Consider the following 113,483-nt stretch of genomic DNA (forward strand, 5'->3'; position numbering starts at 1 on the left):
TTAAAAGATCTGTGTGCTGCATGAAAGGGACCGTGTGGTGTGTTAAGGGCCACTTCTATATTAAAAGGGTAGAGTGCTGTATTTACAGGGACAGTGTGCTATATTAAAGGGTCTGTGTGCTGCATTAAAGGGCATAAATTTAGGGGACGGGGGTTCGAATTGTGGACGGGAATGTTTGGTGCCACAGCATAGGAACATAGGAACAGAAGGAGGCCATTTAGCCTCTTGAGCCTGTTCCGCCATTCAATGAGATCATGGCTGATCTGTGACCTAACTCCATATACCTGTCTTAGCCCCAAACCCTTTAATACCTTTGGTTAACAAAAATCAATCAATCTTAGCGGTTCAGTTTATTGCTACACAGACCTTTCAAGTTGCACTTTTCTCACATCTTTTCTTTTATCTCTGCTGTTAATGAAAGTAAAATCAAAAATCACAATTATGTAACTATTAGATGTGAGCAAGACAGACTTTCAGTGCCCTGGCACCTTTGGTATCTTCAGTCTCTAATTGGACAATGTGGAGGGAGGGGGGGGGAGGGAATTGAGAAGAAAGCTGACCCCTGTGACTGACATGTCCCTTCATGTTTTATAGGTGTCTCGTTGGATGTGCTCAACTTTTGTGAGGAAAGAGTGGAAGGTCCTGAGGCTGAGATGATGTCCTCGCTGCTTTTTCTCCTGGTTCTCTAAAGCTCATTGGACGTCTCTGATGATGGAAGAGTTCAGCTCTTCCTCTTCTTCTCAATCTTCCAAGTAATCTCACTTCTCATCCTCCTCTTTGTGTGAGGATGAGATTATGTTTGAGGACATGTGTGAAATCAGCTTTATGAACCTCTGACTTTGGACTACACACCATCTGAAGAAAATATCTACTTCATAGATTGCTGCCTAAGACAGTGATCTACGTCTTTGGCTTTTGAAACTCTCTGGACTGCAGATAAAAGTGGACACATTGGCCCTGAATTTCCCAAGGGGTTCTGTCAGACTCCGACTGTTACTCTGGCAAGAGTCCGCCACTCCCAACCGGAAAACGGCAGGAACCCAGTTGCATCGAGTCCCTGCCATTTTCCTGTTGACATTGTAAGGATAGAACCTCTTGGCCCACCCTTTACAAGGCCACTGATATTGGGGGCAGCCTCAGAGACTCCATCCCTGAGAGTCCCTGCTTCCTCAGCTCAGTCGGGAGTGAAGGCTGATACCTCGAGTAAGATGAGACGTACTGGTCTCTAGGTGGGCAAAATTGGGTCCCACCTTGGGGGGTCTTGGCAAGGGGAGTGGCCTGGACCCCCAAAAATCATGATTTTTTAAAAAATCTAGTTCAGTCCCTTTACACAGGGGGCCAAAGGGGAGATAGCTGGGATCTTAACTGGGCCACACCCCCCCCACCCACCGATGGTAGGCAGGCGAGGGGGTTTTCCAGCCCCATGAGGCAGGCTGGGGCTTGAGATGCACCTGTATGACCCGAATGCCTACCAGCTCCATGCAAACTAAGCGTTCTCCCACCAACCTCACAAACCCCAGAAGGGTCAGCGCTGGATGGTATCGGCGGGCATGATCACAAGTAAATCCTGGGATCAAGGTCCACAGGATTTTGGGGCCATTATATGTATGTCATAATAAGTGTGACAGAAACATCCAACAGCTTGTCAGCTGAGATTACACATGATTGATATTTTTCAACAGTGAATGATGTCATGTGATATATAATGTTCAAAATATTACTTGGCAGAGGTGGAGGAAAGAAAGGACTTGCATTTCTATAGCATCTTTCATGACTTCAGGACGTCCCAAAGCACTTCACAGTTAATGAAGTACTTTTGAAGTCACTGCTGTAATGTAGGAAACGTGGCAGCCAATGTCACGCGCAGCAAGCTCCCGCAAACAGCAATGAGTTGAATGACCACATAATCTGTTTTTGCTGTTGGTTGAGGAATGAATATTGGCCAGAACTCCTCTGCTCTTCTTTGAAAAGTGCCATGGGATCTTTTAAATGTTACTTGCCTTTCAGATGCAACATCAAATTGAGGCTTTGTCTGCCTACGGCCACAATTCGAAGATCGGGGGGGAGGGGTTCTCCTAGGTGTATTGGCCAATATTTATCCCTCAGCCAACACCTAAAACAGATAATCTGGCTTTTTTTAAATTTGCTGTTTGTGGGACCTTGCTGTGCACAAATAGGCTGCTGCATTTCCTACATTATAACAGTGACAATGCTTCAAAAAGTACTTCTTTAGCTGTATAGCATTTTGGGAAGTCCTGGGATCATGAAAGGTGCTATATAAATGGAACTTCTTTCTTTCTCAATAAAAAAGTCTGAGCAATTTCAAAATTCCCCAGGATGGATCATAAAAAGGTGGACTTTGTGTCCATGACCTCAGTGTTATAGTGACAGTGTCTGTGGTTTGTTTGTGTAATTTGTTTATCTTACTTGGACAAATCCTGGGAGGGATGAGGCGTGCCATATCAGATAAATACTGAGCTGGTCTGTGTGTGTCATACGACTGATAAGGGCTAATGAAAACTTTAGGAAACTTTGTTGAGTCAGTGATAAGGCAAGCAACTTTGTGTTATAATAATCTGACCCTGACCATGATAAGAATATCACTGTGTTATATGCTTAGTACAAACTCTCTGAATCACTCTGATGGACTTCAGCCAGGGCTGCAGAATGAGAAGGAACTCTGCTTCCAAATCCTCTAGTAATTATGCAGGCTTTGTCACCGACATTCCAAAATCCACTCACAGTATGTACTGCTCGGGCCGATGGTGAGCCGCACGAAAAGGAATGGTTTCCGGAACTGGTGAAATCTCCTGACAACTGCGGCCTTTATATAACTGGCGATATTTTTCAGTTCAGTACATCCATCTCCATGGTGATTTATTTTTAATGTAAGTAAGCTTTTCACACAAACCTCCCACAATCTCACTGCCTCACCATTGTTTTTTACCCTTTGTTTTTAGGCCCCTCCACTTTGGATCTAAGAAAGACAAATCGGAATATTTTCTTAATGGTGAGAGACTAGGAGATGTGGGGGAGCAAAGTATCCACATTCACAAATCACTAAAAGCTAGTGCATAGGTACAAAAAGTAATCAAAACAGCTAATGGATTGTTGGCCTTTATCTCAATGGGACTGGAATACAAAAGTGAGATCAAACCCCATATGAAGTAGTGCATTCAGTTTTAGGCACCAAATCTCAGAAAGGATATATTGGCCTTGGAGAGGGTGCAGCGCAGAATCATCAAAATGATACCTGGACTTAAAGGGTTAAATTATGACAACAGGTTGCATACACTTAGCTTGTATTCCCCTGAGTTTAGAAGGGTAATCTAATTGAGGTCTTTAAAATGATAAAAGGATTTGATGGGGTAGATAGGAAGAAACTATTTCCTTTGGTGGTGGTTCCAGAACAAGCTTTAAATTAGACATTCAAGAGCGAAATCAGAAAGCACTTTTGCAGTCAAAGGGGATTGGAAATCTGGAACTCTCCCCCAAAAAGCTGTGGATGCTGGGTCAATTGAAATTTTCAAGACTGAGATAGATAATTTTATTTAGGTAAGGGTATCAAGGGATATGGAGCAAAGGTGGGTAAATGGAGTTGAGGTACAGATCAGCCATGATTTAACTGAATGGCAGAACAGACTCCAGGAAATAAGAACATAAGAACATAAGAAATAGGAGCAGGAGTAGGCCAATCGGCCCCTCGAGCCTGCTCCGCCATTCAATAAGATCATGGCTGATCTGATCCTAACCTCAAATCTAAATTCATGTCCAATTTCCTGCCCGCTCCCCGTAACCCCTAATTCCCTTTACTTCTAGGAAACTGTCTATTTCTGTTTTAAATTTATTTAATGATGTAGCTTCCACAGCTTCCTGGGGCAGCAAATTCCATAGACCTACTACCCTCTGAGTGAAGAAGTTTCTCCTCATCTCAGTTTTGAAAGAGCAGCCCCTTATTCTAAGATTATGCCCCCTAGTTCTAGTTTCACCCACCCTTGGGAACATCCTTACCGCATCCACCCGATCAAGCCCCTTCACAATCTTATATGTTTCAATAAGATCGCCTCTCATTCTTCTGAACTCCAATGAGTAGAGTCCCAATCTACTCAACCTCTCCTCATATGTCCGCCCCCTCATCCCCGGGATTAACCGAGTGAACCTTCTTTGTACTGCCTCGAGAGCAAGTATGTCTTTTCTTAAGTATGGAGACCAAAACTGTATGCAGTATTCTAGGTGCGGTCTCACCAATACCTTATATAACTGCAGCAATACCTCCCTGTTTTTATATTCTATCCCCCTAGCAATAAAAGCCAACATTCCGTTGGCCTTCTTGATCACCTGCTGCACCTGCAAACTAACTTTTTGATTTTCTTGCACTAGGACCCCCAGATCCCTTTGTACTGCAGTACTTTCCAGTTTCTCGCCATTAAGATAATAACTTGCTCTCCGATTTTTCCTGCCAAAGTGCATAACCTCACATTTTCCAATATTGTATTGCATCTGCCAAATCTCCGCCCACTCACCCAGCCTGTCTATATCCTCTTGTAGGTTTTTTATGTCCTCCTCACTCTCTACTTTCCCTCCCATGAATGGCTTCCTCCTGTTCCTATGTCTGACTCCAGCTTACTGCAGCAAGTTTCTCCAGCTACATTTCAGTGTACGGTAGTGTAGTGGTTATGTTCCTGGACTAATAATCCAGAGAACATGAGTTCAATTTGTACCAATGTAATTTGAGAATTTGAATTCAGTTTTAAAAAAATCTGGAAATAGAGAGTCATTCCCAGTAAAAGTGACCACGAAGCAGTCATATTGTCATAAAAATCCAACTAGTTCACTAATGCCCTTTAGAGAAGGACACCTGCCATCCTTACCCAGTCTGGGCCTATATGTAACTCCAGTCCCACACCAATATGGTTGACTCTTAACTGCCCTCTGAAGTGGCCCAGCAAGCCCTTCAGTTGTATTAAAAGCTGCTACACTGCAGTGGTTCAAGAAAGTGGCCCACCACCACCTTCTCATGGCAACTGGGGATGAGTAATAAATGTCAGCCTTGCCAGCGATGTCCACATCCCGAGAATGAGTAAAACAAAAATGTCCCAGCCTACCCTCCACTCCATCATCAGGGCCAATCGTTCAATCATAGCATGATTCCTCTCCATAGCTCTCTCTCAAAACCACTTCCTTCAAAAGCCTCCTGAAAACCTATCTCTTTGAATCTGTTTTCAGAGCCCACCCCCATAATCCATCCAGCTCATGCCTGTTGTCCTCCCTACCCCATGTAAGGAGCTCTGAGTTATCCATCTATGAGGAGCACTATAAAAATCTAAGTGTTGTTCTGTACAGCAAATAAAGTCGTTAAAAACAAGATTGATGTTACATGAATTGTAACCCAGCCATACAGAGTATGGATAGTGCGCTGTTTACTGTTTAAGGACCTGGAGGTGACTATTACGCTGCATCTCTTTAAGAGATTCCATCTGCTCAACATCTGTGTAGCATCCTATGAAGCTTCCAGTTGTTCTAAATGACAGGGAGACATGCTCAGGAAGCACAGCATCACAACCTGGAAGCAAACCTGCCAATCAAATGCTGCTGGCATTTCCACCTCTGCTGTTAAGCTTCTCAAGATTTTGTTTTAATGTACAGCTTATGAAAGCATCCTGTCATCTCAGGGTTATGAGGGAAGTCATCCCTGGTGCTGTAACCTGATGACAAAGGCTGAGTATTATAAGCCTTTAATCTCAGCCCTGCACATTATAAATACCCTGAGCAACATCAGAGCCAAATTGCAACTCACCTTCAATAACACAAAGTGTTTGCAGGAAGCGATTTAATGTTCCATCAAGATTATTAGTTCTTTCTATTTCCATGTGTACTAGCATTTCGCTACGTACTCCTAATAACACTGTCTCTGTGTACAGTACAGAATAAGGAGCATATTACCCCTTACTCCTGCTAACACTGTCTCTATGTATAGTACAGAATAAGGAGCTTATTATCCCTTTACTTCTGATAACACTGTCCTGTGTACAGTACAGAATGAGTATATTATCCCTATATATATTATATATATTAGTATTTCAACAATGTTAAGGAATTTATTTATTGTACAATCCCATGACTCAGTAGATTAATGATGGAGGAGAAAGTGAATCCCTTTGCTCATCTATATAAGCAAGGGATCGCATTGATAACAGGCACCAACTGCAGGAAGCAGGCTGCAGTGCCAGGCTGCACTCACCATTGAGACAGCTGAATGCTGAGTGCCAGCTGGTGCCAACTGACTCATGCAGGGAATCTCACATTTAAATATCACAAGAAATCCTCAAATTTATAACATATCACAAGCAACATTTTTACTCACCTCCTCTCAGCCTGGCATACATTCACCAGCAAACTCTGCGTCCAGTGCTTATATAACTAGTTATTCTTCATGAGTCAGCTGAGACAATGAGTGGAAAAGGGTTATTTGAACAGTGGAGGAGTCCAATCCTGTCCTCGCCCAGTATCCACATACATGCATTTTCCAGCAGTGGCCACTGGTAGCAATCAGGAGTAGGAACCAGGGCTGATTTTTTTTCCCCTCCATAACTCAGGGACACTGATGTCAATTGTAGCACTCCTACCATTACACTGGCTGAGATCAACTAACTCAGCAATCTGGGACATTTTATGTCAGGTTGGCTCAGTTGGTAGAGCTCTCAACTCTCGAGTGAAAAGGTGGGTTCAAAACCCTCTATGAACTCAAGCACACAATCTATCTCGCACTCCATGCAGTACTAAGAGCACTGCACTGTCGGAGATGCCATCTTTTGGATGAGACGTTAAACCGAGGCCCCATCTGCACTCTCAGGTGGATGTAAAAGATCCCATGGCACTATTCGAAGAAGACCAGTGAGTTCACCCCGATGTCCTGGCCAACATTCCTCCCTCAACTAACACCACATTAATAGATTAACAGGCCATTCACTAATTTGCTATTTGTGTGACCTTGGTGTTGTATGTGCAAATTAGTGCCGACTAATGGCTTGGAGAAAAGCTATGGGTATTGGATGCACCGCAGGCATTTTGGGAAAACTAAAAGGGTTAATCCATGCTTACTGGCAAATCCTGAGCATGGATGAAGGATTCACACATGCTGATACAGCAGGTCTTTCCCACTAATAAAAACCTGGTGACAGAATGATATAACCTGTCAAAGGTGCAGTCCAATAGACAGATTAATGTGGCACCCTCCTTAGACAGATGAAGTTAAGAACCATGAACAATTACTAATATTAAAAACCCACCTACCTTATCATAGTTAGCCATCAGAAAAATGAAAGGAGTGTAATATCTGATTGAGGTCCTATCCATTATCAAATTAATTAAAATCTGGCAATTATAGTTTTGGCTATATGCCTGTCCATTTAATAACACCATGGAAAAGAGTCCATGGCCTAGAACTAGGTTCACGCTGTGTTCATTTTACAGATGTAAAACAGGCGGCAAAATGTACAACATGAAGGGCGGCGTGCATGCGCACGTTCCGCGCTGAAAGTGCGGTGTCCACCATTGGTAAAGGCAGTAAAAGAGGCACCTGGAACCCACGCCTAAAACAGACCTTTTGTGCATGTAAATAAGGGGCCTAATGTCTGTTTGAGGCCCCCTTCACAAAATTGGTCTGCCCTGAACACAGCCGGCGCCGGGCCTGCTACGTTCAGGAAAACGTGGTCTACACGTGACCCAACCAAGGGCCCCGTTAAGGAGGCCACCACCAAAAAGGTAAGTCTGTTAAAAAATACTTACCCGAACACTCCTCCTGGCTCCACCGCAGTGCCAAAGACCGTTGCCGGCTCCTGCTCTGCCCCCACTCAATGGCACCACCACTACCACCAGCACCACCACCCCCCCACCCTAGTCCCAGGACAGGCTGGCCCGAAATCCAATGCCCAGCAGGCGTCCGCAGCTCATCACTTAAATGAGGTTCGGGGCCCAATATCTGGTGTACCTCGGGCTTGCCCATTCTGGTGCAGGGATCATTCTTTGTACCCCAATGTGTATGCTAGAAAAACAGGGGAAGATTCATCTGATGGGGTAGATTTCCCTCCCCCCATCCTCCAAGTGGACTTCGGGCATCCAGCTGGTCGAATGCCTAGTCCATTTTGAGGGCTGGGTGAGATTAGGATACGGCCAGCAGGCTGCAGGCAGAAAGCGAGTGCCCCAGGGCGGCTCGTTGGCTTCAGGCTACCACAATATCGTGCAGCCCAGCCAGTCTCCAGGCCGAAGGAAAGTAGGTCCGTGAGGGGGAGGGGGCGTCCGATCTCGGGAGGGTGTGGAACCCGGAGAGACAACGGCCCAGGCTGGTTTTTGCAGAGCCCGGAGGAGTACTCTTGTTCTTCCCAGCCCCACAAAAATATATAAAACCCTAGCTGTCGGCTGCTCTTCGGCTGGACCCCAGCTGATGCTGGGCAGAACATGCGCAGCACACCCTCTGCCCGGTATTGTCCTAAAGTGACAGAGTCACTTAATAGAATCCTGATTTGCATTTTAAATGGGCCTACTGCCTGACTCAGGCTGGTGCTGGTGTCCGGAGTCATCCAGCGGTAGGCCCGGGCGGCGACTGCAAAGACAGGAACTGAGAGGCAAGTCATTCTCCACTTTTTTGGGACATTACCGTTCCATATCCGCCTCAAAATCTACCCCTTAATCTTCAACTAATATGCCCTCCTCCTTACCAAATTACTGCCCAGTGGAAATAATTTGATATTACTTACTCTCACACCTCATCACTCAATACAGTTCATTGTTAACACTCTGTTCCTCCCCCAAAAGTAAATGAAGCAACTTTTTTTTTTATTCGTTCATGGGATGTGGGCGTCGCTGGCAAGGCCAGCATTTATTGCCCATCCCTAATTGCCCTCGAGAAGGTGGTGGTGAGCCGCCTTCTTGAACCGCTGCAGTCCGTGTGGTGACGGTTCTCCCACAGTGCTGTTAGGAAGGGAGTTCCAGGATTTTGACCCAGCGACAATGAAGGAATGGCGATATATTTCCAAGTCGGGATGGTGTGTGACTTGGAGGGGAACGTGCAGGTGGTGTTGTTCCCATGCGCCTGCTGCTCTTGTCCTTCTAGGTGGTAGAGGTCGCGGGTTTGGGAGGTGCTGTCGAAGAAGCCTTGGCAAGTTGCTGCAGTGCATCCTGTGGATGGTGCACACTGCAGCAACTCCAGTTTTCAATGCAACTTGAGATTAGCTGAACCTGAATATTTTGCATTTAGGGCAATCCAAAGTTTCTCCTTAGAGAGTCAAAGCAATTGAAAAAAAATGTTTCATACACTATTCCTCTTCAGGCCATTCCAATGCTTTTCACTAAAATACACTTACAGGTCATCTTTACCATAGGGCTATGTACTAGGAGTGGCATTTATTCTCGTGGATCTCCAGGATAAATTTCTTTTCAACTATAAACTTATTTTTCAATTAAAAACTCTCCTCTGCACTCATCAATTTTAGTTGATGAACAGTACTGTTTGAAAAAGAGAAAATAAATATCTGGGAACTCATCCAGGGTTCAGAATTTGCCATGTCCAGTAAATACTCCTGATGTGGAGATGCCGGTGATGGACTGGGGTTAACAATTGTAAACAATTTTACAACACCAAGTTATAGTCCAACAATTTTTATTTGAAATCTACAAGCTTTCGGAGGCTTCCTCCGAAAGCTTGCAGATTTCAAATAAAAATTGTTGGACTATAACTTGGTGTTGTAAATACTCCAACAGCTTTTGTACCAGAAACAGCGCCTCCATCAAGATGCAAAAATTACCCTCAAGTTAAATCATGTTTTGCACATAAACAAAAGGAACAGGAACAGCAAGTAAGCTTCCTGGGTATAGTCAAAGCAAGGCAGACAAAACAAAACAGCTCTCTGCGTAAACATTTCATGAATCACAGGGTTGTACAATATAAAATGGAGGAGTCTTTTGTTCTGGAAAATACCTTGTACAACAAGGATGCTGCTCCAGATGAAAGCTTCAGAAAGCTGATTCTTTTGGTATTCTCACAGCCACTATCTGCATCCCTAGTGTTTTCTACTGTGTGTTATTGCCCCTTTGGATACATGCGTATGTTAAGCTAAGCCCAGTTTCTTTTGAGTCTCTCCCAGTTTGGACTGCAGCTGCTCCTTTCTCCAATCCAGGAACTTCCTCCTTAGCCTGTCTGCCTGCCAGCCTACAATGGCACCTGAAGGAAGGGACAGAACAATGGTGAGTTTCAGCATCCTCTCTGACACTTTGGCTATCTTCATCTCCACTGTGAGACAGGAAACAGCTGAGATGGCAGTTGGGAGGCTGAAACTTTGCACGAGCTATCCAAGCCATGTTCCGCAGTCACAGCCCAGAACACCTAACCAGAGAGATAAAAAGTTACTTGCAGCCTTACTGAGGGCGGAACCAAATACTCAAGTTAGTGCTGAGTATTTTGAACAGTGTGAAATGACCGTGTCAGATCATAGTAGCGATCTTCACCAGTCACATGTCCCAGCCAGCACTTTCCGTTCCTCCAGCTCCAGACTACTGCTCATCTCTCACTCCGTCCGTTCCAGGGTCCCTGTTCCTGAACTATATCCAGTGATCCCGGCTGTGAGAAGAATGGAAACGGACACAATTGGGCTCGACTGATGTCCTCCAAAGCCATGCAGCCTGCAGACACTTGGTGTCCAGGCTCACAGGTGAAGAATGGCCACAGTGAATTTACTGGAGGGCTGCCAGCCCCAGGTGAACAGCTCCCTAGCATGAGGTATTGCCTTCAGAAGGGATGGGGAGAAAATTGGGGAAACTTTTCCCCTCTTTGTGACCTTGAGAATAGGGGAACATTGTTCACATGATAGTGTAAAGAATCTTACAACACCAGGTTACAGTCCAATTTTATTTGAAAATCTTCAAATAAAATTGTTGGACTATAACCTGGTGTTGTAAGATTCTTTACATTTGTCAACCCCAGTCCATCACTGGCATCTCCACACATGATAGTGGGAAATGTTAATAAACCAACAAAAATCCAGCACAGAGGGAAAGATACTAACCTTTTGAAAGTGGTTCATGATTATGCAGTGGGCTGGCTCTTTGTTAGTAGGTCAGGTGCATTTAGCAAATATTTGCAGTTGATATAAAAAACACCCTAATTAGCTAAATCCGCTGCCTCTTTTATCGATGCCTGTTGATGACTTATTTGGACATTTTCAAAAACTGCTGCTGTTATTAGACTGATGTTTAAACTTATACCAGAACTCCTTACTATCACTGATGAATATTATCTGACAGGAAAATCCCATGGCTACCAACAACAACAACAACAACAACAACAACTTGCATTTATATAGTGCCTTTAACGTAGTAAAACATCCCAAGACGCTTCACAGGAACGCTTTCAAACAAAATTTGACACTGAGCCACATAAAGAGATTTAAGGGCAGGTGACCAGAAGCTTGGTCAAAGAGGTAGGTTTTAAGGAGCGTCTTAAAGGAGGAGAGGTTTATGGAGGGAATCCCAGAGCTTAGGGCCCAGGCAGCTGAAGGCGTGGCCACCAATGGTGGAGCAATTAAAATCGGGGATGCACAAGAGGCAAGAATTGGAGGAGCGCAGAGATCTGGGAGGGTTGTAGGGCTGGGGGAGATTACAGAGATAGGGAGGGACGAGGCCATGGAGGGATTTGAAAACAAGGATGAGAATTTTAAAATCGAGGTGTTGCCGGACCGGGAGCCAATGTAGGTCAGTGAGCACAGGGGTGATGGGTGAATGGGACTTGGTGCGAGTTAGGATATGGGCAGCAGAGTTTTGGATGAACTCAAGTTTATGGAGGTGGAAATATATGTCAAGAGAAAAAGATTAGTGAAGACAAATGTAGGTCCCTTACAGTCAGAAATGGGGGAAATTATAATGGGGAACAAAGAAATGGCAGAACAATTAAACATACTTTGGTTCTGTCTTCACAAAGGAGGACACAAATAACCTCCCAGAAATGTTAGGGAACCAAGGGTCGAGTGAGAGGGAGGAACTGAAGGAAACCAGTATTAGTAAAAAAAATAGTGCTCGGGAAATTAATGGAGCTAAAGGCTGACAAAAACCCCAGGGCCTGATAATCTACATCCCAGAGTACTAAAGGAAGTGGCCCTGGAAATAATGGATGCATTGGTGATCATCTTCCAAAATTTTACAGACTCTGGAACAGTTCCTACAGATTGGAGGGTGGCAAATGTAACCTCATTATTTAAAAAAGGAGGGAGAGAAAAAACAGGGAATTATAGACCAGTTAGCCTAACATCAGTAGTGGGGAAAATGCTAGAGTCTATTATAAAACATGTGAAAACAGAACACTTGGAGGGCATTAATGGGATTGGACAAAGTCAGCATGGGTTTATGAAAGGGAAATCATGCTTAACAAATCTACTGGAGTTTTTTTTGAGGCTGTAACTAGTAGAATAGATAGGGGAGAACCAGTGGATGTGGTGTATTTGGATTTTCAGAAGGCCTTTGATAAGGTCCCACACAAGAGGTTAGTGCGCAAAATTAAAGCACATGGGATTGAGGGGGAATATACTGGCATGGATTGAGAATTGGTTGACAGACAGGAAACAGAGAGTAGGAATAAACGGGTCTTTTTCCGGGTGGCAGGCAGTGACTAGTGGGGTACCACAGGGATCAGTGCTTGGGCCCCAGCTATTCACAATATATATCAATGATTTGGATGAGGGAACTAAATGTAACATTTCCAAGTTTGCAGACGACACCAAACTGGGGTGGAATGTGAGCTGTGAGGAGGATGCAAAGAGGCTCCAATGTGATTTAGACAAGTTGGGTGAGTGGGCAAGAACATGGCAGATGCAGTATAATGTGGATAAATGTGAGGTTATCCACTTTGGTTGAAAGAAAAGAAAGGCAGATTATTATCTGAATGGTGATAGATTGGGGAAAGGGGAGGTGCAACGAGACCTGGGTGCCCTTGTACACCAGTCACTGAAAACGAGCATTCAGGTGCAGCAAGTAGTTAGGAAGGCGAATGGTATGTTGGCCCTCATTGCAAGAGAATTTGAGTACAGGAGCAGGGATGTCTTTACTGCAGTTATACAGGGCCTTGAAAAAAAAAAGGCAGATTATTATCTGAATGGTAATAGATTGGGAAAAGGGGAGGTGCAACGAGACCTGGGTGTCCTTGTACACCAGTCGCTGAAAACGAGCATTCAGGTGCAGCAAGCAGTTAGGAAGAACGAGACCACATCTGGAGTATTGTGTGCAGTTTTGGTCTCCTTATCTGAGGAAGGATGTCCTTTCCATGGACGGAGTGCAACGAAGGTTTACCAGACTGATTCCTGGGATGGCAGGACTGACATATGAGGAGAGATTGAGTCGACTAGGCCTATATTCATTAGAGTTTGGAAGAATGAGAGGTGATCACATCGAAACATATAAAATTCTAACAGGACTAGACAGACTAGATGCAGGATGTTCCTGATCGCTGGGGAGTCCAGAACCAGGGGTCACAGTCTCAGGATACAGGGTATGCCATTTAGAACTGAGATGAGGAGAAATTTCTTCTCTCAGAGGGTGGTGAACCTGTGGAATTCTCTACCACAGAAGGCAATGGAGGCCAAGTCATTAGATATATTCAAGAAGGAGACAGATATATTTCTTAATGCTAAAGGGATCAAGGGATATGGGGAAAAAGCGGGAACAGGGTACTGAGTTAGACTATTAGCCATGATCTTTTTGAATGGCTGAGCAGGCCCGAAGGGCCGAATGGCCTACTCTTGCTCCTACTTTCTATGTTTCTATGTAATAGGAGGCTGGCCAGGAGACAATGTAATAATCAAATCTAGAGGTAACAAAGGCATGGACGAGGCTTTCAGCAACAGATGAGCTGAGGCAGGGGCGGAGTGATGTTATGGAGGTGGAAGTCAGCGGTTTTGGTGATGGAGCGGATATGTGGTCGGACACTCATCTCAGGGTCAAATAAGACGTCAAGGTTGTGAACGGTCAATAATTTCAGGGATTTTTTGTGGAAAATAGATGGAACTACGGAATACAAAACCCCAGAACAAGTCAGAATCCGAGGCACCGCTAGCGGCTTTTGAACTTCTTTTGCATCTCCTACCATGTATGGAGGACCTAGGAGACTGCACTGATGCATTTTCACACACTGGGTAGTAGAAATCAGGAACTCTCTCCCCCAAAAGGCTGTGGGTTCTGGGGGACAATTGGAGCTTTCCAGACTGAGATCGATAGATTTTTGTTAGGTAAAGGTATCAAGGGATATGGAGCAAAGGCGGGTAAGTGGAGTTGAGGTACAGATCAGCCATGATCTAACTGAATGGCAGAGCAGGCTTGTAGGGCAGAATGGCCTACTCCTGTTCCTATGACTCCAACTACGACCCTCCCAAGCAGCTTGGGCATCTGCTTTCGGGGGGGGGGGGGGGTGACCTTCACTCCAAAGATAGCCGCCCTCTTTTCAACACACCCCTCTGCAAGAAAATCCTCAAAGCATCCTTGCTGAAAGTTGCAGTCTTGTCAATTGCCATCATTACAGGAATCTACCAAATGTCTCCTTGCCTCCACCCCCTTCAGCCAGCTCCTCTCCTCCTCTTTAAGGATGAGCAGCATCCTTTGAGAGCAGTGGGATCCATCAATCCCCACTGCCTCCACAGCCCATGTGCAATCTACTCTCCATCCTACCCAAGCTTTGCATTGAGAACCTCGGCTGAAAGATCCATTGTGCTGGACACCACCAAGGTTGAGGAGAATAGGAGAGAAAATGAGGTAAATCAGGAAGTAGAGAAAGATGGCACCCAGTTTTGATTTTAAAGGCCCGTGAATTGTAGGAGGAAGAGAAAACTGAAGGAGTGGCACAGTTTTTTGACTTCAATGGAGTGTAAAACCAGACAGGGTGTCAAACAGATATCCGGCCCATTCCCATTAGGTGGGTTGGGTTCAAGTCGGAGTTAAGGAGAAAATGAAAAGTGCAGGAGATGTGCAATGAGCTCAGAGATGAAAAAGGGGCAGGGAAGTAGTAAATTCGTGATCCAAAACTATCAGAGATGAGGAAAGAGCCAAGTGCATAAACATGTCTTTATTCAAGTACAGTGAAACCTATAAATTACGGACATCTTGGGGTCTGTGAATTACGGACACATTAGGGTCGGGCACAGATGTCCTTTTTTTGAAGGTGCCCTTATTTTCAAAATGGTCATTGTAGGTACTGTAAAAAATTTCCCAACAATCTTGAAGAACCAGCTGAGATTATCATCAGCACCTAATCAGCTGCAACAATGCTAAGAGTCCCCCTCCCACACACCAGCATTCAGCTCTGTTCACTTAACAGTTTGCAGTCTAAATTCTTGTTTCATTTCAAACCATGCTGACTTGGAGCAGATTGTGACTTCATTAATGAACTGTGTTTCACAGTTCTACTTACCAACATTAGGGCAGTCACAGGACAGAAAAGGGGGAAATGTGATGACAGGTTGTGCCGGTATATTGAAGCTTCCAAAGGCAAGACTTAGAGGATTGAGAACATTTGGTAGGGAAAACACAACAGGTCACATTATGTGTAGGAGCGAAACTGCAATTTTCTGGTTGAGCAGTGAGCCTGCAGGAAGACTGACTGATAGCTGGGAATCATAAGCCTGTCCACAGAGCAGCAGAGAGACAGAGAGGCCCAGGACAGCCATCCACCTTCACTCCCCAAAGCCAAAGCTCCAAAAAGAAGCAGAACCACCATCAGAAAGTCGAGGTAAAGAAGACAATGACTGGGACAGGGGGAGAGGAGCTGCCAGCAGCCAGAATGTATGGACGCGGCGTTGGGACAGGAAAGGACGTCCCCTCTTGCTGTCTGCACACGCTTTCCTTGATTCGGGAGGCTGGTGAGGTCAGTGCACGCAGGTCGGCGCAAGGCGGCAGCGGGTTTTGTGAAAGAAATGGCTTTTGTGGAATGGGCAGTTCTTTACCCAGCATCCGTAGATGCAGAGAAACCATTCTATCCCTGGGATAGAGCCATGTAAAACATTCAATCCCACAGATAGAGCCGTGTAAACATTGAATCCCCGGGATTGAGCCATGTAAACATTCAATCCCAGAGATAAAGCCGTGTAAACATTCAATCCCCGGGATAGAGCCGTGGAAACATTCAATCCCAGAGATACAGTCGTGTAAACATTCAATCCCAGAGACAGAGCCGTGTAAACATTCAATCCCAGAGATAGAGCCGTGTAAACATTCAATCCCAGAGATAGAGCCGTGTAAACATTCAATCCCAGAGATAGAGCCGTGTAAACGTTCAATCCCTAAGATAGAGCCGTGTAAACATTCAATCCCAGAGATAGAGCAGTGTAAACATTCAATCCCTGAGATAGAACTGTGTAAACATTCAATCCCTGGGATAGAACCGTGTAAACATTCAATCCCAGAGATAGAGCCGTGTAAACATTCAATCCCACAGATAGAGCCGTGTAAACATTCAATCCCACAGATAGAGCCGTGTAAACATTCAATCCCAGAGATAGAGCCGTGTAAACATTCAATCCCAGAGATAGAGTCGTGTAAACATTCAATCCCAGGGATGGAGTCGTGTAAACATTCAATCCCAGAGATAGAGCCATGTAAACATTCAATCCCAGAGATAGAGTCGTGTAAACATTCAATCCCAGAGATAGAGTCGTGTAAACATTCAATCCCAGAGATAGAGCCGTGTAAACATTCAATCCCAGAGATAGAGCCGTGTAAACATTCAATCCCAGAGATAGAGCCCTGTAAACATTCAATCCCAGGGATGGAGTCGTGTAAACATTCAATCCCAGAGATAGAGCCGTGTAAACATTCAATCCCAGGGATGGAGTCGTGTAAACATTCAATCCCAGAGATAGAGCCGTGTAAACATTCAATCCCAGAGATAGAGTCGTGTGAACATTCAATCCCAGAGATAGAGCAGTGTAAACATTCAATCCCAGAGATAGAGCCGTGTAAACATTCAATCCCAGAGATAGAGCTGTGTAAACATTCAATCCCAGGGATGGAGTCGTGTAAACATTCAATCGCAGAGGTAAAGCTGTGTAAACATTCACTCCCTGGGATAGAGCCGTGCGAGCATTCATCCCAGAGACGGAGCAGCTTCTCCGCCACTATGCATGCTGCAAAAAGAGCTTCCCAGTTCACAAAAGCCGCTTCTTTCAGAAAACCAGCTGCCGCCTTGCCCTGACCTGCTTATCCCATGTCTTAAGATGTAAAAGGGCTTTGTGCCCTTTGAAGTAGTTCATAATTTGCAAGTGTCATGGTTTCAGAGTGCCTCCTGTATATTTTACCATGTAAGTATTTGGGTCTCTCAATAACTATTCATTTTTTGCAGGTGTCTGTTTTTTGGGAGTGTCCGTTGATACAGGTTTCAGTGTATTGCATTCTCCACTTCGTCTCCCTCCTGCCTTAGCACCGATTTTCTATTCTCCTACTCTCCGTCAATATTTATTCAGAGCCATTGTTTTTATTCTTCCTTTCATTTCAAATGGTACAAGAATGTGTTTGTTTTTGTATATTGTGTCATAACTGTTAAGTGCAGCTGGGACAACTGTGACCATCAGCCTTATGAAAGCAACCCTGTGAAAGCACAGAAGACCTGCAGATTCTGTGCTAGCAAGCCAGGGTTCCAAGGCCAGAGGCTTCCCATAACCCAATGCATTCTCCAACAACAACAAAAATAAACTGCAGATTTTGGAACTGAAACAAAAACAGACAATGCTAGAAACACTCAGCAGGTCAGGCAAACACATTTTTTTATTTGTTCATGGGATGTGGGCATCACTGGCAAGGCCAGCATTTATTGCCCATCCCTAATTGCCCTTGAGAAGGTGGTGGTGAGCCGCCTTCTTGAACCGCTGCAGTCCGTGTGGTAAAAATTCTCCCACAGTGCTGTTAGGTAGGGAGTTCCAGGATTTTGACCCAGCGACGATGAAGGAACAGCAATATATTTCCAAATCAGGATGGTGTGTGACTTGGAGGGGAGCGTGCAGGTGGTGTTGATCCCATGTGCCTGCTGCCTTGTCCTTATAGGTGGTAGAGGTCATGGGTTTGGGAGGTGCTGTCGAAGAAGCCTTGGCAAGTTGCTGCAGTGCATCCTGTGGATGGTACACACTGCAGCCACTGTGCACCTGTGGTAGAGGGAGTGAATGTTTAGGGTGGTGGATGGGGTGCCAATCAAGCGGGCTGCTTTGTCCTGGATGGTGTTGAGCTTCTTGAGTGTTGTTGGAGCTGCACTCATGCAGACAAGTGGACAGTATTCCATCACACTCCTGACTTGTGCCTTGTAGATGGTGGAAAGGCTTTTAGGAGTCAGGAGGTGAGTCACTCGCTGCAGAATACCCAGCCTCTGACCTGCTCTTGTAGCCACAGTATTTATGTGCCTGGTCCAGTTAAGTTTCTGGTCAATGGTGACCCCCAGGATGTTGATGGTGGTGGATTCAGTGATGGTAATACCGTTGAATGTCAAGGGGAGGCGGTTAGACTCTCTCTTGTTGGAGATGGTCATTGCCTGGCACTTAAGTGGCAAGAAACATTCGTGCCAGACATCAGCCCAAGCCTGGATGTTGTCCAGGTCTTGCTGCATGCTGGCACGGACTGCTTCATTATCTGAGGGGTTGCGAATAGAACTTAACACTGTGCAATCATCAACGAACATCCCCATTTCTGACCTCATGATGGATGGAAGGGCATTGATGAAGCAGCTGAAGATGGTTGGGCCGAGAACACTGCCCTGAGGAACTCCTGCAGCAATGTCCTGGGGCTGAGATGATTGGCTTCCAACAACCACTACCATCTTCATTTGTGCTAGGTATGACGTCAGCCACTGGAGAGTTTTCCCCGATTCCCATTGACTTTCAATTTTACTGGGGCTCCTTGGTGCCACACTCAGTCAAATACTGCCTTGATGTCAAGGGCAGTCACTCTCACCTCACCTCTGGAATTCAGCTCTTTTGTCCATGTTTGAGGCTGCAATGAGGTCTGGAGCCGAGCGGTCCTGGCGGAACCCAAACTGAGTATCGGTGAGCGGGTTATTGGTGTGTAAGTGCCGCTTGATAGCACTATCAATGACACCTTCCATCACTTTGCTGATGATTGAGAGTAGACTGATGGGGCGGTAATTGGCTGGCTTGGATTTGTCCTGCTTTTTGTGGACAGGACATACCTGGGCAATTTTCCACATTGTCGGGTGGATGCCAGTGTTGTAGCTGCACTGGAACAGTTATACAGGTTAGCTTCGAGGTTAACTCTTAATGCTTTCCAAAAAGGGCCAGCAGAAGACTGACCGACGCCAACTTTTCAGGGCATCAGGCACGGATAATAAATGTGGCCTTGCCAGTATTACCCACATCCGCAAGGGAATTTTTTTTTTAAAAGGTGGCACAGGTAGATTCATGCTCTAGCTTTTTTCATGAGGTACAGTAGTGTAATAGTTGTGGAGCTGGACTAGCAACCTGGAGATTGTGATTTCAAATCCCACATAAATGTGAACGTGAATTCAATCAATCTGGCAATTTGTGGGCTGGCACAACAAAGTGACCATATGGTTTGTTAATATCTGTCAGGGAAGGGAACCTGTCGCCCCTACCAGGTCTGCTCAATGTCAAGGGCAGCTACTCTCACCTCTCCTCTGGCATTCAGCTCTTGTGTCCGTGTCTGAATCAAGGCTGTGACGAGGTCTGGAGCCAAGTGGTTCTGGCAGAACCTGAACTGAGCATTGGTGAGCCGGTTATTGGTGAATAGGTATCACTTGATGGCACGATTGATGACTCCTTCCATCACTTTACTGAGGGTTGGGAGAAGGCTGATAGAGTAGCAATTGGCCAGGTTAGATTTATCTTGTTTTTTGTGGATAGAACATACCTGGGTAATCTTCCACATTGTTGGGTAGATGCCAGTGCCATAGCTGCACTGGAACAGCTTGGCTTTGCAAGTGTATAACTGATACACAGGAGTTCAGCACTATAGCTGGAACATTGTCAGGACCCAGAGCCTTTGCTGTGTCCAGTGCACTCAGATGCTTCTAAATGTCACATGGAGTGAACAGAATTGGCTGGACACCGGTATCTATGGGGACCTCAGGAGGAGGCTGAGTAGAATTATCCATTTGTCATTTTTGGCTGAAGAGACTTCAGACTTGTCTATTGCACTCACATGCTGAGGTGAGATGAGATGGAGTGGGGCAGGACCAGTATCCCATCTTCCTCTGCCTGCATCATTCTCTAAAAGTAGGATATCTAATGGAGTTTACAGCATCTCCTCTCCTTAAATATTCATGAGCTTTCATCCTACCTGACCCCAGCCCACTTAATTTTCAGTTGGTGGAACTAATGTTACCACACAGGGATGGGATCAGGTTCAAGTCCCCACATTCCACTGAGTTTTCAATCCCTGTCGTGCTATTGTCGGTACGTGCTGAGTGTTAACTGTTTATTCAGCAGGGTGAAGTTAACTTACTGAGTAACTGTAGAGAATTGCTGTTTTTTTTTTAATAAGACATCTGTGAGGTACTAAAATGCGAATGAGTAATTGTTGCTTGATATACATTATTTTCACACAGTAGAACTAACAGACTGTCTCCTGTATGACAAGGACAGTTTACTCCTGTGAGGTCTGGAATTTAAATAACTAAATACCAGCTGAGCTCCTCAATCCCCTTGAGCTATACGTGGCATTCTGTAATTACACGAGGGAGTCCGAACACTAAACAGACTTCCTGCAATTGCTTAATGATCCCTCCCAGTTGGGATTCGTAGAATGTTACAGCACAGAAACAGGCCGTTCAGTCAATCAAGTCTGCACCACTGTTTTTCTCCATAGAAACATAGAAAGTTACGGCACAGAAGGAGATCATTTGGACCATTGCGTCTGTGCCGGCCAAGAAAGAGCTATCCAGTTTAATCCCACTTTTCAGCACTTGGTCCATAGCCCTGTAGGTCGCGGCACTTCAGGTGCACATCCAAGTACTTTTTAAATGAGTTGAGGGTTTCTGCCTCTACCATCCTCTCAGCCAGTGAGTTCCAGACCCCCACCACCCTCTGGGTGAAAATATTTCTCCTCAGCTCCCCTCTAATCCTTCTATCAATTACTTTAAATCCATGCCCCCTGATTACTGACCCCTCTGCTAAGGGAAATAGGTCCACCCTATTCACTCTATCGAGGCCCCTCATAATTTTATATACCTCAATTAAATCTCCCCATAGCCTCCTTTGTTCCAAAGAATACAACCCCAGCCTATGCAATCTCTTCTCATAGCTAAAATTCTCCAGCCCTGGCAACATCCTCGTAAATCTCCTCTGTACCCTCTCTAGTGCATTCACATCTTTCCTGTAATGTGGTGACCAGAACTGTACGCAGTACTCAAGCTGTGGCCTAACCAATGTTTTATACAGTTCTATGATGTGGAGATGCCGGTGATGGACTGGGGTTGACAAATGTAAGGAATCTTACAACACCAGGTTATAGTCCAACAATTTTATTTGAAAATCACAAGCTTTCGGAGGCTTCCTCCTTCGTCAGGTGAATGTCAGGAAATCCTCGAACGTTTCACATTTATATTCAGAGAGCAATACCTGGTGATTACAGATAATTTTTCCAACTGCCCGTTGTCAAGGCAATCAAAGTGTTCAGACAGAGAGGTGTTACCTACAGGACCACTGAATATACAAACGGCCAAAACACAAAACAGAGAGAGAGAGGGAGAAACATCCAAAAGGAAGAGAAAGACAGAAAATGACCCGTTGAATTAAAGACAGATAACTTTTATTCGCTGGTGGGGTTACGTGTAGCGTGACATGAACCCAAGATCCCGGTTGAGGCCGTCCTCATGGGTGCAGAACTTGGTTATCAATTTCTGCTCGACGATTTTGCGTTGTCGTGTGTCTCAAAGACCGCCTTGGAGTACGCTTACCTGGAGATCGGTGGCTGCATGTCCTTGACTGCTAAAGTGTTCCCCGACTGGGAGGGAACCCTCCTGTCTGGCGATTGTTGCGCGGTGTCCGTTCATCCGTTGTCGCAGTGTCTGCATGGTCTCGCCAATGTACCATGCTCCGGGGCATCCTTTCCTGCAACGTATGAGGTAGACAACGTTGGCCGAGTCACAGGAGTATGAACCATGTACCTGGTGGGTGGTGTCCTCTCGTGTGATGGTGGTATCTGTGTCGATGATCTGGCATGTCTTGCAGAGGTTGCCGTGGCAGGGTTGTGTGGTGTCGTGGGCGCTGTTCTCCTGAAAGCTGGGTAATTTGCTGCGAACGATGGTCTGTTTGAGGTTGGGTGGCTGTTTAAAGGCGAGTAGTGGAGGTGTGGGGATGGCCTTAGCGAGGTGTTCGTCGTCATCAATGACATGTTGAAGGCTGCGGAGAACATGGCGTAGTTTCTCTGCTCCGGGGAAGTACTGGACCACGAAGTACTGGACCTCTCTGTCTGAACACTTTGATTGCCTTGACAACGGGCAGTTGGAAAGATTATCTGTAATCACCAGGTATTGTTCTCTGAATATAAATGTGAAACGTTCAAGGATTTCCTGACATTCACCTGACAAAGGAGGAAGCCTCCGAAAGCTTGTGATTTTCAAATAAAATTGTTGGACTATAACCTGGTGTTGTAAGATTGTTTACATTTATACAGTTCTAGCATAACTTCCCTGCTCTTATATTCTGTGCCTCAGCTAATAAATTAAAGTATCCCATATGCCTTCTTAACCTTATCCACCTGTCCTGCTACCTTCAGCGATCTGTGGACATGCACTCCAAGGTCCCTTTGTTCCTTTACACCTCTCAGTATCCTCCCATTTACTGTGTACTCCCTTGCCTTGTTTGCCCTTCCCAAATGTATTTCCTCACACTTCTGATTGAATTCCATTTGCCACTTTTCTGCCCAACTGACCAGTCCATTGATATCTTCCTTCAGCTTTCCACCTCACTATCAACCACACGGCCAATTTTTGAATCATCTGCAAACTTCTTGATCAAGCCCCACAATTTCAAGTCCAAATCATTAATATATAACAGATTTTCTCCATGACTAAATCCATTTTCTTGCTCACTCTCCATACCCTTTAACGGTCCTCTTTATCAAGCAATTCTAATTCTCTTTCGAAGAATCTAAGGGCTCTACTTCAACAAAAGTTTGTGGCAGAGAATGCCCATCCTCGCGTTAGGTATCAGCTATGGCTCAGTTGTAGCTCTCTTGCCTTCCAATTAGAAGGATGTGGGTTCAAACTCCTCTCCAGAGACTTGAGCACATAATCCAGGCTGATGTTTCACAGCAGTTCTGAGGGAGTGCTGCACTATTGGAAGTGCCTTATTTTGGATAAGACATTAAATCTGCCATCTCAGATGGATGTAAACGACCCCATGGCACTATTCGAAGAAGAGCAGGGAGTTCTCCTGGTGCCCTGACCAATATTTGTCCCGTAACCAACATCACTAAAACAGATTATCTAGTAATTTATCTAATTGCTGCTTGTAGGATCTTGCTGTGTGCAAATTGGCTGCCAAGTTTCCCTGCATTTCCAACAGACTTCAAAAGTATTTCATTAACTGTAAAGCACTTTGGGACATTCTGAGATCATGCAAGGCACTATATAAATGCAAGTTCTTTTCTTTAAATCTACTGGTGGCCTCGCTTTGTGTAATTTGCTCCAGCCCTTCTTTGCCTCATTAATGGAGCTATGTTTCCAGCCCTTTATGCCCCATACTCTGGAATCCCCTCTCCAAACCCCTCCACCTCTGCACCTCTCCTTCCTCCTTTAAGACCCTCCTTTAAACTTACCTCTTTGACCAAGCTTTTGGTCACCCCTCCTAATATCTCTTTCTTTGGCTCAACTAGTCGGTCTGATTACACCTTTGTGAAGCGCCTTGAGACATTTTTCTATGTTAAAGGCACTATATAAATGCAAGTTGTTTATAATGCAATGTCGTGAAACTGTTCACTGCTTAATATTTGACCCGTCCCTGTAATTTTTGATCCAGCCCCACAACCTTTAGTACTGTCAACGTGTACCATTTGGAACTTCGCTGATATTTGCAGATTTTATAGGATCATGACGGAGTATAAGGAATAAATTAAATGAACTACAGGTACAAATTCAAATTGGAGGGTATGACATGATAGCTATTGCTGAGACATGGCTGCAGGATGGTCAGGATTGGGAACTAAATATACCAGGTTAGAAGGTCTACAGGAGAGATAGGGAAAATGGAAGAGGGGGAGGAGTAGCCTTAGTGATTCGAGATGAAATCACTTCAATGATAAAGGAGGATATAAAGAGGGGTAAGCAGCCAACAGAGACCTTATGGGTTGAATTGAGAAATAGGAAAGGATCTAAGACTATAGTGGGAGTTGTGTATAGGACCCCTGGCAGCAGCTATGAAGTGCTAGATTGTATAAATGCAGAGATTAGACAAGCGTGTAAGAAAGGCATAGTGGTCTTAATGGGGGACTTTAACCTTCACAGAGATTGGGAAAAGCAGACTAGCAACTGTCAGAAAGGTAGTGAATTTCTTGAGTGTGTCCGGGATAGTTTTCTACAGTAGTACGTCCTAGAGGCAACAAGGGGGCAAGCCGTACTGGATTTAGTAATGAGTAATGAACCAGATTTAGTTAACAGCTTAACTGTGCGTGAACATCTATCCAATAGCGATCATAACATGATCGAATTCAAGGTAGTGTTTGAAAGGGAAAAAAGTGAATAAGCTGCTAAGATTCTAGACTTGGGTAAGGCCGACTTCAATGGGATGAGACAGATACTATCCACAGTAAACTGGGCAAATCTGTTAATGGGTAAAACAACTGATGATCAGTGGGAAATCTTTAAAGAAACATTTAACGTGATACAGAATCGGTTTATACCCCTGAGGGGCAAGAACTCTACTTGCCAAAAAAACCAGCCATGGACAACTAAAGAGGTAAGGGACAGTATAAGACATAAGGAAAGGGCATACAAAAAGGCAAAAAATGGCACAGATCCTGGCGAATGGGAAAGATACAAAGATCAACAAAGGGTCACAAAACAGATAGTAAGAGCTACAAAAAGAGAGTATGAAAAGAAACTTGCAAGGGATATCAAAACCAATACGAAGTACTTTTATAGTTATATTAGGAAAAAGAGGGTGTTCAGGAGCAGTGTTGGCCCCTTAAAAACTGAAAGTGGGGATATTGTCATTGACAATGGGGAAATGGCGGACATGTTGAACAATTACTTTGCGTCAGTATTTACAGTAGAAAAAGAGGATAGCATGCCAGAAATCCCAAGAAAACTAATACTGAATCTGGGACAGGGACTCGATAAAATTAACATAAGTAAAACAACAGTAATGAAGAAAATAATAGCACTGAAGAGTGACAAATCCCCAGGACCAGATGGTTTCCATCCCAGGGTTTTAAAGGAAGTAGGTGAGCACATTGCAGATGCCCTAACTATAATCTTTCAACGTTCTCTAGATTCAGGAACTGTCCCTCTAGATTGGAAAATTGTACATGTCACTCTGCTTTTTAAGAAAGGAGAGAGAGGGAAACCAGGGAATTATAGACCAGTTAGCCTAACATCTGTTGTGGGGAAAATGCTGGAGTCTATAATTAAGGATAGGGTGACTGAACACCTCGAGAATTTTCAGTTTATCAGAGAGAGCCAGCATGGATTTGTGAAAGGTAGGTCGTGCCTGACAAACCTGATTGAATTCTTTGAAGAGGTGACTCAAGTAGTGGACAGGGGAATGTCAATGGATGTTATTTATATGGACTTCCAGAAGGCGTTTGATAAGGTCCCACATAAGAGACTGTTAGCTAAGATAGAAGCCCATGGAATCGAGGGAAAAGTACGGACTTGGTTAGGAAATTGGCTGAGCGAAAGGCGACAGAGAGTAGGGATAATGGGTAGGTGCTCACATTGGCAGGATGTGACTAGTGGAGTCCCAATGGGATCTGTCTTGGGCCTCAATTATTCAAAATATTTATTAACGACTTAGATGAAGGCATAGAAAGTCTCATATCTAAGTTTGCCAATGACACAAAGATTGGTGGCATTGTAAGCTGTGTAGATGAAAACATAAAATTACAAAGGGATATTGATAGGTGAATGGGCAAAACTGTGGCAAATGGAATTCAATGTAGACAAATGTGAGGTCATCCACTTTGGATCAAAAAAGGATAGAACAGGGTACTTTCTAAATGGTAAAAAGTTAAAAACAGTGGATGTCCAAAGGGACTTAGGGGTTCTGGTACATCGATCACTGAAGTGTCATGAACAGGTGCAGAAAATAATCAAGAAGGCAAATGGAATGCTGGCCTTTATATCTAGAGGACTGGAGTACAAGGGGGCAGAAGTTATGCTGCAGCTATACAAAACCCTGGTTAGACCGCACCTGGAATACTGTGAGCAGTTCTGGGTACCGCACCTTCGGAAGGACTTGGAGGGAGTGCAGCGTAGGTTTACTAGAATGATACCCGGACATCAAGGGTTAAGTTACGAGGAGAGATTACACAATAGTAGAGGCGGGTACAATTTTGTCTTTTAAAAAGCATTTGGACAGTTACATGGGTAAGATGGGTATAGAGGGATATGGGCCAAGTGCAGGCAATTGGGACTAGCTTAGTGGTATAAACTGGGCGACATGGACATGTTGGGCCGAAGGGCCTGTTTCCATGTTGTAACTTCTATGATTCTATGATTCTATAAATTGGGGTTGTATTCTCTGGAGTTTCGAAGGTTAAGGGGTGATCTGATCGAAGTTTATAAGATATTAAGGGGAACAGATAGGGTGGATAGAGAGAAACTATTTCCGCTGGTTGGGGATTCTAGGAGTAGGGGGCATAGTCTAAAAACTAGAGCCAGACCTTTCAGGAGTGAGATTAGAAAACATTTCTACACACAAAGGGTGGTAGAAGTTTGGAACTCTCTTCCGCAAACGGCAATTGATGCTAGCTCAATTGCTAAATTTAAATCTGAGATAGATAGCTTTTTGGCAACCAAAGGTATTAAGGGATATGGGCCAAAGGCAGGTATATGGAGTTAGATCACAGATCAGCCATGATCTTATCAAATGGCGGAGCAGGCTCGAGGGGCTGAATGGCCTATTCCTGTTCCTATATTCCTATGTTCCTATGACAGCCTGCATAGAGAAGCACCTTGTTCTAGAATCATACAACACAGGAGGCTATTCTGCCCATTCGTCCCATTTCCCTGCTCTTTTCAAATAGCCCTGCAAATTTCTCTTTTTCATGTATATATCCAATTCCCCTTTGAAAGTTACTATTGAATCTGTTTCCACCACCTTTTCACATAAAAAGGTATGAATGACAAAATACTTGTTTCACAGATCAGAATTTTGTGGTATAAATATGAGAGTGATTAGGATCAAAGGTACCAATTAGTACTCCAATATTTTACTACCATGTATGATAACATGACAGAAACATTATTTCTTTTAGAAATCAATACATCACTGTATCAATGCAGACCATACCTGGAAAATAACAAAAGATGACCAACAGCTATAAGAAAGCTGATACAGCCTCAAGAAAAGCTGACAATTGAAAAATAGCTCTGAATATAGGCTTCTGACATGCAGCTACTTTCCGTGTAGTCAGGCACAAGCTTGGCATTACTTAAGGTGTAGGTGTACCTAACATTCCATGAATTGTGCCTGCCTGAACTGATGGGAAGGGAAAGAAGAGTGCCAGGTTGAATTACAGGGATTTTCTCTCACTTTTTGTGGAGATATTGCAGGCTACTGTGGATCTGTACTGGTTCTCTGATTAAATCTGATTGTTCAATTGTAAAACAATTGTTTAGGTGTTTGTTACAGTGACATGGAGGCCCTCTTTTTTCCCTCATTCCCCAGTTCATGTTGCCACTCTTCTTCCTCTTCCTCCTCATTTCACGCTGTCACTCTTCACTCCCTCCCACCCAGCTGGAACCCTGCCCACCCCCTCCTCAGATCAAACTAATATTCTTCTCCTTCCAACCCCACCAGTTCAAACTGACACTCTTCACCTGGCTCATGCAGTAACTCTTCTCTACCTCTCAAACATCAAGCTGCCATTTTGTTTATCCTGCTCAGTTCAAACAAGCATTCTTCCCCTACCCCCTCCATTTCATGTTGACACTCGTCTCCCTCTCCCTCTGAATTTTTCTACCCATTCCACCAGTTTAAGATGGCACTCTTCTTTCTCTCTCAGGTCACACTGGCTCTTGCCTCTCCTCTCTCTTTAGTGTCATTCCTGGCTATTCCCCCCCCCCCACCCAGCACCACTCTAGTCTCTCCTTCCCCACCCCCTCAGCACCATTCTGGTCTCTCTTTCCCCACCCCCTCAGCACCACTCTGGTCTCTCTTTCCCCACCCCCAAGCACCACTCCAGTCTCTCTCCCCACCCCACCCCAGCACCACTCCAGTCTCTCTCCACCCCCCCCCGACCAGCACCACTCCAATCTCTCTTCCCCTCCCCCCCTCAGCACCACCCCAGTCTCTCTCCCCCCCCCCCTCAGCACCACTCCAGTCTCTCTTTCCCCCCCCTCAACATCACTCCAGTCTCTCTTTCCCACCCCCAAGCATCAAGCCAGGCTCCTACCTGCTGCCATGCAATGGATTGAACACCATGGAATGCTGTAGGAATTGTTGATAAAAAAACAATTGTGATACTACCAACCCACAGTGTGTAGCACATAAAAACATAAGAAATAGAAGCAGGAATAGGCCATACGGCCCCTCGAGCCTGCTGCGCCATTCAATCAGATCATGGCTGACCTTCGACCTCAACTCCACCTTCCCGCCCGATCCCCATATCCCTTGATTCCCCTAGAGTCCAAATATCGAGCCACCTCAGCCTTGAATATATTCAATGACTCAGCATTCACAGCCCTCTGGGGTAAAGAATTCCAAAGATTCACAACCCTCTGCATGAAGAAATTCGTCCTAATCTCAGTCTTGAATGGCCCACCCCGCATCCTGCGATTATGCCCCCTAGTTCCAGACTCTCTAGCCAGGGGAAACAATCTCTCAGCACCCTATTAAGCCCCTTTATAATCTTATATGCTTCAGTGAGATCACCTCTCATTCTTCTAAACTCCAGAGAATATATGCCCATTCTACTCAACCTCTCTTTATAGGACAACACTCTCTTCCCAGGAATTAATCTAGTGAACCTTCGTTGCACCGCCTCCAAGGCAAGTATATCCAAGTAGCAGTGTTCAATCCACTGGAGTTGAGCAGTAAAAAACCAGGTAGGATCCAGGTTTGGTGCTGCTAATAGAGCCAAGAAGGGTGGCTTTGAGAGCAGACACAGAACTGGTGAACCAGCACTGATTTTCATCCGCAAACATGGACAAGAGGACACTCCCAATCCAAAACACAGCCTGCAAACAATGTGCATGAGTGGCATGATTCAATAAATCCCAACAAACTCGTAATCTTATGTCTGGGGTCTTTCAGCACTTCTGCCATCCTCTGCAAACTCAGTGACTTTCTGGAAAGAATAGTGATTAACATACTGGATGTCAAGAGTGAAAGTGTTCTTTTTGATATACTTTAATGACATGGACTTTGAAATTACACCCTATATAAAGGGTATAATTTCAAAGTTTGCAGATGAAACGAAATTTGGAATTGTAGTAATCAATGTAGAGGATAGGAACAGACTTCAGGAGGACATAACCAGACTGGTGAAATGGGCAGACACATGGCAGATGAAATTTAACACAGAGAAGTGTGAAGTGATATATTCTGGTAGGAAGAACGAGGCAATATAAACTAAATGGTACAATATTAAAGGACGTACGGGAACAGAGAGGCCTGGGTGTGCACATACAGCAAAGGCTATGGGCCCCGACAACATCCCAGCTGTAGTGCTGAAGACTTGTGCTCCAGAACTAGCTGCGCCTCTAGCCAAGCTGTCCCAGTACAGCTACAATACTGGCATCTAACCGACAATGTGGAAAATTGCCCAGGTATGTCCTGTCCACAAAAAGCAGGACAAATCCAATCCGGCCAATTACCGCCCCATCAGTCTACTCTCAATCATCAGCAAAGTGATGGAAGGTGTCGTCGACAGTGCTATCAAGCGGCACTTACTCACCAATAACCTGCTCACCGATGCTCAGTTTGGGTTCCGCCAGGACCACTCGGCTCCAGACCTCATTCCAGCCTTGGTCCAAACATGGACAAAAGAGCTGAATTCCAGAGGTGAGGTGAGAGTGACTGCCCTTGACATCAAGGCAGCATTTGACCGAGTGTGGCACCAAGGAGCCCGAGTAAAATTGAAGCCAATGGGAATCAGGGGGAAAACTCTCCAGTGGCTGGAGTCATACCTAGCACAAAGGAAGATGGTAGTGGTTGTTGGAGGCCAATCATCTCAGCCCCAAAACGTTGCTGCAGGAGTTCCTCAAGGCAGTGTCCTTGGCCCAACCATCTTCAGCTGCTTCATCAATGACCTTCCCTCCATCATAAGGTCAGAAATGGGGATGTTCGCTGATGATTGCACAGTGTTCAGTTCCATTCGCAACCCCTCAAATAATGAAGCAGTCCGAGCCCGCATGCAGCAAGACTTGGACAACATCCAGGCTTGGGCTCATAAGTGGCAAGTAACATTCGCGCCAGACAAGTGCCAGGCAATGACTATCTCCAACAAGAGAGAGTCTAACCACCTCCCCTTGACAGTCAACGGCATTACCATCGCCGAATCCCGCACCATCAACATCCTGGGGGTCACCATTGACCAGAAACTTAACTGGACCAGCCATATAAATACTGTGGCTACGAGAGCAGGTCAGAGGCTGGGTATTCTGTGGCGAGTGACTCACCTCCTGACTCCCCAAAGCCTTTCCACCATCTACAAGGCACAAGTCAGGAGTGTGATGGAATACTCTCCACTTACCTGGATCACTGTAGCTCCAACAACACTCAAGAAGCTCGACACCATCCAAGATAAAGCAGCCCGCTTGATTGGCACCCCATCCACCACCCTAAACATTCACTCCCTTCACCACCGGCGCACAGTGGCTCCAGTGTGTACCATCCACAGGATGCACTGCAGCAACTCGCCAAGGCTTCTTCGACAGCACCTCCCAAATCCGCGACCTCTACCACCTAGAAGGACAAGAGCAGCAGGCACATGGGAACAACACCACCTGCACGTTTCCCTCCAAGTCACACACCATCCCGACTTGGAAATATATCGCCGTTCCTTCATCGTCGCTGGGTCAAAATCCTGGAACTCCCTTCCTAACAGCACTGTGGGAGAACCGTCACCACACGGACTGCAGCAGTTCAAGAAGGCGGCTCACCACCACCTTCTCAAGGGCAATTAGGGATGGGCAATAAATGCCGGCCTCGCCAGCGACGCCCACATCCCATGAACGAATAAAAAAATACACAAATCTTTGAGAAGGCTGTTAAAAAAGCATATGGGATCCTGGGCTTTATTAACAGAGGCATAAAGTACAAAAGCAAGGAAGTTATGCTAAACCTTTATAAAACACTGGTTAGGCCTCAGCTGGAGTATTGTGTTCAATTCTGGGCACCACACTTTAGGAAGGATGTCAAGGCCTTAGAAGGGTGTAGAGAAGAGATTTACTGGAATGGTTCCAGGGACAAGGGATTCAGTTATGTGGACAGATTGGAGAAGCTGGGGTTGTTCTCCATCGAACAGAGTAGGTTAAGGGGAGATTTGACAGAGGTGTTCAAAATCATGAACAGTTGGACATAGCAAATAAGGAGAAACTGTTTCCAGTGGCAGAAGGGTCGGTAACCAGGAGATACAGATTTAAGGTGATTGGCAAAAGAGCCAGAGGCGACATGAGGAAACATTTTTTTTAAATGCAGCGAGTTGTAATGATCTGGAATGCACTGCCTGAAAGGGCAGTGGAAGCGGATTCAATAGTAACTCTCAAAAGGGAATTGGATAAATACTTGAAGGGAAAAAATTTACAAGGCTATGGGGAAAGAACAGGGGATTGGGACTAATCTAATAGCTCTTTCATGGAGCGGTCGTAGGCACGATGGGCCAAATGGCCTTTCCTGTGCTGTGCCTACTATGATAAATTCTGAAAATGAATAGGGGCTATTTCTCATTCAAGAACAACTTACATTTATATAATGGTAAAAATTACCATTATACAATTGGCATATTTATACCATTATATTTGATAATGAAGAATGTCGTCTCAGAAAACGTTATAGAAAAAACAACACCAACCAGGGGGGAGAAAAATGAGGAGGGGGAGCAGAGGTTAGAGATTGAGGGAAGCACGGTCAAAGAGCTATGTTCTCCAATTACACCTTCTTAATAAATTCCACTTTAACCACTGACAGAGAATGGTATGAATTAAAGGAGGGCACAGATATGAAAGAATGAGTCAATACCTGATACCTCCAGCAGCAATGGGCAGCCATTAACTCCATTATCAAGATGGCAGCGGTGCAGCTTCGCCGGTTGCTCGCGCGCAGGAACGGTTGCTGCGCATGCCCACTTCCCACCACCGCCGCCCGCGCGTGCGCACCGACGCGCTGGATTAGGCATGCGCAGTGCTACTGTCGAAGCCGCTGGAGCCGGGAGGCGGTGTTTGAGCGGAGCCCTCACCCTCAGCGGGGGAGAGTGGGAGCGCCCCGGGGCTCGCGTCGCTATGGTACGCTACAACTCCGTCTCTCAGATCAGGTAGGAGCGTCTGGTCGCCCGAGGGAGCCCCGGGCAGAGGCAGCCTCCGCTTCAGGGTGACGGTTAGACCGCGGGAAAGGGGAGGTGGAGAGTGGGGGTTCGGCGGGGGGCTGGAGAGCTGTGGGGGGTGGGAGGAGAGGGAGAGCTGGGGAGGGGAGGAGGGGGGATCTGTGGGAGGAGGGGGGATCTGTGGGAGGAGGGGGGATCTGTGGGAGGAGGGGGGATCTGTGGGGGGTGGGAGGGGAGGGAGAGCTGTGGGGGGGGAGGGGGGATCTGTGGGGGGTGGGAGGGGAGGGAGAGCTGTGGGGGGTGGGGGGGGGAGGGGGGATCTGTGGGGGGTGGGAGGGGAGGGAGAGCTGTGGGGGGTGGGAGGGGAGGGAGAGCTGGGGAGGGGAGGGGGGAGAGCTGGGGAGGGGAGGGGGGAGAGCTGGGGAGGGGAGGGGGGATCTGTGGGTGGGGAGGGAGAGCTGGGGAGGGGAGGAGGGGGGATCTGTGGGTGGGGAGGGAGAGCTGTGGGTGGGAGGAGAGGGAGATCTGTGGGGGGGGGTGGGAGGAGAGGGAGATCTGTGGGGGGGGGTGGGAGGAGAGGGAGATCTGTGGGGGGGGGGTGGGAGGAGAGGGAGATCTGTGGGGGGGGGTGGGAGGAGAGGGAGATCTGTGGGGGGGGTGGTGGGATGAGAGGGAGATCTGTGGGGGGGGGGTGGGAGGAGAGGGAGATCTGTGGGGGGGGGGTGGGAGGAGAGGGAGATCTGTGGGGGGGGGGTGGGAGATCTGTGGGGGAGGAGAGGGAGATCTGTGGGGGAGGAGAGGGAGATCTGTGGGGGAGGAGAGGGAGATCTGTGGGGGAGGAGAGGGAGATCTGTGGGGGAGGAGAGGGAGATCTGTGGGGGAGGAGAGGGAGATCTGTGGGGGAGGAGAGGGAGATCTGTGGGGGAGGAGAGGGAGATCTGTGGGGGAGGAGAGGGAGATCTGTGGGGGAGGAGAGGGAGATCTGTGGGGGAGGAGAGGGAGATCTGTGGGGGGGGAGAGGGAGATCTGTGGGGGGGGAGAGGGAGATCTGTGGGGGGGGAGAGGGAGATCTGTGGGGGGGGAGAGGGAGATCTGTGGGGGGGGGGGAGAGGGAGATCTGTGGGGGGGGGGGAGAGGGAGATCTGTGGGGGGGGGGGAGAGGGAGATCTGTGGGGGGGGGGGAGAGGGAGATCTGTGGGGGGGGGGGAGAGGGAGATCTGTGGGGGGGGGGGAGAGGGAGATCTGTGGGGGGGGGGGAGAGGGAGATCTGTGGGGGGGGGGGAGAGGGAGATCTGTGGGGGGGGGGGGAGAGGGAGATCTGTGGGGGGGGGGAGAGGGAGATCTGTGGGGGGGGAGAGGGAGATCTGTGGGGGGGGAGAGGGAGATCTGTGGGGGGGGGAGAGGGAGATCTGTGGGGGAGGAGAGGGAGATCTGTGGGGGAGGAGAGGGAGATCTGTGGGGGAGGAGAGGGAGATCTGTGGGGGGGGAGAGGGAGATCTGTGGGGGGGGAGAGGGAGATCTGTTGGGGGGGAGAGGGAGATCTGTGGGGGGGGGGGAGAGGGAGATCTGTGGGGGGGGGGGAGAGGGAGATCTGTGGGGGGGGGGGAGAGGGAGATCTGTGGGGGGGGGGGAGAGGGAGATCTGTGGGGGGGGGGGGAGAGGGAGATCTGTGGGGGGGAGAGGGAGATCTGTGGGGGGGGGAGAGGGAGATCTGTGGGGGGGGGAGAGGGAGATCTGTTGGGGGGGGAGAGGGAGATCTGTTGGGGGGGGGAGAGGGAGATCTGTTGGGGGGGGGAGAGGGAGATCTGTTGGGGGGGGGGAGAGGGAGATCTGTTGGGGGGGGGAGAGGGAGATCTGTTGGGGGGGGGAGAGGGAGATCTGTTGGGGGGGGAGAGGGAGATCTGTTGGGGGGGGGAGAGGGAGATCTGTTGGGGGGGGAGAGGGAGATCTGTTGGGGGGGGAGAGGGAGATCTGTTGGGGGGGGAGAGGGAGATCTGTTGGGGGGGGAGAGGGAGATCTGTTGGGGGGGGAGAGGGAGATCTGTGGGGGGGGGAGAGGGAGATCTGTTGGGGGGGGAGAGGGAGATCTGTTGGGGGGGGGGAGAGGGAGATCTGTTGGGGGGGGGAGAGGGAGATCTGTTGGGGGGGGGGGTGGGGGGAGAGGGAGATCTGTTGGGGGGGGTGGGAGGAGAGGGAGATCTGTTGGGGGGGGGTGGGAGGAGAGGGAGATCTGTTGCGGGGGGGAGGAGTGGGAGATCTGTTGGGGGGGGGAGGAGTGGGAGATCTGTTGGGGGGGGGTGGGAGGAGAGGGAGATCTGTGGGGCGGGTGGGAGGAGAGGGAGATCGGGGAGGAGGGGGGATCTGAGAGGGGGAGGAGAGAGATAGAGCTCGGGGAGGGAGGTGGGGGATTGATATCGATGGAGAGGAGGGAGTTGGGGAACAGGGTATGGGGAGTATTTGGGACTGTAGTTGGAAAGAACTTGGCATGGATTAGGTGTAAGGCAAGGAGCTGAGGCATAGTGGGCACAGGTTCATGGAGCCCAGTGGGGTATGCACAGATTTGGGTATGGAGTGGATACTCAGGGCATAGAGCTGAGTGGAATGGACCCAGTTGAAACAGAGGGGAATCTGTGGGGGGAAGCAACTGAAAATACACATCAGGTGTATTAGCATGTGAAAGAGTGTTTGCACCCAAAGCATTCACTGTTTACAGCTCGGTGTAATTTCCAGCATTTTCTGTTTTTTATTTCTGATTTCTAGCATTTGCAGTTTTTTCATATTATTTGAGTGCTATATAGCGTGGGTTAGTTACTCAGTCTGGGCAAGCGCATGTACTAGTTGTGACACAGCTTTACACAATAGGACAAGGATTGGCACACATTCACTCTATGAAAAACAGGAGATACCAAAAGTGGGGAGACTGCTGCTAATTGTTTTAGTGTGCACGGCTAAACCAACAGTTCAGATTTCACTTGGTTCACTCGAAACCTGCTTCTCTTTCACTTAACGCTGCATTTTCTCTTTGACCCCTAGTGACTGCATCATCGCGCTGGTTCTGAGGTAGGCTTTATATTTCATCGCTTGGTGTAGAGGTTTATTCCGTCCCTCCGTTTCGTAATAGTTGAATTGTGCAGTTGATGAGCCAAGTCTGCTGATACAGTCAAATAATGAAAAAATACAGAAGAGCAGATCAAGCTGCAACTTCAGAAATGAATTAATTTATTTACATACAACATTGCATCTGTAAATGAGGTGCTATTGTTCAGCCATCAAATCTTCAATGGTGGTAAAGAATGGGATAAACTCAAAGAAAATAAATTAGTTTATTTATGTTCTCCTGCCTGTGTACAACAGAGCTCTATTTTTGGCACTCTCCTCTTTAGAATCTAGGCACTATCTACATACTCTGGAAGCATAGAGTCACACTGATACCCAGCTTCACCTCTCTGCTTCCTTCAGCTCTATCTCTCCAGCTCCTCCATTGACCCTCGAGGCCTGTGTCAGAGCCAACTGCCTGTCAGACATTAAAACCTGGATGAGCTGAATATTCTCCAGCTAAATATTAGCAAAACCGAAGCCATTCTTTCTGACCTGAACTTTTCAGGAATCACCCTGGTCCTTTATCTTTAGGTAGCTCTGAGCGCTGTAAAACTTGCCCTACTCTGGCCAACACCCCACTCTCTTACTCTGCTTAATCACCGATTGAAGTTTTGCTGAGTGGGGAGCTATCAGGCAAAGGCTACAGAATCTCACTGAAGGGTGGTTTGGGGATTAAAGTCTTACCTGAGTGGTATCGCAACAATTAGCTGAAGGGAACATTGGGGGTGGTCTGGGCTAAGAAGGGGGAAATTCAGCCAGTGGTCCTATCTGTTGATCCCCCTCCTCCCCCATGCCTGTGGATAGGGTTAGGCTCAGCTGTGAAAGGCCTCAGATGAATAACCAACTAATATTCACCATCAAGGCTTGGAAGAATGGCTGCTTGGGTGAGGAGACCCTCCTGCCATCTATAGACCATTACTCTAGAGAGAAATTCAGACACCAAACATACAAGACTGTTCTATTTAAAATTTGAAATATATTTGAAGTAATCAAAAAGGCTAATGAAATGTTAGCCTTTATCTTAAAGGGGCTGGAATACAAAGGGATGAAAGTTATGCTCCAGTCGTATAGAGCTCTGGTTAGACTGTATCTGGAGTATTTAGTTCAGTTCTGAGCACTGCACCTCAGGAAGGATATATTGGCCTTGGAGGGAGTGCAGTGCAGATTCACCAGAATGATACCAGGACTGAAAGGGTTAAATTATGAGGACAGAGTGCAGAAACTTGGGGCCCGATGTTACCAGGGCTGCAGGTTCTCGGCGGGCGGGCGCGCCCGGTGAAATGAGTCAGCCACCTGCGCGATCGTAGCATAATTGGATCCACTTACCTGCTCCTCCGGGTTCCCCACTGCTGATCTGCGTGTCGGGCGGGCTGCGCATGCGCAGTGAGATCTGTCAGCTGGAGGTGCTCTATTTAAAGGGGCAGTCCTCCACTGACAGATGCTGCAACAAACAGAAAAAATCGCAGCATGGAGCAGCCCAGGGGGAAGGCTGCTCCCAGTTTAATGATACCTCACTCCAGGTATCAATACATGGGGTGAGGAGGAGGGGGAGGACAGAGATCTTCCCCCCGGCGGGCGGGTGGAAGCGGCCTGCCTCTGCCACCAGGAAGGCCTGGCTCGAGGTGGCAGAGGAGGTCACCTGCACCACCAACATATCGCCCACCTGCATACAGTGCAGGAGGCGCTCCAATGACCTCAGTAGGTCAGCCAAAGTGAGTACACTTACTCATTCCCCTACACTCAGTCTGCCACATCACCGCCCCCACCCCACATCTCCTTCAGCACTGCCAACACTACTCTGTCACATCACCCCTCATACCCACCCAAACCTCATCCTCATCGTACCTGCACCTACTCACCTCACCAGTACTCATCCCGCCACTACCACTCAACCCAATCCTCATACAATCTCATGGCTCTCTCTCATACTCACCCTCTCGTGCATCTCTTTCACGGCCAGCCTCACTCAACATGCCACTACCTGTGCTGCAGCCACAGGGCATGCATCACATATGTGCAGTAGGCAGCGTAAGGCAAACGTGTCGTGAGCATGAAGGGGATGCACAAGGGTGTTTGAGGGTTTGTCATGGTTGTTACTTATATTGAATTTCTGACCAACTCACATTACATATTATATTGGCACCACTACTGCCATGTCTTCGCGAATCTTGTCTGGTCTGTGCAATAATGCCCTTTTCTGAGGATCACTATGAAGACCCACAACTGATGCCACCCATTGTGTCACTGCAGAGTGGGTGTAGGTGTATTTGCAGGGCTCTTTTGTGCAGACGGCTGAGAGACGTCGGTGATGTCCCTGGTTGCACCCTGGAAGGATGCGGAGGAGAGGTTGTTGAGGGCAGTGGTGACTTTGACAGCGACAGGTAAGAAGATGGTGCTCGGGCCAGCCAGGAGCAGCTTGGCATGAAGGAGGCTGCAGATGTCCACGACTACATGTCGAGTGACTTTGAGCCTCTGTGTGCACTGCTGCTCAGAGAGGTCCAGGAAGCTGAGCCTCGGTCTGTGGACCCTGTGGCGAGGGTAGTGCCCTCTGTGACGCATCTCTCTCTGCGGTAGCCCTCCCTCCTGCTGTGCAGGTGGATGTGTCACAGCACTGTGTTGTGGAGCTCCACGTGTCAGAGGTGGATGGTGAGGCTGGTGATGCTGTTTGCCCTCCGAGGAGGTCATGACTGCAGCTACGGCGGCCCCCATCCGGAAGATGTACATCTGAGGGGGTCCGCAAGGTAGGTACATGTCTCTGGACCCCGGGGTAAGTGTGCAAGTTGGTGACTTTGACTGTCAGGAGGAGAGTGGTGGAGGCCAAAGTTTGTCCCAAGTGACAGAGTGGTCTCCTGCAATGAGTGAGGGTCTCCCCCCACCTCCCCCACCTGTCAAATGGACCTTTGCAGCTGCCACAGGCTGACCGCTGCAACAGGTCCATTTGAACTGGGAGTGTTTCCCCCAGTGTGGGAAACAGTCCCAGTTTGCTCTAAAATCCCACCCCTCCTCACATAATCCCTTAATCAGGTCAGTTAATGACCTGAACAAGCCAAATAAATAGCTTCAAGTGGCATCCCGCTGGCTTTAATTGCCTGCGGGATTCCCACCAGCGGGGGCTGCGCGCGCACGCCGGCGCATCAGCGGGGAACCCGGAAGTGCGCGGGTTCGAGGCAGGCTCCTGTCCCGCTCCGGGATTTCCCGATTTTCGGGGCCCCCCCCCCCCCCCCCGCCAGGAACGCACCCGATAGCGGGTGCTAAAATGCTGCCCTTGGTTTGTATTCCCTTGAGTTGCATAGACTAGGCTTGTATTCTCTCGAGGATAGAAGATTAAGGGGTGATCTAATTGAGGTGTTTAAGATGATTGAAGGATTTGATAGGATAGGTGGAGAGAAACTGTTTCCTCTGATGGGGAAGTCCAGAACAAGGGGACATAACCTTAAAATTAAAGCCAGGCTATTCAGGGGTGATTTCAAGAAGCAGTTCTTCATGCAAAGGATAGTGGAAATCTGGAACTCTCTTCCCAAAATGGCTGTTGATGCTGGGGGTCAATTGAAAATTTCAAGACTGAGCTTGATAGATTTTAGTTAGGCAAGAGTATTAAGGGATATGGAACCAAGGCGGGTAAATGGAGTTAAGATACAGATCAGTTGTGATCTAATTAAATGCCAGAGCAGGCTCGAGGGGCTGAATGGCCTCCTCCTGTTCCCATGGTCCTAAAGGTAATACTTCAGTTGCACAGAGTCACAGTCCGACCCCATCTGGAATATTGTGTTCAATTTTGGACATCTCAGGAGGCATATATTGACCTTGTAGGGGGTACCGCACAGGTTCACCATAATAATGTATGTTAAAGCCATATAATTAGACAATAGTGTCACCTCCCAACGTTTTGTGTCATCTGTGGAACATTGAGCATCATTTTTCAATTGACTTATGGCCTGTTTTCCACTCTTGACGTAAGCCTTCTGCGAATTGAAGCTAACCACACTTTTCATATGGTAGGTGTTACTTGACAGATGATACTAGTGATTGTGGGCACTTTTGAAGTGAGTGGTATCCTGCTGAGGTCCATTTTCATCACTTAAAGGGGAACCGTACTCATCTGAATTATAACCTTAAATGTTAGAGACAGAGAGTGGTTGAACATTGCTGATGCTTTGCAATCCTTTCTCCTATTTTAAAATTTTATGCTTTTATTGGGTGCATCTCTTCAGGTTGTGGAGCATTGATTTTTTTTATATATGGTATATATCAGAGGAAAACCTTTATTTAAACTGTGCCAATTGCCTTACACCAGCATGTGTGACTTAAGCTCAGGTTTTTTTAACAGGATATCAATGTGAAAACAAACACTGAGAACACATAACAAGACACAAGCAAGCTTGATATTCGTTTCAGAGACCACCTGTTTTATGTTCACCATTGGTATATTTTGGAACCATTTGTATATTTCTTTAGGAATAATAATGAAGTTAATGTGATGTTAGACGTTCCCTCAGTGTCTCCTACAGAGCAGTGTCTGTTCTGATTCCCTTGAGAAACTATTTGGTTGACTGTCCTTTGCTTTGACTCCATTTTCGGCTATCCATTTGCCCCACCATTGGTGGCAATGTGTTCAGTCGCCTTGTTCCTACTCTTTGGAACACCCTATCGGAACCTCTCCACTTTTTTCAAAAAAACCTCCTCCAGACCCATCTCTGACCAAACTCTTGGTCACCCCTCCTAATCTCTCCCTTCTGTCCCTCAAATAGATGTAATGTGCCTTACTCAGATTTGTGAAATGCCTTGAGACATTTCTTTACATTAAAGGTGTTGTATAATTACGAGTTAGTGGAGGAGTGGTGGGGGAGGAAAAAAGGAATGAAGGATAGAAGGAAGTGGACTTCAAGGTTACAGTGCCATGGAGGGGTGAAGAAATTGGGAGTTGCAGGAATGATGGGCACAGGTTTGGAAGGTGACAACTGGTTCAAAAACTTTGGAGAGGAAAGGAAGATTGGAGATGGGATGGTAGTTTGCAAGGACAGGGTATTTTGAAGAGAGGGGGTGATAGTGAGGGGGCAGAAGAGGGCACTATTTAAAAAAAGGTTTAGGGTGCTGGAGCACTAAGGCGAGGTGCTATGGAATGGTGGGATGCTGAATTGTGACCACAATGTCCCCCATTAAGCTCCTGTTCACTGGGGTGGGGGTGTGGAGACAATGGCAGCATTGTGCCCAGGCCCACACTGCCACCATCACCAGGTGCCAGGCTGACCCAGTCAGTAAGAAGACACAGAGGAATCTTGATTTAGAGATGAAAGGTTAAGTCTGAGAATGTTATTATGGAATTAAATATTTGCTTTTTAAAGGAGAGGGCAGGAAATGTGCTCAGAAAAGCCTTTGTAATACTCAATGATGGTGAGCAGGACAATCACTACACAGCACTTAATACACATCGTTCTTTTTAAAATGTTACTGCCAGGGTTACCTTTGTGCCACGAAGGTTAATCCCTCATGGAAGGATTGTTTCTGTCAACAAATAGGCTTCATGAGTGCTAGAGGGATGTGTTAATTAACCATTGTAAGGTTTGTATCACACAGTCAGGTCACAAGGGCATAGCTCATTATCAAAGCAGTTGGTATCAGTCCCCGTAATGGAGCCTCGGTGAACACAGGTGCAGGAGCACAGAAGAGGGAGGAGAGGAAACTTGTGAGCTCTCGGCAGTTGTCTCCAGGATCTTGCCTTCACTTCAGCAAAGCTGGCACTAATGATGTGATGGTACAGCACGGGTTAGATACAGAGTAAAGCTCCCTCTACACTGTCCCTTCAAACACTCCCGGGGCAGGTACAGCACGGGTTAGATACAGAGTAAAGCTCCCTCTACACTGTCCCATCAAACACTCCCAGGGCAGGTACAGCATGGGTTAGATACAGAGTAAAGCTCCCTCTACACTGTCCCATCAAACACTCCCAGGGCAGGTACAGCATGGGTTAGATACAGAATAAAGCTCCCTCTACACTGTCCCATCAAACACTCCCAGGCCAGGTACAGCACAGGTTAGATACAGAATAAAGCTCCCTCTACACTGTCCCATCAACCACTCCCAGGGCAGGTACAGCACGGGTTAGTAAATCTTTCTCTATACTGACCGAACAAAACGCATTAATCGCAAATTCAGAAGAGCACGCTCTCCTGCGTTAGTTTAATTCCTCCATTTCCTTCACTAGCTGTCCTTGTTGTCTCTAAGTACAATTGCCATTTTGTGCTGTGGACTCATACTGAGCAAACTCGATTTGATCTAAACTCATTTTATGTGGGAAGTGCCTCATAGCCGATAGAGGGGAAAGCAGAAACCACTCCTTGTATACTGCTGGATGGAGATTACATGTGCTGAGTAACAGAGGATTCGTACAGATCACAGGATGAAAAGGCAGTGTCCACTCACCCCATCCATCCAGGCAAATAGATTGATGCAGAGCTTGAAGTGTGGGAAATATTACGTGTAATTCCATGGTGAATGGTAGTTTCTCTTTAATGGGGCCAATAAAAAGAGATAACTAATAATTATACAGTGCCTTATCACGTCCTCTGTGCGTGCCATAGCGCTTCACTGTCAATTATCGTACTCAGTGGTGGTCACTTTATATTCAGAGGGTCATTGTTGCATTAGTGCTTTTGAAGGGGATAGGGGAGGCCAATCCTCGATGCGTACCTTGGCTTTGAGAACAGGTTACGGGAGCTTTGTTTTCTTTATCGAATCATGGGGGGGGGGGGGGGGTGTAGTTTGCAATTGATTTTTTAATGAATGGTAGTTGCTGTGTTAATTGTTTGGGTGAATGGAGATTGTGCATGTTAGTGCGTTGATATTTCACTCGGGTAGCACGTGGGTGCTTGATCTTAGCTCTGTCATGAACACCTTTCTGCAGAGAGGTGGGTAGTTGGACAAAGTCCAGGTACAGGATTGGCACTGGGTGAGCCAGTTATCCACCCCCTCTGCTGTGGGTTGTTACATGGCAAACACATGGCAGAAGTGGCTCTGAAACCCTGTAAAACGATTCACTAGACCAAGTTGGGATGGTGTGTGACTTGGAGGGGGATGTGAAAGTGGTGTTGTTCCCATGTGCCTGCTGCCTTTGTCCTTCTAGGTGGTAGAGGTCGCGGGTTTGGGAGGTGCTGTCGAAGAAGCCTTGGCGAGTTGCTGCCGTGCATCCTGTGGATGGTACACACTGCAGCCACAGTGAGCCGGTGGTGAAGGGAGTGAATGTTTAGGGTGGTGGATGGGGTGCCAATCAAGCAGGCTGCTTTGTCCTGGATGGTGTTGAGCTTCTTGAGTGTTGTTGGAGCTGCACTCATCCAGGCAAGTGGAGAGTATTCCAATAAAGTCCTGACCTGTGCCTTGTAGATGGTGGAAAGGCTTTGGGGAGTCAGGAGGTGAGTCACTCGCCGCAGAATACCCAGCCTCTGACCTGCTTTTGTAGCCACTGTATTTATATGGCTGGTCCAGTTAAGTTTCTGGTCAATGGTGACCCCCAGGATGTTGATGGTGGGGGATTCGGCAATGGTAATGCTGTTGAATGTCATGGGGAGGTGGTTAGATTTTCTCTTGTTGGAGATGGTCATTGCCTGGCACTTGTCTGGCACGAATGTTACTTGCCACTTATGAGCCCAAGCCTGGATGTTGTCCAGGTCTTGCTGCATGCGGGCACGGACTGCTTCATTATCTGAGGGGTTGCAAATGGAACTGAACACTGCAATCATCAGCGAACATCCCCATTTCTGACCTTATAATGGAGAGAAAGTCATTGATGAAGCAGCTGAAGATGGTTGGGCTGAGAACACTGCCCTGAGGAACTCCTGCAGCAATGTCCTGGGGCTGAGATGATTGGCCTCCAACAACCACTACCATCTTCCTTTGTGCTAGGTATGACTCCAGCCAATGGAGAGTTTTCCCCCTGATTCCCATTGACTTCAGTTTTACTAGGGCTCCTTGGTGCCAGACTCAGTCAAATGCTGCCTTGATGTCAAGGACAGTCACTCTCATCTCATTGGTATGGGCCCAGCAGTGCTCTCAGAGCTGGCTGGTGCCAAGTGTTCTTTTAGTCAGCAAGTAACGCTGAGGATTTGTGTGATCTCAGTGTGCCAGGCACTTTCAGGACCACGCTCGGAGGCTCCTGATGACTCCTGTAGTTGAGTGAGTGACCCTGCTGAATAATCTTTCTTTTCTTTAAAATTAAATTACATTTACAGCAATTTACATACAGATGTGCCTTTCTGAAGCTTCTATGGGCTTTCATTGCACAGTGCTTGAGGGGGAGATAGCAGTTACATTAGGTGATGGTTGTGGCTGTGTGTACACTGAGGGTAGCACGTGTTTAGTAGTCAAAGCAATTTGTTTGGACATCAGGGTTGGGCTGGAGGGGGAAGCGGAAGGTCCTGCCTATATTAACTCTAAGGTCCTGTTCGTTTGAAGTTGCTGCCTTTGGCTATGTCACTTTTGACCTACCCCCCCCTCATGCGTCGCTGGGTCAAAATCCTGGAACTCCCTAACAGCACTGTGGGAGAACCTTCACCACACGGACTGCAGTGGTTCAAGAAGGCGGCTCACCACCACCTTCTCAAGGGCAATTAGGGATGGGCAATAAATGCTGGCCTTGCCAGCGACGCCCACATCCCATAAACAATTTTTTTAAAAAGTTGGTTTGAGTTGGGGGGTGGGGGGGAGAGGCGACCCAGGCTACCTGCTTTCTCCCCAGTTCCAGGCAGAGGCCATACATCCTGATTCTAATCAGGATATGCTCCGTTGGTGTTTCAGCCTTCCTTGTTGTGGGGAGGGTGCTGTAAATAGACCACACAGTAGTGGGGGGGGGCTGTAAATAGACCCCACAGTAGGGGGGGGGGGGCTGTAAATAGACCCCACAGTGGGGGGGGGCTGTAAATAGACCCCACAGTGGGGGGGGGGCTGTAAATAGACCACACGGTGCAGGTATTGTCCTCCACTTAGTGGTGAGCTGCAGCTTCGGTGAATTAGCCGCTTTGCTCCTAATCAATAGCGCTGTCATTCTTTAACAGTTGTTTCAACTAAACACATTTTTCTACAAAAAGCATTTAAAGGAAAAAGTTCTGGCAATTGCTACCGCTTTGCCAGTTTGAAAGACTCCGGTATTCATTTTTTTTGCTGTGTTAATGTAAAGTGTAGAATCAGCAGTAAATTTCTGCCTCTTCTCTCTCGTGGACACCTATTACTGTGGTTACAGTGTCATTGTGTTGAGGTTCAATAAGCACTAATGCTGGTGACGCGATCTGGAATATAGCACAGTTACTGGGATTCACTGTAGTTTTCATGCTGCATCTGTCACAGACGATGGGAAAACACCAAGCTGTACAATTACAGATTCTGTCCTTCCAAACCTGGCACTGTCCTTTCGAGCTGTATAATACAAGGCTGAAGTCTTGGTGGGTACAAGTTTCACTGGCAGTGGGAACAGTTTGATCCCAAAACCTACTCTTAGGAAGAAATGGGCTAACGGGAAAGTGGAGTTGAGGTTGAAGATCAGCCATGATCTTATTGAATGGTGGAGCAGGCTCGAGGGGCCGTATGGCCTCTCCTGCTCCTACTTTTTATGCTCTTAACGCAAGAGGGAAATCAGCCAACGACAGTGCCCTGAGTGAAGCCAGGTAGCAACAGTGATCTTGACTAATAAGTCCAACAGGTTATATAAGTGACCCCATCAATCCAACTCACCAAATATACAACCGTAATAAAACACACCTGATCCAACATACACCTCACACAAACATATTGGTGCTACATCAAAATGTATTACTTAGTATGATCTTTTTCCTGCAGCATATTGGTGTCAATGTACCAAAATGAGCCTAGTGATAATCCTGTAATACTGATGACCACTAGTCAAGTGATCTAGTGCGCTAGTCCAAGGATCTCTGGAAAATTTTGAAACCCAGAAAAGTTTAGATAATGCATCGATTTTACCCTTGTTTTCAAATCCCTCCATGGCCTTGCCCCACCCTATCTCTGTAACTTCCTCCAGCCCTACGACCCTCAAGATCTCTGTACTCATTTAATTCTACCCTCTTGACATCCCCGATTGCATCGCTCCACCATTGGCGGCCATGCCTTTGGCTGCCTAGGCCCTAAGCTCTGGAATTCCCTCCCTAAACCTCTCCGTCTCTCTACCTCTCTCTCTCCTTTAAGACGCTCCTTAAAACCTACCTCTTTGACCAATGACCAAGCTTTTGGTCACTGTCCTAATATCTCCTTATGTGGCTCAGTGTCAAATTTTATCTGATAACGCTCCTGTGAAGAGCCGTGGGACGTTTTACTAAGTCAAAAGTGCTATATGAATACAAGTAGCTGTTGTAAGTATGGTGGCAGCTGTGCTACGGTTTGCTGCCTTCTACCAAGTCCAAACCCTGTGTGAGGGACGTGGTTCATGGCTTGAGGTCAGAGTAATTGGTTTTATCTGATCATAGAATCGTAGAGTGGTTATAGCACAGGAGGAGGCCATTTGGCCCATCGAGCCCATGCCGGCTCTTTGTAAGAGCAATTCAGCTAGTCCCCGTAGCCTGCAATTTTTTTCACTTCAAGTATTTATCCAATTCCTTTTTGAAAAGCCACGATTGACTCTGCCTCCACCACCCTTTCAAGCAGTGCATTCCAGATCACAACCACTCGCTGCGTTAAAAAAAAGTTTTTCTTCATGTCGCTTTTGGTTCTTTTGCCAATCACCTTAAATCTGTGACCTCTGGTTCTTGACCCTTCCGCCAATGGGAACGGTTTCTCTTTATTTACTTTATCTAAACCCTTCATGATTTTGAACACTTCTATCAATTCTCCTCTCAACCTTCTCCGCTCTAAGGAGAACAACCCCAGCTTCTCCAGTCTATCCGCGTAACTAAAGTCCCTCATCCCTGGAACCATTCTAGTAAATCTTTTCTGCACCCTCTCTAAGGATGATGAAAATTAATTGGAAACCGCTATTTCCCTCCACATGATGGCACACAGGGTAAGTGGGGGGAAATGATCACTTGCATTTTAGAAATTGTAACTCAGAAACTAGGCTATCAGATCGCAATCAAGACTAGTGACAACCCTGTAATATACCGATCGAAACCTGAGGGTCACTAACCAGTTTACACAGAGAACTGAATGGAATTGTGAATGCAATTCTCCAAAAAATTGGTAAAAATCCCATGTAAATAAAGCAGATTTCATCGTAAATCGATGGCCCTAGGTGGGTGTTGCTCCAGTAAAGTTTTAAATACAAGCGGTCTGATGTACTGTACATATGAAAAATCTTCAGCGGCCCCTGTGAAGAGAGAATAGGATGGTAGCTGGGTTTATGCTGTACTGTTGAGGGTTGCTAGGAACAAAGATAATTTGATTTTAAGAGCAGTGCAGTTCTGTGGCTAATTTAAGCACATTATACTGTTGGACAAAACTTGTATTTTATGTGTGTCTATCCCTCTCTTGTTCTTGGTGGCTTACCTTAATTGTTTAAAAACATGTTTATGAACTTACAGAATGCGTAACTTGCTGCATAGCACAGATTCCTATAAACCAGTTGGCATTGATTGTGGACCAAGAAAATTAAAATATGGTTTTCTGTGACTATCTACTCCCCTAATTTTTTCTGTCTCCCCTCTTTGTCCTTCATTCTTTGCCTTTTTTCACTCTTTCTCTTTTGTTCTCTCTCTCTCTCTCTCTCTCAAAATCTTTTGATTTCAACTACAGTCCCCACCATTTACAGCAGACAAGTTTGTGCTATTCACGACTGGCCCACTATACACAATGGTCAGTATAATGCGGCAGCGTAAATAAAATCATCATCTATTTTTAAAAAATCATTTGCCCAGTACATTTCCTTTGAATTAAGATTATTTGAGAGTTAAATTCTGATACTGTTTTGTAAGGCATTTCTTAATGTCAATTTTTAACCTGCCGATGACTACAAGGAAATCATTTGGAATTTTCTAGGGCTGCAGCACTGAAGTTTCTATAGTTGGTGCTTCAACTTTACTTCATTTAAAACCAATTTTATTTTTGCTTAAATACATCTAAAGAGAAAGATCCCTGCATTTATATAGCGCCTTGTCACATTATCGGAATGTCTCAAAGTGCTTAACACAATGAATTTGCCTAAGTGCGGGCTCATACCTGGACTATTTCAGGAAAAAATGGAAGCCTAAGGGGAGTGAAGTCTGCCTCAATGAGGCTCTTTTATTACATTCAGTGCTCCTTAACCAGGTGCAAACTGGTGTGTAAACAGCTGTTTCTGCCTGAAATAAATGGAGCGCTTAAGACACTATAACTGGCAACTCTGAAATTGACATTACTGCAAATGGATAACGATTATCATTTTTTGACCGATATAAGCGACTGCCCGTTTTAAATGCGGCCATTTTAAGCGGTGGGGACTATATCACTGTTTTCCCCACTTGCTGTAAGTCTCCTTTCCTCTACTTGGTTTCCCACTCTCTCCTTATGCTTCACATACAACTTGTCTCAGTTTTTTTTTCCTCAATGTCTCTCTCTTTCTCCTTTTCCCTTTAGTTGTAAAGCCCAGTTGCTATCCCAGCCAAGATCAGCTAACTCAGCTCAGATTGGGAATCAAACTGGGATCTTCCTGCATTTTCTGACTGAATTCCACAGTTGGGCGTGTATTTAACCACTGGACATCATGGTACTTGTCTGAGCATTCCGGGATTTATTTCCTGGGTGTCTCTAATAATTTCACCCGGATGGAAAATTCATGGTAAGTGTACTGCTGCAGTGGAGCTTAAATACAGGCAATCAGATTTATTTATAAAAATCTTCATTGTTTCAAGTCAAGCTGGTCTTGTGACTCACAAGTTAGGCATGCGGAACCGGTTTCCGGGCAGCATTGTGTGTACTGTGCGAGCATGGGCTTGTTGTTGTTGCTGGGTTTGGATGTATTGTTGCCCTAGATGATCATCTCCCCACAGTTACGCAGTCCCTGCAGCACATAATTAATGCTATACAAAAACTGACATCAAGGTGAAAGCACTTCTCTGTTACCAGTAAGAAGTGATTGCCAAACAGTGACCGATTGAATATGCATGACACAGAAAGAGGCAGGTGGTACCTGACTACTGGGCATCCATTATTCTATATATAAACCACCCGAACCCCTCGATTAGATTCCAGTCTAGAGCTCACACTTTAAATATGCGTTGCTCTTGTTACAGAACTTTATGCTTTACTCACAAAGAATAGCAAGGTAAAGTCTTGGTAGCTTATTAGCCATGAGCGGACACCTCTAGTTTTACCCATTTGGCTGGTTCTGATCCTGCAGATGCTCACAGGAAGATGATGGTTAGAGTTATGTGTTGCTTTTGGCTGTAGGACAAGAAGGCCAGTGAAAGAAAACCCATATTTTAAGAAAGAATTTGCATTTATATAGTGCTTTTTATGGTATGCCAAAGCACTCTACAGCCAATAAAGTACTTTTAAAGTATAGTCACTGTTGTAATGTAGGAAACGCAGCAGCCAATTTGTCCCACAAACAGCAATGAGAATATGACCAGATCATCTCTTTTTTAATGATGTTGGTTGAGGGATAAATGTTGTCCAGGAAGCAGGTTGGTGCATTGGAATGCTGCCCAGTAGGAATTGTTGGGATTCTATTTTAACTGGAGTTGGGAGTGCACTAGATGCAGAGTTATTCAGTAACGTGTTGAAAGAGCAGCTTTTTGATGTAAAATGCCTCTGAATAGTAGGGCTGTTGTGGATGGTGATTATCCTCTAGATTTACCTGCACAGGGCGTTAACATCCTTTTCTTTTAATAGAAACCTAACCAACTGGGAAGTCATCTTTTAATTCCAGTACATTACACACTAACCCTACTGGTTCAACAGCTAAATGGATACACATGCAGTTTAACTGGTAAATTAGAAGTGGGACCAGACCTGAGAGATTGTGTGTCATTCCTGCATTTCAAAGGGACTAGATTGGTGTGTGGGGAGAGAGCAGCTGCTGCTCCTTCACGCAAAGGCTCTCTCCAGCTCCAGCACAGACTGTCATGGGGAGGAAGCTCACATGGTCAAGTGAGATATCTAGCCGTTAACGCGACTTGTGTGAGAGGCATGCTTGGTCACTAACCAGGATAATTTGAGTGAGCTGTCGAGCTCTAACTATCTGAGGGATGTTGCTGTATTTAAGCAGTAGCTATGTAGATTCAGTACAGTTCTAGGGTCCATATCTAATGATGGAAAAAGGGAGAATTCTGATCGGTACAGTTTCTGATACCAGTGCAGGTACTTTTGTGGGGCGCTGTCTGTTGTCGAATTAAAACTTTCAACTGAATCAAAGCTACACCTGGAATTTCAGTCCTCGTTTGACTGTTTCATTCAAAAGCAAAATACTGCGGATGCTGGAAATCTGAAATAAAAACAGAAAATGCTGGAAAAGCTCATGACTTGCTGAGCTTTTCCAGCATTGACTGTTTTAATTACTGGATTAATAAACTCTCTTTCTTTCTTTGTAGGTTGATGAATAACCGACCTCCAGCTAATTCCCGGTACCAGCCCACTGCATACGAACATGCTGCAAACTGTTACACTCACGCTGTAAGTATTCCCACTCTTCTGCTAGTGGCTGATTTTTGATAGGGAACGGGGAAGGAATCTCCCAGGCACAAGACCTAGTGATCCACCAACCTTTTCTATTTGAGGTGGTCAGAATGCTATGCCTTTCCCCCGCCCCCGCACCTTTTGAAGGCACTTACTCGGGCTGGGCTACAGTTCCATGGGCGCTGCCCACCCTCCAGTACCTCGTGCAAGTGGCCATTTTGTCACGTGTGAGCCTAGACACTGAGGCTCCGATGTTTACGGGGAAGCGGGGAGGGAATGGGGGCAACTTGTAGCGGCCAGGGAACACGGAGGTCCTGCCGAATTTAACGGCAGGACCTCATTTGAGTTTCTTTTCTCCGTTTCCCGTCCGGCAGCCAGATTGAGAGGCTTGACGGCTGTCAGGTGGGAAGGCCTGCGGTACATGGCCGCAGCTGGAAACCGGAGAAGAGGGAGGGAGAGATTGCGGTGGCAGGGGGGGAATCGCAGATCGGCCTGCAGATCGCAGGGGAGGAATCACCGGATTGCGGGGAGGGATGCCAATCACAAGTTAGCTTGAGGGACCAGGGAGAAACACTCCTGCTCCTCCTGGCTCACAAGCAGTGCTATAAAAAGCACTTACCTGCTGGTTCCAGCAGTTCTCGCTTCCCAAATCAAAAGCAAAATGCTATGGATGCTCGAAATCTGAAATAAAAACAGATAATGCTGGAGAAGCTCAGCAAGTGAGGCAGCGTCTGTGGAGAAAGAAACAGAGTTAACGTTTCAAGAGGAAGACCTTTTGTCAGAACTGGCGAGCAAAGTTCTTCGACCTGAAACATTAACTCTGTTTCTTTCTCCACAGATGCTGCCTGACTTGCTGAGCTTCTCCAGCATTTTCAGTTCTCACCTACCTTTTAGCTGCTGGGTTTCCCGAGACCTGGGAAACCCTGTCTACAGCCGTTAAATCTAAAAGGTTGCTAAAATCCGAGGCACGCTGCCTCATTAACATATTTAAATTATTGACCTGGGCTCTTGAGCAGATTACTCACTCGCCCTGGTTAAACCGGAACTAGGTGGGTTGGGGTCGGATTTCAGATTTTTAAGAATTTAACTTTCCCTCTCCCACCCGGGGTGTTAAAATTTCCCCCTGAATATTAGTGTGCCACTTACGAGCGTTCTATAATCAAAAACATTCTGACGCATTTCCTTTTCATGCTGTAGTTGCAATCCGAATTCCTGGCAAAAATAGAAATTCAATACTGCCTGCCTTTGCCTTCTGTGTCTCTTGTCTTAGAATCATAGAAATTTATGGTACAGAAGGAGGCCATTCAGCCCATCATGTCCTTTGTATAAAGAAAGAGCTTGCATTTATATAGTGCCTATTACAATCTCAGGACAGCCAATGAAGTACTTTTTGAAATGTTGTCACTGCTATAATGTAGGAAACACGGCAGCCAATTTGTGCACAGCAAGATTCCAGAAACAGCAATGTGATATTGACCAGATAATTTGTTTCAGTGATGTTGGTTGAGGGATAAATATTGGCCCACGACACCGGGGAGAACTCCCCTGCTTTTCTTTGAATAGTGGCAGTGGGATCTTTTACATCCACTAAGAGGGCAGATGGGGCCTAGTTTTATCGTCTCATCCGAGAGACGGCACCTCTGACAGTGCAGCACTCCCTCAGTACTGCACTAGGAGTGTTAGCCTGGATTTTCTGCTCAAGTCTCTGGAGCAGGATTTGAACCCACAATCTTCTGACTCAAGCAAGAATGCTACCCACTGAGCCACGGCTGACACTTCATGCTTTGGATATAATACCTACAGTGCAACAATCAAAAACAAGAGAAGCTATTGATAGGTTTCTATGTGGCAGTCTATGTTTATTGTGCATACACGCTTAAATTGGTTAACGATGACTTTTTTTGACCAGGGGCTGCTACTTCCCCAATATTGTGGAGGGTCAGTTCTGACTTTTGGTAGGAAGAATGAGGAGAGGCAATATAAACTAAATGGTACAATTTTAAACGGGGTGCAGGAACAGAGAGACCTGGGGGTGCACGTACTTTGAAGGTGGCAGGACAAGTTGAGAAGGCTGTTTTTAAAAAAAAAGAGCATATAGGATCCTTGGCTTTATTAATAGAGGCACAGAGTACAAAAGCCAGGCAGTTATGCTAAACCTTTATAAAACATTGGTTCGGACCCAGGTGGAGTATTGTGTCCAATTCTGGGCACCACACTTTAAGGATGTCAAGGCCTTGGAGAGGGTGAGAAGAGATTTATTAGAATGGGGTACTGGGGATGAGGGACTTCAATTATGTGGAGAGATTGGAGAAGCTGGGTTGTTCTCTTTGGAGCAGAGAAGGTATGGGGAGATTTAATATAGGTATTCCAAATCATATGGGATTTTAATAGTTAATAAGGAGAAACTGTTTGCAGTGGCAGAAGAGTCAATAACCAGAGGACACAGATTTAAGGTAATTGGCAAAAGAACCAGAGGGGGAGATGAGGAAACACATTTTTACGCAGCGAGTTGTAATGACCTGGAATGTGCTGCCTGGGAGGACAGGAGTGACTAAATGACAAAAATGATGGTGCAAGGCAAAAGGAGGTGATAATGAGATTAGTATAGAAAGATGGGTCCAGAGGAGATGGTTACAACAGAAGGGGAGGGAAACATGGAAAATCTGGCAAGGCTGCTGCCCTGTACCTGGTCTCTTATCCTATGTTTAGTCAACAAGAAACCTGAAACCTTTTGCTGTGAATTTAGAGGCAGTAGTGATGACGCCCAATGACGTCCCTGTGAATTTCTGCCTTTAACCCCTTGAGGACGGCAGTAACATTTCTGTGCCAAGAGAGTTTAATTAGGTAAACCTCTCCATTTCCCAAACCCCACGCTCTCCTCCTTCAAGACCCTCCTTAAAACGTCTATGCCAGATTCATCAGCCGCACTCGGAAGACAGTCCAGAATGTCACCCGAGCACAACACAACGCCATCAAAGCTCTCAAGACCAACCGTAACATCGTCATCAAACCAGCGGACAAAGGAGGAGCCATCATCATACAGAACAGAACGGACTATTGCAAAGAAGCATACCGACAACTGGACAACCAGGAACACTACAGACGGTTACCCACAGACCCAACCAAAGAACACACCCATCAGCTCAACAAACTGATCAAGACCTTCGATCCAGACCTTCAAAACATCCTACGCACTCTCATCCCACGTACTCCCCGCGTGGGAGACTTCTACTGCCTCCCAAAGATACACAAAGCCAACACACCCGGACGTCCTATCGTATCAGGCAACGGAACCCTGTGTGAGAACCTCTCTGGATACATCGAGGGCATCCTGAAACCCATCGTACAGGGAACCCCCAGCTTCTGTCGCAACACTACAGACTTTCTACAAAAACTCAGTACCCACGGACCTGTTGAACCAGGAACACTTCTCACCACAATGGACGTCTCGGCACTCTACACCAGTATCCCCCACGATGACGGCATCGCTGCGACAGCATCAATACTCAACACCAACAACAGCCAATCTCCAGACGCCATCCTACAACTCATCTGCTTCATCCTGGATCACAATGTCTTCACCTTCCATAACCAGTTCTTTACCCAAACACACGGAACAGCCATGGGGACCAAATTCGCACCCCAATACGCCAACATTTTCATGCACAAGTTCGAGCAGGATTTCTTCACTGCACAGGACCTCCAACCAACGCTATACACCAGATACATCGACGCCATTTTCTTTCTATGGACCCACGGCGAAGAATCACTAAAGAGACTACACGATAACATCAACAAGTTCCATCCCACCATCAAGCTCACCATGGACTACTCCTCAGAATCAGTTTCTTTCTTGGACACACGAATCTCCATCAAAGACGGGCACCTCAGCACCTCACTCTACCGCAAGCCCACGGACAACCTCACGATTCTCCACTTTTCCAGCTTCCACCCTAACCACGTCAAAGAGGCCATCCCCTATGGACAGGCCCTGCAAATACACAGGGTCTGCTCAGACGAGGAGGAACGCGATGGACACCTACAGACGCTGAAAGACGCCCTAGTAAGAACGGGATATGACGCTCGACTCATCGATCGACAGTTCCGACGGGCCACAGCGAAAAATCGCATAGACCTCCTCAGAAGACTAACATGGGACGCAACGAACAGAGTACCCTTCGTCGTCCAGTACTTCCCCGGAGCAGAGAAACTACGCCATGTTCTCCGCAGCCTTCAACATGTCATCAATGATGACGAACACCTCGCTATGGCCATCCCCACACCTCCACTACTCGCCTTCAAACAGCCACCCAACCTCAAACAAACCATCGTTCGCAGCAAATGACCCAGCTTTCAGGAGAACAGCGTCCACGACATCTCACAACCCTGCTACGGTAACCTCTGCAAGACATGCCAGATTATCGACACAGATACCACCATCACACGAGAGGACACCACCCACCAGGTGCACGATTCATACTCCTGTGACTCGGCCAACGTTGTCTACCTCATACGTTGCAGGAAAGGATGCCCCAGAGCATGGTACATTGGCGAGACCATGCAGACGCTGCAACAACGGATGAACGGACACCGCGCAACAATCGCCAAACAGGAGGGTTCTCTCCCTGTCGGGGAACACTTCAGCAGTCATGGACATTCAGCCACCGACCTTCGGGTAAGCATACTCCAAGGCGGCCTTCGAGACACACGACAACGCAAAATCGTCGAGCAGAAATTGATAGCCAAGTTCCGCACCCATGAGGACGGCCTCAACCGGGATCTTGGGTTCATGTCACACTACACGTAACCCCACCAGCGAACAAATGTTATCTGTTTTTAATATAACGGGTCATTGACTGTCTTCCTTCTCTCTCTCTCTCTTTTTTTGGGGGTTTGTATATTCGGTGGCCTTTTAGGTGACACTACTCTGTCTGCTCACTGTGATTGCCTTGGCAACGGGCAGTAATCACCAGGCATTGTTCTGTGATTTTCAAATGCGAAGGATTCGAAAATTTCATTTCCACACCATTCACCTGAGGAAGGAGGAAGCCTCCGAAAGCTTGTGGAATTTAAAATAAATTTGTTGGACTATAACTTGGTGTTGTAAAATTGTTTACAACTCCTTAAAACCCACCTCTTTGACCAAACTTTCAGTCACCCGTACTAATATCTCCATCTTTGGCTTGGTGTCAATTTTTGTCTGATTACGCTCCTATGAAGCACCTTGGGACGTTTTACATGTTAAACGCGTGATCTAACTGGTGGTCGTTGTAAGTGTTCAGTGAGGTCCAACAGCTGAAATGGGTACATGTAGTACTAGCCCATGCAGACCATGGTTCTATCCCTGCTCTATGTAAATTCTGGTGGCCATCATTCATGTTGTGAGCCTGGATGGTGAATGTTTGCAGCTTAATCGATCGATCGAGTCGAGCCGAGCCTGATACTGTCCCTGGCTCTATTCTTGCTTAAAAACTTAATTCTTTTAACATCTTCCAGTTCTGACGAAAGGTCTTCGACCTGAAACGTTAACTCTTTCTTTCTTCACAGCTGCCTGACTTGCTGAGCTTCTCCAGCATTTTCTGTTTTTATTTCTGATACTGTCTTCACTTACTTACTTTGATATGCACTTGAAGTGCCATAACCTACAAGACTACGGACCAAGTGCTGGAAAGTGGGATTCGGCATGATAGTTCTTTTTTGGCCGGCACAGACACGATGGGCCGAATGGCGGCCTCCTGTGCTGTAAATTTCTATGATTCACCTCGCATCCACACAATGTGCACCAGATGGTGGTTAGCCCTGATAACCCCTGAATCTTTACCCCTCTTTGTCCCCCGCCCTCTTTCCCTAACCATGGCTGGGTGTTCTTCCCCCAGTTCATAGTATGAAAATAGTGCCACCATCATGCAGTAGAACAGTCCCTGCTTGTGTAGCTCGGTAGCATATTCATACTGTGCCGTGCCACACAGTTCCCCAAACATTCTCAAATGCAGCCAAATATTAGATCCTAGGTGATCACCTGCCCATCTGCATTGGGCTGGGTGGGGCAGGGAACACGTAAATGCATTTAAGGGGAAGCTGGATAAACACATGAGGGAGAAAGGAATAGAAGGATATGCTGATAGGGTGAGATGAAGTAGGGAGGGAGGAGGCTCGCATGGAGCATAAACACCGGCACAGACCAGTTGGGCCGAATGGCCTGTTTCTGTGCTGTACGTTCCATGTAATTCTACGTAAAAGGGGAAGAGAAGCTGTCCGAGATGTGGGAAAGGCCAATGAATCGGTGCGTGTGTTTTTCTTCCTAGTTCCTCATTGTTCCGGCAATTGTCGGCAGCACGTTGCTTCACCGACTGTCAGATGACCGGTGGGAGAAGATCACGGCCTGGATGTACGGCGTGGGCCTGTGCGCACTGTTCATCGTTTCCACTGTCTTCCACATCATTGCGTGGAAGAAGAGCCACTTGAGGTAATACACGGTAACATTTTCCTCGCCTTCCCCTCTCCTAAAGAGGTTGACTTTCGAGGGGGGGGTGCAAGTTTCACAGCCACAGACCACCCTGCAATATCTCCTCTCGGTGTCTGCACTCAGTCAGTGAGTGGCGGCAAGCTGTTCAGTTGTTGAGAATGTTACAGTTGAGTCTGGGCCTGTCCTCGCCCGAAGTTCACACTTATGTTTCCTAGTAGGTGCTGCTGGGTAGTGATCAGGAAAAGGAAGCCTGCCTGATTTTCCCCCTCCCTAACCCAGGGGCACTGAGATGAATTGGAAGTGCCCCAACTGTTGCCCTGCCTGACATGCACTAAATCAGCAGAGAAGGGCGTGGAACCTCCAACACTTTTATTACAAATTGGGATGGTCATTATAAAGGATCCGATTAACGTAGTGGGCCCACTTAATCAATGGACTTTATTAAAAAAAAACTGGTCACCATTCAGTTTTAAGAGGGAAATAATGAATTATGCAACTCACCACTACAAACCTGGATGGCATCTGCTCCCTGGTGTAATTCGCTAAAAGTTAGTTGTAATAATTCTGATTTGTGAGCTGAATGCTCGTATACCTCCTCGAACTCTTCCCCCTTCCATCTCTCTCTCATGCTCTTGCTCTGAATGTGTCTCTCTCTTTGTCTAGCGCTCTCTCTCCCCAGCCCCCCCCCCCCCCTCCTCTGGCCTCGCTCCTTTTCGTTCTTCCTCCCCTCCCCTCCCCCTTCCCCCCGGTCTCGCTCGCTCGCGTTCTTCCTCCCCTTCCCCCCGGTCTCGCTCGCTCGCGTTCTTCCTCCCCTTCCCCCCGGTCTCGCTCGCTCGCGTTCTTCCTCCCCTTCCCCCCGGTCTCGCTCGCTCGCGTTCTTCCTCCCCTTCCCCCCGGTCTCGCTCGCTCGCGTTCTTCCTCCCCTTCCCCCCGGTCTCGCTCGCTCACGTTCTTCCTCCCCTTCCCCCCGGTCTCGCTCGCTCGCGTTCTTCCTCCCTTTCCCCCCGGACTCGCTCGCTCGCGTTCTTCCTCCCCTTCCCCCCGGTCTCGCTCGCTCGCGTTCTCCCTCCCCTTCCCCCCGGTCTCGCTCGCTCGCGTTCTCCCTCCCCCTCCCCCCGGTTTCGCTCGCTCGCGTTCTCCCCCCCCCTCCCCCCGGTTTCGCTCGCTCGCGTTCTCCCTCCCCCTCCCCCCGGTTTCGCTCGCTCGCGTTCTTCCTCCCACTCCCCCCGGTCTCGCTCACTCGCGTTCTTCCTCCCCCTCCCCCCGGCCTTGCTCGCTCGCGTTCTTCCTCCCCGTCCCCACAGTCTTGCTGGCTCGCTCACGTTCTCCCTCCCCCTCCCCCCGGTTTCGCTCGCTCACGTTCTCCCTCCCCCTCCCCCCGGTTTCGCTCGCTCGCGTTCTCCCTCCCCCTCCCCCACGGTCTCGCTCGCGTTCTCCCTCCCCCTCCCCCCGGTCTCGCTCGCTCACGTTCTCCCTCCCCCTCCCCCCGGTCTCGCTCGCTCACGTTCTCCCTCCCCCTCCCCCCGGTCTCGCTCGCTCGCGTTCTTCCTCCCCCTCCCCCCGGTCTCGCTCGCTCGCGTTCTTCCTCCCCCTCCCCCCGGTCTCGCTCGCTCGCGTTCTCCCCCCCCCTCCCCCCGGTCTCGCTCGCTTGCGTTCTTCCTCCCCCTCCCCCCGGTCTCGCTCGCTCACGTTCTCCCTCCCCCTCCCCCCGGTCTCGCTCGCTCGCGTTCTTCCTCCCCTTCCCCCCGGTCTCGCTCGCTCGCGTTCTTCCTCCCCTTCCCCCCGGTCTCGCTCGCTCGCGTTCTTCCTCCCCCTCCCCCCGGTCTCGCTCGCTCGCGTTCTTCCTCCCCCTCCCCCCGGTCTCGCTCGCTCGCGTTCTTCCTCCCCCTCCCCCCGGTCTCGCTCGCTCGCGTTCTTCCTCCCCCTCCCCCCGGTCTCGCTCGCTCGCGTTCTTCCTCCCCCTCCCCACAGTCTTGCTGGCTCGCTCACGTTCTTCCTCCCCCTCCCCCCGGTTTCACTCGCTCGCATTCTCCCTCCCCTTCCCCCCCCCCGGTCTCGCTCGCGTTCTCCCTCCCCTTCCCCCCCCCCGGTCTCGCTCGCGTTCTCCCTCCCCTTCCCCCCCCCCGGTCTCGCTCGCGTTCTCCCTCCCCTTCCCCCCCCGGTCTCGCTCACGTTCTCCCTCCCCTTCGCCCCCCGGTCTCGCTCGCGTTCTCCCTCCCCCTCCCCCCCCGGTCTTGCTCGCGTTCTCCCTCCCCTTCCCCCCCCGGTCTTGCTCGCGTTCTCCCTCCCCTTCCCCCCCCCGGTCTCGCTCGCGTTCTCCCTCCCCCTCCCCCCGGTCTCGCTCGCGTTCTCCCTCCCCCTCCCCCCCCCCCGGTCTGGCTCGCGTTCTCCCTCCCCTTCCCCCCCCGGTCTCGCTCGCGTTCTCCCTCCCCCTCCCCCCCGGTCTCGCTCGCGTTCTCCCTCCCCCTCCCCCCCGGTCTCGCTCGCGTTCTCCCTCCCCCTCCCCCCCGGTCTCGCTCGCGTTCTCCCTCCCCCTCTTCCCCCCCCCGGTCTCGCTCGCGTTCTCCCTCCCCCTCCCCCCCGGTCTCGCTCGCGTTCTCCCTCCCCCTCTTCCCCCCCCGGTCTCGCTCGCGTTCTCCCTCCCCCTCCCCCCGGTCTCGCTGAAAGTTTCCACAATATAATTGTAAATCAGGATTGTTCGTGGTTAGCTTTGTAAACTGATGCATCCAGATTTATGAAACCCTTTTGTTTTAAATACTGTTACAGTTTGAGTTTAAAAAGCAGCGATTCAACTGTCTTCCTGTAGGATGGAGGTGAAGGTGAGTGAGTGAGATTGTGTGCAAGTGCATATGATGGCCTTGCCGGCTGTGTGTGGGAGTGCGTACTCTAGCACTGCCTGGTGCGTGTGACCTTGCACGACAGGCTGTGCTTGTGACTGCAGGACTGTCGTTAGAAGGATCAATGATGTGGAGATGCCGGTGATGGACTGGGGTTGATAATTGTAAACAATTTTACAACACCAAGTTATAGTCCAACGATTTTATTTGAAATTTACAAGCTTTCGGAGGCTTCCTCCTTCCTCAGGTAAATGTCAGGAAGTTGGAAGGATCGTGAGTGATGATCTTTTTTTCCCATTTGACAGAACAATGGAGCAGTGCTTCCACATGTGTGACCGAATCGTCATCTACTTCTTCATCGCATCTTCCTACGCACCGTGGTGAGTGCCTTAACCTCTTTTACAATGAATAAAGGCCTTGCTCTCCATCCAGGGCCAGAACCCAGGGAGACTGCACAGAAATGACTTGGCCGCGCAGGGCCGTTGGAAGCACGTAGGGGTTCGGGCGCTGGGCATCTGCAGGAGTTGAACATATTACAGGCTCCGATGTGAACTCCAGCTACAGTTGCCTCACCACCTGGAACTGCAATGAACCGTTCTGTTGAACTTCCTGGGCGTTGGCTCTGATTTTATTTAAATTCCTTTAATGTCAAAATATCCCAAAAATGAACCCGCCTCCAACCTCCAGCACCTTCAGAAAGCTGTGCAATAACTGGATGCTGTTTAGTTTTGTTCAAGAAATGCTGTGTGCGTGTGCAACGTTTTGTAACTCATTCCCGATCTTTCATCTTCCCCTGTTGTGGTGGAGCTCTGACCAGCCGGTAGGTGGGGGAGGGGCTCTATCATCTCCTGTGAGGAAATGCATAAGACCATAAGAGATAGGAGCAGGAGTGGGCCATTCGGCCCCTCGAGCCTGCTCCGCCATTTAATGAGATCATGGCTGATCTGATTTTTACCTCAACTCCACTTTCCTGCCCTTTCCCCATATCCTTTGACTCCCTCGCTGATCAAAATTAGTCTAACTCAGCCTTGAATCTATTCAATGACTCAGCCTCCACAGCTTTTTGGAGTAAAGAATTCCAAAGATTCACGACCCTCTGGGAGAAGAAATTCCTCCTCATTTCCGTCTTAAACAGGCAACCCCTTATTCTGAGACTATGTCCCCTAGTTTTAGATTGCCCCATGAGGGGTAACATCCTCTCAGCATCTACCCTATCGCGTCCCCTCAGAATCTTGTATGTTTCAATAAGATCTCCTCTCATTCTTCTAAACTCCAATGAGTATAGACCCAACCTGTTCAATCTTTCCTCATAAGACAACCCTTCCATACCCGGAATCAACCTGGTGAACCTTCTCTGAACTGCCTCCAATGCAAGTATGCCCTTCCTTAAATAAGGGCACCAGAACTGTACGCAGTACTCCAGGTGTGGTCTCACCAGCACCCTGCACAGTTCTGGCATGACTTCCCTGCTTTTATACTCCATCCCCCTAGAAATAAAGGCCAATATTCCGTTTGCCTTCCAGATTACCTGCTGCACCTGTATTTTGACTTTTTGTGTTTCATGTACGAGGACACCCAGATCTCTCTGTACCGCAGCATTTTGTAGTATTTCTCCATTCAAATAATATTTTGCTTTTTTATTTTTCCTCCCAAAGTGGATGACTTCACATTTTCCCACATTATATTCCATCTGCCAAATTTTTGCCCATTCGCTTAACCTGTCAATATCCCTTTGCAGACACTGTGTCCTCATCGCAACTTGCTTTTCCACCTATCTTTGTATCATCAGCAAATTTGGCCACAAGACACTCTGTTCCTTCATCCAAGTCATTGATATATATTGTAAATAGTTGAGGCCCCAGCACTGAGCCCTGCGGCACCCCACTAGTTACAGATTGCCATTTTGAAAATGACCCTTTTATCCCGACTCTTTGTTTTCTGTTAGTTAGCCAATCCTCTATCCATGCCAGTATATTACCCCCAACACCATGAGCTCTTATCTTGTGCAGTAACCTTTTATGTGGCACCTTATCGAATGCCTTTTGGAAATCCAAATATACTGCATCCATTGCTTCCCCTTTATCCACCCTACCCGTTACTTCCTCAAGGAACTCCAATAAATTTGTCAGACATGATTTCCCCTTCATAAAACCATGTTGACTCTCCTTGATTGTATTTTGAGTCTCCAAATGTCCTGCTACTACTTCCTTAATAATGGATTCTAGCATTTTCCCAATGACAGATGTTAGGCTAATTGGTCTATAGTTGCCTGCTTTCTGTCTCACTCCCTTCTTGAATAGGGGTGTTACGTTTGCAGTTTTCCAATCCGTTGGGACCTTTCCAGAATCTAGTGAATTCTGGAAGATTACAACCAATGCATCCACTATCTCTGCAGCCACTTCCTTTAAGACCCTCAGATGCAAGCCATCAGGACCAGGGGACTTGTCAGCCTTTAGACCCATTAGTTCACCTAGTACTTTTTCTCTAGTGATAGTGATTGTTTTTAGTTCCTCCCCTTTGCCCCTTGATTTTCTATTATTGATATATTATTCGTGTCTTCTACTGTGAAGACAGATACAAAATATCTGTTCAATTCCTCTGCCGTTTCCTTGTTTCCATTATTATTTCCCGAGTCTCATCCTCTAAGGGACCAATGTTTACTTTAGCTACCCTCTTCCTTTTTATATACTTGTTGAAGCTTTTACTGTCAGTTTTTATATTTCTTGCTAGTTTGCTCTCATAATTTATTTTCTCCCTCTTTATTGTTCTTTTAGTCATCCTTTGCTGGTTTTTAAAGTTTTCCCAATCTTCGGGCTTACCAGTAATCTTTGCCATGTTGTATGCTTTTACTTTTAACCTGATACCATCCTTGACTTCCTTAGTTAGCCATGGTTGGTTCACCCTTTTTGTGGAGTCTTTCCTCCTCACAGGGATATATTTTTGTTGCGAGTCATAAAATATCTTTTTAAATGTTTGCCACTGCTTATCCACCATCAAACCATCTAATCTGTTTACCCAGTCCACTTTAGCCAATTCCGCCCTCATTCCTTTATAATTGCCCTTATTTAAGTTTAATACAGTAGTTTCAGACCCAAGATCCTCGCTCTCAAACTGGATGTGAAATTCATCGTTATGATCACTGCTTCCCACAGGATCCTTTACTTTGAGATCATTAATTAATCCTGTTTCATTATCCATTACCAGATCCAAAATGGCCTGTTCCCTGGTTGGTTCCCCGACGTATTGGTCTAAGAAACAGTCCCTAATACACTCGGGGCTATTTTTGTCAATTTGATTTGTCCAATCTATGTGAAAGTTAAAATCGCCCATTATTATTGCATTACCTTTTTTTACAATCCCCCCTTATTTCCTGATTTATATTTTGCCCGACAGTGTAGCTATTGTTAGGGGGCCTATATACTACTCCCACCAGTGATTTCTTTCCCTTGCTATTTCTTACCTCCACCCAAATTGATTCGACATCTTGATCTTCTGAGCCAAGATCATTTCTCACTATTATACCAATTTCATCCTTTATTAACAGAGCTACCCCACCACCTTTACCTTTTTTCCTGTCCTTCTGAAATGTTAAATAACCCTGAATATTTAGCTCCCAACCTTGGTCACCTTGCAACCATGTCTCTGTAATGGCCACGAGATCATACCCATTTGTTTCTATTTGTGCCGTCAATTCATCTATCTTATTACGAATGCTGCGCGCATTCAGATAAAGAACCTTTAATTTTGTCTTTTTACCATTCTTTCCTACCCCGGCCCCATTTACTAGTGCACTCTTATGTTTGTACACTCTGTCCCTTCCTGACACACTGTGTTTATCATTACCCTCATCACTTTCCTGTACTACTTCCTTGTCTTTTCTCTTTATCAATCTAAACTTCGCCCCACCTGAGCCCTCCCCCCTCTATTTAGTTTAAAGCCTTCTCTACCGCCCTAATTATTCGATTTGCCAGAACACTGGTCCCATCATCGTTCAGGTGAAGCCTGTCCCAACGGAACAGCTCCCTCTTTCCCCAGTACTGGTGCCAGTGCCCCATGAATCGAAACCCACTTCTCCCACACCAATCTTTGAGCCATGCATTCATGTCTCTGATCTGATTTACCCTGTGCCAATTTGCTCGTGGCTCAGGTAATAGTCCGGCGATTATTACCTAGCTTGGTTCTGCTTTTTAATTTAGTCCCTAGCTGCTCAAACTCCCTCAGCAGAACCCTTTCTCAGTCCTACCTATGTCGTTGATACCTACGTGGAGAACGACAACTGGATCCTCCCCCTCCCACTCCAAGTTCCTCTCCAGCCCCGAGGAGATGTCCTTAACCCTGGCACTAGGTAGGCAACACAGCCTTCGGGACTCTCGCTCTTGGCTGCAGAGAACAGTGTCTATCCCTCTAACTATACTGTCACTTACATTCCTTTGTACTCCCCCCACTTGATTGGCCCCCTGAACCACGGTGCCGTGGCCAGTTTGCTCATCCTCCCTGTAGTCCCTGCACTCGTCCACAAGAGCTGCAAGCACCTCATATCTATTGGACAAGTGCAGAGGCTAAGGCTCCTGCAATGCTACCTCCTGGATCCTCGTACCTGCCTCACTCGCAGTCACACCCTTCAACCCCTGACCACATGCCAATTCTACAGTATTTAGTTTAAGGGGTGTGACTGCCTCCTGGATCAAAGTGTCCAAGTAACTTTCCCCCTCCCTGATGCATTGCAATGTCTGCAGCTTGGACTCCAGCTCCTCAACTCTGAGCCGAAGTTCTCATGGGTATGGTGTGTTGGCACCTCACCTCTGTCCCTGGTGTGTTGGCACCTCACCTCTGTCCCTGGTGTGTTGGCACCTCACCTCTGTCCCTGGTGTGTTGGCACCTCACCTCTGTCCCTGGTGTGTTGGCACCTCACCTCTGTCCCTGGTGTGTTGGCACCTCACCTCTGTCCCTGGTGTGTTGGCACCTCACCTCTGTCCCTGGTGTGTTGGCACCTCACCTCTGTCCCTGGTGTGTTGGCACCTCACCTCTGTCCCTGGTGTGTTGGCACCTCACCTCTGTCCCTGGTGTGTTGGCACCTCACCTCTGTCCCTGGTGTGTTGGCACCTTACCTCTGCTGTGGTTGGCATGCAATCATGGGGAAAGGGAATTGTTTTCTATGCTGCTATTTTATACCCAGCAGTAGTGAAGTTCTTTAGGTAGAAAGTGCCCAGTTGTGCCCTCCTGATGATCTGCTATCCTGTCTCTGCCTGGTGAGGACAGGAATGGGCTTAGCTCTGATGCTCTCCACAGGTGTATGGCCTGTCGACACTCACTGCTTAAGCTCACAGGTGAAGAATAGTCACAAGGGTCAAGTACTGGAGGACAGCCGGCAACTGTGGAACCTCATCAAGAGACGATGCGTTCAGGGCAGGGGGTGATCAAATGAACCTCTTTTTGCTGTGTACTGTTGAACACATCCCCTGTTTGAAAGACCCTCGCACATCTTTGTTTTGCAGGTTAAATCTCCGGGAGCTTGGGCCCTTGGCGTCTCATATGCGTTGGTTCATTTGGATCATGGCAGCTGCTGGTACCATCTACGTCTTTTTATACCATGAACAGTAAGCAATTTCTCTTGAGCAATTTCTCAAGAAGCTCAACATCATCCAGGACAAAGCAGCCCGCTTGATCACCCAAAGCAGCCACCTTAAACACCACACCCTGCCCCACCGGCACACTGTGGCTGCTGTGTGTACCATCCACAGGATGCACTGCAGCAACTCGCCAAGGCTTCTTCGACAGCACCTCCCAAACCCATGACCTCTACCACCTAAAAGGACAAGGGCAGCAGGTACATGGGAACAACACCACCTTCACGTTCCCCTCCAAGTCAAACACCATCCCGACTTGGAAATATATCGCTGTTCCTTCATTGTCGCTGGGTCAAAATCCTGGAACTCCCTTCCTAACAGCACTGTGGGCGAACCTTCACCACATGGACTGCAGTGGTTTAAGAAGGTGGCTCACCACCACCTTCTCAAGGGGCAACTAGGGGCGGGCAATAAATGCTGGCCTTGCCAGCGATGCCCACATCCCGAATATGAATTTTTAAAAAGAGCCCTCCTCTATATCTGGGTAATTTAAAAGTGTCAGTAGTTATGTGGGAGCATGAACCAAAGTTTAATTGAAGTATATTTTATACTAACATTTATGTTTCCTTTGCACAGATACAAGATTATTGAGCTGATGTTTTACTTGGCTATGGGATTTTCCCCAGCCGTGGTGGTTGCATCTATGGTAGGTGGCTCAGATCATTCTCTGTAAGTCTGTCCCCCTGTTTCATTCCCCAGTGTAAAACTCACCTCCTCAATGACGGCAATGACATTTCAGGACTATTGGACCTCCATGGACATAAAAACTTCAGAATTTTTACAAAAAGTGAAGTCATTAGGACAAGAAGTTCATCCCATTTTGATTGATCTGAATGCCACCTCTGCCCCTTTTTCCAGAAGTGAATTGAATTGCTCTATGAATCCAAATGTTCTACTGTTTGCTTCACTGAGCTTCCCAAGTAACTTACTGCACAAGTCTTAATTAGCAATTATGTGCAGTTACACAGTGAGTGACCCTTACCCTGAATAAACAGTGACTCTGTACAGTTACATAGGTTAAAAAAAGATATGAGGTCCTGCAAGGTGAATTTAAGGCGTTAGGAGATAAATTAAAAAGCAGGACCTCAAAGGTAGTGATCTCAGGATTACTACCAGTGCCACGTGCTAGTGAGAATAGGGACAGGAGAATAGACCAGATGAATGCGTGGCTGCAGGGATGGTGTAGGAGGGAGGGATTTAGATTCCTGGGGAAGGTGGGACCTGTACAAACGGGACGGGTTACACTCGAGCAGGACCGGGGTCGGTGTCTACGCGGGGGTGTTTGCTAGTGCTGTTGCGGAAGGTTTAAACTAGAATGACAGGGAGATGGGAACCTGAGCACGGAGACAGAGGAGGGGGAAACAGGATAGAAACAAAAGACAGAAAGGGAAGAAACAATAGTGGAAGGCAGAGAAAACAAGGACGAGAAACAAATTGGGCCGTAGTGCAAAATAAAACTAAGACTAGCAATCTTAAAAAGACAAGCCTAAAGGCATTGTGTCTTAATGCGTGGAGCATTCGCAATAAGGTAGATGAATTAACAGCGCAGATAGATATTAACGGGTATGATATAGTTGCGATTACGGAGACGTGGCTGCAGGGTGACCAAGGATGGGAACTGAACATCCAGGGGTATTCAATATTTAGGAAGGACAGGCAAAAAGGGAAAGGAGGTGGGGTAGCGTTGTTAGTAAAGGAGGAAATCAGTGCAATAGTGAGGAAGGATATTGGCTCGGAAAATCACGATGTGGAATCTGTATGGGTGGAGCTAAGAAACACCAAGAGGCAGAAAATGTTGGGGGTTGTCTATAGGCCCCCAAACAGTAGTGGAGATGTGGGGGAGGGCATTAAACAGGAAATTAGAGACGCATGCAAGAAGAGTACAACTATAATCCATGGGTGACTTTAATCTACATATAGATTGGTCAAACCAAATTAGCAATACTATGGGGGAGGAATTCCTGGAGTGTGTACGTGATGGATTTCTAGACCAATACGTTGAGGATCCAACTAGAGAACAGGCGATCCTAGACTGGGTATTGTGCAATGAGAAAGGATTAATTAACAATCTTGTTGTGCAGGGTCCCTTCGGGAAGAGCGACCATAACATGATAGAATTCCTCATTTAAGATGGAGAGTGAAGTAGTTGAATCCGAAACTAGGGTCCTGAATCTAAATAAAGGAAATTACGAAAGTATGAGGTGTGAGTTGACTCGGCTAGATTGGGGAACTTTACTAAAAGGGATGACGGTGGATAGGCAATGGCTAATATTTAAAGAACGTGTGCAGGAATTACAACAATTATTCATTCCTGTCTGGCGCAAAAATAAAACAGGAAAGGTGGCTCACCCGTGGCTTACAAAAGAAATTAGGGATAGTATTAGATCCAAAAAGGAGGCAGATAAAATTGCCAGAAAAAGCGGCAAGCCTGAGGATTGGGAGCAGTTCAGAATTCAGCAAAGGAGGACAAAGAGATTGATTTAAGAGGGGAAAAATAGAGTATGAGAGTAAACTAGCAGGGAACATAAAAACTGACTGTAAAAGCTTCTATAAATATGTCAAGAGAAAAAGATTAGTGAAGACAAATGTAGGTCCCTTACAGTCAGAAATGGGGGAAATTATAATGTGGAACAAAGAAATGGCAGAACAATTAAACACATACTTTGGTTCTGTCTTCACAAAGGAGGACACAAGTAACCTCCCAGAAATGTTAGGGAACCAAGGGTCTAGTGAGAGGGAGAAATTGAAGGAAATCAGTATTAGTAAAAAAAAAATATTGCTAGGGAAATTAATGGGGCGAAAGGCTGACAAATCCCCAGGGCCTGATAATCTACATCCCAGAGTACTAAAGGAAGTGGCCCTGGAAATAGTGGATGCATTGGTGATCATCTTCCAAAATTCTATAGACTCTGGAACAGTTCCTACAGATTGGAGGGTGGCAAATGTAACCCCACTATTTAAAAAAGGAGGGAGAGAAAAAACAGGGAATTACAGACCAGTTAGCCTAACATCAGTAGTGGGGAAAATGCTAGAGTCTATTATAAAAGGTGTGATAACAGAACACTTGTAAGGCATTAACGGGATTGGACAAAGTCAGCATGAGTTTATGAAAGGGAAGTCATGCTTAACAAATCTACTGGAGTTGTTTTGAGGCTGTAACTAATAGAATAGATAGGGGAGAACCAGTGGATGTGGTGTACTTGGATTTTCAGAAGGCTTTTGATAAGGTCCCACACAAGAGGTTAGTGTGCAAAATTAAAGCACATGGGATCGGGGGGAATATACTGGAATGGATTGAGAATTGGTTAACAGACAGGAAACAGAGAGTAGGAATAAACGGGTCTTTTTCCGGGTGGCAGGCAGTGACTTGTGAGGTACCGCAGGGATCAGTGCTTGGGCCCCAGCTATTCACAGTATATATCAATGATTTGTATGAGGGAACGGAATGTAACATTTCTAAGTTTGCAGACGACACAAAGCTGGGGTGGAATGTGAGCTGTGAGGAGGATGCAAAGAGGCTCCAATGTGATTTAGACAAGTTGGGTGAGTGGGCAAGAACATGGCAGATGCAGTATAACGTGGATACATAAGAACATAAGAAATAGGAGCAGGAGTAGGCCAATCGGCCCCTCGAGCCTGCTCCGCCATTCAATAAGATCATGGCTGATCTGATCCTAACCTCAAATCTAAATTCATGTCCAATTTCCTGCCCGCTCCCCGTAACCCCTAATTCCCTTTACTTCCAGGAAACTGTCGATTTCTGTTTAAAATTTATTTAATGATGTAGCTTCCACAGCTTCCTGGGGCAGCAAATTCCATAGACCTACTACCCTCTGAGTGAAGAAGTTTCTCCTCATCTCAGTTTTGAAAGAGCAGCCCCTTATTCTAAGATTATGCCCCCTAGTTCTAGTTTCACCCATCCTTGGGAACATCCTCACCGCATCCACCCGATCAAGCCCCTTCACAATCTTATATGTTTCAATAAGATCGCCTCTCATTCTTCTGAACTCCAATGAGTAGAGTCCCAATCCACTCAACCTCTCCTCATATGTCCGCCCCCTCATCCCTGGGATTAACCGAGTGAACCTTCTTTGTACTGCCTCGAGAGTAAGTATGTCTTTTCTTAAGTATGGCCACCAAAACTGTATGCAGTGTTCCAAGTGCGGTCTCACCAATACCTTATATAACTGCAGCAATACCTCCCTGTTTTTATATTCTATCCCCCTAGCAATAAAAGCCAACATTCCGTTGGCCTTCTTGATCACCTGCATACTAACTTTTTGATTTTCTTGCACTAGGACCCCCAGATCCCTTTGTACTGCAGTACTTTCCAGTTTCACGCCATTAAGATAATAACTTGCTCTCTGATTTTTCCTGCCAAAGTGCATAACCTCACATTTTCCAATATTGTATTGCATCTGCCAAATCTCCGCCCACTCACCCAGCCTGTCTATGTCCCCCTGTAGGTTTTTTATGTCCTCCTCACTCTCCACTTTCCCTCCCATCTTTGTATCATCTGCAAACTTTGATATGTTACACTCGGTCCCCTCCTCCAAATCGTTAATATAGATTGTAAGGAGTTGGGGACCCAGCACCGACCCCTGAATAAATGTGAGGTTATCCACTTTGGTTGTAAAAACAGAAAGACAGATTATCTGAATGGTGATAGATTGGGAAAAGGGGAGGTGCAACGAGACCTGGGTGTCCTTGTACACCAGTCGCTGAAAGCGAGCATTCAGGTGCAGCAAGCAGTTAGGAAGGCGAATGGTATGTCGGCCTTCTTTGCAAGAGGATTTGAGTACAGGAGCAGGGATGTCTTACTGCAGTTGTATGGGGCCTTGGTGAGACCACATCTGGAGTATTGTGTGCAGTTTTGGTCTCCTTATCTGAGGAAGGATGTTTTTGCCATGGAGGGATGTCCTTGCCTTGCAATGAAGGTTTACCAGACTGATTCCTGGGATGGCAGGACTGACGTATGAGGAGAGATTGGGTCGTCTAGGCCTGTATTCACTCGAGTTTAGAAGAATGAGTGATGATCTCATCGAAATATATAAAATTCTAACAGGACTAGACAGACTAGATACAGGGAGGATGTTCCTGATCGCTGGGGAGTCCAGAGCCAGGGGTCACAGTCTCAGGATACGGAGGATGCCATTTAGAACTGAGATGAGGAGAAATTTCTTCACTCAGAGGGTGGTGAACCTGTGGAATTCTCTACCACAGAAGGCAGTGGAGGCCAAGTCATTAGATGTATTCAAGAAGGAGGTAGATATATTTCTTAATGCTAAAGGGATCAAGGGATATGGGGAAAAAGCGGGAACAGGGTACTGAGTTAGACGATCAGTCATGATCAATTTGAATGGCGGAGCAGGCCCGAAGGGCCGAATGGCCTACTCTTGCTCCTATTTTCTATGTTTACACAGTGAGTGATCCTTATCTTGGTGATATTGCTGAATTAGTTCTGAATTCACTCCCACTCCCTCAACCCTCATCAACACAGTATTATTTAGCCAAGTTATTCTTTTGTTAATCATCTCCTCTCCTCTCCCCTCCCCCCCCCCCCCCCACCGCCCCTGTATTTTCACCTGTGCTTAACAGACCAGAGTAGCCAGACTTTTTCAATGGAAGTAGTTAACAGAATAAATCTACGAGTAGGTTTGACGTTTGATTTTGGATCTAATAATGCCCTCTGTTCTGATGCAGTCGAACACCGATGGGATGCAGGAACTGATGTGGGGTGGCATGCTGTACTGTCTGGGAGTGGTGTTCTTCAAAAGTGACGGGATCATTCCTTTCGCCCACGCCATCTGGCATGTCTTTGTGGCTTTAGCCGCAGCGGTGCACTACTACGCCATCTGGAAATACCTGTACCGCAGCTCACCAACACCCATGTGGAAGGACTTCTAGCTTCCGGGCCGGAACCATTGGTTGCCATCGGTTACAGTCTTCGTCGGCTTATTTAAAATATATATATATATATATATACATATATGGTGGGAACAGACTGGAGAAAACAGATGTGAGGTACTGACTTTGCACCCAGTCATTTTCAGACGATCCCCAACTGTGAATGGACCACGGTCACATTCTCTGGAGACGGATGTGAAATTCTAACAGACCCTCGGGGAGCTGCTGCCCTTCCTGCTATTTAGTTTTTTTTTAATTCACCATTTTTTAACCTCCTTTTCTCTTCCTGTCCCCCTCCTCCCCCAGACTTCTTTGTTTCTCCGATGAAATTTCAAGGCTTCACTTTGACTCGGTTACAGTGATGTGATTTACTAGAGTTTGAACCGTACTTTGGGGCTTCTTATTTTGTGGAAAACAAAACACAGATTGGAATAATTGCGAGGGCAACTTCCGAAACCAGAGTTCTTTCCTGAGGAGGAGAGGAGCCAACTTAGGAACAAATCTGCAGGGTACTTTTTTTAAAAATATAAAGTGACATAAAGCCTCATGGGCATTATACGGTTTGATATGAGCACCCACAGCAAACCGAATTGATACATTCCAATTGACTGTGGCATTTTATACCTCGGCTTTAGACGGCAAATTTTAGACTTGCGCAGTTGTATGGGGCGGGACTTTGGCTGAGCTGGTAGTTCCCCTCCATGTTTGCTGGTAAAGAATTAATTGCCGGTTGTTGTACTTCTGCATGGTGTTGCTTCGAGTGTGCTATCGCAGCCAGGTGGGAGGCTAGTGAACAGGAAGTTAATTAAGAGTCTTATCACCTTGCAAAGGGGGCGTGCGAGTCTATCCCAACAGTATTATAATAGGGGATCAGTCTATTGCAGCGATGAGCTGATGGCGAGGAATGCAGCAAAAAGCACCGATCTGTCGTGTCGTTTGATCATTGCAACGCGATAGGCAGAAAAATGCTTAGGCATGTTACCCGAATCGTTGCTGATCAGGGAGTAGGCAATTTGAAGTGGTCACTGAACTGTGAACAGCAGAGGTTCTGATTACCTCATTTTTGTAAAGGAGAGACAATCGTTCTCTCTCGTTCTGCACTGTCGGTCACTACCGTTTCTGGCTTTGCGTTCTGCCTTTTCTTTTTAAATTAAGTTGGTCACTCTGGCAGCCTTTGCAATTCCCGTGCTCTGCGACTGCTCCCCCCGTTTTAAGACTCAGACTGAGTGATTTAAACTTAAATAATAAATGGTTTACATTTTGTGAAGACTTTGCCCAACTATGTACAAAATTTTTTTTTTATATACAACCAATGCATTCTTACAAAGTGGCCCTTCCTAAGTTGCATCTTTGTTTCTGCACCAGGTGTCATATGCTTGGGTTGGTCAGTCATTTTGAACTGGATCTGGAGCTGGGTCTAAATTTCTGCTGTGCAGTTTAACCTTCCTCTTCCCCCAAGTCCTAACATAAAAACAAGACACACAGTTTCCAGCCCACCATGTGAAAAGGGCAGGAGACCGGTTCAAGCCTGAAAGCTCTGCCTGTACAGGGCCGTGACAGGCAGCTGCTGTAAAAGGGGAAGGAGAGACTGGTCATTGTTCACTCTGGGGGCAGGGGAGACTATATCAGAGCATCACTTGAATTCCACACAGCTGCTGATTGCCCTCGGTGGGAGGGAGAGGTCTGACTTGGTGCTTCCGACCAGCAGAGAGCGAACCTGTTGCAGTGTTTTTGTTACAATACTCCATGGATGCGTAAAATACCTCAATGGTCATGTTTTAGATTTCAAAGGTGCTTTTTTTGTCAATCAAAACTGAAATCCAGGTGGGATTTTTAGTAAACTGCATTCGAAAAGAAACTTCCTTCAGCTGCGATCCATCCTGGTTTACAGAGAGGGTTCAGTCTGTCGGAGGGCAATGTGGCAGAGTTTACACCTGTTTCCAGAGCAGTACGTCTCTGTTCAACACTGTACGGTATGGCATACTATGGTCGTTAACTGGCTGACTCAGCACGATACTAAGGGAGGCAGGAGACCCAGGTGATCTCAGTGCTGGGATAAGAGATTCCAGCTACAGAACAGGATACAAGCAATGGTACACACTGGGTAAAGTGTAGATCAGCCCGGATACCATATAGCTGCATATACCAGAGCTGTACGTCATTGTATGTCCCCGGGCTGCTATGAAGTGATGAACAAATGGATTCTAGCTTCATCACCATCGCAGCCTGCCCTGCTCTTTGATATCAGCTCATCTGTGTGAGATTGTGTGTGAGAGAGACGCACGCATATACAATCACACACACACTAGATCACTGATCAATCCCTTTTACCCAAAGTGTGCTGTACACGTACAGCAGCAGACACTGAGATGTACACCAGTCAGTTGAGAGAATCGTTTCCTTTTTTCAGGCCTGTACTGTCCATTACTGTGCCTCAGGAGTTAGACCATTGAGCCTGGAGCTTATTCCCTCTAGTACTTGCTGGACCAGCTGCTTACAGTGTGGGTGCTGCTTTGGGATGTAGTCCAGATGTTCATTCCTGCACAAATTTGGTTGTGCATCAGGGAAAGGGTGGGGTCGCTAATAACTTGTGATGTTTGTCAGATTTGTGTATGAGCTGCCCTCTCTGGCTGCTGATTTGTGGTGTTTTTTTGACCAGGATTGTGTGTAGATACAATTTCTTTTCTAATGGGCTATGATTCTCTGCAGTGTGCAATTATTTGGGGATTTAAATTGGTGCATGCCAAGTTTTGTGGCCAGGGTATTACAATTTATTTTTATATTCCTGATCCAGATGCTGTAATCCCCAAGTGTGAAATGTTTACTAAGTTTACAAGCAATGAATGCTGCACCCCCAGTGATTGTCTGTAGCACGCTAACCTTCTGCGCTATCCTGCACTTTCTCTACCCAATAGGTTCTTGCACATGGGCCACAGCGGTGCCTGCAAATCACTTTTGTACGTGCAGGTGTCAGCACCTGTGTGCACCTGCAGGCTTTCACACATTGGCAAGACCGTAGCTTTTGTCACTGTAGCCTGAGCATTGCCTAAAGCTGGATCTGTGGAACCAGCGGAGATACACGAGCTTTTAAAAAGAACGTTCAGCACATCAGCATATAAATCAGTTGCTAATGCCGGATTGAGCAGAGAAAATCTGCCGTTCCTGATCGTGGATTCCAAAAAAAGTTCCATTTTACTCTTGGCTCTGGATTGCTGCTTGATCTGTTTATCCGTTTTCCTCAGTAAATTGGGGTGCTGTTTCTCCCAGTGGTCTGGGAAAGTGCAAGACTTGGATAACTGGTCTTGTACGAGTTTAAATGTATTAAACAGTAGAGATTATATAATGTGTGTGTGTGTAACATACATACACACTGTCTGATGCAGCTACTGTACACCCAGGATCTCCAGATAGTTGAGGTAAGCAACTGATTCAGTCAAGTGTTCATGTTGAATGCTGTCCGATCTCTTTCTATGTCCCCTCGGGCTTGTTTCCCCTCATTCCCAGCTTTTGAGTGACTGCCTCGTCCTCGCAGAAGGCAAGAGGAGCCTGCAGTTCCAGGCCTGCTTTTCAGCCCAGATGCGATCCAGAGAACAAATCCTTTCTTTTCCTTACCAGATCACTAATAGAAAAAGACTCAGGTCGAGTAAGTGTGTCTGTGTACCGCCTCCCCATGTACCATATTGCTGAGGGTTTTTTTTAACTGTCTCCGCTTTGAGGCTCATTATGTTCTGAAATATTTCATCCATCTAATTGTATTCCAAATACTCTTTTTTTTTCTTTTTTAACTTTAAAGTCTGGTTGATATGAGAGAGGAGTTGGTGTATTGAGCCTTTTGCTGGGAGTGTGTTGTACATTTTCAATATGACCATGCACTGTGTGTGCCCCTGAATGAACCATACTGGAACTGAATAAAGGATGCATTTTGTGTACTTTTATTCTGGCTTTTTACACGGTGTAGGTACAGAGCTAGCAAGAACAATTGGAGCTATCGTTCCAGCCAACAGTACAATGTCATCGTCCAAGGGTAGCACAGGTAGAATGGGCAGGGTCACTGAACTCGAGACTCCCCTTCTCCACCGTGAAGGGAATACAGGTGGAACCTCCCACCAGCTAACATTTTCTGCAGAGGGTTTCATTAGCTTTCTTCTAATTTTCAGCACCAAATGTTCAGAAGTGGGTTTTTTTCTACAGGAATTGTTTTTTCTCTCCAATTGTCTCCCCTCCTAAAGCGCTGACTAGCACTGGTGTGTGGTTCTGGGGGTACTCTCTGGTCCTGCACTGTAAGGCTCCCAGGGCAGGTACAGCATAGGTTAGATACAGTGTAAAGCTCCCTCTACACTGTCCCACTGTTCTTGTGCAGATAAAGTCCTATTTTCACACTGAGGAAACTGTCCATTGTGTTGTGTGGTACTACCACCGTGCTAAATGGGATCGATTCAGAACAGATCTAGCAGCTCAAAACTGGGCATCCATGATGGGCTGTGGGCCATCAGCAGCAGCAGAATTGTAATCCAGCACAATCTGTAACCTCGTGGCCCGGCATATTCCTCACTCTACCATTACCAACAAGGCAGGGGATCAACCCCAGTTCAATGAGGAGTGTTGAAGAGCATGCCAGGACTAGCACCAGGCATACCTAAAAATTAGGTGTCAACTTGGTGAAGCTACAACTCAGGACTACATGCATGCTAAACAGTGGAAGCAACATGCTATAGACAGAGCCAAGCGATTCCACAACCAACGGATCAGTCGTGAATGGTGGTGGACAATTACACAACTAATGGGAGGAGACTCTGTAAACATCCCCATCCTCAATGGTGGCAGAGCCCCGCACTTGAGCGCAAAAGATAAAGCTGAAGCATTTGCAACCATCTTCAGCCAGAAGTGCCGAGTGGATGATCCATCTCAGCCTCCTCCCGATATCCCCACCATCACAGAAGCCAGTCTTCAGCCAATTCAATTCACTCCATGTGATATCAAGAAACAGCTGAGTGCACTGGATACAGCAAAGGCTATGGGCCCCGACAACATCCCGGCTGTAGTGCTGACGGCTTGTGCTCCAGAACTAGCCTCGCCTCTAGCCAAACTGTTCCAGTACAGCTACAACACTGGCATCTACCCGACAATGTGGAAAATTGCCCAGGTATGTCCTGTCCACAAAATGCAGGACAAATCCAATCCGGCCAATTACCGCCCCATCAGTCTACTCTCAATCATCAGCAAAGTGATGGAAGGTGTTGTCGACAGTGCTATCAAGCAACACTTACCAATAACCTCAGCGATGTTCAGTTTGGGTTCCACCAGGACCACTCAGCTCCAGACCTCATTACAGCCTTGGTTAGGTACCGAGTAAAGCTCCCTCCGCACTGTCCCATCAAACTCTCCCAGGGCAGCTACAGCACGGGTTAGAAACATGTATTGCTTTGTGAAATTGTTGCACAACTTGTGACATTACCCCTTCTTAACACAAGCAGCTCTTTTGACTGAGGTTATTAATAAATGCCAAATTGGAGCAATTTTGTCCTGTGGCCTCATTCATGCAGAACTCAGCTGAGAGTGTCCCAAAGTCACCACGTATGACCGGTTATAGTAGGTACCGCACAAGAGGAGGCCATTCAGCCCATCGGGCCTGTGCCGGCTCTTTGAAAGAGCCACTCAATTAGTCCCACTCCCCTGCTCTTCAGTTATGTGGAGAGACTGGAGAAGCTGGGATTGTTCTCCTTAGAACAGAGAAGGTTAAGAGGAGATTTGATCGAGGTGTTCAAAATCATGAATGGTTTTGATAGAGTAAATAAGGAGAAATTGTTTACAGAGCAGGGGAGTGGGACTAATTGAGTGGCTGTAAATTTTTTCCTTCAAGTATTTATCCAATTCCCTTTTGAAAGTTATTATTGAATCTACCTCCACCGCCCTTTCAGGCAGTGCATTCCAGATCATCACAACTCGCTGCGTAAAACAGTGTTTCCTCATGTTGCCTCTGGCTGTTTTGCCGATCACCTTAAATCTGTGTCTCCTGGTTACCGACCCTCCGCCACTGGAAACAATTTCTCCTTATTTGCTCTATCAAAACACTTCATGATTTTGAACACCTCGATCAAATCTCCTCTTAACCTTCTCTGTTCTAAGGAGAACAATCCCAGCTTCTCCAGTCTCTCCACATAACTGAAGTCCCTCATCCCTGGAACATTCTAGTAAATCTCTTCTACACCATCGCCAAGGCCTTGACATCCTTCCTAAAATGCGGTGCCCACAATTAGACACAATACTCCAACTGAGGCCTAACCAGTGTTTTATAAAGGTTTGGCTATGATAAATTGGGAAGCTTCATTAAAAGGCATGACGGTGGATAGGCAATAGCTAACATTTAAAGAACGAATACATGAATTGCAACAATTATACATTCCTTTCTGGCACAAAAACACAAAAGGAAATCCGGCCCAACCATGGCTAACAAAAGAAATTAAGGATAGTATTAGATCCAAAGAGGAGTCATATAAAGTTGCCAGAAAAAGTAGCAAGCCTGAGGATTGGGAGCAGTTTAGAATTTAGCAAAAAAGGAACAAGAGATGAACTGCACGGTGTGCGGACTACACAGTGTGTGGTGCTGAGAGTTCGGTGAGTATGGGAGTTCGGTGCAGTGGGGGAAGGAGGTGCTGCTTTGCCTTGCTTTTCCTGACTTTTTCCACAGAGCGGCAGTGTACCTGAGAGTAGAAGACTGAGATTGGGGAAAAAAAGCAGCAAGAGAAAACTACTGTGCGACGTCACAGGTGAGGCAGGAGAGTCCAAGAGGTGAGCACAGTACAAAAGGGGAGACCTAGAGCAGGAAGAGAGTCTGAGAGTCTAAGGCAAGTCATGGCAGCAGAGCTCGCACCCGTGATATGCTCCTCCTGCACTATGTGGGAAGTCATGGACACTGCCAGTGTCCCTGGCGACCATGTGTGCAGGAAGTGCGTCCAGCTGCAGCTACTGGCTAACCGTCTTTCAGAGCTGGAGCTGCGGGTGGACTCACTGTGGAGCATCCGCGATGCTGAGACTATCGTGGATAGCACGTTCAGTGAGGTGGTCACACCGCAGGTAAAGATTACGCAGGCAGAAAGGAAATGGGTGACCGCCAGGCAGAGTAAAAGGACTAGGCAGGTAGAGCAGGAGTCCCCTGGGGCCATCTCCCTCTCAAACAGATATTCTGCTTGAGATACTGTTGGGGGAGATGGCTTATCAGGGGAAAGCAGCAAGAGCCAGGTTCGGGGCACCACTGGTGGCTCTGCTGCACAGGAGGGGAGGAAAAAGAGTGGCAGGCCTATAGTGATAGGGGATTCCATTGTAAGGGGAACAGATAGGCGTTTCTGCGGCCGCAAACGAGACTCGAGGATGGTATGTTGCCTCCCTGGTGCTAGGGTCAAGGATGTCACGGAGCGGCTGCAGGGCATTCTGGAGGGGGAGGGTGAACAGCCAGTAGTCGTGGTCCATATTGGTACCAACGACATTGGTAAAAAAAGGGATGAGGTCCTGCAAGGTGAATTTAAGGAGTTAGGAGATAAATTAAAAAGCAGGACTTCAAAGGTAGTAATCTCAGGTTTACAACCGGTGCCACGTGCTAGTGAGTATAGGAACAGGAGAATAGACAGGATGAATGCGTGGCTGCAGGGATGGTGTAGGAGGGAGGGATTTAGATTCCTGGGACATTGGGACCGGTTCTGGGGAAGGTGGGACCTGTACAAGCGGGACGGGTTACACCCGAGCAGGACCGGGACCAATGTCCTCGCGGGGGTGTTTGCTAGTGCTGTTGGGGAAGGTTTAAACTAGAGCGGCAGGGGGATGGGAACCTGAGCGGGGAGTCAGAAGGGAATAAAGTTGAGAGCAGCATGAGAGGGGAAGACCCAGGGGAAATCTACAATACAAATAGTACAAACAGTTGTTCAAGAACAAGTGAAAGGGAAAAGCGTAGAGCAGCGGAAAGAAAGTGTACTTTAGGCACGACAGATAAAATAAAAACTAGAAGGCGTAAGGCGATTAACCCAGCATCAAAGCTGTGGCAGGGGGTTGGGAACCTGAGCAGGGAGACAGAGGAAAGCGTGTCAGGAAGAGACAGAAGGTATGGAGAAAAAGGTAAAGTGTTAAAAAAGGAAAAAGCAGGAACTAAGTGTCACAAAACATATTTGAAAGTTCTTTATCTGAATGCACGTAGCATTCGTAACAAAATGGACGAGTTAACGGCACAAATAACTACGTATGGGTATGATCTTGTGGCCATTACAGAAACATGGCTGCAGGGTGACAACGACTGGGAATTAAATATGCCAGGGTATTTAACAATCAGGAAGGAAGGGGAGGTGGGGTGGCTATGTTAATAAGGGAAGGAATCACTGTAATACAGAGAAAAGATATTGGGACAAAGGATCAGGATAATGAAACAGTTTGGGTAGAGATAAGGAATAATAAGGGGAAAAAAACACTCGTGGGCGTAGTATATAGGCCTCCTAATAGTTGCAACTCTGCTGGAAGAAGTATTAATCAGGAAATAGTCGGGGCGTGTAACAAGGGAACAGCTATAATTATGGGGGATTTTAACTATCATATTAACTGGACAAATCAAATTGGGCAGGGCAGCCTTGAGGAAGAGTTTATTGAGTGTATTAGGGATGGATTTCTTGAGCAGTATGTAACTGATCCTACAAGGGGGCAAGCAACCTTGGACCTGGTCCTGTGTAATGAGCCAGGATTAATTAATAATGTCCTAGTTAAGGATCCCCTTGGAATGAGTGACCATAACATGGTTACATTCCATATCCAATTAGAGGGTGAGAAGGTTGGTTCTCAAACAAGCGTACTGAGCTTGAATAAAGGAGACTATGATGGTATGAGAGCGGAATTGATTAAAGTGGACTGGGAAAATAGTTTAAAGGGTAAGACGGTACATGAGCAGTGGTGTTCATTTAAGGAGTTATTTTACAACTTTCAAAATAAATATATTCCACTGAGGAAAAAAGGGTGTAAAAGAAATGACAGCCATCCGTGGCTAAGTAAAGAAATTAAGGATAATATCCAACTAAAAACAAGGACATATAAGGTAGCCAAACGTAGTGGGAGGATAGAAGATTGGGAAGTCTTCAAAAGACAGCAAAAAGTAACTAAAGGATTGATTAAGAAAGGGAAGATAGATTATGAAAATAAATTAGCAAAAAATATAAAAACAGATAGCAAGAGTTTCTACAGTTATATAAAAAGAAAAAGGGTGGCTAAGGCAAACGTAGGTCCCTTAGAGGATGAGACCGGGAAATTAATGGTGGGAAACATGGAGATGGCAAAAATGCTGAACAGATATTTTGTTTCAGTCTTTACGGTAGAGGACACTAAGAATATCCCAACACTGGACAAACAGGGGGCTCTAGGGGGGAGGAGCTAAATACGATTAAAATCACTAAGGAATTGGTACTCAGTAAATTAATGGGACTCAAGGCGGATAAATCCCCTGGACCTGATGGCTTACATCCTAGGGTCTTGAGGGAAGTGGCAGTAGGGATTGTGGATGCTTTGGTAATAATTTTCCAAAATTCTCTGGACTCGGCAAAGGTCCCGGCAGATTGGAAAACTGCTAATGTAACACCGTTATTTAAAAAAGGTAGTAGGCAGAAGGCTGGAAATTATAGACCAGTTAGCCTAACATCTGTGGTGGGTAAAATTTTGGAGTTTATTATTAAGGAGACAGTAGCAGAACATTTGGATAAACATAATTTAATAGGACAAAGTCAGCATGGCTTTACGAAGGGGAAGTCATGTCTGACACATTTGCTTGAGTTCTTTGAGGATATAACGTACAGAGTGGATAAAGGGGAACCAGTGGATGTAGTGTATTTAGACTTCCAGAAGGCATTCGACAAGGTGCCACATAAAAGATTATTGCTCAAGATAAAGAATCACTGGATTGGGGGTAATATTCTGGCATGGGTGGAGGATTGGTTATCTAACAGGAAGCAGAGAGTTGGGATAAATGGTTCATTCTCGGACTGGCAACCAGTAGCCAGTGGTGTTCCTCAGGGGTCGGTGCTGGGTCCCCAACTCTTTACAATCTATATTAACGATTTGGAGGAGGGGACCGAGTGAACATATCAAAGTTTGCAGATGATACAAAGATGGGAGGGAAAGTAGAGAGTGAGGAGGATGTAAAAAACCTACAAGGGGATATAGACAGTCTGGGTGAGTGGGCAGAGATTTGGCAGATGCAATACAATGTTGGAAAATGTGAGGTTATGCACTTTGGCAGGAAAAATCGGAGAGCAAGTTATTATCTCAATGGCGAGAAACTGGAAAGTACTGCAGTACAAAGGGATCTGGGGGTCCTAGTGCAAGAAAATCAAAAGGTTAGTATGCAGGTGCAGCAGGTGATCAAGAAGGCCAACGGAATGTTGGCTTTTATTGCTAGGGGGATAGAATATAAAAACAGGGAGATATTGCTGCAGTTATATAAGGTATTGGTGTGACCGCACCTGGAATACTGCATACAGTTTTGGTGTCCATACTTAAGAAAAGACATACTTGCTCTCGAGGCAGTACAAAGAAGGTTCACTCGGTTAATCCCGGGGATGAGGGGGCGGACATATGAGGAGAGGTTGAGTAGATTGGGACTCTACTCATTGGAGTTCAGAAGAATGAGAGGCGATCTTATTGAAACATATAAGATTGTGAAGGGGCTTGATCGGGTGGATGCGGTAAGGATGTTCCCAAGGATGGGTGAAACTAGAACGAGGGGGCATAATCTTAGGATAAGGGACTGCTCTTTCAAAACTGAGATGAGGAGAAACTTCTTCACTCAGAGGGTGGTAGGTCTGTGGAATTTGCTGCCCCAGGAAGCTGTGGAAGCTACATCATTAAATAAATTTAAAACAGAAATAGACAGTTTCCTGGAAGTAAAGGGAATTAGGGGTTACGGGGAGCAGGCAGGAAATTGGACATGATTTTAGATTTGAGATTAGGACCAGATCAGCCATGATCTTATTGAATGGCGGAGCAGGCTCGAGGGGCCGATTGGCCTACTCCTGCTCCTATTTCTTATGTAAGAGGGGGAAAATAGAGTTTGAGTTTAAACTTGCAAGGAACATAAAAGTGGACTGTAAAAGCTTCTACAAGTATGTAAAAAGAAAAAGATTAGTGAAGGCAAATGTAGGTCCCTTACAGTCAGAAACGGGAGAATTTATAATGGGGAACAGGGAAATGGCAGAGCAATTAAACAAATACTTTGGTTCTATCTTCACGGAAGAGGACACAAATAACTTCCCAGAAATGCCAGGGAACCAAGGGTCTAGTGAGAAGGAGGAATTAAAGGAAATTAGTATTAGTAAAACAATAGTGCTGGAGAAATTAATGGGACTGAAAGCCGATAAATCCCCAGGACCTGATAATCTGCATCCCAGAGTACTAAAAGAGGTAGCCATGGAAATAGTGGATGCATTAGTTATCATCTTCCAAAATTCTATAGATTATGGAACAGTTCCTGCAGATTGGAGGGTGGCAAATGTAACCCCACTATTTAAAAAAGGAGGGAGAGAGAAAACAGGGAACTACAGACCGGTTAGCCTAACCTCAGTAGTAGGGAAAATGCTCGAGTCTATTATAAAGGATGTGATAACAGAACACTTAGAAAATATCAACGAGATTAGACAAAGTCAACATGGATTTATGAAAGGGAAATCGTGTTTGACAAACCTACTGGAGTTTTTTGAGGATGTAACTGGTAGAATAGATAAGGGAGAACCAGTGGATGTGGTTTATTTGGATTTTCAGAAGGCCTTTGATAAAGTCTCACATAAGAGGTTAGTGTGCAAAATTAAAGCACATGGGATTGGGGGGAATATACTGGCACGGATTGAGAATTGGTTGACAGACAGGAAACAGAGAGTAGGAATAAATGGGTCTTTTTCGGGGTGGCAGGCAGTGACTAGTGGGGTACCACAGGGATCAGTGCTTGGGCCCCAGCTATTCACAATATGTATCAATGATTTGGATGAGGGAACCAAATGTAATAATTCCAAGTTTGCTGACGACACAAAACTAGGTGGGATTGTGAGTTGTGAGGAGGATGCAAAGAGGCTTCAAGGTGATTTGGACAAGTTGAGTGAGTGGGCAAATACATGGCAGATGCAGTATGATGTGGATAAATGTGAAGTTATCCACTTCGGAAGGAAAAACAGAAAGGCAGAGTATTATTTAAATGGTAATAGATTGGGAAATGTTGACGTACAAAGGGACCTGGGTGTCCTTGTACACCAGTCACTGAAAGCAAACATGCAGGTGCAGCAAGCAGTTAGGAAGGCAAATGGTATGTTGGCCTTCATTGCAAGAGGATTTGAGTACAGGAGCAAGGATGTCTTACTGCAGTTATACATGGCCTTGGTGAGACCACACCTGGAATATTGTGTGCAGTTTTGGTCTCTTTACCTAAGAAAGGATATATTTGCCATAGATGGAGTGCAACGAAGGTTCACCAGACTGATTCCTGGGATGGCAGGACTGTCGTATGAAGAGAGATTGGGTCGACTAGGCCTGTATTCACCAGAGTTTAGAAGAATGAGAGGGGATCTCATTGAAACATATAAAATTCTGACAGGGCTAGACAGACTGGATGCAGGGAGGATGTTTCCCCTGGCTGGGGGGTCCAGAACGAGGGGTCACAGTCTCAGGATACGGGGTAGGACATTTAGGACTGAGATGAGGAGAAATTTCTTCACTCAGAGGGTGGTGAACCTGTGGAAGGCAGTGGAGGCCAAGTCACTGAATATATTTAAGAAGGAGATAGATAGATTTCTAAATACAAAAGGCATCAAGGGGTATGGAGAGAGAGCAGGAATATGGTATTGAGATAGAGGATCAGCCATGATCATATTGAATGATGGAGCAGTCTCGAAGGGCCAAATGGCCTACTCCTGCTCCTATTTTCTATGTTTCTATGTTTAGCATAACTTCCTTACTTTTGCACTCTTTGCCTCTATTAATAAAGCCCAGGATCCCATATGCTTTTTTAACAGCCTTCTCAACTTGTCCTGCCACCTTCAACGACCTGTGCACAACTCCAGCTTCTCCAGTCTCTCCACATAACTGAAGTCCCTCATCCCTGGAATCATTCTAGTAAATCTCCTCTGCACCCTCTCTCAGGCCTTCACATCTTTCCTAAACTGTGATGCCCAGAATTGGATACAATACTCCAGCTGAGGCCTAACCAGTGTTTTATAAAGGTTTAGCATAACTTCCTTGCTTTTGTACTCTGTGCCTCTATTAATAAAGCCCAGGATCCCATTTGCTTTTTAACAGCCTTCTCAACTTGTCCTGCCACCTTCAAAGATTTGTGTACATGAATCCCCATTCATTGTGGGATCAACAACAATCAATGGAAGTGAACTAATTGACAAAGCAGTGAAGGATGAACAGAGGGACCTTGGGGTTCAAAGTGGGAGTGTCGGTAGTTGAAGCTATAAAAAGGCCAACAGTATTTTGGGTTTTATGAGCAAAGGCATAGAGGACCGAGCAGCACCAGTTCCAGACTGGGACAGAGAGCACAATCTGGAAAAGGTAGGTGGAATAGGACGTAATATATATCATGGTCAGTGTGGCCTCCTGGACTAAGAACATAAGAAATAGGAGCAGGAGTAGGCCATATGGCCCCTCGAGCCTGCTCTGGCTCTCTGCAAGAGCAATCCAGCTGGTCCCATTCCCCCTCTCTTTCCCCGTAGTCCTGCAATTTTTTCTCCTTCAGGTACCTATCAAACTCCTTTTTGAAGGCCATGATTGAATCTGCCTCCACCACCTCTTCGGGCAGGACAGTCCAGATCATAACAACTCGCTGCGTAAAAAAGTTTTTCCTCATGTTGCCTTTGGTTCTTTTGTCAATCACCTTAAATCTATGTCCTCTGGTTCTTGACCCTTCTGCCAATGGGAACAGTTTCTCTTTCTTTTTTTTATTCGTTCACGGGATGTGGGCGTCGCTGGCAAGGCCAGCATTTATTGCCCATCCCTAATTGCCCTTGAGAAGGTGGTGGTGAGCCGCCTTCTTGAACCGCTGCAGTCCGTGTGGTGACGGTTCTCCCACAGTGCTGTTAGGGAGGGAGTTCCAGGATTTTGACCCAGTGACAATGAAGGAACGGCGATATATTTCCAAGTCGGGATGGTGTGTGACTTGGAGGGGAACGTGCAGGTGGTGTTGTTCCCATGTGTCTGCTGCCCTTGTCCTTCTAGGTGGTAGAGGTCGCGGGTTTGGGAGGTGTTGTTGAAGAAGCCTTGGCGAGTTGCTGCAGTGCATCCTATGGATGGTACACACTGCAGCCACTGTGCGCCGGTGGTGAAGGGAGTGAATGTTTAGGGTGGTGGATGGGGTGCCAATCAAGCGGGCTGCTTTGTCCTGGATGGTGTCGAGCTTCTTGATTGTTGTTGGAGCTGCACTCATCCAGGCAAGTGGACAGTATTCCATCACACTCCTTGACCGTCTAAACCCTTCATGATTTTGAACACCTCTATCAAATCTCCTCGCAACCGTCTCTGTTCCAAGGAGAACAACCCCAGCTTCTCCAGTCTATCCACATAACTGATGTCCCTCATCCCTGGAACCATTCCAGTAAATCTTTTCTGCACCCTCTCTAAGGCCTTCACATCTTTCCTAAAGTGTGGTGCCCAGAATTGGACACAATTCTCCAGTTGAGGCCTAACCAGTGTTTTATAAAGGTTCAACATAGCTTCCATACTTTTGTACTCTATGCCTCAATTTATAAAGCCCAGGACCCCGAATGCTTTTTTAACTGCTTTCTAAACCTGCCCTGCCACCTTTAACGACCTGTGCACATATACCCACAGGTCTTTAGAGTTGTACCCATTAGTTTATATTGCCTCTCCTCGTTCTTCCTACCAAAATGTATCACCTCACACTTCTCAACGTTAAATTTCATCTGCCTCGTGTCCGCCCATTCCACCAGCCTGTCTATATCCTCTTGAAGTCTGTCACTATCCTCCTCACTGTTCACTACACTTCCAAGTTTTGTGTCATCTGCAAATTTTGAAATTGTGCCCTGTACCCAAGTCCAAGTCATTAATATGTATCAAGAAAAGCATCGGTCCCAGCACTGACCCCTGGGGAACACCACTGCACACCTCCCTCCAGTCCGAAAAACAACCGTTCACCACTACTCTCTGTTTCCTGTCATTTAGCCAATTCTGTATCCATGTTGCTACTGCCCCCTTTATTCCATGGGCCGCAATCTTGATGATAAGCCTACCATGCGGCACTTTATCAAACGCCTTTTGAAAGTCCATATACACTACATCAACTGCATTGCCCTCATCTACCCTCTCTGTTACCTCATCCCAAAAACTCTCAGGTTAGTTAAACACGATTTGCCTTTAACAAATCCATGCTGGCTTTCCCTAATCAATCCACACTTGTCCAAGTGACTGTTAATTCTGTCCCGGATTATCATTTCTAAAAGTTTCCCCACCACCGAGGTTAAACTGACTGGCCTGTAGTTGCTGGGTTTATCCTTACACCCTTTTTTGAACAAGGGTGTAACATTTGCAATTCTCCAGTCCTCTGGTACCACCCCCGTACCGACGGATGTTTGGAAGATTATGGCCAGTACCTCCGCAATTTCCACCCTTACTTCCCTCAGTGACCTAGGATGCATCCCATCCGGACTGGGTGATTTATCTACTTTAAATACAGCTGGCCTTTCCAGGACCTCCTCTTTATCAATTTTTAGCCCATCCAGTTTCTCAACTACCTCTTCACTTACTGTGGCTTTGGCAGCATCTTCTTCCTTGATAAAGACTCCCTGTATCTAGTCTGTCTAGTCCTGTTAGAATTTTATATGTTTCGATGAGATCATCTCTCATTCTTCTAAACTCTAGTGAATATAGACCTAGTCGACCCAATCTCTCCTCATACGTCAGTCCTGCCATCCCAGGAATCAGTCTGGTAAACCTTCGTTGCACTCCCTCCATGGCAAGGACATCCTTCCTCAGATAAGGAGACCAAAACTGCACACAATACTCCAGATGTGGTCTCACCAAGGCCCTGTATAACTGCAGTAAGACATCCCTGCTCCAGTACTCAAATTCTCTTGCAATGAAGGCCAACATACCATTCGCCTTCCTAACTACTTGCTGCACCTGAATGCTCGTTTTCAGCGACTGGTGTACAAGGACACCCAGGTCTCGTTGCACCTCCCCTTTTCCCAATCTATCACCATTCAGATAATAATCCGTCTTTCTGTTTTGACAACCAAAGTGGATAACCTCACATTTATCCACGTTATACTGAATCTGCCATGTTCTTGCCCACTCACCCAACTTGTCTAAATCACATTGCAGCCTCTTTGCATCCTCCTCACAGCTCACATTCCACCCCAGCTTTGTGTCATCTGCAAACTTGGAAATGTTACATTCCGTTCCCTCATCCAAATCATTGATATATATTGTGAATAGCTGGGGCCCAAGCACTGATCCCTGCGGTACCCCACAAGTCACTGCCTGCCACCCCGAAAAAGATCTGTTTATTCCAACTCTCTGTTTCCTGTCTGTCAACCAACTCTCAATCCATGCCAGTATATTCCCCCCAACCCCATGTGCTTTAATTTTGCACACTAACCTCTTGTGTGGGACCTTATCAAAAGCCTTCTGAAAATCCAAATACACCACATCCACTGGTTCTCCCCTATCTATTCTATTAGTTACAGCCTCAAAACAACTCCAGTAGATTTGTTAAGCATGATTTCCCTTTCATAAACCCATGCTGACTTTGTCTAATTCCGTTAATGCCCTCCAAGTGTTCTGTTATCACATCCTTTATAATAGACTCTAGCATTTTCCCCACTACTGATGTTAGGCTAACTGGTCTGTAATTCCCTGTTTTTTCTCTCCCTCCTTTTTTAAATAGTGGGGTTACATTTGCCACCCTCCAATCTGTAGGAACTGTTCCAGAGTCTATAGAATTTTGGAAGATGATCACCAATGCATCCACTATTTCCAGGGCCACTTCCTTTATTACTCTGGGATGTAGATTATCAGGCCCTGGGGATTTGTCAGCCTTTAGCCCCATTAATTTCCCTAGCACTATTTTTTTACCAATACTGATTCCCTTCAGTTCCTCCCTCTCACTAGACCCTTGGTTCCCTAACATTTCTGGGAGGTTATTTGTGTCCTCCTTTGTGAAGACAGAACCAAAGTATGTGTTTAATTGTTCTGCCATTTCTTTGTTCCCCATTATAATTTCCCCCATTTCTGACTGTAAGGGACCTACATTTGTCTTCACTAATCTTTTTCTCTTGACATATTTATAGAAGCTTTTACAGTCAGTTTTTATGTTCCCTGCTAGTTTACTCTCATACTCTATTTTTCCCCTCTTAATCAATCTTTGTCCTCCTTTGCTGAATTCTAAACTGCTCCCAATCCTCAGGCTTGCCGCTTTTTCTGGCAATTTTATATGTCTCCTCTTTGGATCTAATACTATCCCTAATTTCTTTTGTAAGCCACGGTTGAGCCACCTTCCCTGTTTTACTTTTGTGACAGACAGGAATGAATAATTATTGTAATTCCTGCACACGTTCTTTAAATATTAGCCATTGCCCGTCCACTGTCATCACTTTTAGTAAAGTTCCCCAATCTATCATAGCCAACTCGCACCTCATACTTTCGTAATTTCCTTTATTTAGTTTCGGATTCAACTACTTCATTCTCCATCTTAATGAGGAATTCTATCATGTTATGGTCGCTCTTCCCGAAGGGATCCCGCACAACAAGATTGTTAATTAATCCTTTCTCATTGCACAATACCCAGTCTAGGATCGCCTGTTCTCTCGTTGGTTCCTCAACGTATTGGTCTAGAAATCCATCACGTACACACTCCAGGAATTCCTCCCCCACAGTATTATTGCTAATTTGGTTTGACCAATCTATATGTATATTAAAGTCACCCATGATTATAATTGTACCCTTCTTGCATGTGTCTCTAATTTCCTATTTAACTTTCCTATTTAATTTCCTATTTAACTTCCTTTACTAACAGCACTACCCCACCTCCTTTCCCTTTTTGCCTGTCCTTCCTAAATATTGAATACCCCTGGATGTTCAGTTCCCATCCTTGGTCACCCTGCAGCCACGTCTCCGTAATCGCAACTATATCATACCCGTTAATATCTATCTGCGCTGTTAATTCATCTACCTTATTGCGAATGCTCCGTGCATTAAGACACAATGCCTTTAGACTTGTCTTTTTAAGATTGCTAGTCGTCTTAGTTTTATTTTGCATTCTGGCCCTATTTGTTTCTCGTCCTTGTTTTCTCTGCCTTCCACTATTGCTTCTTCCCTTTCTGTCTTTTGTTTCTATCCTTGTTTCCCCCTCCTCTGTCTCCCTGCTCAGGTTCCCATCCCCCTGCCATTCTAGTTTAAACCTTCCCCAACAGCACTAGCAAACACCCCCGCGAGGCCATCGGTTCCAGTCCTGCTCGAGTGTAACCCGTCCCGCTTGTACAGGTCCCACCTTCCCCAGAACTGGTCCCAATGTCCCAGGAATCTAAATCCCTCCCTCCTACACCATCCCTGCAGCCACGCATTCATCTGGTCTATTCTCCTGTCCCTATTCTCACTAGCACGTGGCACTGGTAGTAATCCTGAGATCACTACCTTTGAGGTCCTGCTTTTTAATTTATCTCCTAACTCCTTAAATTCACCTTGCAGGACCTCATCCCTGACAGAGGCAAAGTGCTCATTTACCATGGCTTTTTATTATCTGCTTCTTTGCCTCTCCCAGGAGATCACATGACTGCTGATGGGGGTTGGGAAACGTTGTGATTCATGATGCTTCAGACATCAGCAGTGCGCGGGGCGGCTCCGATAGACCAGCACGCCTTCTCCCGCCTGTCATTTCCGTATGTTTGTAAAAATAAAGAAATGATGATAAATCTGTACAAAACATTGTTCAGGCCACAGAGCACTGCGCAGTTTTGGGAGCCCCATTATAACAACAACTTGCCTTTATATAGCATCTTCAATGTAGTAAAACGTCTGGAGTTTAGAATGAGAGGTGATCTCATTGAAACATATAAGATTCTAAGAGGGTTTGACAGGGTAGATGCTGAGAGATTGTTTCCCCTGGCTGGAGAGTCTGGAACTAGGGGGCATAGTCTCAGGATAAGGGGTCGGCCATTCAAGACTGAGATGATGAGGAATTTCTTCACTCAGAGGGTTGTGAATCTTTGGAATTCTCTACCCCAGATGGCTGTGGATGCTCAGTCGTTGAGTATATTCAAGGCTGAGATCGATAGATTTTTGGAATCAAGGGATATGGGGATCAGGTGGGAAAGTGGAGTTGAGGTCGAAGATCAGCCATGATCTGATTGAATGGCGGAGCAGGCTCGAGGGGCCGAATGGCCTACTCCTGCTCCTATTTCTTATGTTTCTTAAAACGTCCCAAGGCACTTCACAGGAGCGATTATCAAACAAAATTTGACACCGAGCCACATAAGGAGATATTAGGACAGGTGACCAGGAGCGTGGTCAAAGATGTCGGTTTTAAGGAGCTAGGGAGAGGTTTAGGGAGGGAATTCCAGAGCTTCGGGCCCAGGCAGCTGAAGGCACGGCCGCCAATGGTGGAGCGATTAAAATTGGGGATGCACAAGAGGCCAGAATTGGAGGAACGCAGAGATCTCGGAGGGTTGTAGGGCTGGAGGAGGTTACAGAGATAGGGAGGGGGGAGGCCATGGAGGGATTTGAAAACAAGGATGAGAATTTTAAAATCGAGGTATTGCCAGACCAGGAACCGATGTAGGTCAGCGAGCACAGGGGGTGATGGGTGAACGGGACTCGGTGCGAGTTAGGATGCGGGCAGCAGAGTTTTGGATGAGCTGAAGTTTACGGGGGGTGGGAGATGGGAGGCCGGCCAGGAGATTGAAAAGATCACCATTTTTTTAAGGGCCCTATGATTTTTCTCCTGGGATTAATCTTTAATTCCCGAGTGTGCACTGGGATGGTGAATCCTCTGCCTGCTGTGGTACTGAGGCCCACAGACGCAAAGATCCCAAGCTCTGTCATTGGTCTGCTCTCAGACAGGGCGGAGCAGGTGAAGCTAGACCTGGCCTTAGGACCCCTGGACAAGGGAGAGGAAAATTAACGGACATTCCCATTCCTGATTGCGATCCGGTGACTCCTGATGAATTATTAAACGCCCACATTGGCCAGATTTAGGCAGTGAGCATAATGGTGCCCAGTAATGATGGTAGATCGAGGGGCCGGGGATCGAGGGGCTGTGGATCGAGGGGATCGAGGGGCCGGGGATCGAGGGGCTGTGGATCGAGGGGCCGGGGATCGAGGGGCTGTGGATCAAGGGGATCGAGGGGCCGGGGATCGAGGGGGATCGAGGGGCCGAGGATCAAGGGGCTGTGGATTGAGGGGCTGTGGATCGAGGGGGATCGAGGGGCTGTGGATCGGGGGGCTGTGGATCGAGCGGCTGTGGATCGAGGGGCCGGGGATCGAGGGGGATCGAGGGGCTGTGGATTGAGGGGCTGTGGATCGAGGGGCCGAGGATTGAGGGGATTGAGGGGCCAGGGATCGAGGGGATTGAGGGGCCGGGGATCGAGGGGCTGGGGATCGAGGGGATTGAGGGGCCAGGGATTGAGGGACCGGGGATTGAGGGACCGGTGATCGAGGGGCCGGGGATCGAGGGACCGGGGATTGAGGGACAGGGGATTGAGGGACAGGGGATCGAGGGACCGGGGTTCGAGGGGATCGAGGGACCGGGGATCGAGGGGATCGATGGACCGGGGATCAAGGGACCAGGGATCGAGGGGCCGGGGATCGAGGGACCGGGGATCGAGGGACCGGGGATCGAGGGGCCGGGGATCAAGGGACCGGGGATCGAGGGGCCGGGGATCAAGGGACCAGGGATCAAGGGGATCGAGGGACCGGGGATCAAGGGACCAGGGATCGAGGGGATCGAGGGACCGGGGATCGAGGGGCAGGAGATCGAGGGACCGGGGATCGAGGGACCGGGGATCGAGGGGCCGGGGATCAAGGGACCAGGGATCGAGGGGATCGAGGGACCGGGGATCAAGGGGCAGGGGATCGAGGGACCGGGGATCGAGGGGACGGGAATCAAGGGACCGGGGATCGAGGGACCGGGGATCGAGGAACCGGGGATCGAGGGGGTCGAGGGGTTCGAGGGACCGGGGATCGAGGGGCCGGGGATCAAGGGACCGGGGATCGAGGGACCGGGGATCAAGGGACCGGGGATCGAGGGGATCGAGGGACCGGGGATCAAGGGGATCGAGGGACCGGGGATCGAGGGGCAGGGGATCGAGGGAGAGGGGATCGAGGGACCGGGGATCGAGGGGATCGAGGGACCGTGGATCGAGGGACCGGGGATCGAGGGGATCGAGGGGCAGGGGATCGAGGGACCGGGGATCGAGGGGATCGAGGGACCGGGGATCGAGGGGATCGAGGGACCGGGGATCGAGGGACCGGGGATCGAGGGGTTCGAGGGACCGGGGATCGAGGGACCGGGGATCGAGGGGTTCGAGGGACCGGGGATCGAGGGACCGGGGATCAAGGGGTTCGAGGGACCGGGGATCGAGGGACCGGGGATCGAGGGGTTCGAGGGACCGGGGATCGAGGGGCTGCTTTTCTCGTCTCTCCATCTCCCCGAGTCCTGCAATAAAACATCAGCATTTTCAGTGTCATGCCGCCACCTTGTGGTGGAACAATAAGTTGCAGGATCCCCAGCACAGCCCAGACTGGGGTCTGATGTTAATTAGCCTCAGGGTCTGGTGTTAATTAGCCTTTGGGTCTGGTATTAATTAGCCTCAGGGTCTGGTATTAATTAGCCTCAGGGTCTGGTGTTAATTAGCCTTTGGGTCTGGTATTAATTAGCCTCTGGATCTGTCCCTCTTGTCATTTTGATTGTAAAGTGAAATTTTCAATCAGTTTGCAGAGAGCATAATGGATTTCGTATCTACTTAAATCCCCCATTTTATTACTATGTTTACATTATCAATACAAATTGTGCCAAGTAATCATAATTTATCACTGTGAGTAACACTCTCCCCTCTGAGTCAGAAGGTCGTGGGTTCAAGTCCCACTCCAGAAACTTGAGCACAAAATCCAGGCTGAGACGTTAAACCGAGGCCCCGTCTGCCCTCTCAGGTGGATGTAAAAGATTCCATGGCCTCTATTTTGAAGAAGAGCAGGTGGTTTCTCCCTGGTGTCCTGGGGCCAATATTTATCCCTCAACCAACATCACTAAAATCAGATTATCTGGTCATTACCACATTGCTGCTTGTGGGATCTTGCTGTGCGCAACTTTGCTGCCGCGTTTCCTACATTACAACAGTGACTACACTTCAAAAAACTACTTCATTGGGTGTAAAGCGCTTTGGGACGTCCTGAGGTAGGAAAGGTGCTATAGAAATGCAGGTTCTTTCTTTTATACCGGGTCCTGTCTCCCTAGTGCTGAGGGAGGTTCGAGGATTCAGTGTACTGCAGGAACACTGGTGTGACAGGATAGTGATGTTATTGAGGACAATGGGTTTGAGGCCTAGGGCCGTTGTCTATCTCTAGGCCTCGGTTTGAACATTTGACCCCGTCCAATGCTGTGTTGATACAAACAGTTTATTTTTTATCCTCGTCTACATCCCAAGATTCCGAAGGGTCTTCAGATAGCCTTTATAACGAGAGGGCTAGAATATAAAGGGGAGGAAGTTTTGCTACAGTTATGGTTAGACCACATCTGGAGGACTGGGTACAGTTCTGGGCACCGCATCTTAGAGAGGATATATTGGCCTTGGAGGGAGTGCAGTGTAGATTCACCAGAATGTTACCAGGGCTCCAGGGGTTAGATTATGAGGAGAGATTACATAAACTAGGCCTGTATTCGCTGGAATATAGAAGATTAAGAGGTGATTTGATTGAAGTTTTTAAGATTTTGAAAAGAATTGATAGGGTAGACAGAGAGAAACAGGTACTGCTGGTGGGAGAGTCTGGGACAAGGGGACATAACCTTAAAATCAGAGGCAGGCCATTCAGGAGAGAAGTTAGGAAACACTTCTTCACACAAAGGGTGGTTGAAGTGTGGAACTCGTTTCTGCAAAAAGCAGTAGATGCTCAATTAATAATTTTAAATCGGAGATCGATAGATTTTTGCTGGCCACGGGTATTAAGGGATATGGAGCCAAGGTGAGTGGATGATTTAGGATACAGATCAGCCATGGTCCGATTGAAGGATGGAACAGGCAGGAGGGGCTGAATGGCCTCCTCCTGTTCCTATGAATTGAGAAAGTTTCTCTTTCTGTGTGATAAAGGGTTCAAATCCCAGGCCGCACAAGTTAAAAACGAGAAAGTAAGAAGGAAAATTGGAAGAATTTTTAAATATTCATTCTTGGGATGATTGCTTCGATGGGACATAAACCTGGAGTGCCCAGAAAGACTCCCGGCCGACAGCAGACCATTAACCCTTTCAGCGCTGTGGGCTCATCTATTCTGTGTTTCTGGGTTTTTATATGTCCGAGAATCTACCAGCCCAATCTTTACATCCTAGGCTTTTGATTGGATGGACCACGAGCCTTTTAAGCTGGATTTCAGCCAATGAAAATCCACTTTTGCTAAAGTCTGAGCCAGAGGCCAAGAGAAAGCCGTTGGTGTCTCGGGAGAGGGGGCAAATCGGACCCCCGCCCCCCCATTCACTGGCTTCACTCAAAGAGGATGCTGACATTGAACTGAATGGGGGGAGTTTTCTGTGAGAACTACATCAGGACTTCGTCAGGTTGGGACCTTTCCAGAGCACGGGGAGAGGAGGAGCTCCTTAATCCCATCGGCCTGGGCTGGATTCCAGCAAAGTCCCACCAGGCCTGACGTGGTGGAGCCCCTCCCCTCAATCTTTCTCTGTAACCTGACGGCGGGGGTGTGTTTGAAATTTCCCATTTCCCAATGGTGTATTTATCAGTGAGCTGAACCACCGGGGGGCGAGGACACTAAGGATAAGACAGAGCAGCGATACAGTTAGTCTGCAGCACTTAGATAAGATCTCATCGTTAAAAAACACTTTACTTTCTAACCCTACGGAGTGCGTTGACTGACGGAGTAAATGAATTAACCAATAAGATTGCGTTTTGTTACTTTCCACGGTCTGAGATTAGAGATCATCGTGTTCCAAGTGCTGATTCTGGAGTTAATGATCGGCCTGTCTGCCTGGGCTGGAGGGGCAGGAATTCCCTGTACTGTTTATCTCCCCCTGATGATCCCAGAGTTCGGTTTGGAAATACTCTTGGAAGTTTCGTGAGCTCCCATCTCCAACAGCCCCCCCTCCCACCACCCCATGGTCGATCAGCCCCTTTTTTCCCCAACTCCAATATTTTTGTGACCAATCAACTGAAAACAAAAACCCAGAACTTTTTTAAGCCCCTGTGATTTCTCTCCCGGGTTTTTTCTCGCTGCAAAGATTAATCTTCAATTCCTGGAGAGTCCGGGTTGATCCCGGAGAGTTGGAGACTCTTCTTGTTTGACGGTAATTCAGAGGGATTTGTTTTCAACGAGTCGGGAACCATCTTTTGGATGAGAGGTTAAACTGAGGCCCCGTCGGCCCTCTCAGGTGGATGTACGGCCCACGGCCGCTATTCGAAGAAGAGCAGGGGAGTTCTCCCCGGTGTCCTGGGGACAATATTTATCCCTCAACCAACATCACTAATAACAGATGATCTGGTCATTATCACATTGCTGTTTGTGGGATCTTGCTGTGCACAAATTGGCTGCTGTGTTTCTCACATTACAACAGTGGCTACACTTCAACAAGTACTTCATTGGCTGTAAAGGGCATGTCCCGAGGTCGTGAAAGATGAAATATAAATGCAAGACTTTCCTTCTTTTACCAGAGTTGATGTCATGTCTCCACGAGCTCAACTTTTTCTCAGCGGCTGTTCCAGAGGAGGAGCCCCCTTGCTGGGATTCAGAGGCAACGCACTGACCACAGTCAAAGGGCCCCATTATCCAATCTCTACAGCGGCCTGACAAGACCTGAGCGAATCGTCCTCACCACATGCGTTCTGCCAGGGAGTCAGTGAGGTCAGTTCATTATAATAAACCACACATCTGTCCAGGTGCAGGGAGCGCAGTCCAACTTTGGGGTTGGCCATCATTTCTTACACACTTTGCTGCTCACATTTAAAGGGCAGCTGCTGCGTAGACTGGCTGACCAAGATTGAATATACAGGGAATTGCTGGGTAGGAGGCAAACAATTGGTCCTTTGAGGAGACGAAGCAAAGCAGGGAATTCCTTCTTTGGAGCTCAGGCAGGGGCAGCATTTCAAAGTGTCTGTTTCCGCTTCTAACAGGGAGAGATCGGAATCCGGGATAATCTCTGGGTCGGAAATGCAGGCAGACACTCTGGGCTCAGGGAGGCAGTGAGATGATGTGATCAAGCTATGTTTCTATGAAGAATGAGCTAGATGGGCTGAATGGCCGCCCTCATTTATACATATTCCTGTGACAACTTTACAATGAAGTCAAAGCAGGGAGTGTTTGATGGGACAGTGTAGAGGGAGCTTTACTCTGTATCTAACCCTGCACCTGCCCTGGGAGTGTTTAATGGGACAGTGTAGAGGGAGCTTTACTCTGTATCTAACCCGTGCTGTACCTTTTTTTTAATTCATTCATGGGATGTGGGCGTCGCTGGCAAGGCTGGCATTTATTGCCCATCCCTAATTGCCCTTGAGAAGGTGGTGGTGAGCCGCCTTCTTGAACCGCTGCAGTCCGTGTGGTGAAGGTTCTCCCACAGTGCTGTTAGGAAGGGAGTTCCAGGATTTTGACCCAGCGACGATGAAGGAACGGCGATATATTTCCAAGTCGGGATGATGTGTGACTTGGAGGGGAACGTGCAGGTGGTGTTGTTCCCATGTGCCTGCTGCTCTTGTCCTTCTAGGTGGTAGAGGTCGCGGGTTTGGGAGGTGCTGTCGAAGAAGCCTTGGCGAGTTGCTGCAGTGCATCCTGTGGATGGTACACACTGCAGCCACGGTGCGCCGGTGGTGAAGGGAGTGAATGTTTAAGGTGGTGGATGGGGTGCCAATCAAGCGGGCTGCTTTGTCCTGGATGGTGTCGAGCTTCTTGAGTGTTGTTGGAGCTGCACTCATCCAAGCAAGTGGAGAGTATTCCATCACACTCCTGACTTGTGCCTTGCAGATGGTGGAAAGGCTTTGGGGAGTCAGGAGGTGAGTCACTCGCCGCAGAATACCCAGCCTCTGACCTGCTCTTGTAGCCACAGTATTTATATGGCTGGTCCAGTTAAGTTTCTGGTCAATGGTGACCCCCAGGATGTTGATGGTGGGGGATTCGGCGATGGTAATGCCATTGAATGTCAAGGGGAGGTGGTTAGACTCTCTCTTGTTAGGGATGGTCATTGCCTGGCACTTGTCTGGCGCGAATGTTACTTGCCATTTATCAGCCCAAGCCTGGATGTTGTCCAGGTCTTGCTGCATGCGGGCTCGGACTGTTTCATTATTTGAGGGGTTGTGAATGGAACTGAACACTGTGCAATCATCAGCGAACATCCCCATTTCTGACCTTATGATGGAGGGAAGGTCATTGATGAAGCAGCTGAAGATGGTTGGGCCGAGGACACTGCCTTGAGGAACTCCTGCAGCAATGTCCTGGGGCTGAGATGATTGGCCTCCAACAACCACTACCATCTTCCTTTATGCTAGGTATGACTCCAGCCACTGGAGAGTTTTCCCCCTGATTCCCATTGACTTCAATTTTACGAGGGCTCCTTGGTGCCACACTCGGTCAAATGCTGCCTTGATGTCAAGGGCAGTCACTCTCACCTCACCTCTGGAATTCAGCTCTTTTGTCCATGTTTGGACCAAGGCTGTAATGAGGTCTGGAGCCGAGTGGTCCTGGCAGAACCCAAACAGAGGATCGGTGAGCAGGTTATTGGTGAGTAAGTGCTGCTTGATAGCACTGTCGACGACACCTTCCATCACTTTGCTGATGATTGAGAGTAGGCTGATGGGGCGGTAATTGGCCGGATTGGATTTGTCCTGCTTTTTGTGGACAGGACATACCTGGGCAATTTTCCACATTGTCGGGTAGATGCCAGTGTTGTAGCTGTACTGGGACAGCTTGGCTAGAGGCGTGGCTAGTTCTGGAGCACAAGTCTTCAGCACTACAGCCAGGATGTTGTCGGGGCCCATAGCCTTTGCTGTATCCAGTGCACTCAGACATTTCTTGATATCACGTGGAGTGAATCGAATTGGCTGAAGACTGGCTTCTGTGATGGTGGGGATATCGGGAGGAGGCCGAGATGGATCATCCACTCGACACTTCTGGCTGAAGATGGTTGCAAATGCTTCAGCCTTGACTTTTGCACTCACGTGCTGGACTCCACCATCTTTGAGGATGGGGATGTTTACAGAACCTCCTCCTCCCGTTAGTTGTTTAATTGTCCACCACCATTCACGATTGGATGTGGCAGAACTGCAGAGCTTGATCTGATCTGTTGGTTGTGGAATTGCTTAGCTCTGTCTATAGCATGTTGCTTCCGCTGTTTAGCATGCATGTAGGTAGTCCTGGGAGTGTTTGATGGGAGCTTTACTCTGTATCTAACCCGTGCTGTACCTGCCCTGGGAGTGTTTGCACTGGGAGTGTCGGCCTGGATTATGGGGCTCAAGTCTCTGGAGTGGAGCTCGAACCCACGACCTTCTGATTAAGAGGCGAGAGAGATACCCACTGAGCCCCAGTTGATAGGGGAGGGAGATGGGGAGGGGTAGGGGGGAGAGGGAGAGGGATCAGTTGCAAATATATTTACATACAGGGAACGGTACTTAGAAATCGAGAGACTAAAAGAGAGAAAGGGGCAGAGATTCACTGAAACCTCTGGAACACACCACAGGCTGGGAGTGACAGCTGGAGTGACACAGCTGGTGATTCAGGGCTCGGGAGAGAGCGGAGAGTGAGTGTTTGGAGTGTGAAGCCCTCTGTAGGACTGTTGATGACGGGGTACCCGCCTGAAACATTGTTCTGTCTCCACAGGCACTGCCTGGCCTGCTCTGTGTTTCCAGCACTTTCTCTTTTTGTTTCCGATTTTGCAGTTTTTTTCTCTTCCTGTTTCTCACTAATGTTTGCAGATCGGAGTGAAAAGGCCTTTGTTCTTATTCACAACAACTGCTAATTCTTTATCACAAAACAGCCAGCCCACCGGGTGATAATGAGCAGCCCGGAGAGTGCAGGGGCGAGAGGAGGGGTCGAGTGGGGAGAGTGGCTGAGCAGGTGAAGGCTCTGGATTTCAGTCTAATCCTCCTTAGCTCCTAATATTGGTCACCAATTCTGCTCTCAATTTACTCCCCATCTGGAGACTGCGTTCAGTTCTGGGCACCGCCCCTCAGGAAGGATATATTGGCCTTGGAGGGGGTGCAGCACAGATTCACCAGAATGATACTGGGGATTAAAGGGTTAAATTATGAGGACAGGTTGCAGAGACTGGGCTTGTATTCCCTCAAATATAGAAGATTAAGGGGTGATCTATTTAAAGGATTTGATAGAGTAGATCGAGAGAAACTATTTCCTCTGGTGGGAGAGTCCAGAACAAGGGGGAATAACCTTAAAATTAGAGCCGGGCCGTTCAGGGGTGATGTCAGGAAGCACTTCTTCACACAAAGGGGAGTGGAAATCTGGAACTCTCTCCCCCAAAAAGGCTGTGGATGTTGGGGGTCAATTTGGAGCTTTCAAGACTGAGATCGATGGATGTTTGTTGGGTGAGGGTATCGAGGGATATGGAGCAAAGGTGGGTAAATGGAGTTAAGATACAGATCAACCCTGATCTAATTGAATGGCGGAAGAGGCTCGAGGGGCTGAATGGCCTCCTCCTGTTCCTATGTTTCTCTCCTCTCGGTCTCCTGATCTCCCAACCTCTTGTAAATAGGATGTTCTGAGATTGGAAGGAGGTTCTGAGGTGGGTCAACCTTAGGAATCAGTCTTGGGTCCCTTGTTATTTTTAAATCATAACAATGACCAAGCACAAGGGCATCATATAGTCTTGGCGAGTTGCTGCAGTGCATCCTGTGGATGGTGCACACTGCAGCCACTGTGCACCGGTGGTGAAGGGAGTGAATGTTTAAGGTGGTGGATGGGGTGCCAATCAAGCGGGCTGCTTTGTCCTGGATGGTGTCGAGCTTCTTGAGTGTTGTTGGAGCTGCACTCATCCAAGCAAGTGGAGAGTATTCCATCACACTCCTGACTTGTGCCTTGCAGATGGTGGAAAGGCTTTGGGGAGTCAGGAGGTGAGTCACTCGCCGCAGAATACCCAGCCTCTGACCTGCTCTTGTAGCCACAGTATTTATGTGGCTGGTCCAGTTAAGTTTCTGGTCAATGGTGACCCCCAGGATGTTGATGGTGGGGGATTCGGCGATGGTAATGCCATTGAATGTCAAGGGGAGGTGGTTAGACTCTTTTTTGTTAGGGATGGTCATTGCCTGGCACTTGTCTGGCGCGAATGTTACTTGCCATTTATCAGCCCAAGCCTGGATGTTGTCCAGGTCTTGCTGCATGTGGGCTCGGACTGCTTCATTATTTGAGGGGTTGTGAATGGAACTGAACACTGTGCAATCATCAGTGAACATCCCCATTTCTGACCTTATGATGGAGGGAAGGTCATTGATGAAGCAGCTGAAGATGGTTGGGCCTAGGACACTGCCTTGAGGAACTCCTGCAGCAATGCCCTGGGGCTAAGATGATTGGCCTCCAACAACCACTACCATCTTCCTTTATGCTAGGTATGACTCCAGCCACTGGAGAGTTTTCCCCCTGATTCCCATTGACTTCAATTTTACGAGGGCTCCTTGGTGCCACACTCGGTCAAATGCTGCCTTGATGTCAAGGGCAGTCACTCTCACCTCACCTCTGGAATTCAGCTCTTTTGTCCATGTTTGGGCCAAGGCTGTAATGAGGTCTGGAGCCGAGTGGTCCTGGCAGAACCCAAACAGAGGATCGGTGAGCAGGTTATTGGTGAGTAAGTGCCGCTTGATAGAACTGTCGACGACACCTTCCATCACTTTGCTGATGATTGAGAGTAGGCTGATGGGGCGGTAATTGGCCGGATTGGATTTGTCCTGCTTTTTGTGGACAGGACATACCTGGGCAATTTTCCACATTGTCAGGTAGATGCCAGTGTTGTAGCTGTACTGGGACAGCTTGGCTAGAGGCGCAGCTAGTTCTGGAGCACAAGTCTTCAGCACTACAGCTGGGATGTTGTCGGGGCCCATAGCCTTTGCTGTATCCAGTGCACTCAGACATTTCTTGATATCACGTGGAGTGAATCGAATTGGCTGAAGACTGGCTTCTGTGATGGTGGGGATATCGGGAGGAGGCCGAGATGGATCATCCACTCGACACTTCTGGCTGAAGATGGTTGCAAATGCTTCAGCCTTGACTTTTGCACTCACGTGCTGGACTCCACCATCTTTGAGGATGGGGATGTTTACAGAACCTCCTCCTCCCGTTAGTTGTTTAATTGTCCACCACCATTCACGATTGGATGTGGCAGAACTGCAGAGCTTGATCTGATCTGTTGGTTGTGGAATTGCTTAGCTCTGTCTATAGCATGTTGCTTCCGCTGTTTAGCATGCATGTAGGTAGTCCTGGGAGTGTTTGATGGGTCAGTGTAGAGGGAGCTTTACTCTGTATCTAACCCGTGCTGTACCTGCCCTGGGAGTGTTTGCACTGGGAGTGTCGGCCTGGATTATGGGGCTCAAGTCTCTGGAGTGGAGCTCGAACCCACGACCTTCTGATTAAGAGGCGAGAGAGATACCCACTGAGCCCCAGTTGATAGGGGAGGGAGATGGGGAGGGGTAGGGGGGAGAGGGAGAGGGATCAGTTGCAAATATATTTACATACAGGGAACGGTACTTAGAAATCGAGAGACTAAAAGAGAGAAAGGGGCAGAGATTCACTGAAACCTCTGGAACACACCACAGGCTGGGAGTGACAGCTGGAGTGACACAGCTGGTGATTCAGGGCTCGGGAGAGAGCGGACAGTGAGTGTTTGGAGTGTGAAGCCCTCTGTAGGACTGTTGATGACGGGGTACCCGCCTGAAACATTGTTCTGTCTCCACAGGCACTGCCTGGCCTGCTCTGTGTTTCCAGCACTTTCTCTTTTTGTTTCCGATTTTGCAGTTTTTTTCTCTTCCTGTTTCTCACTAATGTTTGCAGATCGGAGTGAAAAGGCCTTTGTTCTTATTCACAACAACTGCTAATTCTTTATCACAAAACAGCCAGCCCACCGGGTGATAATGAGCAGCCCGGAGAGTGCAGGGGCGAGAGGAGGGGTCGAGTGGGGAGAGTGGCTGAGCAGGTGAAGGCTCTGGATTTCAGTCTAATCCTCCTTAGCTCCTAATATTGGTCACCAATTCTGCTCTCAATTTACTCCCCATCTGGAGACTGCGTTCAGTTCTGGGCACCGCCCCTCAGGAAGGATATATTGGCCTTGGAGGGGGTGCAGCACAGATTCACCAGAATGATACTGGGGATTAAAGGGTTAAATTATGAGGACAGGTTGCAGAGACTGGGCTTGTATTCCCTCAAATATAGAAGATTAAGGGGTGATCTATTTAAAGGATTTGATAGAGTAGATCGAGAGAAACTATTTCCTCTGGTGGGAGAGTCCAGAACAAGGGGGAATAACCTTAAAATTAGAGCCGGGCCGTTCAGGGGTGATGTCAGGAAGCATTTCTTCACACAAAGGGGAGTGGAAATCTGGAACTCTCTCCCCCAAAAAGGCTGTGGATGTTGGGGGTCAATTTGGAGCTTTCAAGACTGAGATCGATGGATGTTTGTTGGGTGAGGGTATCGAGGGATATGGAGCAAAGGTGGGTAAATGGAGTTAAGATACAGATCAACCCTGATCTAATTGAATGGCGGAAGAGGCTCGAGGGGCTGAATGGCCTCCTCCTGTTCCTATGTTTCTCTCCTCTCGGTCTCCTGATCTCCCAACCTCTTGTAAATAGGATGTTCTGAGATTGGAAGGAGGTTATGAGGTGGGTAAACCTTAGGAATCAGTCTTGGGTCCCTTGTTATTTTTAAATCATAACAATGACCAAGCACAAGGGCATCATATAGTGAACAAAACATCCAAGTTTTCAAAGGCGGCAGCCAATTGGCGCACAGCAAGATCCCACAAACAGTAATATGATAATGAGCAGATAATCAGCTATGAATGATGTTGGTTGAGGGGTAAATGTTGACCAGGACACCGGGGAGGACCCCCCCACTCTTCTTTCATTAGTGGCCGTGGGATCTTTTACATCCACCTGAGAGGGCAGACCGGGCCTCAGTTTAAAGTCTCATCCGAAACATGGAACCTCCGACAGTGCAGCACTCCCTCAGCACTGACCCTCCGACAGTGCGGCGCTCCCTCAGCACTGACCCTCCGACAGTGCGGCGCTCCCTCAGTACTGCCCCTCCGACAGTGCGGCGCTCCCTCAGCACTGACCCTCCGACAGTGCGGCGCTCCCTCAGCACTGACCCTCCGACAGTGCGGCGCTCCCTCAGTACTGACCCTCCGACAGTGCGGCGCTCCCTCAGCACTGACCCTCCGACAGTGCAGCGCTCCCTCAGTACTGACCCTCCGACAGTGCAGCGCTCCCTCAGTACTGACCCTCCGACAGTGCAGCGCTCCCTCAGTACTGACGCTCCCTCAGTACTGACCCTCCGACAGTGCAGCGCTCCCTCAGTACTGACCCTCCGACAGTGCAGCACTCCCTCAGTACTGACCCTCCGACAGTGCAGCGTTCCCTCAGTACTGACCCTCCGACAGTGCAGCACTCCCTCAGTACTGACCCTCCGACAGTGCAGCGTTCCCTCAGTACTGACCCTCCGACAGTGCAGCACTCCCTCAGTACTGACCCTCCGACAGTGCAGCGCTCCCTCAGTACTGACCCTCCGACAGTGCAGCACTCCCTCAGTACTGACCCTCCGACAGTGCAACACTCCCTCAGTACTGACCCTCCGACAGTGCAGCGCTCCCTCAGTACTGACCCTCCGACAGTGCAGCGCTCCCTCAGTACTGACCCTCCGACAGTGCAGCGCTCCCTCAGTACTGACCCTCCGACAGTGCAGCGCTCCCTCAGTACTGACGCTCCCTCAGTACTGACCCTCCGACAGTGCAGCGCTCCCTCAGTACTGACCCTCCGACAGTGCAGCACTCCCTCAGTACTGACCCTCCGACAGTGCAGCGTTCCCTCAGTACTGACCCTCCGACAGTGCAGCACTCCCTCAGTACTGACCCTCCGACAGTGCAGCACTCCCTCAGTACTGACCCTCCGACAGTGCAGCGCTCCCTCAGTGCTCCACTGGGAGTGTCAGCCTGGAGTTTGTGCTCAAGTCTCTGGAGTGTGGTTGAACCCTGGACCTTCTGGCTCAGAGGGGAGTGTTTTTAAATACTTTAAAACATAATTATTCCCCCACTGCCACTTTAAAAACTGTTTCTCTTTTGGTTCCCTCACAGACTGCCTCGCTCTCTCTCTCTCTCTCTCTCGATAATTCGGCACCAGGTGGCAGCAGTGAGACTGTTTTTCTGATCACGTTGTCCAATGATCTCACCCTCTGCCTCAGCCCCACTTGGAGATTCCTGCAGACGGGCGGGTTCGTGTTGGGAACGCAGTGTTTCGGGGTGTTGCAGGTTAAAGAATGTGTCCCAGTGCTGCACAGCATGGCTTCGGCTGCACAGTGCACTGACTCTCCAGAGCGGCCCTTTCCCTCAACCCCTCCTTTGAAATGCAAAAATCCCCCAAAATTCTCCCTGCTCCAAGGATGTGGACTCGTATCGGAAGCATCAGCAGGAATTCTGGGACTATTCCCTCGGGATCACGGTCCTCCGGGAGTCTCCGGGAATTCCCCGGACACTGCTGTGAGCAAAAACCCGGGAGAAAAATCACAGGGGCCTTAACAGAAATTGTGTTCATTTTCGTTTATTATTTATAAAAATATCGGAGATTGGGGAGAAAAGGCTATTTGACCGAGTGAGGCGGTTGGACAAGTAATGTAACCTCCAGGAATACGTCCAATTGGAATTGGCCAACCCACTGTTCACCCAGTGACCAGGAAATTCAACCATGAGGGGCGGTGCAGCCTGCACTCCTGGTGTGACGAGAAACCTGCTCCCCCATTGGTGGATTCTCCCATCCTATTTCTGTTTGCGTCAGCTCCAAATTTCCTGTGTCCCACTTTTCAGCCATCTTGTGGTTAGGGTAGAGTCCCATGGGACCACTGGCCATTGTTCTACAGGCTGCTCAGTGAGTGTCGCTGAGCTATTCAACCACGTGATACCTCACACCTCAGCCCAATTTTCTCTCACCCGTTACCCAACAACAATTCCCATTTATGTAGCGCCTTTAATGTAGTGAAACGTCCCAAGGCTCTTCACAGGAGTGATTATCAAACAAAATTTGACACCGAGCCACGTAAGGAGATATTAGGACAGGTGACCAAAAGCCTGATCAAAGAGGTAGGTTTTAAGGAGCATCTTAAAGGAGGAGAGAGAGGCGGAGAGGTTTAGGGAGGGAATTCCAGAGCTTAGGGCCCAGGCAGCTGAAGACACGGCCGCCAATGGTGGAGCGATTGCACATCCCCGATTTCCAAAGGCCAGAATTGGAGGAGCGCAGAGATCTCGGAGGGTTGTAGGGCTGGAGGAGGTTACAGAGATAGGGAGGGGCGAGGCCATGGAGGGATTTGAAAACAAGGATGAGAATTTTAAAATCGAGGTGTTCCCAGCCCGGGAGCCAATGTAGGTCAGCGAGCACAGGGGGGCGATGGGAGAACGGGACTCGGTGTGAGTTAGGATACGGGGAGCAGAGTTTTGGATGAGCTGAGGTTTATGGAGGGTGGCAGGTGGGAGGCCGGCCAGGAGAGCATTGGGATAGTCGAACACGTTCACTTTCCAGGGTAATCTGAACCCTGGGTGATTTCTCCCCTCACTAAAGGTTGTCCTGCTCCACAGAATGGGGATCAAATCTGGAACCTTCCTGGTCTGTGTTTGCTGTGACTGGTCACTATCGGGGCCTTTCTCTCCATATTTCAATCATTAATCCAAGTTATTTATTGTGACAGAAGAGTCTATTTATTCCCCAAGATCTGGTGAAGGATTGTGTGAGTCTGTTTATCATTTACTGATATCAGGCATTAGAGTTTTTCCCTGACCTTTGTGTGGAAGCTGTGTAAATAAATCCTTGCAGTGGGTCAGTGTGCCCTGGAATTTGCATTTCCCGAACTCCTTGTGCACTGGATACTAAACCTTTTCCCCGTTTTCTCCTGGTCAGATGAGATTTTCCAGTTTCAGGACGTGGCAACTGGAACAGACGAGTTACCACTGTCACACACTGACTAAATAAAAGAACGAACCTGCATTTCTATAGCGCCTTTCACAACCTCAGGACGTCCCAAAGTGCTTTACAGCCAATAAAGTACTTTTGAAGTGTAGTCACTGTTGTAATGCAGGAAACACGGCAGCCAATTTGCGCACAGCAAGATCCCACAAACAGCAATGTGATAATGACCTGTTTTAGTGATGTTGCTTGAGGGATAAATATTGGCCCCAGGACACCAGCGAGAACTCCCCTGCTTGTCTTCGAAATAATAGCCGTGGGATCTTTTACATCCACCTGAGAGGGCAGACGGGGCCTCGGTTTAACGTCTCATCCAAAAGACAGCACCTCCGACAGTGCGGCACGCCCTCAGTACTGACCCTCCGACAGCGCGGCGCTCCCTCAGTGCTGACCCTCCGACAGCGCGGCGCTCCCTCAGCGCTGACCCTCCGACAGCGCGGCGCTCCCTCAGTACTGACCCTCCGACAGTGCGGCGCTCCCTCAGTACTGACCCTCCGACAGTGCGGCGCTCCCTCAGTACTGACCCTCCGACAGTGCGGCGCTCCCTCAGTACTGACCCTCCGACAGTGCGGCGCTCCCTCAGTACTGACCCTCCGACAGTGCGGCGCTCCCTCAGTACTGACCCTCCGACAGTGCGGCGCTCCCTCAGTACTGACCCTCCGACAGTGCGGCGCTCCCTCAGTACTGCCCCTCCGACAGTGCGGCGCTCCCTCAGTACTGACCCTCCGACAGTGCGGCGCTCCCTCAGTACTGACCCTCCGACAGTGCGGCGCTCCCTCAGTACTGACCCTCCGACAGTGCGGCGCTCCCTCAGTACTGCCCCTCCGACAGTGCGGTGCTCCCTCAGTACTGCACTGGGAGTGTCGGCCTGGACTTTGTGCTCAAGTCTCTGGAGTGGGACTTGAACCTCTGACTATCTGACTCAGAAGTGAGAGAGAAACCCACTGAGCTACGGATGGCATTTATAGAAGGGAAGGCATTCGAGATCTTGAGGTCTGCGGAGACAATGAGTTGGAGTCGGAGTTGGAGCGATGAGATTTGAGGGAAGGTGTGTAGGACAGAGGGTTTGAAGTTTAGGACCAGGAGAGGGGGTTTAGCAGCAATAGGATCAGTGAAATGGAGACAATGTGTGTCGTGTGATTCAATAAAGGTGGGAGTAAAATATCCAGTGAACGGAAACTTTCGGAGATGAGTGAGAGCTGGCATTAACCTGCTCCTCTGTTTGTTTTTAATTAAAGTTTGAGGCAAACTCTGCTCCCTGGGCAGGGAGACGATGAGGTGTTTAAATCAAATCCAAGCAGGACTTTCACTGCCCGGAGACTCCCAGCCCAGGACTCTCACATCAGCAAACAAAAGCAGCAATTCAATCTTTTCACTCAGACCCTCCCGGGTCCACGGCAAAGGATTTAAGGCAGTAAATCAGTCAGGGCCAGATCCCAAACCGGAGCTGGGCCCAGCTCTCCCCCCACCCCCCCCCGGCCTTGGTGAGGGGTGAGGTGTGAGATGAGGAATGTGAGGTGAGGGGTGAGGTGCAGAGTTTGGAGTGAGGGGTGTGGGGTGAGGAGTGAGGGGCGAGGTGAGGAGTGAGGGGCGAGGTGAGGAGTGAGGGGCGAGGTGAGGGGTGTGGGGTGAGGAGTGAGGTGAGGGGTGTGGGGTGAGGGGTGAGGTGAGGGGTGTGGGGTGAGGGGTGAGGTGAGGGGTGTGGGGTGAGGAGTGAGGTGAGGGGTGAGGTGTGGGGTGAGGGGTGAGGGGTGAGGTGTGGGGTGAGGGGTGAGGGGTGAGGTGAGGGGTGTGGGGTGAGGGGTGAGGTGTGGGGTGAGGGGTGAGGTGAGGGGTGAGGGGTGAGGGGTGAGGTGTGGGGTGAGGGGTGAGGGGTGAGGTGAGGGGTGTGGGGTGAGGAGTGAGGTGAGGGGTGAGGGGTGAGGTGAGGGGTGTGGGGTGAGGTGAGGGGTGAGGTGAGGGGTGAGGGGTGAGGTGAGGGGTGAGGAGTGAGGTGAGGGGTGAGGAGTGAGGTGAGGGTGTGGGGTGAGGTGAGGGGTGAGGGGTGAGGTGAGGGGTGTGGGGTGAGGGGTGAGGTGTGGGGTGTGGGGTGAGGAGTGAGGTGAGGGGTTAGGGGTGTGGGGTGAGGAGTGAGGTGAGGGGTGAGGGGTGAGGGGTGAGGTGAGGGGTGAGGGGTGAGGTGAGGGGTGTGGGGTGAGGAGTGAGGTGAGGGGTGAGGGGTGAGGAGTGAGGGGTGGGGTGAGGGGTGAGGGGTGAGGTGAGGGGTGAGGTGAGGGGAGGGGCGAGGGGTGTGGGGTGAGGTGAGGGGTGAGGGGTGAGGTGAGGGGTGAGGGGTGAGGGGTGAGGTGAGGGGTGAGGGGTGAGGTGCAGGGTGCAGGGCACTTTGGGACGTCCTGAGGAAAGAAGGGATGGAATGAGCCTTACTCCCAATCCACGGCGTGAGTGATGTTGGATTGAATGTTTGATCAGATTCAAACATTGTGCAGACAGGAAGCAGCCACTCCGATAGGATTTACAATAAGATTATGGTCTGGCTGGTATCAAGAACAAAACAAGTGTGGGAAAAGGCAGTTTAAGGTCAGAGGCAGTCGGGGTCAGAGGCAGTCGGGGTCAGAGGCAGTCGGGGTCAGAGGCAGTCGGGGTCAGAGGCAGTCGGGGTCAGAGGCAGTCGGGGTCAGAGGCAGTCGGGGTCAGAGGCAGTCGGGGTCAGAGGCAGTCGGGGTCAGAGGCAGTCGGGGTCAGAGGCAGCCTCACAGATGAAGGAATCCTTCTGATGTTATTCGGGTATCAGAGACTCACAGACCAATTTGGGAAATTCCACAACTGTATTGGTGAAACTCTTCGAGGGCTGGTCTCGCCTCTTTCAGGGATTGTTGGACCCGCCTGGGAACCTGGAACCCCAATTTCCAATCGGTGGATTTCCCCATGGATCTCGGGATCAGGGGCTGGGAGATTGGGATGGAGTTCATTTGCCCCGGATTCAGCCCCATATGTGACAGAGCTGAGCTCTGGGGAGGAGGGGCTGATCTTTAGTTAAAAAACTGGCATCAGTCCTGATGAACTTTACCATACAGGTCAGTTGTCTTAAACTTCTCACCTTAAGGTTCCCTTCAGAGCTGAGGAGCATTAAAGCCTCTTAATCTGTGGCCTCTGGGAGTGGGGGGGGAGCTGCACCCCCTGGTGGAGCAGCTTCTGGCATCAGACCTTGACCCTGAACCTGACTGTGACCCTGACCGTGACCCCCATCCCCACCGTTTGGCACATGGACTGGGGTCTCAGGCTCAGGGGACACGTTGAAATACTCCCCCCATAGTGGCAGGTTAGTCAATCGCGGGAGAAATCAGAGACAGACCCTCACCCTGTGCTCACAGAGTGTGGGGGGAGATTGAATGGGTGGGGAGAGTCCATGATAGGGGAGAGTGTACATGGGCTGTGGGAGGAGATTGAATGGGTGGGGAGAGTCCATGATAGGGGAGAGTGTACATGGGCTGTGGGAGGAGATTGAATGGGTGGGGAGAGTCCATGATAGGGGAGAGTGTACATGGGCTGTGGGAGGAGATTGAATGGGTGGGGAGGGTGTACATGGGCTGTGGGAGGATGGGCCTGACAGGCTGATCTGCCTTTTCTCATTTCTTGCTCTGTTTTGATTGTTATTCCTTTCCTTCCTTCAAGCAGAAATAAATTCTGCCGAGCATTTTTTTCCATGAAGCCCGTGCCCTTTTAATCTGATCTACTTTTCCCTGCTGAATGCCGTGGACAATGGCTGCCCGGTACTGATACTGAACAGAGCTCGACCCTGAAATACTTTCCACCCCCCCCCCCCGTGTCATCCTGTGCTGATAACACCATCTGTTCACTCCTGTCACTAACACACTGTTCCCAGTTGTTTCTCTCTCCAAGGCCGGCAGCTTATGCAAACCAAAGTGCTTTTCCTTTTAAAAAAAATCTACATCTTTTTCTCTTTTGGTCTCCAGAGTTGCTGCCTCTCACTGAGGCACTGGTTCTGGGCAGGCCTCTGGCTCCTTTCCCCAGTGCCCAGTCTCCACAACTGGCACTGGGCAGAGTCACGGTATTCAAGGCAGCTCAGTCAGGCCCAAACCTGTCCTCACCCAACACCACACACGGACTCACCGGATAATCATCAGGAGCAGGAACCCTGACACTTTACTCCACTCCCTAACCCAGGGATACTGAGGACAATTGTACCCATAACATAGACTTTGGCAACAGTGGTTATACCATCAGGCCCACGGTTTTACCATCAGGCCCATGGTTTTACCATCAGGCCCACGGTTATACCATCAGGCCCACGGTTATACCATCAGGCCCACGGTTTTACCATCAGACCCACGGTTTTACCATCAGGCCCACGGTTATACCATCAGACCCACGGTTTTACCATCAGACCCACGGTTATACCATCAGGCCCACGGTTTTACCATCAGACCCACGGTTTTACCATCAGGCCCACGGTTTTACCATCAGGCCCACGGTTATACCATCAGGCCCACGGTTATACCATCAGGCCCACGGTTTTACCATCAGGCCCACGGTTTTACCATCAGACCCACGGTTTTACCATCAGGCCCACGGTTATACCATCAGACCCACGGTTTTACCATCAGACCCACGGTTATACCATCAGACCCACGGTTTTACCATCAGACCCACGGTTTTACCATCAGGCCCACGGTTATACCATCAGACCCACGGTTTTACCATCAGACCCACGGTTATACCATCAGGCCCACGGTTTTACCATCAGACCCACGGTTATACCATCAGGCCCACGGTTTTACAATCAGGCCCACGGTTTTACCATCAGACCCACGGTTATACCATCAGGCCCACGGTTTTACCATCAGGCCCACGGTTTTACCATCAGGCCCACGGTTATACCATCAGGCCCACGGTTTTACCATCAGACCCACTGTTATACCATCAGTCCCCACCGTTGTGCTTGGTGAGATGTGTCTGAGTTGCTCTTGTTTACTCACTGAAACTGTTTGTCAATTTGTGAACAGAATTTTTTGTTCTCCTTGAATCGTGGACTCATCCAAATCACCGTACGTCCCACTCTGTGCCAATCACCGTAAGCCCCACTCTGTGCCAATCACCATAAACCCCACTCTGTGCCAATCACCGTACACCCCACTCTGTGCCAATCACCGTACACCCCACTGTGTGCCAATCACCGTACACCCCACTGTGTGCCAATCACCGTACACCCCACTCTGTGCCAATCACCATAAACCCCACTCTGTGCCAATCACCGTACACTCCACTCTGTGCCAATCACCATACACCCCACTGTGTGCCAATCACCGTATGCCCCACTCTGTGCCAATCACTGTACACCCCACTCTGTGCCAATCACCATACACCCCACTCTGTGCCAATCACCGTATGCCCCACTCTGTGCCAATCACTGTACACCCCACTCTGTGCCAATCACCGTACACCCCACTGTGTGCCAATCACCGTATACCCCACCCTGTGCCAATCATTGTACACCCCACTGTGTGCCAATCACCGTATACCCCACCCTGTGCCAATCATTGTACACCCCACTGTGTGCCAATCACCGTATACCCCACCCTGTGCCAATCACTGTACACCCCACTCTGTGCCAATCACCACACACCCCACTCTGTGCCAATCACCGTATGCCCCACTCTGTGCCAATCACTGTACACCCCACCCTGTGCCAATCACCGTACACCCCACTGTGTGCCAATCACCGTATACCCCACCCTGTGCCAATCATTGTACACCCCACTCTGTGCCAATCATCGTACACCCCACTGTGTGCCAATCACCGTATACCCCACCCTGTGCCAATCATTGTACACCCCACCCTGTGCCAATCATTGTACACCCCACTCTGTGCCAATCATCGTACACCCCACTGTGTGCCAATCACCGTATACCCCACCCTGTGCCAATCATTGTACACCCCACTGTGTGCCAATCACCGTACACCCCACTCTGTGCCAATCACCATAAACCCCACTCTGTACCAATCACCGTACACCCCACTCTGTGCCAATTACCATAAACCCCACCCTGTGCCAATCATTGTACACCCCACTCTGTGCCAATCATCATACACCCCACTGTGTGCCAATCACCATACACCCCACTCTGTGCCAATCACCATAAACCCCACTCTGTGCCAATCACCATAAACCCCACTCTGTGCCAGTCACCATAAACCCCACTCTGTGCCAATCACCATATTCTGTGAAGGGGCCAGGCTGTAACAGGCCAAAGTTTCACTCTCTGATCTGCATGCTGGGGACTGACTGGCGCGCGGGTTGAGGGCAGAGCTGGGCACTGCCACAGATCCCCCACGGTCTGTGCTCGTCAGTGACACTGTCCAGCTCAGCAAGAAAAACAAAAGGTACAAAGAGGGAAACAGGTCCTCTTTCTCCCTGCTGCTTTGAGTCACCCACAGGCCTCTGTGAAGCACAAGTAACTCCCACAGTAGGACGAATTCTTGAAATTAAATGAGGCTCAGCAGCATTTAGAGTAAAACATCCAGGAAAAGTGAGTCACAGACAGGTTTTGTGCATATTGTAAGTCTGTAGTTGTCACAGATTATGGGCCATTGTGGAAATGGGGCCCTGGATTCCATGCTGTCCCATTGCTCCAATGGGTGACGAAGGGCTGAGGTGAGAGAGGGGCAGTGGGGATCGGTGCAAGATGAGTCTCCCATCTTGATGGAGCAGACACTTTCACTGGATACAGCTGTCATTTTGATCAAGGGCAGGGGAAGGAATCTGGTTTGGGTTCTGAGATTTGCTTTGATGATTCAAGAAATTCCATTGAAAACCTTCAGTTAACTCAGTGATTAATAACTGTGTACAGGGAGGGCTGTGTACAGG

General features: G+C 47.9%; 2 protein-coding genes across 6 annotated transcripts; one reads left to right on the top strand and one right to left on the bottom strand.

Annotated features, from left to right (window-relative positions):
* Nucleotides 1-10,106: 10,106 nt before the first annotated feature.
* Nucleotides 10,107-10,283, bottom strand: LOC137341442 (mitoregulin-like). Its single transcript, XM_068004555.1, has one exon. It carries the CDS (start codon nucleotides 10,281-10,283, stop codon nucleotides 10,107-10,109), a length of 177 nt encoding a protein of 58 aa, XP_067860656.1.
* A 22,291-nt stretch (nucleotides 10,284-32,574) lies between these two features.
* LOC137340994 (monocyte to macrophage differentiation factor-like) lies at nucleotides 32,575-75,144 on the top strand. Of its 5 annotated transcripts, XM_068003794.1 has the most exons (9): nucleotides 32,671-32,685; nucleotides 35,727-35,753; nucleotides 48,339-48,540; nucleotides 50,294-50,375; nucleotides 56,684-56,844; nucleotides 59,987-60,061; nucleotides 65,177-65,278; nucleotides 65,885-65,954; nucleotides 71,012-75,144. In XM_068003794.1, exons 3-9 carry the CDS (start codon nucleotides 48,527-48,529, stop codon nucleotides 71,213-71,215), a joined length of 708 nt encoding a protein of 235 aa, XP_067859895.1. In that variant the 5' UTR covers nucleotides 32,671-32,685; nucleotides 35,727-35,753; nucleotides 48,339-48,526; the 3' UTR covers nucleotides 71,216-75,144. The 5 variants fall into 5 exon arrangements, with proteins under 5 accessions (XP_067859893.1, XP_067859894.1, XP_067859898.1 ...); XM_068003792.1 differs by lacking the exon at nucleotides 48,339-48,540 and having other exon boundaries at nucleotides 32,575-32,685; XM_068003795.1 differs by lacking the exon at nucleotides 35,727-35,753 and having other exon boundaries at nucleotides 32,605-32,685.
* Nucleotides 75,145-113,483: the final 38,339 nt, after the last annotated feature.

This window comes from Heptranchias perlo, chromosome 23, assembly GCF_035084215.1.
Source record: "Heptranchias perlo isolate sHepPer1 chromosome 23, sHepPer1.hap1, whole genome shotgun sequence".
Classification (NCBI taxonomy): Eukaryota; Metazoa; Chordata; class Chondrichthyes; order Hexanchiformes; family Hexanchidae; genus Heptranchias; species Heptranchias perlo.

Coding starts and splice junctions, on each gene's coding strand:
- LOC137341442 (XM_068004555.1), bottom strand. CDS start 10,283: ATGAAGATAGCCAAAGTGTCAGAGAGGATGCTGAAACTCACCATTGTT.
- LOC137340994 (XM_068003792.1), top strand. CDS start 32,654: ATGGTACGCTACAACTCCGTCTCTCAGATCAG. Junction 50,376..56,683: donor CAAACTGTTACACTCACGCT/GTAAGTATTCCC, acceptor TTTTCTTCCTAG/TTCCTCATTGTTCCGGCAAT. Junction 60,062..65,176: donor GCATCTTCCTACGCACCGTG/GTGAGTGCCTTA, acceptor TTTGTTTTGCAG/GTTAAATCTCCGGGAGCTTG.